Source organism: Notamacropus eugenii, chromosome 2 (assembly GCF_028372415.1).
Source record: "Notamacropus eugenii isolate mMacEug1 chromosome 2, mMacEug1.pri_v2, whole genome shotgun sequence".
NCBI lineage: Eukaryota > Metazoa > Chordata > Mammalia > Diprotodontia > Macropodidae > Notamacropus > Notamacropus eugenii.
Window position 1 is genome coordinate 368,437,637 of NC_092873.1, and position 144,179 is coordinate 368,581,815.

The following is a 144,179-nucleotide window of genomic DNA, read 5'->3' on the forward strand; positions in this document are numbered from 1 at the left end:
CCCAGCAGACAACACAGAGCCTATGAGCAAATACCCAACTCAAATTTTACAATAAGGTACTGTAAATATCCCATAAAAGAAAAAGAAAAAATTCAAACATCTTCTCTGGTACAAAGGGAGAGAAAAAAATTTATCTGGATTTTCCAGATTGCAGGGGTGCCATGTCCCTAATCCCATGATGTGGAAGGGAAAACTGCAGATTTATATAGATATTGATGTCCCTCCCCTTTATCCCCTCTATACAATCTGCCTTGAGGTCCTGTAATGTCTTACTTCAAAAAATCTCTCCTCTCCATTCCCACTTCCACTAACCTAATGGATGTCCTAATCACTTCACATCTGGTATGCTGGTCCAGGCTCATAGTTAATATCCTTGCCTCTAGTCTCTTCCCCTTTCAATCTATCCTGCACACTGATTTCCCAACTAATTTTCCCAAGGCATCATTTGCATCAAGTTATGTTGTTGTTAAGTTGTTATTCAGTCATGTCCAACTCTTTATGACCCCATTTGTGGTTTCCTTGGCAAAAATACTGGAGTTGTTTGCCATTTCCTTCTCCAGCTCATTTTCCAAATGAGGAAACTGAGGCAAAAGAGTTAAGTGACTTGCCCAGGGTCACACAGCTAGTAAGTGTCTGAGGCCGGATTTGAACTCATGAAGAGGAGTCTTCCTGACTTGAGGACTGATATTCTATCCACAGCTTCACCTCACTGCATCACAACATTACATTTGTTTAAAAAATAATGATTAAAATCAAAATAGCAAATAACAAATAAAAAAGATTTATATTAACTCCCTCTACTTAGCCATATTTTATACAGCCTTCAAGGCCCAGTTACAATTTTCCCTCTTCCATGAAGACTTTCCCAACTCATCTGTCATACGTTGATCTCTCAGTTTGCTGTGTGCCTTGCATTAAGTCATCATCATACAGTTGACAGAGCTCAGTTGTCTTCTAACATTTCCGTTTGTGTGTTTTTTCTATCTCTCCAATTAAATTGTAAGCTTATTCAGGACCCTGTCTTGGATCTCTTCTATATTCACCACAGAATCTAAGACAGTGCTGGACACAGGGAAGATGAGGAGTAGATTTTTCTATCTCCACGACACTTTTTGAATCCACTCCCTACTTTCTTCTCTGACACTCACCTCTCTCTAGTTCAGGCTCTTGTCACCATTCACCTGCACTATTGTAAGTGACTTCTAATTGGCCTCCCTTCCTCAAGTTTCTCCCCCTCCCCAATCCACCCAATCCACTGCCAGACTGAACTTCTTAAAAACACAATGTCCCACCATGTTGCTTCCCAGATCAATAAACTCCAGTGGCTCCCCATTGCCTCTAGAATCAAACATACACTCTTTTTTAAGGACTTCATAGCCAGGCCTCAACCTATCTTTCTTTTTTTATTTTATTTTTTAATTTGTGGAATAAAGAAAGCATTTCCGTAACAGTATAATTTTTAAAAAGATGACAGCACATGAAACTGCAAATCTATTATGTACAATTTTCTATTCCTTTTCAATACACAACAAAGTTATCATGTAAAATTTTTCCTCTTTTTCATCTTCCCTCCATCCTCCCTGCCCTAAAGATGGTTACCAGTAGACAAAAATATGTGTCTATGTGTGTATATCATTCTATCCATACTTCTATTTTTCATTTCATTCTCTGGATTCAGATAGCATCTTCCTTCATATGTCCTTTGTAGCTAATTTGGGTATTTATAATAGAAAAAAATTAATTATTCATTCAAAGGTGTTCTTAAATCAATATTGTTCTTATTGCATACAAGACTGTCTTGGTTCCTCTCATTTTGCTCTTCCTTTTTTCATGTCCATCCATGTTTTTCCAAGATTATCGAGCTCATAATTTCTTATAGCACAATAGTATTCTATGACGACCATATCCCACAACTTGTTCAGCCATTCCCGAATTAATGGGCTTCCCACAATTTCCAGTTCTTTGCCACTACAAATAGAGCTGCTATAAATATTTTAGAATATATAGGTTCATTTTCCCTAGTCATCTGTGGAAACAGACCTGGTAGTGGTATTGCTGGGTCAAAGGTTATAGGCAGTTTAATAACTCTTTGGACATAATTCCAGATTGATCTCCAAAATGGTAAGCTCAGTTCACAAATTCGTCAACAGTGTATTAGCATCCCAATTTTTCTACATCCTCTCCAATATTTGTCATTTTCCCCTTCTATCATTTTAGCCAATCTTATAGGTGTGAGATGATATCTCAAAGTTGTTTTAATTTGCATTTCACTAGTCAATAATGAGTTAGAGCATTTTTATATGACTATAAATTGTTTTGATTCCTTTATCCAAAAACTTCCTGTTCATATTCTATGGCCATTTATCAATTGGGGAATGACTCAACCTAACCTTTCTAGCCTAATAAACAGTATTCCCTTCTCACATTCTACCATCCAGCCAAACTGACCTTCTCACAGATGATACTCCACCTGCCACCTATGTGTCTTGCACCCCATACCCGAGATGAATTCATTCCTCACCTTTCCTTCCAGGCATAGGTCAAGCACCAGCTTCTTTGTGAAGTCTTTTCTTATCCCCTCACTCATCCAGCTTCTAGTGCCCTTCTCATAAAATTTATTTTGGATTTATTTTGTACATGTAATGGGAGTGATTATAGGAACCTTCTCCCATCTACTCTGACCAGAATATACCCCATGTAGCACACCTGATGCTAGGCCCCTTCTTGTGACACATGTTCCATGCTCCTTTCCAATAGATCATTTATGCTGGCTCATTGCTAAAGATTTGGTGTTTGGGGAAAAGGCAGCTAACGCTGAGTAATCCCTTTGTCCCTTTGATGACAGCAGGGTGAGGTAGGTACTTCAGAAAAAATTGTCCAAGAAGAACCTCCCACTCAGTAGGCCCTAAAAGGAATGACCCTGCCCACTAGACCTCCCTGCCTATCTGCCTAATTTGTCTAGATTCATCATGCCTCTCCCTGGGGGGTATGGAGGAGGGTACCCTCTCCTATTCTGGAAGAAATCAGGGGCTATTAACACAATGCAGATAGCACTTGTAATGGCCAACCTAGGCATGAGACGATCTCAAAACTGTAGCTGCCAGTTTTTGTTTTTGTTCTTAAACATAAGAGGCTGAAAGGTAATCCTGAAATAGATGTTTCTAGACTTATCAAAGAAGAAGAGAATGGGAGTTTCTGGATCCTTCAATCAGGGTTAGCCACACTTCAAGATGTATCCAAGATCTTCTTGGAGAAGAAGATGACCGCTGACAGGAAGAATCTTACTCCTGGTCTGGCTTGGCAGCAGATATCATCCTTAAGGAAAAAAGTATAAAGCTGAGTTGAAGGTTAAATGCCAATTCAGCAGTCCTAGAAAATGTTTCATGCTTTATGTATCGATCCCCTGAGAGCACATAATTGAAGTTGTAAATAACTACTGCTTGTTTAAGTCTTTTTCAAAACATTTTAGGAGTTTTTTTGTCAAGGAAATAAATAGCTGTCCAATACCTCATTTATATTGTACAATAAGTACATTTCTATTACCTCTCCCCCCCATTTTGGGAAAAGCTTAGATGTGAGCCAAACCTAACGTTTTAACTCATTATCCCCAAGACTTTAAAGTTAGTGTATATGGAGTCAAAAGAGTTCATTCAAGAAAAAGAGACTGATCCCTCTGTTTAAAGGCTAAGACTCTTCAGGACTGAACCTTGTGAGGGTCCAGAACTGAGGGACTTGTTAATGGGAGAGGATGAACACCAGCGGAGGATCACATTCCTGGAGCCCAGCAGGAAATCTGTGTGTATCATACTCGTTTCTCCACTCTTAACCTAGGATAAAAACAATTTTTTAATATTTAGATAACTATCTTTCAATATAGTTAGACCATATATGCAGTTAGGTGGTATAGTGGATAGAACTCTTGGAGTGGAGTCAGGAAGACCTGAATCCAAATCTGGTCTCAGACATTTACTAGTTATGTGACCTTGGACAAGTCACTTAACTTCTATTTGCCTCAGTCTCACCAACTATAAATGGGGGTAATGATAACGCCTACCTCGCAGGATTGTTGTGAGGATCAAATGAAATGATATTTGTAAAGTATTTAGCACAGTGCCTGACACATGGTAGATTCTATATGAATACTAACTATGAGTACAATTGGTTTCATGTATAATCCTATGTATTTTATTTTGTGCACTTAAAAACATTACTCTGAGGTGTCCACAGGCTTCATCAGAATGACAAAGGTATCCATCACACACACACACACACACACACACACACACACACACACACACACACACAAAGGGTGAAGAACGCCTGATCTAAAGGCCAAGGTCACTTCCCTTTTAGGATCTATTGTGTGGGTGTCTCTTCCCAGCTCACCGGCTGATGATCCTCTCTGATGCAACTGTGCCAGGAACAAAAGGACCAGGAACAAAAGCTCAAGGCATGAAGCCAAAGCACCAAATCTTTCCGCAGAGCCAGTCCACAAAGGCCATTGGAAAAGATCATGGGAAATGTACCACAGGACAAGGCCCAACTTCTGGTATTCTCCACAGGGTACTCCAGCCAGGGCAACTGGAAACAGATGGGATGTTCCCAATGACACCCATTACATAGATAGTTCTATATGTATATGTTGTTTCTCCAGAGAGAATATAAACTCCCTGAGGGCAGGATACATTTCATGTCTACTTATGTATCCTGAGAGTCTAATGTAGTGCCTGTAACACAGTAACAAGGATATGGATTAGACCTGTGATTTTAGTAGTATAGGTGACTCCCAGCTGAGGAAATTTCCTTTGCTAATTGGGAACAGCTCTTTCTCAGAAATGTATAGTCTTAGAGAATTTCCCAGAACACTAAAAAGTTAAATGACTTGACCAAGGTCACATACTATGTATCAGAGACAGAATTGACATATACATCTTCCTGACCCTAAAGACAGCTCAGTATCCCCTAACCACACTGCTTCTGGCACATAATAGGGGTTTAATAAATCTTTGGTAACTGATTGAATGCTTGATTGATAGCAAGCATGTCTACTGAAATGTATACATGTATAGATTAGACAAAGCTACAATATCACAGAATCTCAAGCAAGGCCAATCCACACCCAAAAAGGAATTGTCTCTATTAACATCCTTAAAAATCTCTGCTTGAAGTTATCCAGGGAAGGGAAGTTCAGTCCCTTTTGAGGTAGCTTAATCCACTTTGGAAGACTTTTGGTTATCATGAATTTTTTCTTTACAATATCTGGAATTCTATCTGAAATTTCAGGCCACCACTCCTAGTTTTCTGTCCAATGTAGCCAAATCAAATGACGCAAATCTGTCTTCCTAAAGAGAACCTTCCAAATACTAGAAAAGAGCTATCAAGTCTGGGCTAAGATTTCTCTGCTCCTCACATAGATACCTATATCTGTAGGTGTGTATACTACATACATATATTACATGCATATTGTTGTTTACATGTATGCATGCATGCATACACATACACATGTAAAATGTCTGTCTTCATTTATATCCATTCATAGCCAAGGTGTCCCAAAAGTCTTAGTGAAGACAGGACCCTGAACAGACTTCAGGGAGCCAGTGGCAGCACCAGTTCCCAGATAGCTCAACCCACAAACAGCTTCAAAGATTAGTGGGAGGGCTCCTTCACCCATGAGAGGGGAGCATGGTCTGGGGCCCCAGCAGCAGTGGCAGCTTCCATTTTTAGAGCCCTCCACCCAGAACCCCTGGGGGAATTGAAGGGCTGATCTAAATCTCAGCCCTGAGTGGCAATCCTGGGAGTCCTCCACCTAAAGCCCCTGGGGGAATTAAGCCACTGATCTGAATCTCAGCCGTGAGCTCGGCCCTGGCAAAGAACTCAGAAGTCAAGTAACTGGCTGGGAAAATGTTCAAAAAAGGGAAAAAGAATAAGACAATAGAAGGTTACTTTCTTGGTGAGCAGGTATTTTTCACCATCCTTTCAGATGAGGAAGATCAATTTAGGTCTTCAGAGGAAGACCTAAAAGTCAAGGCTTCTGCATGCAAAACCTCCAAAATGCAATGGTCTCAGGCAATGAAAGAGCTCAAAAAGGATTTTGAAAATGAAGTAAGAGAGGTGGAGGAAAAATTGGGAAGAGAAATGAGAGTGATGCAAGAAAACCATGAAAAGCAAGTCAATAGCTTGTGAAAGGAGACCCAAAAAATGCTGAAGAAATTAACACCTTAAAAAATAGACTAATTCAAATAGCAAAAGAGGCCCAAAAAGCCAATGAAGAGAAGAATGCTTTAAAGAACAGAATTAGGCAAATGGAAAAGGAGGGTCAAAAGCTCACTGAAGAAAATAGTTCTTTAAAAATTATAATGGAGCAAATGAAAGCTAATGACTTTATGAGAAACCAAGAAATTACAAAATAAAACCAAAAGAATGAAAAAATAGAAGACAGTGTGAAATATCTCATTGGAAAAACAACTGACTTGGACAATAGATCCAGGAGAGACAATTTAAAAATTATAGGACTACCTGAAAGCTGTGATCAAAAAGAGAGCCTAGACATCATCTTTCATGAAATTATCAAGGAAAATGTTTTAGTGAAATTTTAAGCTATCAAAGCTTATATTGTGTCTATATATTATAGATACACACAAAAGATTTGTCAAAAGTCACTTTAGCATCATAGAATTGTAAATTTATAGAATCTGAGGGAACTTAGAAGCTTCACACCTCTCTTCCATCTTAACCTTTCTCTCCACTTATGCCACTACCAACCTGATTCAGGCCCACATCTCCTATTTTCTGGACCTGTCTCCTCATTGGCCACCTTGCTTCAGTCTTTTCCTTCTCCAATCTGCCCTCCACATACCTACCCAAGTTATATCTCTAAATTACAGTCTGACTATATCATTCCTTGGCTAAAAACCCTCCAAGGACTCCATATTTTCTCTAGGATAAAATACAAGTTCTTCTGTTTATAGTCACAGTCTGACTCTAGCCCTGATTTCCAGGCTTCTTGCACTCTACATTCTGGACAGTTGGCCTGCTTGACACACACATGATGCTTGCTCATTATATGTGACATTCCATCTCTCACCTCTAAGGGATCTTTGTACCTTTTGGTGTGTATTGGGTGTTCAAGGAAGGCTTGTACCTCCGGTATGAGAGCTTGCTGAGTCCTCATCAGGGTTGTCCAACTACCACCAAACCCTCACCTGTGGCTACAAGAAGTTGTGAAAGGTTCAGCATCCATATCCCAGTAAATCATCTCAGCAGATGGGCTAAATCAGGTTGAGGTTAACCAACAGGTCTCAAAGCTGTCAGTGAGTTATGGGGGTATCTACCCCAAGCATGTAAGGACTTCCCCTGGAAGAGTGGGCAGATGAGAACAATTCATTTCAATGTTCGTGAAGGTGACTGAAATAGATACTGCGGAGCACTTATAACTTGGTCAGACATCAAAGATGCCAAGGTCATCCATTTCTTCCCAGACCATACCCAGTCATCTTGATTTTTGTCCTGCTACTGAACTTTGATGGTTCTTAGAGAATGAGGCTGACAACTTCATGCAACTCTGCCTTACTTAAATCCAACTCACTGAAGAGTCAAGACATCACCCCATGATGTCATTGGTCCTCTGAAAACAAAGGGTAAAAACAACTTTTGTACAGGCTGTCCCCTTTTCCTAAAATGTAATTCCTCTTCCTCTGGGCCTCCAAGGATCTTCAGTTTCCTTCAAAATTTGTCCTAAATGCCATCTCATATAAAAGACCTTTCCAGATCATTCCAGATGTTAGTACACCCCTACCAAATTTACTTTGTACAAAGTATCTCTAATTAATGCTTAAAACTGAACTCAGACTTCTAAGATGCCCTTCATTATTCACACTAATTCCCAAAATTGCGCATACAGCTACAGATTGTGTATAAATCTGTGTATACAGAATGAGTCATTAAAGCTTAAAACTGCACTAAGATTTCTGGGACATTTTGTTCCTTGTCCATGTTAAGCCATTAAAGCTTAAAACTTCACAAAGACTTCTGGAACAGCCTGTGTTTAGTTTGAATTTACTTATCTGTATACAAAGACTTTATATATAATCTGTATCTGTATATACAATATTAAAGATTAGTGTGAATAATTAATCCCTTGACGTAGTCCCAAGTATTTGAATTTACCCAATTCTGTTAAAACAATATAAAATATGATCATTGGTTCCAGCCCAAAGGAAATAGGTAGTTCAAGTTCAAATGACGCAGGACCACTTCAGGAGATTCATTATTCACACTAATCAGAATTAGTTGTACATTTCTCATCCTTCTCTCCCACTAGAATGCACACTTCTTAAAGGCAAGGACTTTGGTTTTTGACCTTGTTTCCCCATTGTCTAACAGTGGCAAGCATGCAGAAGACACTAAATGAATACTTATTGATTGACTGATCTCCTCCAAATACTTCATTTTACCAATAAGCAAACTAAGGCTCAGGGCACAGTTAAATAAATTATAGTACTGCCTCTGAATGCAACAGGAAAGAATGTAAAAAAAGGCAGGTCAGTGTGTGATGGAGAAGGTGAAGAAGGCTTTGTGATTTGCCCAACTTCACACAGGAGATAATTGGCAAAGTCTGTATTTGAACCTAGGATACCCAGACTTCAAATCTTTATCTCCAGCTGAATAATAACAGTCAAGGATGAATTGCATAGTGATTGAGGCTGAGCCTCTGCATGTGTGTATGTGAATCTTTTGATAAAAGCAAGAAATAATGTCTGAGGCTTCCTTTACAGCATCTCTACAGGTGCATCCACACATCATGGGGTCCAATCTGCTTGTTTTCCCTCTAGCATTCAGTATGAGACCCATGTTTTTAATTGGTGCCTCTTTTACTTCATTGTGGAGGGGTCTTTGCCATTGGAGGCTTCCAATACTTTAGTAAATTAGTATGCTTTTGTATTTACTTGTACCCAGCATGGGTTCCCTCTCCTCCCCACTCCCTGCAAACTTGCCAGTTTCAAAATGGAAGGAATAAATAAACAGGCAAAAATATGACTTGACTCTTCCTTCCCTGCTAGCTACTGAACTCCTCCCTCCTTTCAGACACTATGGCTCCTTCAGTTGATGCCTCACTGCAAGATAGTAATTTTCAGCTGAGGCTGAAACACTTTGTTCAAATGTGATGCTCAAATGATAATACACCATATTTCAGGATTTGTTTTTTTTCTTTTTTCTGGGTGTAAGTGTTGAATTTAGTCTCAAAACAAACAATTCTCTCTTCTCTGGGTTGTGGGTGAAAATGAAAATTGGTAGAGCCCAGAGAGATCGTGGGGGAAAGCTGGAAGGAGGCAGAAGAAGAGAAGAAGAAGAGAGGGAGGAAGAAGAAGAAGAAGGGTACAGGAAGAAGAAGGAGGAAGAAAGAAAGAAAGAAAGAAAGAAAGAAAGAAAGAAAGAAAGAAAGAAAGAAAGAAAGAAAGAAAGAAAGAAAGAAAGAAAGAAAGAAAGAAAGAAAGAAAGAAAGAAAGAAAGAAAGAAAGAAAGAAAGGAGGAAGGAAGGAAGGAAGGAAGGAAGGAAGGAAGGAAGGAAGGAAGGAAGGAAGGAAGGAAGGAAGGAAGGAAGGAAGGAGGGAGGGAAGGAGGGAGGGAGGGAGGAAGGCAGGCATGAAGGTCCTCGGCATGTGAGAGGAGACCCCTTCCCATCTCTCAAAAGAGCTTTACAAACAAATACATCAGGGCAGTATATGGGAGCTTACCAGCAATGAGGAGGGGAGCCTATAAGAAGGAGGGAAAGGGGGACATGATGGAGAGGGAAATTGACACAAACTGAATAAGGCCTGGGGGAGGGGGAGGGTTGAGTAGGACCAGAATAGATAGCCTGGTAACAACAGACTGGATATCGAGAATGAAAAGACTGGCAATAGAGAATAAGCCTTGGAGAAAAGGGCTTCTTGCCAAACAGGGCAGAAATGACCCCAGTGAATCTAAGGGAGATTCAAGTCCTTGATTGTTGTCACCCTTAGGGCAATGATGAGGACATAGTGGTGGATGGGGCAGAAGGTGGCCAGAGGAAGCTCTCACTGCCACACCTCCCAGGGTCTAGAGAAGAGGGACCATTTTCCTGCCCCTACAGCCTACAGAAGGACATTTTTAGATAATCTTTTAAGAAGAAAAATGGGGTTGATTTTCCTTTCCAGGAACCGGTACCAAAAACCACCCTCTGGAACAATGACAGCCAAAAAGCACTTCCCAGGAAATCTTATCCTGTTGAATCCTCTGCTTCTCCCAGTTCTTTTGCCACATGAACATCTCTTGTTTTGAAACAGATCAAATCAGTGGGAGAAATTGCAGATCTGAGAGTTCTTTTTGGTTCCATATCCAGAGATGAGAAGAAAAGCAAAGACTGGAAGGACAGTTCTGTTTCCCTCCATCCCAGTTTCATCAAGACTTTCAAACCAGCTCTTTGTCACTTCAAGCCTATTTACATGTTCATGACCTGTTGATGTATTATTCATATTCTTTCTCATCTTGGAGAAAGTAGTGAAATGAGGAATAAAAAACAATTAATAAAGGCAAAAACTCACTTGGGGATGTGGTACTCAGGAGCCAGGCGGCCATGATGTACAACCCAGGAAGTCAAAAGTCAACTCATATTAAAGCACCATCATCCACATTACCATGACAGACCAGAATAACTCTGAGGGAACCATTATGGTCCATTACGAAAATAACATTCATTTGCAAAATGAGGAACATACTGAAATGCAAGTTGTTCCAGTTCTTTCAGCTAAATTACATATTAAGTATGCAGACTTCCTCTTCCAACATTTTGAAATGCTTTAATATGCATTCAGACTGGCCAGAACATGGATTTTCTAAGACTGCATTTAATCAACAGCCACTAAGGTGAAGCCTAGGAAAATGAGGTCTTGACTGAAGGGGAAGATGTTCAAAAGCTCCTGGGATGCTGGATTGGAGGGTATTAAAAGCTTCTGGACTAGGGTCTCTCCTAGAGATAGGGTTCAAATCCCAGAAAAGACAGAAGCAACTAAGCTTCTCCCCAGAACTGTAACTAAGGAGAGACAATCCAAACTTTGTCCTAGGGCACCAAATTTCGAGGGCACTTAATAGAGAGAGTGCTAATAGTATATTTGATCAATTCAGTAAGTACTTTAAGTGCTCATCATGCTCCAAGTACTGTGCTAGTCACTGAAGATTCAAAGACAAAAAGGGAAACAGTTTCTCTCTTCAAGGAACTATACATCAGACAATGCATCTTAGAACTAAATTTGTAGAAATAATTAGTTAAAAGAGAAAGCCCAAACTGCTTTCATTTGGTGGTAAAAAGGAGGAGAGAATTCTTAAATTCAAAATACCAAAATAAAATCAACGAGGAAATCATCAGAGAGTGGTTGAGGTTGAACTCCTCTACCCAGCCTCTCATCAGGGTTTGAAGGTCTCTGTTGTTTGTATTAATTGGCCCAGGTTTGTATTAATTGGTTAGAGGTATTTTCTAGAAGACATTTCTGTCTAAAGGTGATGACCTCCAGTGGTTAAAACATAAGACTTAGGGAAACCAATGTCCCATGTTTGATCCCCAAATGCATCAGTTAATTTCACATAGAGGAAAACCTGTTTTGTAGCTCCTATAGACCTCTCCTAACTAGTAAAGCTTCTCATGAGTATGAACTAGCCTTCATAAGGGAGACTGGGTAAGAAAGTAGAGATGATACCAGTGTAAAATGCTGAAACTGGATCCTTTACCCACAGAGAAGGAGATGGAGAAAGGTAGAGAGATTCTACAGTTTATAATAACTGATACAGTGGTGTACCCGAGTAATTCTCCCAGACTCTTATGTGTACCCTTATCTAGTTTACTCATAATTAGTGTACTGAAGCTATCTGAGGTCTCTTTTTTAGCCTGAATCAGACACTGGCAAAAGTTTCCAGTGCCTTTTTCTCTTCGAGTATAAAACAGTGCTACCCCTAACTGCTGTGGCCATTCAGACATCCCTGGACAAGAATGGCTTTCCTGTGACCACTACTTAGGCTATTTTGCCTTCAAGGACCAGAATGAATAGCAGGAAAAAATGAGTTGATTAGTACATGTAACCTCATATTCTTTTACATATGTCTGTACCACTGGGGGCTTATATATTATCAATAAATTCTGTGGTTAGTTAGAAGAATTGTGAGGTTGTTTTTCTATCCTTGGGATCAAGAATGATACAAAGTCACTGAAAAATCATTCTTACTACTGGGGCCAGGGCAGGGGGAGACAAGATTCCAAAGGTGCTTTCTACTGATGGTATATCAAAAGCACCCACTTCCACATGCAGAAGCCATGATGTCCCAAGAGATTCTCTCCCCTTTTACTATAGAGCAAGAGTTCTTAACTTGAGTCCACAAATCCCTAAGGATAGATTTGGATAGATTTCAATGGGCCCAGGAACTTGGAAGGGAAAATAAATTGAAAAAAAGTCCTTTTTTCAATATGATTGGCTTCCTTCATAATCTCATGTATTTTATTTCATGCATTTAAAAGTGTAATTCCAAAAAGGGGAAAGGAAGGTAGGGAATAAGCATTGATACAGTATCTACTGTGTACTAAACACTGTGCTAAGCACTTTTTTTAAACAAAAATTATTTCATTTGATCCTCACAACAACCCTAGAAGGAAGGTGCTATTATTAGTTGTGTCAAACTCAAATAGAAACAGGGCCCATAAGGATCATTAAGGGCTACATATTGATTTAGTTTTAAAATATAATGTTATCTATGTTTTATTATATTTCCATTTATTTCCTGAAATATTCCCCAAATACATTTTAACCTGGTTCTGTAGCACTCAAGAGTGTTGGAGGCATGTTGCCCACAGGGCAAGTATTTGACATCTCCAATTATTACCCCCAGGAAACAAAGGATTAAGGAAAATTAAGGATTGAGGAAGCAAAGATTAAGTGACTTGCCCAGGGTCATACAACTGGTAAACATTTTAGGTCGAACCTCTAGGTGTCCATAAGCTTTATCACATTATCATGACACATAGAAATTTAAGAATATCTGCTCTAGATATTACTTCTCAGTTGCTGGAGTTTCTTCTCTTGTGGCATGCCCCTGTTCCTTCCTATTATGGGATTACTACTATATTATGTGATTTTCTTAGTCTAAAACTTCCAATAGTTAACTATTACTTTCTTCATTAAATCTAAATTTCCTCTACCCACCATCCCTGGCCTTATTTAATCTAACTCCATCCTATCTACCTAACCAAGTAAAAATAGCTAATGCTAATAATAGCTTCCCCAAGCCAAATGATAATAGCTAGCATTTATACAGTACTTTAAGGTTTGAGAGGCTTTTTACAAATATTATCTCATTTTATCCTCACAGCAATTCTGGGAGTTAATTGCTATTATTATGTCTGTTTTGCAGAAGAGGAAACTGAGGCAGGCAGATATTAGGTGACCTGGCCAGGATCAAACAATTAATATCTGAGGCTACATTTGAACTCAGGTCTCTCCTTACTCTAGGTCCAACACTCTCTCCATTGCCTACCTTGTACCAATCAAACTGTTCTCTACACTGTCCCTCAATCACACCAAGCTCACTATTGCCTCTAAGCAAGAACCTCAACCCAGCAGACTTGCCTCTTCCAATATCGTTCTTTTCCTTTCACCTATCTAAAATGTAACTATACTTCAGACTCAACCCAAGTGCCCCTTTCTCCATGAAGCTTTCCTTGACTACTCTAACCCATATTGATCTATAGTAATTGCACTCAGTCACATACTACCTCAACTTACTCAACAATACCATGTGTGTATGTTTTATCTCCCAAGCAAGATGATAAACTCCTGGATGTCAGGTGCATGCATTATACTTCTTGTGTCAAATAATACTACTATAACTTATAGATCCTGGGTATCATAGAGACTAAATAAGACTCACAGGATAAATCATATTTTTAAGCAAATCTCAGAGGTTCAACTCATTCAGAAAAAGTAAAGAATCAGTGCATAAAATATCTGAGTGCTAGCCTACTAAAAGATACTGTGTATGATAAATAAAATGGCAAAATCTTCCCTAAAGAAATGAAAAATAATTTCAGTAACTGAAGAAATAAGTTTTCATGCCTGGGCTGTACCAGTACATAAAAGTGTCAATACCACCCAATTTAATTTGTGGATTTAGTGCTCTACCTATCAAATTACTGTGACAGTTAGGTGGTACAATAGATAAAGTACAGAACATGGAGTAAGGAAGACTCATCGTCTTGAGTTCAAATCTGGCTTCAGGCACTTACTAGTCATATGACCCTGGGCAAGTCACTTAATCCTGCTTGCCTCAGTTTCCTCATCTGTAAAATAAACTGGAGAAGGAAATGGCAAGCCACTCCAGTACCTTTGCCAAGAAAACCCCAAATGGGATCCATGAAGGGTCAGACATGACTGGAAAAAAAAAACAGAACAACTACCAAACTACTAAAGTTCATAGGACTTTATAAGACAATAATAAAGTTCACTTGAAAGAACAAAAGATCTAGAATTTCAAGAGAAATAAAGAAGGGGAAATGCCACTTCTGGACTTCACAGTATAATATGATTCAATAATCACCAAAATCATTGGGTACTTGGGTTTTTTTTTAATGTTTATTTATTTATTTTTGGTTTTCAACATTCATTTCCACAAAATTTTGAGTTCCAAATTTTCTCCCCATCTCTCCCCTCCCCCCACCCCATAACACCTTGCATTCTGATTGCCCCTTGCCTCAATATGCCCTCCCTTCTATCACACCTCTCCCTTCCCTTATCCCCATCTTCTCTCTTTTCTTGTAGGGCATTACCTACCCCATTACCTGTACTTCTTATTTCCCAGTTGTATGAAAAAAGAATTCTCAACATCTGTTCCTAAAACTTTGAGTTGCAACTTCTCTCCCTTCCTCCCTCCCCACCCATCCACACTGAGAAGGCAAGCAATTCAATATAGGCTATGTATGTGTAGTTTTGCAAAAGACTTCCATAATAGTCATGTTGTATAAGACTAACTATATTTCCCTCCATCCTATCCTGTTCCCCCATTTATGCTATTCTCTCTTTTGACCTTGTCCCTCCTCAAAAGTGTTTATTTCTAATTACTCCCTCCTCCCATTTTCTCTCCCTTCTATCATTCCCCCACCCCACTTGTACCCTTCTCCTCTACTTTCCTGCAGTGTAAGATAGATTTGCATATGAAATTGAGTGAGCATGCTATTCCCTCCTTAAGTGAAATGTGAAGAGAGTAAGTTTCACATTTTTCTTCTCACCTCCTCTCTTTTCTCCTCCATTGAAAAAACTTTTTCTTGCCTCTTTTATGAGAGATAATTTGCCCCATTCCATTTCTCCCTTTCTCCTCCCAATATATTCCTCTCATCCCTTGATTTTATTTTTTTAGATACCATCCTGTCTCATGCAACTCACCCTTTGCTCTGTGTGTGTGTGTGTGTGTGTGTGTGTATAATCCTTCCAGCTACCCAAATACTGAGAAAAGTCTCAAGAGTTACAAATATTATCTTTCCATATAGGAACATAAACAATTCAACTTTAGAAAGTACCTTATGATTTTTTTTCCTGTTTACCTTTTCATGCTTCCTTGATTCTTGTGTTTGGAAGTCAGATTTTCTATTCAGTTCTACGCTTTTCATCAAGAATGCTTGAAAGTCCTCTATTTCATTGAATGACCATTTTTTTCCCTGAAGTATTATGCTCAGTTTTGCTGGGGATGTGACTCTTGGTTTTAATCCTAGTTCTTTTGACTTCTGAAATATCATATTCCAAGTCCTTTGGATCCCTTAATGTAGAAACTGTTAAATCTTGTGTTATCCTGATTGTATTTCCACAATACTCAAATTGCTTCTTTCTAATTGCTTACAATATTTTTTCCTTGACCTGGGTACTCTGGAATTTGGCTACAATATCCCTAGGAGTTTCTCTTTTCGAATCTCTTTTAGGAGGTGATTGGTGAATTCTTTCAAGATTTATGTTGCCCTCTGGTTATAGAATATCAGGGTAGTTTTCCTTGATAATTTCATGAATGATAAAGTGCAGGCTCTTTTTTTGATCAAGGCTTTCAGGTAGTCGCATAATTTTTAAATTGTCTCTCCTGGATCTATTTTCCAGGTCAGTTGTTTTTCCAATGAGATATTTTACATTATCTTCTATTTTTTCATTCTTTTGGTTTTGTTTTATAATTTCTTGGTTCCTCATAAAGTCATTAGCCTCCATCTGTTCCATTCTAATTTTGAAAGAACTATTTTCTTCAGTGAGCTTTTGAACCTCCTTTTCCATTTGGCCAATTCTGCTTTTCAAAGCATTCTTCTCCTCATTGGTTTTTTGGACCTCTTTTGCCAATTGAGTTAGGCTATTTTTAAAGGTGTTATTTTCTTCAGCATTTTGGAGGTCTCCTTTAGCAAGCTATTGACTCACCTTTCATGATTTTCTTGCATCGCTCTCATTTCTCTTCTCAATTTTTCCTCCACCTCTCTTACTGGATTTTCAAAATCCTTTTTTGAGCTTTTCCATAGCTTGAGACCATTGCATATTTATTTTGGAGGTTTTAGAAGCCTTGACTTCCTCTGATGGAATGTATTGTTCTTCCTCATCCAAAAGGATGGAAGAAAATACCTGTTCACCAAGAAAGTAACCTTCTATAGTCTTATTTTTTTCCCCTTTTTTGGGCATTTTCCCAGTCAGTTACTTGACTTTTGAGTCCTTTGTCAAGAGGAGGGTATACTCTGGGGGCGTGTAAGTTCTCAGTTCCTCCAAGCTGGCACAATCAAGGGAGAGGAGTTTACTCCTCTCCCGTCCCATGCACTGATTTGGGAGCAACCAAAAACTTTTCTGCCCAGAATCTGGGAGTAGTAGAATTCTTTCTCCACAACTGCCTCCAGCTCCACCATGCCTATGCTCCTCCTTACCCCAGGGCCATGCTCAGTGCTGAGATCCAGATAAGCAGTCCAATTCCCCCAGGGGCTTTAGGCTGAGGGCTCCAAAAATGGACGCTGCTGCTGTAGTGGCTGCTGCCTGGTGGTCCAAACTGCGTTCCCTTCTCCTGGGTGAAAGAACTTTTTCACTGACCTTTGAAGCTGTCTTTGGCATTTGTAGGTTGAGCAATCTGGGAAGTGCTGCTGCCGGTGGCTTCCTGAAACCTCTTCCAGGTCCTGTCCCTGCCTGGCCACACAGTCTAAGCTGGGCTGTGCTCCACTCTGTGCCCAGTGTGATAGATCTTTCCTGTTGGTCTTCCAGGTTGTCTTGGGCTAGAAATCTCTTTCACTCTGTCGTTTTGTGGCTTCTGTTGCTCTAAAATTTGTTTAGTCATTTTTTACAGGTATTTTATGGGCTATGTGGGGGAGCTTCTACATGTCCATCTTTCTACTCTGCCATCTTGGTTCCACACCACCACCCCTGCCCCCGTACTTGTTAAAAATAGAAAAGTAGATCATTTGAACTGAATAGACAAGGAAGAATCAGAAATAGTCAAACTTAATAACTCATTCTATGATAAATATGGAAATAAAAATTATCTGGAAAAGGACTCCCCTATAGACAATAATTGATGGAGAAACTGCAAAGCAAGTTGGCAGAAATTAGGTCTGGATGAACATTTTGCATAATACACACAATAAGTCAAAATTAATATGTGATTTTAGTACTAAAGATTGCACCATAAAAATTAGAAGGGAAGCAGATTATATAAGTTTCACAGGTATGGGTAAGGATAGAGAAGTTAAAAAATTATTAGAATGATGATTTCATTTGTGTGGAGATCTCTCAAATGAGGAAACTCCAGCTACCAATGTAACATGGCACCAGTCTTAGAGAGTTAGTTGCCCAGAGCACTGAGAAGTTAAGTGACTTGCCTAGGGTTACATAACCAGTATGAATCAGAAGCCAGAATGAACTCAAATCCACAACATTGTAGCCCTTCAACCAACAGGGGCTGGAAGCAATTACAAAAGAAAAAACATAGATCATTTCAATTACTCAAAATTGAAAGACTTTTGCATGAACAAAATTAATGCAACTATGAAGAAAAGAGAAGTAGTTGACTGGAGGAAATTTTTTGTATCATCTGGTGCCTTCCCTCTGCTAATTATTTTCTATTTATCTTGTATATATCTATTTGTATATTGTCTCCCCATTAGATTGTAAATTCCTTGAGGGCAGAGACTCTTTTGTCTCTTTTTGTATTCCTCATATTCATCGCAGTGCTTGGCACTTAGTAGGTGGTTAATGAATGTTTATGATTGATCTGACAAGACTCTGACATCCAATATATGTAGATAATAATAGAAATATATGACAAAAGCCATTCCCTAATATATAAATAAAAAGATGTGAACAAATAAGAAGCACTTAATAAATGTTTTTTCTCATCTCCCTAAAGAAGAAATGCAACCTGTTTACAGCTACATGAAAGAATGTTCCAAATCTCTCATAAAAATAGAAATGCAAACCAAAACAACCTTCACACCTGCAAAATAGGCAAAGATGACAAAAGATGAGGGAATGGTCGATGTTGAAGTGATTATGGAAAGATGGACACCATGATGCATTGTTAGTGGAACTATGAATTGGTCCACACCATCCTGGAAAGTAGTTTGGAAATATGTAAAGAGAGTCACTAAAATGTTCACACCCTTTCACAGATATTCCACTGACTGGCATATGCACCAAGAAGATCAATGACAAAATGGGAAGTGCTTTGTACACACAAATATATAGAATGGCACTTTTCATGGTGACAAAAACTGAAAGCAAAGTAGATGCCCATGAATTGGAGAGTGACTGAACAAATTATGGTACATTGATCATGATGGAATATGACTGTGCTCTAAGAAATGATGAATATGATGAATACGGCAAAGTATGGAATGAGTTATATGAACTGAGACAGAACCAACAAAACAATACACAAAATGACTACAACAATGACAATGGAAAGAACAACCACAAAAGAACGGTGACCAAGGTTGCCTCAAAATTATAGTGACCAAGGTTGTCCTCAAAGCAAAAAATATGGGAAGATATTTTTTTCTCTACTTCTTTGCAAAGGTGAGGGAAGTATACATATAGCATGGTATTTAATATCACAATTTTTTAATGTGTTAGCTGCTTTTGCTGAGCTTTATTTTTTATTTTTTGGTATTTTGTTACAAAGAATGGATCTCTGGGAGGGGTTGGAGGAAGGATACAGAAGGAAATCAAGGTGATATTAAAACAAAAGATATCAAGAAAATTTATTTTTTAAGAAAGAAAAATTAAAGAACTTTCTTCATTACTTTGATCCAATTATTTCCAGAGAAGTCTTTCTTTCTCAGAATCAGGCAGTACAACTCAACAAATGATCAGTGGGATGATTCCTACCAATTCATCCCAAACAAGCACCCTGAAATTCAAACTTTCCTCTCCCCCTTCCCCCACCCCCACACATGCATGCTCTCTCCTCTGTTAGAATGTAAGAGGGAAGGAACAGTTTTTAATTTTCTTTTGTATCCTCATCCAGTATCTGGTACTCAACAAGTATTTAATAAATGTTTATTGATTAATTGATTGATATGGATTGTACTTTCACAATCATTTCTACATGTAATTCTTGATTCATTCTTACCTCTAAGCCCTTACTCTGACAAAGGTCTCTCTCGCAGTTCTTTTGATCACAGATGAAGTGAGTTTGTTTCAATCTGGGTCCAAATTTCAGGTTTAAACTGCTCCCCTAAATGCTATCCAAATCTTGACTTAGTAGATCTCTCTCTGTGTAGGGGAGTAACATGGAAGAGAAAAGGCAGCTTGGAATAGTATGATGAGCCCCTGACTCAGAGTCAAGGAGACCACCATTGAACTAGAAGTGAGCTGAGTATTTTACATGATTTCTGGGATCTTCAGGTTTGACACCAAATATTTAACTTACTAAATAGAGTGAAACCTTCCATCTGATTAATTGCAAGTTAGAAATTAAGGACTTTTGATGCTAAGCCTCTCTGAGGAATCAGAATTGACTGGGCTGAAGAAAGAAAATAGCAAACTGCCAGAAAGCTTTTGAACTATTGAAGCATAAATGAGACAAAAACAAGTGCTATTTTAGTTAATAAGCGATTAAATTAATGAATAAATTAATTTCTGGATTCAAAGAAACAGGAGTTCAAATCTGGCCTCAGATACTTGCTAACTAGAAGACCCTGGGCAAGTCACTTATAATGTCTGCCTGCCTCAGTTTCCTCACCTGTAAAATGGGGATAATAATAACTACCTCCTAAGATTGCTGTGAGTGTAAAATGAGATCTCATTTCAAAGCACTTCGCAAATCTTAAAGTGCTATATAAATGTTAGCTATTATTACTAAAAAAAAAAAAAACAAGACCAGAGTAAGCAGTAATAGAGAACTATTGAACAGTCAGCAAAGGTCTTAATTTTATCTGGGTACTTATAGTTCTTTCAATCTCTTTCTATACTAAGTAAATAAATAAGATGGGAAGGGGAACATGAGTTCAAATCCAGCCTCAGACACTAACTATGTGACCATGGACAAGTCACTGAACCTCTCTCATCCTCATTTTAGTCAACCCTAAAATTAAAGTCAGGCAGCCAGGTGGCACCATAGTGCATCGAGTACAAAGCCTGAAATCCAAAAGATCTTCCTGAGTTCAAATCTGGCCTCAGACACTTACCAGCTTTGCGACCCTGGGCTATTCACTAAACCCTTTTTGCCTCAGTTTTCTCATCTGTAAAATGAGTTGGAAAAGGAAATGGCAAACCACTCCAGTGTCTTTGCCAAGAAATCCCCAAGTAAGGTCACAAAGAATCAGACATAATTGGAAGGAAAAAAATGAGAGTGATAACATTGACTCTACCCCTCTTAAAGTCTTTGTGAAGAACATAGCTCTGGAGGGACTCTGAGGTCACCAAGTCTGATCATTTTACAGATGAGGACACTCAAGCACAGAAAAGGTATGTGATTCACCCGTTGTCACACAGGTAAAATGGATAAAATCTGAATTCAATTTCTCTGACTCTAAATTCCATGTTCTTTCCCTATCCCATACCTTAAAGATCTGCCTTGTCAATGTAAATCATTCTCTTGCTTATACCCTGAATGTCCCCCTCTTCCTGAGCAGCTCAGCTTGACTGTGGGTACTCTAAAGCTTCCTCATTCTTTTTGAACCTCCCCCCAACTTTTGCTCAAAACCAGCCTGTCTGGGGAGAGCATAAAGCTCCTGCCTCCTTTCCTTCGTCTCATCATCTCAATTCTTTAAGAAGAAAAATTGTTTTTCCTTCTCAGGAACCCAGACCAAAATGACTCTCCATCATAACAGCAGCCAAAAATTCTCTCCAGGAAATCAGTGCTACACACACTCAGATTCTCTCAGAGGCCAACAGCTGGAAATGATCCCTTTCCTCTGATCTCACAGCATTTTGTCCTCCCCTTGTATGCACTGTCATCTTCAGCCTACAGACTTAGAAGAGCCCCTGTCTTTGTGTTCCAATTCACGCCTTGATATCAGTGATTATATCTTTACATCCCCATTCCTAATCCAATTCTCTAATTTTAAGGAAGAGGAAACTGAGACCCAGGGAGTTTAAGTGACACCTAAGGTCAAGTAGTTAGGTCAGCAAGCATTTATTAAGTGCTTATTATGTGCTGGGCACTGTTCTGGATGAACGTTTATTGACTAATTGATGATATAGTAACTGCTTAATAATTGCTTATTGACTAACCTGACCTTGGGTATCTCTTAACCTCCCTGGGCCTTACTTTCTTCATCCATAAAATGGATATAGACATGAAATGGACGTAGAATTGGATTATATAGCCCCTGAGACCCTTTTTGTCCTATGCCCTCTTTCTCCTCTCCCTCTACACTCTCTTGGCAGTGAGATCACCTCCCACAGGTTTAACTATTATCTCTACTCAAATGACTCCCAGATCTATATATCCAGTGCCAGTCTCTCCCCTGAGCATCAGTCCTGAATTACTGACTACTTATTAGATATTTCAAACTGCAAGTCATATACCCACCTCAAACACAACACGTACAAAACTGAACTCACTATCTTTCCCCTCTTACAAATGTTCCTGTTTCTATCAAAGGTACCACAAGCTTTCCAATCTCCCAGATTCATAACTGCAAGAACGTCTTCAGTTTCTCCCTCTCCCTCTTCCTCACACCACATATCCAATCAATTGCCAGACATTGCCATTTCTACCTTCATATCTCTCCCCTTTGACCCTTTCTCTCCACTCCTATAGTTATCACTTATAGTTCATGTCCTTATCACCCCTCGCCTAGATTATTTCAGCAACTATCTAATTAGTCTCTGCCTCAAACCTCTCCCCATTCTAATCATTCCCACATATTGCTACCAGAGTAATTTTCCTTCAATGCAGATATGACCACATGATTCCTCTTATCAATTTCAATGGCTTCCTGTTACCCCAGGATCAAATATAAACCTCTGTTTAGCTTTTAAAGCCCTACTCAATGTGGCCCAATTTATCTTTTGAATCTCATTGGGCATTACTTCTCCTCCCACATTAGGTGATCCAGTCAAACTGGCTTTCTCTTTGTTCCTCACATATGATACTCTATCTGCCATCTCTATGCCTTTGTATTGACTCTATTCAAAGCATAGAATACACTTTCTCCTTGCCTCCATCTCCTAAAACCCCTCTCTTCTTTTAAGAAGCCCCTCAAATACCATTTTCTCCAGGAAACCTTTCATACTTTGCCTAATTGCTAGTGCCCTCTTTCCCAAAATGCATTATACTGAACTAGTCTGTGCATATTTGAATTTATTCACCTTATATTTGTGTTGTTATGTTTTTATATGAATTTGTCATCTCTCCACTGGAATCCTTTGTGAGTAGGAACTGTTTCATTGCACTTATATCTCCTGGGCCTAGCATAATCCCTAGCTCATAATAAGTAATAAATAAGTATTGATTGAGTGATATACACAAGTAAATGCATGGTAATTTGAGGAGAAAACAATTGTTAACAATTAGGGCTAGATCAGGAATGGCTTTCCATAGGAGGTGGAACCCAATCTGAATCTTAGAGAAAACTAAGGATTATAAGAGGCAGAGGTCCAGAGGGAATCTATTGCAGGCCAGGGGAGATGGGGTGCTGATATTGGGAACCAGCTAGTATGCTAATTTGCCTGGAATGTAGAATGTGTTACTATAGTTAAAGAATTCTTCACTAAGTGGCCATCCTACTGGTGATAAACCTCTCTGTATTTAAATAGGCTGGTCCCCAGGAAGCAAACATATCCTGTTGCTGTGACAATATTAGAAGACTTCCCAGCATGGTAGAATTTGCACTCCATTGGCATAACCTTAGAAAACCTCCATGCTGCAAATAAGAAAACAAGGAATAGCCAATGAACAGCCCTATTCAATGTCAAGAGAATTCAAGGAAGGTTCTCTGCCTTATGGATGATTTACAAAACATGCATGAGAACTGCACAGGGTAAACAGGAATGAAGAAATGAATATATAAATGAGTGAATGAATGAGGAAACACTTATTAAATATTTTCTATACATGTTAAGCCCTGAGATAAAAGCAGAAAAGTGATATAGTTCCTGCTTTCAAGGATGTCATATTTTAATAGAGGGAGGTAACCCATACAGGAAGCTTTAGCTGCAAATCAGATAGAAAGACCCAGCAGATCTTTGTGGTACAGCATTTTCCTTAATGTCATTGACTCTGATAAGACCACTTCCATTTCTGTTGTCAAAAATTTAGCAGTGCCAAGGATTTTGGTGTTGAGAGTTTCTGTTTCCCAGGTCTTCAGTAGTTGTGGCTGCAGTCACTGCAGAGACAGTTACCAGGTCTCATATCCACAATGGTTGCTTCCTTGGATGATGGATGCATGGTGGTGGCTGGGCTGGAATTCGTCCAATGATCTGGGTTGGGATGGTACTATTCCCAAGGATCCTGACTTCAGCCAATCATTGGTAGCAGCTGATCAACAGTTGACTTTAATGGTGGAAAAGAAGGCAGATTCCTTCACTGTAAAGGTTGCTCCTTTGGAAGATAGCTTCAGGGGTCAGGCTGAAATCGGGGTCTGGGGGTGGGGGCTCAGGGAAGAGAACTGTTGTGTTCAGTCTTCTTGGGCTCATCTGGTCAGGGGTAGCAGTAGGTCAGCATTTGGTATTGGTAGTATCAGGGACAGAGGGTCCTTCTCCACGAGGGATGCTTCTCTGGATAGTGTCCAAATGTTCAAATTCAGGAACTCTAGAACTTGGAATTTCTCCAACCCCTAAATACCTACAAGGTTGCCCCCAGGACTGGGAAAATCCATTCTCAGTAACTTTAGTGTCTGACCTGTATTCAGAAAAAGAAGAATAAAGGCAGAGTATGAGCTCTGGAAATCTAGGAATTCTACCTCTCATATTGGCCATATGCTTCTGCTACAAGTCACCCTGATTGGGAAGACGGTGGGGAGGGGAGGAGAAAGATCTCCTTCCTCCACCACTTTTCCTTATTGTATTCTGGCCTGGAACTTCAAAGGCCCCAACATGCTATCTTAATACACTTTTATATACCATGGGAGAGAGATGAACTCTTTTTTTTTTTTTTTTTGCAAGTCAGGGTTAAGTGACTTGCCCAGGCTCCCACAGATAGTACGTGTCTGAGGCCAGATTTGAACTCAGGTCCTCCTGACTCCAGGGCCAGTGTTCTATCCACTGTGCCATCTAGCTGCCCCTAGGATCAACTCTTTTAACAAAAGTTCATCCCACAACTCTTAGTTGATAGCCAACTTGGAGGCTGCCCCAGTCACTGGGAAACCAATCATAGTGGTTCCCTATGCCCACTTGTCTAGGAACCAGAATGTATGACCACCTACATGGGGAGGTTTCATTCAGGCAAAAGTCCACAGCCTGCAATCTCATCAAGTTGATTAGGAGCTACTCTAGTCAACTCCCCTTACACAAAATAATTTTCAGTAGCCATTGGAGAAGGAATCAAGAAAGACCTCAGTGTAGGAGTTAGCACTTAATCATGACTATACTTAATCAAGACAAATTATGAAGGACAAGCTAAGGAGCTGCTGGAATTAATGGAAAACATTAACCTGAAGGGTGCTAGGGATTCCCAAGAGGTGGAAGGAAATACAAACTGGAAGGAGGAAGAAGGGCAGGAGAGGGGAAGCTAGGTATGGGGAACTACAAGTAATGTTCCACCTGGAAGGGCAAAAATGGAGGGGAGGGGAGCCAACAGTCACCCCCTGAGCAATTCAGGAAATTTTCATGGAAGAAGTGAGATTTCAGAAGAGGGAGAGCAGCATAGAATACAAGTAGACAGTGTGGTATTGTGGAAAAATCATTGGCATAGAAAGTCAGGAGATGTGGGTTCTAGCCTCAACTCTATCACTAACTAGCTCTATGACTTTGGGCAAGTTATAATATATAACATGCAGTTATTATATTCAATCAGTTAAGAAGTATTGACTGAGGACAAAACACTGTTCTTGGTTCTGAAAAGGCTACAGAGAAGCGGACATAGTCCCTGCCACATGGAACATATAGTATAATAGAGAATAAGAATAAGAAATATATGAATAACTCCAAGGACAATGTACTCATGCAATAAGAGGAAGACCTTAAGGTCCCTTCCATCTCTAATGTACCATGTCTCTATGGATCTAGGACTGGTGGGTGTCAGTAGGTTGTACCCTCAGATAGGCCATCCTGATTTGGATCCCACTTCCAGGCTCAGACTGTGATTGATTCCAGACAAGAAAAAATCAGGGACTGCATCTTGGTGGGGAAAGTGATGGAGCTATTAACTTCAAACCCCCTCTACCCCATCCATCCAGTTGGACAGCTTCCCAACTCCTCATTTGCTATGAGATGCCTGTCTGTATAAGGCAAAACAGACAGACCCTAAGTGACATGACTCAAGAGACACCCAAAGTTACCTATCCCAAAGTCCTTTCTCCACTGACTTGCTATGGTCTCATTAGGAGCATACACCTGGTTTGTGGCACTGTGTCTCCAGAAGGCTGGTATTAAAATGCAAATGTGTCGCCTAAAATAGATAATACACTAACCAGTTAATTCTACTTGTTGTGTTAACAGAGAACAGGGTTTTGATGGAAATGAATCTAAGATGGCTAAAGTTCAATCAGTTGTTGGAAGAAAGCCATCCAGGGGGCAGTATGTGGGCACTGAGGACTAGAAGGAAGAGACCAGAGGAGAAGGGGTAAGAATAAAGACCCAAAGGAACAACTAGGTGATGCAGTGGTTAGAGCAACGGCCCTGGAGTCAGGAGAATCTGAGTTCAAATTCAGCCTCAGACACTTACTAGCTCTGTGACCCTGAGTAAGTCACTTAACCCCAATTGCCTCAAAAAAAAAAAGAGAATAAAACCCCAAATCACCTACCAGTAAAAAAACTCCTAAAATCTTACCTAATGACACCACCTTGAACCTCCCTCCACTAAAATTGAGGAAAAAAAATCATTCACTCAAAAAGAAAACCCTTAAAATTTAATCATTCTGTAAAATCCTGTAAACCATCCTACAGTGTGGTAGAGTGAATAGAGTGCTGGCTTCAAACTCAGAAAGACCTGGGTTCAAGGTCTACATCTGACACTTTCTAGCTGTGTGACCCAGGGCAGAGCAGTTAGCCTCTCATTTTGTTAGGCCACTCTCTAAGACTACAAGTTCCAGTTGTCTTGACCTACGTCTTGCCACTGGACTCAATGACTCTGGAGGAGAGAGTGAGGTTGATGACTTTGCACAGCCCTGCCTCATTGAAATCTAATTCACTTGTAAGTCAAGAATTCACCTTCTAATGTCGTTGGTCCTCTTTGAGAACAAAGTAAAAACAACAGAAAGACTACAAGTTACAGAAAAGGTGCCAACCTGCATGGGTAGAGAGAACTTCCTCACATGGGATTCCCTTACACTAACAACCCAACATATCTAGTTTTTATTCCAAATGAGAAACCCATATTAGTTCAATGGGAAGAAAGAGCAGTGGGCAGGGAACCAGAAGACCAATTTGAGTCCTAACTTAGCCTCTAAGTAACAGTAATCATGACTGGGCAAATTCCTTCACCCCTTCCTTAGATTTATTTCCATATTTTAAAATGAGGAAGTTGAACCTGTAATATAAACAGACTCAAGGCTTTTTCACATGTGAATTGGTTGAAGTAACTAGGAATGTTTAGCCAATAAGACTTATCTTGAAGTAAAAAAAGGTTTCCTAGGAAGGTACCAGGCTCCCCCTCACTGAAGGTTTTCAAGCAGAGGCCAGATCTCTGCTTGTCAGGGACATTGTCTAAGAAATTCACATGGAGAAACTGGTCCAATTTGATAATTTCACAGTCACTTGAGATCTGAAGAATCTATGATTCTTTAGGACATTATCACCAAGCTCCAAGATTTAATGAAATTGATTCTGCTTCATCTTTTTATGTGGTTCAGTCTAATTCAATTCAACACAACCTAATTGCTGAAGAATCAATGATGTGCTAAGCATGGGAAAGCAAAGAAGACAATGTCCTGCCATCAAGACAGTCCCTGCCATCAAGGACCTTCCATTCTAATTGAGGAGATGCAAGGGGAACAAGAATAAGTAAATGCTAGACAATTTGAGGAGGAAAGGAGTCCCTAAAAAAGGGGGATACGGGAGATGAGGAAACCTTTACAGAGAAGATGGCACCTAAGCTGGGTCTTGAAAGAAAGGGATTCTAAATCTTAAGGAGCAGAGACAATCTGCATGAAGACTGATGGAGGATGGAATGAGGACGTTGGAGAGCAGCAAGGAGGCTAGTTAGGGTGTGCTACTGTGACACTGTACAGATTTATGTTGTATTTCTGCTCTTCATCTGCAAGTGCTCTCACTCCATGCAACAGGAAAGAGTGTTCACAAGTGCCAAAGTGTTTCCCAGAAAATTGTTCATCTCCATGCCCAAATCCCACCCCTGTCTGGATGGTGACCGAGTGAGCTTAAGGAGTGTGATCGGTGTAGATTTACCCAATCAGATTAGCCTGCCAGATTCCTTCTCCCCTGGACAAATCCTCCTTGCTGCCTGGGTCTAAGTATGCCACTGAGCTCTAGCCACTTGGAGAGTGACACTAAGCATGCTTGACTTCTAGATCTTATATCCTGTATCCTATATTTAAGGTCTCTCCCTTAAAGGTCTGCATTTTACAGATGATTAAACTGAGGCCCAGGGAAATTAAGTGACTTGTCAATGATCACAAGGGTAGCAAGTGTATTCCAATCAGTTTCATACTTAGTGCAATGGTCCACTCAAAGGATTCTGTTATATAATTTATTTAATAAGAGCTTTCAGCAAAGTAACCAGATAAAAGAAGCCCATTGCTGTACAGTTGTACCCTACTCTTTGTGATACCATTTAAGGTGCTTTGGAGTTTTTTAGTAGTGGTTTAGAATGGTTTGCTATTTCCTTCTCCTGCTCATTTTACAGATGAGAAAACTGAGGCAAACAGGGTTAAGGGACTAAGGAAGGGTCACAAAACTAGTACATGTCTGAGGCCAGATTTAACTCAGGAGGCTGAGTCTCCCTGACTTCAGGCCTGGCACTCTGTCCATTGCGTCACCTAGCAGACTGCAAAGAGACAAAAGCGATCCATAAGTTCTTAGGGTCTCAGGAACTCCCTACTAGAATTGCTTTAAAGTATTTCTTACCCAAAAGACACACAGATGGGTCTCATGTCAATCTTCTCCCATAAATGAAACTGTTCTACAGTTGCTGCACCACTGTCTCATCTCACAGCAACCCCAGTTGTCCAGGGCTGGGAATGTAGGGGTTAACTCAACCCCACATTGGTTCCACTAGCATCCTGGATCACAATAAAGTGATACAGGATTTGGATATAGTTCCTCTGTCTCTAGAGTTCATTTTTCTCCAGCTATACCACACTGCTTACTACATACAGGTTATATTCACAGGTATACATGCAACTAGAAGATCATCCCATCTCAGTAGAACCTATTTGCAGATAGATAGTGCAGTGGATAGGATGCCAGGCCTGGAGTCAGGAAGATGTAAGTTCAAATTCAGCCTCAGACACTCACTAGCTGTATGACCCTGGATGAGTCACTTAACCCTGCTTACCTCAGTGTCTTCATCTGTAAAATGAGCTAGAGAACTAAATGGCAAACCACTCCAGTATCTCTGCCAAGAAAACCCCAAATGGGGTTATAAAGAGCCAGACATGACTGAACAACAACAAAGAGCTTATGTGAGATTTTAAGTGACTAAAGGGCAGAGGTAAAGCCTGTGTTAACTCAATCAATACTGTGCATAAAATGGCACCACCAAAGGATGTGGCCTCCACTAGAATCCTTCTCCAAAACCTCATGGTGTCATGGAGGTGACCTTGAATTCTAAAAGGTCATCCCAGGATAGGGAACCCTTGAGAAGGTCCTATCACCAAGCCTGAGATGATTGGAATGTTGGCCCAATAACCCAATGGGTAGTGTTGCCCAGGGACCCAGCTGGATAAGTAAAGAGGGGCTCAGGTCCCCACCAGAAAGTGGGTCAACTGGTGACTCATTATTTTGGTCATAGCAGCTCCTGAAGACCAGTTACTGAGGCAGAGGTCTCTGCACTGGCTGAAGGAATAATGAAATCACGGTGAAGGTCATTAGTAAAGTGGATAGCATGGTGGACTTGGGAGTTATCAAGACTTGCCTGAGCTCAAATCCTGCCTTAACTACTTACTAAGTATATGATCCTAGGCTTAATTTCTCTAAGTCTCAGATTCCTCATGGACCTCCAACTATGTACCACTTTACAAATATTATATCATTTGGTCCTTGGTAGATAACTCTAGGGTTTGGCGAGGGGCGGGGGCGGGGCAAGGGGAAGGAGAAAAAAAAAAGTAAGTTACATAGTAAATCTGCATTGTCTTGTACAATGATCTTTCTAAATTATACTATGTTATGGAAATGCTTGTTCTATTTCATAAATTAAAAATAAAATTTTAAAAAACCAACCCTGAGAAGTAGGTATTATTATTATTCCCATGTTACAGAAGAAACTAAGGCAGGCAGAGGTTGGATGATCCACCCAGGGTCACAGCTGGTTGGATGTCAGATTTTAACTCAGGTTTTGTCTTCTTTTTTTTAGGCCAAACACAGTATCCATTGCATCACCTGGCTACCTCAATAAAATTTCACGTTAACTTATAGTGGCCCCAAAATTTCATCTGGAGGCTTCTCTTCCTCTCTCTGTCTCTCTGTCTCTGTCTCTGCCTGTCTCACTCTGTGTGTCTGTCTCTATCTCTGTCTCTCACTCTCTCTGTGTGTCTCTCTAGCTGTCTCTTTCTCTGTGTCTCTGTCTGTCTGTGTCTGTCTGTCTGTCTGTCTCTCTCTCTCTCTCTCTCTCACACACACACACACACACACACACACAGACACACACACACAGACACACACACACACACACACACACACACACACGCACATACACACCCCTTTCTTCTTTTCATCCCAGACTGAATGACCTCCTCCAGACCAGGCTGAGCTAGTCCAGGAAGCCAGGCCACAAGGCGTTCAGTGCCTTCAGTTCCCTGCTGCTCAGCCCACTGTGAGAAAAGTACATGGGCTGCCCCAGACACCACTGGGCATGTCTCTTATTACCTGGAGGGGAATTCAACCTCGATTCAAGGACTTGGAAAAACCCTGTCAAAAGCTGGTAATGGTCAGCTCAGTCCTGAGGCCTTCCTCAAACACCATTTCAAAACATATTTTATTGTTACCTTTTTTCATAGATCTAAATTGGGGATTCTTAACCTGGGGTCCATGAACTTGTTTTTATTTTCATTTGATAATCATATTTCAATATTACTGGTTTTCTCTGTAATCTCTTTATTTTATTTTATGCATTCAAAACTATTCTTCTGAGAGGGAGACCATAGGCTTCAATGGGCTATGCCAAAGGAACTTAGAACACAAAGTAAGTTAAAAATCCCTGGGCTGAAGCTTAGAAAGGACCTTAGAAGCCATTGAGTCCAAACCAGAATTTAGTTGCGCTTGCTTTAGTTTCCCTCCAAATAGGACTCTAAGTTATAAATCTTTCAAGCCCTGCCCCCCATCCCCTTGAATGTCCACAGTCAGTCATTGATGTGGTGTCCAGGCCAAAGCTCTAGCACCAAATTCCTCCCGTGGGCCTCCGCAGAAGCATCATCAGTTATTTGCTCGGATGCCTCCACAGAGTGGTCTTCCTCAGAGCCTCCGTTGTACTGGGCACAGAGCACCAAGCTAGCCACAGACCAACTCACGCCAGCAATGATCAGCACACGGGGACCGGGCCCAGGCACGGGGCTGAATGCTGTGCCATATCCGAGCTTCTCTAAGGTACAGTTTCTGCCAAGTACTTATCATCAGACCCTGACATTCGTAAAGCTCCCTCGGACAGAATACTGGTGCGTTCTTGTCTCACCCAGGCCTCTTTGCTACAAGGCAATTTGCTATCCACTGAAGTCCTCTCCGGGCTCAGGGCAGCTGATCAACAGCACTTTGTCAGCTACAGGGCACCTTTCAGGGGCTAAAGTCCACACTGAATGAGAAGGCTGCCTAGGGCCTGACCTGGCCCTCTCAGCTGCTGGGTTTGGGGTAAAGAAATATGCAGGCTCAAGCAGTGGTAATCATCAAACCACTGGGCTACAATCAACATAAACCCAGCCAGGACACAATATTTTCTCCTGATGTACAACACATTCATTTACTTGGGGATTTCTGTGCCAGTGGAGGAGACAGGGTTTTGACAGTAGAAGAGCTGTCTTTGGGCCAAGCATAAGAGAGGCTTGCAACTGAACTCCTGTTCTGAGAAAGAATGCTCGAAAGTGGTCAAAAGCAAAGGAGTGGTTTTGAAAGAATACCCTTCAGTAAATACTTTTCACAGCAGCCCAGGTAAGGTTCCTCGGGCAGTGGCCCAGTGATGCCCCTGAACTAATCGACTGGGGAGCAGTCCCAACGCCAAATTCACCCATGTCGCAAGGATGTGGAGGGCTTGACGCTCCTTAAAAACTGAGTGTTTTAGTAAAGTAACATAAGATTGCGAGATCATAAACCAAGAGCTAGGAGAGACCTTAGAGGTCCTCTTATCTAGTTCCTTCATTTTACAGGTGATGAAACTGAGGCCCAGAAAGTGAATCAACAGCTGGGTGATATAGTACATATGTGCTGGTCTTGGCGTGACTCGCCATGTGACCCTGGGCAAGTGACTTAATCTCTCTCGATCTCAGTTTCCTCTGTAAAATGGAGATAATAATACCTACCTCACAGGACTGTTATAAGGTTCAAGTGAGATATTACATTAAAAGGTTTTTTATAATCCTAAAGAACCACATATGTGGTAGGTATTATTGTCATTTAGGTAAATATTACTTTTTTCTAATATTTTACTGATGCAGGTTTTTTTTAACATAGATCTTTAGATATAAAGCTAGAAGGACCTTAGAAGCTATCAGGTTCTGTCCCCTCATTTTACAGGTGAGTATATTAAGGTCCAGGGAGGTTAAGTAACTTGCCCTAGGTCATACAGGTAGTAAGCATCATAGGAAGATTTGAACCCAAATCCTCTAACTCCAGAGTCAGTTTACATCCTTGTCACTCCCCGATGACTGCCCATCCCACTCCCAATTGAGCCCTCCCTTGTAACAAAGTATGGTTAAGCAAAACAAATCAATACATTGGCCAATGTTAATAATGTTAACAGCAATAATAGCTAACATTATACAGCATCTACTAGGTGCCAAGCATCGTGCCAAGTGCTCTGCAAATTTGACAATGTGTGTACTTCTTTTCATATCTATACTCTACCACCTCTTCACCAAGACCATCAGTCCTCCAAGGTCATGGTGCTTCTTTGCATTAACCAGAGCTTAGACATCTTTCAATGTTGTTCTTGTTTACATTATCCTAGTTATCATGGAAATGGTCCCTCTGGTTCTACTTGCTTTTGCTCTGTATCAGTTAGTACGAGTCTTTTCAAGTTTCCCTGAATTCTTCAGATTCATTATGTCTTATGGCACAATCATACCCTATGTACTTGCATGCAACCGTTTGTTCAGTCATTCCCCAACTGTTGGAAACAATCAGCTTCCTTTTTCCAAGTCCCAGGGGAGGCGGAGGCATATGAGTGCTTCAGGGATCACTCCTCACTTGCTAGTAGCATTTGCAACCATGCCTCTATAAAAAAATACAATCTCATTTTTTCCCAGGGTAGAAAACATTGTAGAGTGGTGCAAAAAGTGCTAGTTGGAGTTAGGGAGAACTGGGTTCAAATTTCCCCTCAGACACTTGTATGACTAATTGTATGATCCTGACCAAGTCACCTAATCAGTCTCTGCCTCAGCTCCCTCATCTGTTGAACCTGATGAACTAGAAGGTCCCTTCCCAGTTCCAAATCTATAATTCTATGATCTCATTTAATATGGAGGGTTAGAGATTCCAATGAAATAGAACCCTTGAAGGTTCAGAACTCCTCTAGAGAACAACCTAAAGAAAAAGATCTAGTAAAGTTGGGATCGTTGTCACCCCCCAAAATACTGACTGTCCCTCACGTCTGCAATGTTATCTATTCATTTCTGCCTCCTGGCTTCCCTACCATCCTTCAAGTTCCAGCCAAAATCCCATATCTCCAAGAAATCCTTCCCAATTTCTCTTAATTCTAGTGCCTTCCCTATGTTAATTATTCCCTGTTTACCCTGTGTTGCTTGTTGTTATACATACTCATTTGCATGTTATTTTCTCCATTAGACTGTGAGTTCATCAAAGGCAAATACTGTCTTTTGCCTTTCTTTGTATCCCTAACATTTAGCACAGTGCCTGGAACATAGGAGGCATTTAATAAATGCTTATTGACTAACACAGAGGTTTGGAGATTGTTCTTATTCAAATCATAGTAAGAATTCACATTTGTATGATACTTTAAAATTTTATAAAGGGCTTTCCTCACAACAGCCCTGTGAGGCTGATAGAATGAGTTATCATCTCCACTTTATAGATGAACAAATAAAAGCATATTAAATGAATTCCCAGAAAGTGGCTGGCAGAGGAGGGACCTGACCCTAGGTATTCTGCTCCCCAGGCTAGGACTCTTATGTCTCTCAACAGTAATGCATAGTCATGGGGATGGAACTGCCAGAGTGAGAGCCAATTAATTAGCCCAATCCAGGGAAGACAGTGGAGTTGCAAGAGAAGATGGTGAACTTGGAGACATTATTCCTTGATATCCAAAGGCTGAATAAAGATCATATGTAGTAGCCTCTGCCTAGGAATCACGCAATGTTAGAATAGGAAGAAGCTTTAAAAGATTTGCAGTTTTATGTGTAATTATCTTTTTTTATTATACTATGTCATGGAAATACTTGTTTTATTCTATAAATTAAAAAAAATTTAAAAATAGTCCAGGTAAAAGAAAAAAAAGAGATCCTTTAATCCAATCCCTTTATTTTCTACATGAGGTAACTGAATCCCAGAGAAATGAAATGATTGACTCAGCATCACTACCCCAGACAGTGAAATAGAGCACAAATTTGAACCCAAAACTTATAACCTACAAAGTCAGAAAAAAGATGCAAGCAAAACCTGACTCACTTCCTAAGCAGGAGAGCCCTGGACCTAAAATACTCACCAGAGAGTTGTCAGTTAGCCAGCAAGATCTATCCAACAACCCTAGGTTTCACTCCCTAACCATAGCCAGATGTCTCCCAAAGGAGCCTTAGATGAGAGAATGTGGACTGCTCAAAACAGCTCTGCCCGACTAACGACAGGAGGAATTGTCTGCCTGAATCCTCTGGACAGTGGATCAATGGTGTCATCTTTTTAAAAAAAAATTTTTTTAATTGACAAGCATTTATTTTCTATCCTCCCACTACCAATGCAGGGGAGAGGTGGTAAGGGGGGAGAGAAAGAGAGAGAGAAAGAGAGAAAAGAAAAACAAATATATACAGTCATGCAAAATTAATTCCTTCATTGGCCAAGTCCAAGAATGTACGCCTCATTCTGTATCTTGAGTCGATCTTCACATACAAGAATAATCTGTACTGAGTTTTCACTGAGTGTAAAGTTCCTTACTAAGCAGTATAACAAAAGAAGTAGAAAACATTCTCCTACCCTCCAGTGGTTTACAGTCAAACAAGGGAATGGGATACATGCCTACGAAATCTAACTGAAGTCTTGTTAAATATGTATATAAACAGGTACTTTATACTGCAAAACAGACACCGAAATGCTGAGGGGATGCAGACTGACCAGACCTGGTAGGTTTAATCAGAGAAGCCTTTCCTGAAGAATTGTACTTTAAACAGCAAGGTTAGACAATGGCAACACTGGTCCACTCACCAATGCCAGCTTGTTTAGCATGTCTGCAGCTGCTGAATTTAGTTTAGCCAACAGAGAGATAGGATAAAGACATTAACACAAAGGTGCCAGGAAAATTAGAGGCGGGTAACTGATATTCTTAAGTTCTTCACTATTACGCCTTACCCTTCCTTCCTAAGTCCCGTATATGTTGGTAGTTTATCATAAGACTGTGCAGTGCTAAAGTTGGAAGGAATCTTCATGACCATCTAATTTAGGTGCCCTTTTTGTGCCATGAAACCCTTGGACAGTCTACGAAAACTTTTGGATTGCCTTTGGATTAGTAAAAAATCAAAACATAATTTCCCATGCAAGTTCACAGATGTCCTGAAATCTACCTACAGAATCCTTGGTTAAGAATCCCTGCTCTCTTCCAATCTTATGTTTTAGATGAAAAGATTGAGGCACCAAGAGGTAAAGTTATTTGTCCAGGATCACACGGAAAGATATCAGCAGAAATCAGATTTTCTCATCCCCAGATTTGTGTTCTTTCTACCACACCACATAAATGTCCTACCTTGCCTGTCTTTCTCTTTATTTTTTCTCTCATCTTTCTCTTTATCTCCTTTGTTCACTTTCTCTCTCTTTCTTTCCTTATCAACTTTCTTTGATACCAAAACCAGAGGAACTTTTTCAATAGACAGTGCTTAGAAAACAATTCTGGGCCGTACCTTTCTCTTTGCAACATAGGTGAGGAAGTGCATGCTCATATCTCACACTCCTAGTCATATGGACATCAACTTTCCCAAGGAATCTGGGGCTCCATGTCTAGCAAAATTCTTTTCCATACTTCTTTCAATAGCATCCAAGCAGGGGAAGGTTTGTGAAGGCTTTCAGTTTTTCAGATGAATAGTTCAAACCTTTGAAGACCCATAGGTATAGGAAATGGCAGGGGGGGAGCACTTTTAATCCCTATCCTTCCCCCCACGGCTCACTGCCACACTTAGTAGGCCATGGTGATCCAGCCGTGTGTTTCACATTAATTTCGTTGGCTCCCACTGGAGATGTAGTAGTCATTTTCATGCCAAATTAAAAACGACTTGGAAATGTGTGTTGTGTTCAGGGGCTTGGCCTTTGGAAAGGAGAATAAAAACTAGGGAGGTTGAATTTGTAGTCCATCTGCTTTCAGGCAATCAAAGTATCCTGCTTCTGGGAAAACAGAAGGCAACCACTTTTGTCTGCCCTTAACCGACTGGGTTAGCATCCCTGTTATTTACCCCCAGGGTGAGATAAAGAAGGAATCACGGAAGGGCTAAAGTCTTTAAACTGTCTTAAACACTCATCAAGCAGGTTAGAAACATCCTCTTTCAGCTAGCTTTACTAGCAGTATTTCCTGCTTCAAGTCTGCTATGATAAAATGGCAGTAGAATTTATCACTGACTAACACCACTTTCTGTAAAGAAATATTACACAAGTACCTGTGTGACCTTAAATAAGGCACTTAAACCTTTCTGACCTTCAGTTTCCTCATCTGTAAAATGAGGGGGTTGGCAATTTCTAGTCTTGCTCTAAATCCGAGAAGGGGCGTTAGAAACCATTTAGTCCAGCCTCCTTCATTTTACAGATAAGGAAACTGAGGATCATAGAAATTAAATGATTTAGCCAAGATCACATAGGTACTAAGTGACAGGGCCTGAATTTGAATCCAGATTCTCTAACTCCAAATCCAGTGGTTTTCCCACTGAAATACAATAAAACAATAAAAACCCCTACCTGGTTTCCCTCTGATATTATTCTGGTGATATTTTCTCTGCTTCCTCATCAAGCAAATTGGGTTGAGAATGATTAGTGCTTTGACTGATTAAATAATCCATTTAATTGGTAGTTGAGTCACTGATGATATTAAAGTTCCAGAGACAACCTATTGCAGGACTCCTTTGGGTCATGTAAGGACCCCTTCTTATGGCCCTTCTCAGGTGGCACACAATCTCCTGGTGGTCTGATTTTACTATCTGCCCAGGGTGAAAAGAAACAAACAAATGAAAACGATTTGCTTGTTTGTTGATCAGAAGTGGAGGGATTTCTAGAGGGGACAGACATTAAGTTCCCAGATCACAAGACCTTCGAAGCTGTGTGGGGTCAGGCCAGGCTTTGCTGGATACCTCCACTGTTTCCCCTACTCCCAATGGTAGTTAAATTAAAACAGCAGGACTCAGCCTGCAGTCGTCTTGTCTATGCTCCTGCCTTCCTCATTAGACTGGATTTGGCCCAACGTTGGGGTGATTTTCATGCCCTAAGGCAGGATTTTGAGTCATCCTTCCTGGTGCTAGATTTAAGAAAAAAAAATAAAGGAGAGAAGATTCCCTAAAGAGACAAAGAGGGGTGATGACGGATAGAGGCTGGAAAGGAGAAGAGGTTATTAGAGAATAATTCTGAGCTCAAATAGGTTTTTCTTTGCAACTACTCTGTGTCCACGTCCTTCCTCAGGTCTCAAAATGAGGGTGAAGATTATTGTATTTTTGTGCTTCTATTCCCAGTCAACCAACAAGCATTTTAAAAAATGCTTACTATGTACCAAGCATTGTACTATGTCCCAAAAAACAAAATCCCTGACCTCAAGGATCTCACATTCTGATGATAAAAGATGGCATGAAAATAACTATGTGCAAGTATGACAAGTTATGTGTATTTATATGTGTGTATTTGCATATATGATATGCATGTACATGTGGCTCATGATGATAGAGATAGGTGGATAGATGATAGATAGATAGATAGATAGATAGATAGATAGATAGATAGATAGATAGATAGATAGATAGATAGATGATAGATAAATAGATAGATTAGATAAAAGCAATCTCAGATGAAAGGCACTAACTGGTGGGGAAGGGAGAAGAAGGTAAGAGGGAAGAATTAGAAGAGACCACTTGCAGAAAGGTGAGGTTTTGTACTGAGACTTGAAGGAAGCCAAGGAAATCAGTCAGAATAAGAAGGTGAAGAGGGAGATAAATCTAGGTATGGAGAGCAGGCCATGCAAAGACATGGAGTCTGGAGATGAGCAGTATGTGAGGGATAGTAAAGTAGGACAGTGTAACTATATCATGGAGTCTGTGGAAGAGAGTAAAGTATAATAAAACTGGAAAGGTAAGAAGAAACCAGGTTGTGAAGGGTTTTAAGTTCCAAATGGAGCATTTTAAATTTGATTCTGAAAATAATGGAAAGTCCTTGGAGTTTCTTGTGTAAGTAGGGTGACTTACACAACCAGACATATGCTCCAAGAAAAGCACTTTGGCAGCTCTGTGGTGGATGGACTGGAGGAAAAAGACTTGAAGGAGGGAGAGGTTTTGTAATTTATGAGGTTATTGTAATAGTCCACGAAAGAGGTGAAGAAGGTCAGAATGAAGGAAGTGGAGATGAGAATGGGAAAAGAAAGAGATGTAACCAAGAAATATAATCAAGATATGTCATGAAGGTAGAAAGGATAAGACTTGGCAGCAGATTGGACATATTGAGCAAATGTGATTGAGGAGACAAAGATAACACCAAGGTTGTAAACTTGAGTGGCTGAGAGGATGGTGGTGCCCTCAATTAGTAATAGAAATAGTAGGTACTTAATTCATAATGATTGAATAGCTACTCTCTGCAGTCTTCAATATTCCCTGACTCAATGGAGTTTCAGGTCCATCTCTAGAGCAGTGGCCTCCAAAGTGGGGTCAGTGGACTGCCTCCAAAGGGTGGGTGATCAACCAATCACAGGGTAAAAAAAGATAACTCACAAGCCACCATCATGGGGATTGTTTTCAACTCAGTCACATCTATCCTTAATGTCCAATATTCGGCCATACCTTCAGCTTTTCTCCATTATTTTTTAATTCAGCAACCTTCCCTCTTCTCTGCCACCCTAGGGAAGCTCTCAGGGTAATTGTAACCTAACTACTACCTACAACACCCACAATGACAAGTGTTATTGGTAAGATCTCATTTATCCCTGCTTTTACCTCACTACATACCAATCCTCTCTATCTTGGCTTCTCATAGGACTGAACAAGCATATCTCATTATCTCATATCTCAGTATCTTATTTTAGCCACACCCACTCCTCTTCTGACTTTGTATTACTCTTAAGAGCATCTCCAACCTGCCAGTTACCTCAATATCATCTTTAACGCCTTACTCTCACTTTCCCCACAAATCCAATCAGTTGTAGAATCCTGTCAACCACAACACATCTCAAGTCTTTAGCCTTCTCCCCATTCTCACAGCCACCTCCCTAGTTCAAGCCCTCATCAGATCTCACCTAGACGATTGCCACGAGCCTCTACTTGGCATCTCTGTCTCGAGTGGCCACTCCATCCTCCACTCAGCTGTTAGTGATTTTCCTAAAGTACATTTCTAACCATTTCACTCCTCTAATCGATCAACTCCAATGACTCCCTCTGACTCTAGAATGAATATTATTTCATCTATATCTCATCCTTTTAAATGTCTATTGTTGTGTTTTAGAATGTAAACAAGATAGCACATATATTTTATAAACCTGTATACTTCATAAATGTGCATAAATATTTTTATAAATACTTTACAAATATTTATTGTTGTTATTCAGTCATGTTCAACTCTTTGTGACCCCATTTGGGTTTCTTTTTAACAAAGATACTGAAGCGATTTGCCATTTCCTTCTCCATCTCATTTTACAGATGAAGAAACTGAGGCAAGTGGGATTGAGTGACTTGACCAAGGTCATACATCTAGTAAGTATATGAGGTTGGATTTGAATTCAGGTCTTCCTGACCCTGGTGCTCTATCCACTGTGCCACTTAGCTGCCCACATGAGGTGCAGGACCCATAAGCAAAAAGCAGATTGATGTGCATAATGGTGTATTGAAAAAAAGACAATGGATTGGAGTCAGGGTATGTAGACTGACACTAACTACACAATTTTGGACAAGTGATTTCAATTATCTGGGCCTCCATTTCTTTATCTGCAAGGCAAAGGGGTTGCTAGCAAATTAGGGAAGATAATAAATCGTGAGAATAGTCAATGTTGGAGAGGCTACATAAATATGGTCAGGCTAACTCATGATTGTTGGAGCTGTGAATTAATCCAAGTATCCTGGAAATCAATTTGGAATTATGTTAAGAAAATCACTAAAATTACCATACCTTTTGACCCAGAGATCCTTCTGCTAGGCATGTGCTCCAAGAAGGTCAAAGACAAAGAAAAGAAAAGAAAACAAAGCACACAGACATCAAAATATTTATAGCAATACTTTTTGTAGTAGCAAAAACTCAAAACAAAGTAGATGCCAACAATAAGGGAATGGCTAAGTTGTGGTACATGAATGTAGTAGAAGATCCCTGGACCATAAGAAACAATGAATATGATGAACAGCAAGAATTATGGGAAGACACGTTAACTGATGCAAAGTGAAATAAGCAAGAACAAAGAAAACCATTAACTATGGCTTTGTTCTTGTTGTTCAGTTGTGGCTGACTCTTTGTGACCCTATTTGAAGTTTTCTTAGCAGAAATACTAGAGTGGTTTCCCATTTCCTTCTCTAGATCATTTTACAGGTGAGGAGACTGAGACAAACAAGGTTAAGTGACTTGCTCAGGGTCACATGACTAGTAAGTGTTTGAGGCTGGATTTGAACTCAGAAAGATGAGTCTTCCTAACTCTACACCTTGCGTTCTATCCGCTGTATGCCTCAATGCCGCACTACACACGACTACAATAATGTAAATAGAAACAACAACAAAGCAAATAAAAATAAATGCTATGAAATGATAATGAACTAAACTTGATCCCACAGAAGAAATATAAGAATGCATCTCCCTTCATTGCAAAGGTGGGAAATTTAGGATGCGGAACACTACATATAATGTCAGACCTGTTTGGTGGGTTGGTTAGTTTTGTTGAACTGTTTTATTTTCACTTTTTTTTTATTATAGGGAATGAATCACTGGGAGGGAACAGAGATATTTTGAGGAATGTGTGTGGTATAAAAACAAAATATATCAATAAAAATTAGAAAATTTAATTAAAAGTAATTTTTAAATGAAGGGGTTAGATGATATAACCTCTGGGATCCCTTCAAGCTCTTCATCTGTTATTTGACAATCCTATAAACTTAAATTAGTGGCACACAAAAGGGCAAGATGATTTTAATACCTAACATAAAAGCTCCATTCTACCCTTAAAAGGCAAAAGTTTGGGAATTTGAAGCAGGGAGGTAAACATGGGAGCACCAAAGGAGTGCTATCCTCTACTTAAGAGTCAGCCATATCATAGGGGAACAAGCTCCAAACTAACTGAGTGCTGACTTTGGAATCGCAAGATCTTAAAATACCAATTCTACCACTTACTACCTGAGAAACCTTGAAGAAATCACATCAACATAACTTTCTTGAGTCTTCATTTCATCCTCAACAAAAATGACTATAAATTGAGCCAAAGTTGACCTAGAGAAGCCCCTCCTAGCTCTAAATCTGTGATCAACTCAACAAGCCTTTAATAATCATCTACTGTGTTCTGGTGATACAAAGGCAAAAGCGATACAGCCCCTGCCTGGAGGAGCTAACAGTCTACTGTGTATATACAAATGGATATGTGATATCATCAATATAGATGTTCCCTATAGTGATACAGATGACAGTTCCTCCCTGTTTTCTCATATTTTGCCACATCTTGTCCACATCCTCCCACAGGTTCAACATAAAGGCTTCACTCAAAATTCAGAATACCTTCCTTGATTTCATTTGACTTCTTAACAGTACCAGGGGAACACTCTAGCTTTCCATTCATCATCCTTAACTCATGCCCCATGACCAGCCCATAATCTCTTCTTCTTCCTAGTCCTGTGCCCGGTAAATATCAGGCATTTAATGAATGTTTGTTGACTGAATGACTGATACTTATACATGTACATAGAAAATTAAAATGCAAAATACATGCTAAATAATTTCTGAAGAGAGAGCATAGGTCTACCATGAAGGTCAGTTTGTTAACAATAGAATAGGAAATCCATAGGGCACAATGGGAGGCTATGGTAGAATGGGATAGGAATGCCAGTCTTTGAACTACACAGCTGATGATAGAGAATCATGGGGGTAAATTATATTATCCTCTTTAGACTAAGTAACTCACAGGGGATAATGTAAGGAAAGTACTTTGCAAACTCTAAAGTACATGTAAATGCGAACTGCTGTCAGTAATTGTAGCCTTTCATCCTCCCTAGTCAGCTGTAGCACCACCAGATGGAATAGATGGTGCCCCAGGAACAAGTCCTATATCCAGAGGTCTGCAGCTAAGCTATGCCTTTTCATCAATGCTTATGCTTGGTGCAGCTGTCATCACCTCCCTCCGTGAGCTCCTCCAGAGAAAGAATCACACAATCCACTGTTTTTTATCCTCCCCTCCCCCACCCTTAGATGACATTTATATCTTACATTGTTACTCTAATGTAGAATTTACAAAGCCCTTCCACGAGCATTATCTCATTATCTCATTTATAGCTTACATTGATTGCTACTGTAACAGAATTTACAAGGCCCTTCCACGTGCATTATCTCCACGTGCAATATTACCTATTGTAAAGCAGTGATCGAACACATATGATTACCTAAAATTTGCAGATGAGGAAACTGAGGCTTAAAGAGAGGTAAGTGATTTTCTCATGATCATATAGCAATACAGAGTTCTGTTTTATAAGGTCATAGAGTTAGAAGGGATCTTAGAGTACACCTAGTCTGATACCTTCATTTTACAGATAAGGAAATTGAACATCAGATATGTTAAATGATTTGGCCAAGGTCACACAAGGAGTAAGTGTCAAAGGCAGAGACCACAACTTTTTGCTGGTGACATCAAACGGTTGACTTTTTATTTCTCAGATCTTAAAGGCTAATTAATAGGAATCACTTTCAAATGATTTGATTCTGTTACTTTAGATAGGAAGCTTGGGGAAAGGAATGGAGGAAGGGAGCAAATCCTAGGACTCAAGGGATTTCAGCTCTCTTGCCCCCAGTTTCTTCATCTGTAAGGTGAGGGTGTTGTTAGTAATTTAGGAAAGGTAATAAATCATGAGAATAGTCAGTGTTGGAGGGGCTGCCAAAATACCCAGTCACATTTTCTCCTGGTAGGAGGCAGCAAGAATAATACGGGTAGGTCCAGCATTAAGCAACATGATGGGGTCAGTAGAAGACATTAACAGCTTTGTAGTATTATAGGCATGAGTTGTTGCTCCGATCATGTGGCCTGGTCACACAGGTTCCCTGCATATGTCTCCCTTCATGTTAGGTGTGCTGGTCACATATGTCCAACACATGTGAATACCAGGGTTTATGGGGAAATGTTCTATTATTATTTTATTTATACTGCTACTTAATTAACTATATTTTTAATGAACAATACCCTATGTTTGGCTGATAAAACACATTGGTGGAGGCTCATGAGGTTTGGAGAGGATTCTTAGAAAAATACTTAAAACCTAACTGAGCACTACTGATGGAAGAACCTAAGTGCTGTATTTTCTCTAGCTCTCCTTTGACTGTGGGTTAAAACACAAGATCTGATACACCTCGGATTCTTGCTGTCCTTCAACCAACCTTAAATATTCCTTTGGGCTATTTTTTTAAAAGATGGCATGACAGTAATAATAAAAATAATAACTAGTATTTATATAGCTCATTATGTTCCAGGCACTGTGCTAAGTGCCTTAGATTTACCTCATTTAATCTTCACAATATTGGGGGGAAAGGGGAAGTGCTATTATTATCTCCATTTTCCAGTTGAGGAAACTAAGGCAAATAGAGGACGAGTGACTTGCTCAAGGTCACACAACTAGTAAGTTTCTGTTTTGTACTCAAGTTTTCCTGACTCCAAGCCCAGTGCTCTACCCACTATGCCACCTAGCTGCCCCTAAGATTCTGCCTTCAGGAGACATAAGTCTGAAAGAGTTTCGGTGCTGGGATCCAAATGAAACTCATCTACAATGAGCCTTCCTTTAATGAATTGAGTCTCATATTAGAATCCTAACTTGTGGCTGAACTAGCATATAAGCTCAGGCTTGGCTATGACTGGAATATTCTCTTTAGAAATGGACATTATGTGTTCTTCTTTGCAAATAGAATGCCACATCTCCTAAAGCCTCAAGTATTTCAAATGCAGCCAGGAATCTCTCAACATATCTCAAACTTTTAAAGAATTTCCCAGAGTACAAAGGAATATGATTCATAAGTTCTGTAAGACTGGAGCATTTATGGGCGTTATTTCATTGGTGAGGAAAGAGGGAAAGGGCAGGGCACTCAAGCTTCAGCAAGAATCCCATTTCCCTGGCTTCTTATATTCTGACATGCCTTATCTTTGCAGTCAGAGAATCTGGATATGAATCCTGACTTTTTTTAATAATTACCTACATGGCCTAACTTCTCTGGGCCTCAGTTTCTTCCTCTGCACAATGAGGAGGCTGAACAAAATTATCTCTAAAGGTCCTTTCCAGCTCTAAATCTATGATCTGTCTTCCTCTTGGTAAAGATGGGAGGAACTACTATAGCAGAATGTTGCAAACATTGTTACATCAAGTAGCCATATTGGATGTTTTTGCTTAATTATATTTCTTTGTTACAGGGAGGGTCTCATAATGGGTAGGAGGAGGGGAAAGGGTAATTTCCAGAAATTGCAATGATTTTTTAAGCCACCAATAAAACTTTTAAATAATAATAACTAATAATAAATTAATAATTTAAATAATAGCTTTTAAAAATAAAATATAACTTCCTTCTAAGATCCCACACTAGGAGTTCTGCTAAAAGTAACAATAATAATAGTTAACATTTGTATAGTACCTTAAGGTTTGCAAAATACTTTGCAAATATTATCTCATTTGATCCTCACCCTAGGAGGTAGGTGTTATAATAGTCCCCATTTTACAGATGAAGAAACTGAGGCAGACAGCAGTTAAGTGATTTGTCCTGGGTTGCACAGTAAGGAAGCTTTGGAGACTGGATTAAAACTCAAGTTTTTCCTGATTTCAAGCCCAATGCTCTATCCACTCTACCACCTAGCTGCGTAACTGAACCACTTTCACCAAACTAAAGTAACAACACCAAAAAGTAAAAAGTAATTTGCACTAATTCCATCAGCGTATACAATGAATTCTAGGTATAATATACTACCCAAGCATCTCCTAAGTCTCAGGAATCACTACAGAAATGATTTTAGGATGACTGAAGCATAGACATATGTAAATAAAATGTATTTTCAAGAGGGAGAGAATGTTTTTAACTGGGGGGAAGCTGAGAATGTGTCACAGAGGAAGGGGCACCTGAGTTATAATAAACCAAACATTTGTTAAACGTTGCCTGGATGGCTTGGGATGAAGGAGGGTAGAGAAAGGTTTCTTCATCCTTCAAATAAGCAAGTTGGATTAGATATCCAGAGTTAGATATTATTTAGAACTAAAATGCACCATAGAGTTCATCTGACTCCACCACTCTACAAATGAAGCAACACAGGGCCCAGAAAGGTGAATAGATTTGCCCAAAGTTGAGGAGGTAGTTAATATCTTCTGACTCCAAAGCCAGTATACTCTTTCCACTGCCTCTTTAAAGTCTTGGCTCAAGGTCACATGATCGATGAATTTCCACAATCCAGGTTATATTTTCTTTGAGGAATTTGTTTTTTCGGTTTCCTTCTGGGAAAATCTTGGTTTGCAAAGGCTGTGCAATTATGATAATCCAACTTGGGTCTGGAAAAATGTTGAGAAAATATACTTCCCTCCTTTCTTTGAAGAACATATAGTGGTAGAATATTGAATATGCTATCAGACATAGTTGACATGCTGGCTTGGGTTTTTTCCCTTCTTTTAAGTTATGGGAGCATAGATTTAGAGCTAGAAGAGACTTTTGGAGTCCTTTTGTACCACCTTCCTCATTTTCCAGGAAGAACTAAGACCCAGAAAAGTTCAATGGTGGCCCCTAGGTCACAAGGTAGGAAATGGCAGAGTTAGAATTCAAACCCACGTTCTCCAACTCTACATCTATCACTCTTTTCACTGTACTGTGCTAGATGGAGCTCTGGAAGAGGTGAAGAAGGGAGATATTCAGAAGTAAAAGTTAAAGAAAGTGAGACCCCAACAAATTAAGGCTTCATTTCTCTTTCCTTTTATCAAAAGAGAAAGGCAAGCAGATATAACTATTGATCAAGTTTCCACTTATTTTTCACAGGTCTTAATTCCCTGAGTTTGATATCTGTCAATCAACAGTAGTCATATGTACCAATTCTAATATCTATAGCAAGGTCCCCAAAATGTTCTTCAGACAAAGAAGAAAGGTACCCTTAAATCAACTTTGTAAGACAGAATCAAGTGGAGTGGGAGAGAAGACCTTAAAGAGAAAATAACTCCTATAAGCAAAGACTTCACTCCCATCTTACCCCCACCATACACACACATATATACTTCACCAAGCCACTTTGAGGAAGGCTACAGCTGGGGAGGAAACAGAGCATGATCAGTCCTGGAAAGAGTTCACCAGAGGAAAAAGCAAACCACTATCAGGTAGCTTATTATTTTAACTAATCATTCTTACTAACTAGGTGCTAAACTCAGTTTTTTCTACCAGCTAAAGGATTAACACTCTCTAAATTTTGATACCCTGGGACAAAGCCCTAGTCACCTTGTCCTAGTTATGGCTCTGTGGACAAATTGTACCAGGAACCCACTGGGTATGCAGTCCTCTTATTGGGCACAGTGGAGAAATATAAAGTAAATGGAAATAGAGTCTGTTCAGGGAATTTAGTTTAGTTTGGAAAACTGAGCTCATTTGAAAGAAATTAACTAGAAAACACTGAGCATACCAACATTCATACATTGGCAGTATGGAGTGGGGGATAAAGCCCTGACTCTGGAATCAGGACATCTACATTTGAACCCCTGTGTAACTTTGAGAAAATTTCTTCCTCTCTCTGCCTCAGTTTCCTCACCTGTAAAATAGGAAAATTAATACTCATCCTTGTACCTCACAGGAGTTGTCTGTGAGCAAAGTATTTGTATAAGCACCAGATTTGGAGCCAGAGAGCCTGGATTCAAATCCCAGCTCTGCTATTGACTGTCTTTGGGCAAGTCATTCTCCATCTCTGGGCCTCAGTTTTCCCTTAAATGAAGTAAGATTACCTGGATTAGGTAATCTCTAAGGCCCCTTCTGCTCTATATTTCTGTGACTGTGCTTCAACTTCCTTGTGTATGAAGGAATTGGACCAGTTGATATCTAAGGTCTCCTGGCTCACCACCCCACAATGATGAAACCTTAAAGAACTGCAATGAGAGTTTTTTGTAGTTTTTTTTCCTGAGAGTTCATAGGTAGATTTCACAGGATCTGTCAATTTCAATGGCAGAAAAAAAATTCCATCCTTATTTTCACTATCCTCAGACTGAAATTTAGCAATTCCTCCAATTATTAAAAAGCATTCTTCTGAGAAGGGGTCTATAGGCTTCACCAGACTGACAAGCACGTACAAGATCACAAAAAAAAAAAAATACTGAGAAAGACCCCTTGAACTATACATCTGTGTATGTATGTATGTATGCATATAATGTATTTACATGTATAAGAACTATAGTGATTATGTTACTAAATGAAAATTAATAGACAAATTCATCTCTCATCCCCAATAATAGACCCAGCACCAATCAAATTCATTGTTCCTGCATTCTGCCTCTGCAACAACAAATCAAAAATCAATACTGCCCTGGTTATGAATCACAATCTGTGTAAGACAATCCTCCCTCCCTCATCTTCCCACATGTACACACCCTCACAGGTTGCCACATCCCAAACCCAGGAGTATCTGTGAGCAGAGGTCACCCAGTAGTAAGACAAGTACTGTTCTTGTTTAACAGTAGTTTTGTTTTGTTTTTTAATCCCAAAGTTAGTCTGGGAGGATTTTAAAAATAACTTTGGAGTCCTGTGCTAGCAACTGACCCCAAAAATGCAAAGTCTAATTTGAGCAATGCCCTTGATATCATTAGCTCTGAGGAGAAAAAGCAGAGATGGCATGCAATACAATCAATCCCTGTCAATCCTATACCACCCATTCCTATTTTCTGAGCTCCTCACTCATCCCCAAGATCTCGTTGTATTTTATTCTTTGCTATGATAAGAATTTTCTGAGACCCAATAAGGGATTTGGGAACAATCCTGGTTGTCATTTGGGGTTTCCCTTTAATTTTTCCAACTCACTCAGACTGACTCTGGGAACCCACATTTGCCCAGGGAAATCTATTTCTCATCCACATTCTCACTTCGGAAGTGGAAAAGCGCCCCTAAGCTGCTAGTAGCAGGCAACATGCAGCCTCCTAAAAACCCGTAAGAGATGCAGCTGTCACCAACAAGAATGCGTTGGAAGTCTGTCTCTCCACCCCAACCCCCCCCCACACACACACACACACTTTTTTTTTTTTTTTTTTTTTTTTTGCAACTTAGTTTTAATTGTCCTGTCAGTTCTAAGGGCTGCTAATTGATGCCTTTTATTCCGAGTTAAAGCTGCTGAAAAAAAAGAAAGCAGCTTGTGGGGACCCTAGAGCTGGTAGAATCCGCCAATTTTGCATGCTTGTTTCCCTGGGAATGGAAGAAGGGTGCTGCTGATGATGGGGGAAGGGGGGCATGGCGCTGGGGGGAGGGGGAAGAAGGACAGGGAGTTGGGGGGAGCGGAAGAAGGGCAGAGAGCTGGGGGGGGGCGTGGAGAGTGGGGGATGGGAAGGACTGGAGCGGCTATTTTTAGTGAGGGTTTTATAGAGTGGATCCCCGTGGCTTGGCTCCACACTGAAATATTGTCCCAGTCTCAATGGCATAAACACAGGGCAGCTCGGGGATCTTGGCGCCAGCTCTGGCCAGAGACTCTGAATGAAAGAAGCAGTGGGATCCAAGCAAGAACCCTACTGTAATTACGGATAAATCCCCACCCTTTGCTCTCATGGCTCACTTAATACTGCAAATAGCGGCCGCTTTTGTGCAAATAAGATGAACTTAAGTTACTGAAAGATCTACCAAGAGGCAGCTAATGGAATAATGACTTAGGTAAGCTTAGGTTAAAAAGAGGGGGAGCTAGGGAATTAATTAAACAGCAATCCTCATCAGTTAAAATAGGCAACCGAGGAAAATCTTGAAAGGCCTGCTCTGGCTCCTGGAGCAAATCCAGGCAGTGTCTTCAATCACAAACTACTAATGGTCCAGTCCTGGGGCAGGATAAATTGGACCCAATTAGTATTGGGTCTTGGTAGGATTCTTTGGAATCCCATAGCCCCTGACACTATGGGGCATTTCATCTCAGTCAAAAAGTCCAGAAAGGGAGCCTGGCTGGGGTTGGGGGACTGGAGAAAGGAGGTTTACAAGAAAGGGTTATTGCCCTGGCCTCCTGCTGACAAGAAGATCCATTTTTCCACAGCAAATTTAAATATAGCATTGCTTCACTCATATTTTAATCCCAAACCTCATTTTTATCCTTGGGGCTTGGGGACGAGGGGGGAGGGGAGAGGACATGGGATTATTTTTTCCTCCCCCTCCTGTAAATAAATAAAAGATTACCCAAATTCCATTTGAAGTTGTCAGTCTGTGAATGGAACTTTCATCCCATTATGAATTTCATGGATGAGGCCGTTCAGACTTTGAAATGTGGCTAACACCTCTATTGAACTAGTCTAATTGCAGTTGTAGGCATTCTGTGTTTGCAGACACCACATACTACATACATCACATTCCTCTGGAGACAGAGCATCCTAGGAAAGGCGAGCTGGAGCCATTCCTTAACCTGGGGAGGAGCATCAAGGTTTTACTTAAATTTTAAACCAAGTTTCCCCAATCGAAGAGCCAGGGGGGAAGGGGGGCTAATTTAGGATTCTGAGGTTCTTTGGATTTACTGCTGCTTACAGGGAAACTACTATATACCAAGGGGATGGTTGGAGTTGGGCTTTGGCTACAGAGACTAATGGGAAAAAATCCTTTGTACCTAAAAGAGGTAGGACCCTAAAGTATACTTTTTTATATTTCTTTTTAGAAAACTTTCGAATGAATTTCCTCTGGCCCTGAATGTTCATAAAGAGGGACTAAATCTATGATTTCTCTGATATAGGGAACCCTCAGATGAGGTGATTCCCTCTACTAACGAAGGTCAGCACTTTCTCTGCCATTTATAGTCCAAGGTTCAGTGACTTGTCCGGGGTCACACAGTATATATCATAGGCAGGACTGAAGCGCTTAAAAACACATCTCCCTTACTCTGAAGCCAACTCCCTATCTATCAGGTCATATTGTCTCTCAGTCAAGTTTGGCAAAAACAGGGCACTCAGGAAACCAAGATTGGATGTAGAGTACCTCAAAATAGGGTTTACAAATAAACACTCCTCTGAGGCTAGAAACAACCTTGGCTAAAAAGAAAAGCACTCTGCTCATAGGCCACCTTATGCTTAAGGATTTTCCTAATCCTCCCTTGGTGTTGGTTTCCTGCCTGTCCCTGAAATCACTTTACATATATTTTGTATTTACTTATCATGTTGTTTCACACACACACACACACACACACACACACACACACACACACACACCAGAGTAGAATGTAAGTTCCTGAGGGCAAGAGCTATTTTTTTTTGTCTTTGCATGTATAGTACAATGCACAATTGTGGTGGTTTAAAAGAAATGTGACACATCTCCACTCCAAATGCTCATATGGACTATTTGCGCCTGACCCATGCTAGACCCTTCCAAGCTCATCTTGGTCTGATCAGTCACAGGACATACTCTACTTTGACCCCAACATAGTAATCTCATTTGGGTCCTCTTCAAGCACAAAGGACAACCACCACTGCAGCCATTGCCTTGACCATAGCGGACAAATAATAAATGTTTCTTCCTATATCATAGATTTAATTCTGGAAGGGATCTCAGAAGACACTCAGTACAACCTCTTCACTTTACAGATGAGGAAAATGAGACCCAAGGAAGTTAAGTCATTACCCCAAAGTCACAGAGGTAGCAACCTTCAGAGGCTGAACTTGAACATTCCATGGTCAATGTGCTTTCCACTTTTTACCAGTCTGAACTTCTATAAAATAAGGGGATTTGACTTCACCCTGTAACCCTAAATGATGGCACCCAAAAACGTCCCTGATCACTATCTAGTAGCCTGAGGTTTCCAATTCAACTAGTCTTCTTTAGGGAAAGTTTACAGCCTTAGTCCTGGACACTCATGGGTTGGGAACCTGTAATGCAATAAATTAGCCAACTGTTTGCACAAGAATGTAGCCCTAGGATTACCTTCTTTGTGCCAAGTCTAGATAGCACAGAATGACGTGGCTGGTCCTGGTTCCAGAGGCTTTCTTATTGGTGATCAGTCCAGACACCCAACCTGTTCAAGTCAAATGGTGTGTGTGTGTGTGTGTGTGTGTGTGTGTGTGTGTGTGTGTGTGTGTGTGTGTGTGTGTATGTGTGTGTGTGTTTAATAGTTAGTCTGTTTTCTGGAAGGGTCTAGCAGAGTAGAGAAGAACTCAGAATATTCTGAAAGCAAGATTTGGAGAAAATGATCCTGATTTTTTTAAAGTATCTAGTTGGTCTGGAGAATGAGCCTAGTTTATCCAGAGAATGGGTCTCCAGGGCTACAGTACAACTGCACTTCCCCAAGGGAGAAGCAATACCACATGAAAGGAGTCAGGAATACCTCAAGTGAGGCCCGGTCCCTTGGTGTCTCAGGGATTGAGAGGGGGAATTAAGGGCTTTCCCTTTCCAAGGGCAGAAGCTGACTTTGTCCCCTTGTGTCATTGGCAGCTGTTGCCTCAGTAAAATGAGCTCAGATCATTCAGAGTTCTACCCCACACCCAACAAACTGCTGTTTTTTGGGAGAGAGTCAGCTCCCTCAACCCCTGCCTTTGGCTTCTTTCTGCTGTAAGAAGTAATAGACCCTCTAGATCCAGGAATGTGCTTTAGTGCATGTGCAAAAAGCTGAATCCATCTTGCAAAGAGCAGCTCACCAGCCCAACATTGGCAAGTCTTGATTTGGACCAGTCGAGGAGTAAGGAAACCAATTGGGGTTTTTTTGCTTCTTGTGTACCTGTGGGGAGAAAATCAGATGATTTAAAAGATATAGATAGATGATGGATAAATAGATAGATACAGATACATAGATACGTAGAGATGTTAGAGAGATAGATAGATGCAGACTGATACACAAATATGTAAAGAGAGATGACAGAGACTGAGACATAGAGACAGACAGATACATATACAGATATGGCAGAAAGACAGATAGTCATACCACACAGATATTTGCATAGTCTATATGTGACCTGTGTCCCCAAGCAATTTAAGAACATAAGTTAGAAGTGAGTTGCTGATCTGTTTCAGGAGAACCAGTTTCCACACCAGGACTTTCCCCGTACAGATAAAATCGAAGGTCTGAACAACAATAAATTTTATAAACACCGGGACAAATAGAAACATAGAGAGAGACAGACAGTATGGCATCACAGTGGATAGAGAGTGGATTGGAGTCAGAAAAACCTGGATTCCAATGCTGCCTCTTATGACTTGAATATTGGAATAGGTTTCCACATCAATGAGATGACAGGTTCATCGTCATGGTGAAGTGAAGATTAGATAGATAGATATACATATACACACACATTTTTGTGTGTACATGTATGTGTACTTACATTACACATATGCATGTCATATATACATACATGTATTTATGTGTATATACATATATACATGCATGTTTGCATATTTTTCAGGGATTGTACTAATCAAAAAATCTTCTCCCAGTGGCTATCCTATTGGAGTTGATCTCCAATAGGGTTGAATTATGTTGAATTATGGAGATGAATTATGCTGAATTATGGCCCTCTAAAAGCAACCATCAGTCTCTGCAGGCACTGCATTAACTAAGAGGGCAGAGGAGATGGGCATGTCCCTAACTTCAAGGTACAACTGAGGCAACCTCCACCAGAGATATGTTTCAAATCTCACTAACCTCATTTTGAGTGACTAGTTATTGACATGTGCTTTCTGTGGTATTTATCGTCTTATCTCTATAGCTTTTAAATCAACCAGTTATCTCCTGACAGGTAAACAGGCAGGCAAATAACCCAAGGAACTAAAAATGGCATCCTCACTCCCCAGCTTGGGGCTTACCAGTATCAAGTAAGTGAACAGACTGGCATTTTGAATACTCACTAAGGAATAGTTCTGAATCCTGAGGTCTCCTAGTTCCTACCACAGAATGAAATTAAAGAAAAGGGCTAGGGTAGTTTACTCCATCCCAGAAAACTGTAGTCTGTTGGGTATAAGTAAGAGGATGGTCAAATGCTTTATGCCAACTGCCCTCAAAGGTGATGGCATTGTTGAAATACTTATGAGGTGTATTTCAATTGAGAGGCGATAACAGATAGTCTCAGAACAAGGAAAACCAGAATTCAAATCCACCTCTGACACATACTGTCTATGGATCCTGCCCAAATCATTTAACCTCTCAACTCTCTAAGTAATTCTTTCAAATTCTAACCTGCAGAGGAAGTTCCCACCAAGCTCAGCAGAGGTGGTTTTCTCACCTGGGGAACTCCCTAGATCAATGAAATCACAGGTCCAGTCTCTAGCCTTCTATTTAAAAGATGGATTGGACAATGTCACCATCTCAAAAGTAAACATTGTACTTGCTAAATAACCTAGGTCGTAGACATTTTCACTGAAGCACAGCTGCCTGTCCTTCTGGAGGCCTGGAATAAAGGCATATTTCTATAAAATATGATCTGCCAGGATTTTCTTACCCCTGGTTGAATTTTTAAAGGCTCATCCAAAGACACTCAAATCCTTGAAGAAAGGCAGCCTCACATTTTTCCTCTTCGTGCTCAGCTGCCCCTCCACTTATGATCCACTTTTTAAAACAATACTGGATGGAGTTGAGACCCCAAAAGCTACCTTCTTCTCCCACCTCCCACCTCCCCCCTTCCCAACCCTAGCACGGGCCCCTTCTCAGAGCATTTTAGGGATTATCACCATGGGTCTAATCAAGCTTCATATTAACTGGTTAACATGATTAAGCTATTCTGTAAGGAACAAGGCCCTGACCTAAAAATTACAAAATTGTACAATGCTTTGAATTTATCCAGAATTGGGGAGGCCAGGAGTTAAACCTTCAGTGCAATTGCCTATCCCCCACCCACTCTCAAAAGTTGCTTTCTTTATTAAAAATGTGGTCCCTAAAATAATTAAATATTATGAAATATTTTTAGTATTATACACCCACATAATCACATTGGTGAAACAACAACCAAGGAATCTTTGTCCTATTAAATAAAAGAGTGGAAATATTGGGGGTAGGCAGGAGGCTACGCTGGTTTAGTGGGGAAGGGAGAGCTCTCCTTTGGAACATAGAAGGAATGGTTTACTTTCATCTCTCTCCTTCACTCTCTTTACCCGATGCTATGTCCTTCAAACTATATATTTTTTAAATGGATGGGTATTTTTTTCCTAATTGAGGGCATTTTTAAATGAAGATGGGTTAAGACACCCAAGACGTAACCCTAGATATAAGAAAAATAAAGGCAGTAGGGGGTTTCTGAGACATTGTTTGTCTTGAAAGTGATGAGAAGGAGTTCGATCAAAAGCCATGTTTTACGACAGTCATGCTTCATTATGAGGAGGTGAGGCTGAGGGAGAGCGGGAAAGGGAAGAAGATGAAATAAGGACTATATCCTACGTGACCAGGTTGCCAGAGGAGTTACTATCCATAATTAAACCTCACTCAGCTGCTTGCACTGATGAATCTCTAAACGAAGTCAAATATCAATTCAGAGAAACAGAAGATAGCAATGGGCCAGAAAGCAGATGTCCTGGGAACCTAGGGAGCAAATGAGACCCTGACAGTGACTGAAACTGAGAAATATTTGTAGCATGAGACCTCCTAACTCTTTCTTTAGCCTAGGAGCTGACTTCTTATTTCCCAGCCTAAAGAGAATGGATCTTACTCTGGTCCTCACTGATCTCCACTTCCCAGCTCACTCCAGAGGGCAGGCCATGCAGCATCGCTGAAATAACATTGATTTTCTTGGCGAGAAAGGATTGGAGAGTGAAGACAAATTAATTGAAAAAAAAATCAGAGAAAAAAATTAATGAGAAAAAGAAGGCATTGGATCATTCAATATTAGTCTTTGACTACTAACAAAAAAAAAAAACTTAGCATTGGGTAACGTACTTAAACCATATACAATGTGGAAGGTGTCATGTTAGGGACAGGAGAAGGAGACCAAGATAAATGACATACTCTGTGCCCTTAAAGATCTTCTGATCTAGTACAGGGGATGTGACAAGTGCATGAATAACTGTAGTAACAGTTCAGAATTAAGGTTAAGTGTTGTTGAAGGTGGGTCTAGTTTTATATTTATTTAAAGCTAGAAGGGAGGAAGATAGCACAGCCAGTTACCGAGAATCTGGAAAGGTTTCATGAAGGAGGTGAATGTGAACTAGGCCTTGAAGGATAAGTAGAACTGTGGCAGTCAGAAATGGGTGAAGAGAATGTTAACCTGTGGGACAAACTGATGAATTAACTCCTCCCTCCCTTTTTTGTAGAAGTTCGGGATTATAGGTGTGGAAAATCACTCTTTTCACAAGAATCAGTTGACATCTTGGTTAATTTGGCTGAACCACGGTTCCTTTTCTTCCTTCTTTTTTCATTTTTTGTTACATGGAATGGGTCTCTAGGTAGAAGATAATAGAAATATATTTTGGAAATGAAATTGATATAAAAAAGGAATTAATAAAAAATTTAAGTCAAAAAAAGTGGGGAAGGCCAGAAAGTCTGGGAGAATATTCGGAAAATACGCAGCAGTGGAGTTTGGCTGCATACCCAAGGGGGTCATGGAAAGTACGTCTGGAACATCACAAAATCTCAGAGCTGGATGAGGCCTCAGAGATGATTGTGGTCCAGCTTGTGCAGGGAGAAGAATTCCCCTCTACAACATGCCTGAGGAGTAGTGAGAGCATACCCACTACTTCCGGAGACAGTCCAATCTATTTGAAGATAAACTCTATTGTTAGGAAGTTCTTCCTGATATTAAGCCTTAATCTACCTTTGTTTCTTCCATCCACATACAAAAGTACCCCCATTGAATGCTTTACCTCAAGTACCTTGTTTTACAAAGGAATCACGTGAGACCAGAGAATTAAGCAGTGAAAGAGACCAAAACACACCAAATCTAGTGCTGGGTTTGGAGGCAGAAAGATGTGAGTTCCAGTTCAGTTCCTGACACTTACTAGCTATGTGATTAGGGGCACATTAGTGGGCCACGTAATGGAGAACTTGGGATATTCATCTGAGAAGTCAGAACTTTACTCAATGAGCAATTGGAAGCCATTTAAGGTTTTTGGGTAGTAAAGTGACATGATCAGGGCTGTCCTTTAGACAAGACGATGTTGTTGTTGTGCCAAATTGTGTAGGGTATATGTGTTTTGTTGTAGTTTTCTGTTAGTATATATTTTTTATGAAAGCAATCACATTTTTCTATCAAGTCCTAAAATGTGCAATTAAATCACCTTGAAATAATGTAGGTCATGTGTGCATGCCACACACACACACACATACACACTCTAATTAAAATAAGCCATCATGTCAATAAAAATCAATCATAAACCACAACTGTTTTCTCTTTACTTTACCACCAAGGCATTCAATGGAACCAGAAATAAAGAACACCTGGGGGGAAAATGTGCCTCCCCCTCATTTCAGAAACCTACACAGCCCCCTAAAATTACTTTAACTCACCTTTCCCCGCCCTAACCACATCAGCAAATCCCAATCTGATGGCCATAAAGAGCAGCCACAGAAGTGGCTGAAGAATTGCTGACTGGTGGACTTGATATTTCCAATTTTATTCAAATCTTTACTTTTCCCAGAGTCTGATTTCTTTTAAACACAAACCTAAGCCCCTCCAATGCCTAAGCCTGTGGACCCAGTGCCCATTTGCAAAGTTCACATATTCAACCTTTCCTCCTCTCCCTTTTTCCAAGGTCTCATCTGTCGCTCAGTGTGAAAAGTTGAATGCCAGAGATCCACCCCCAGATAGTAGGGGTGGAATCGTGGAGGATCAAAAGGTTCACCATCATCATTCAGCATGAACCCTTTCTTGAACCCCCAATTGCTAATGCCCTGCCTCCCGATCTGCCCGGTATTCAACTACTTATTATGAATTATGCTGTATATATATTTCTATAAGTATTTATCTCCCTCACTAGAATGTATGCTCACAGTGCATATGGTGGGCACTTGATAAATGCTCATTATCTGATTGATTGATTTTACATCTTGAATGATGGCAAGTTCAAAACCACTAGCCCTTGACACTAAGGAAACAACCATCAGAAATTGACAACTAGGCCTGCGATATCTCCTGGTCACATCCTAGTCTCCTACACATGAGTAACTAGACCCATAAGAACATTCCATAACTTGGGCCTTAGAGCTAAGAGAGAAGAGATTTAGGAATCTATTGGATAAACTGAGAAGATTAGGATTCAAATACTCCCTCTGGCATCCATTGGACCGTCACAGGCAAGTGACCTAATATCTTTGACCCTCAGTTTTCTCATCTATAAAATAGGGTCAGTCTCTACCTCACAGGTGCTGTGAGACTCAGATGAGTTCAGTGGTATCAAACTCAAATAAAGAAATGACAGGGGCACTAAGCTGTATATAGGATATTTGGGGCATTTTCATATCCATAGGGGAATACAAAAAGAGGATTGCATAGGAAACTATAAACCTCCATTTCATACTGCTTCCTTTAAAAAGAAAAGTATATACAAATTCTCCCCATTACTTTCAAAACTGTCTTCCTTATCTCAGCTTCTTCCTTCATGTGTCAAGTGCTTTGCAAACTTCAAAGTGCCATATAAATGTCAGTGATGAAGATTCGTTCTTTTTCTATCCTAAAGTCTGAATGAGAAATTACACTTGCCTAGATTGAAGTGTAAAAGGTTTAAGTTAGCATACAAAGATTAATTTCATTCCTGAACAAGTACTGAAACAGATAACCAAGGGAGACTGTGCTTCCTCTGTTTCTACTAGTCTTAAAAGCACCATCATGGGTCCAAGGTGGCTCTGATGCTCTGACGCAGTTGAAAGGTAATCAATAACATGACCTCTCGAGAACTCCTTCACCTCTCAGCCTGCAGGATTCTGCTTCATATCTTCAGTTACTGACTCCTTCCAAAAGTCCCAGAATCTTAGATCTAGAGATAAAACGGACCTTAGAGGTATCTAACCCAACCCTTTCCTTTTACTGGTGGGGAAACTGAGGCCTAGGAAAGGTAAGCACTTACTTCAAGATAATCTTGGTCTTCAGATGTCACACATGCTGAGAGAGAGAGAGAGATAGACAGAGAAAGACAGAGAGAAGAGAGAATGTGCATGAAATAAGTGATTTCAAAACCACCCTACAAAAGAGTTAGGGAAACTGATGAGATCTTAATTTTTTTCCACTTCCAGAAAAAGCAAAGTAAGAGTAGTAGGAGTGGTAGTAATAACAGTAGCAGTAGTAGCAGCAGCAGTAATAGTAATTAATAATAATAATATTTAGAAAGCACTTAAAGATTTTCAAACTGCTTTACATGTTATCTCATTTGATCCTCACAACAACCCTATGAGGTAGACAAGGTGTATTATCCCTAGTTCCTCAGATTAGGAAACTGAGACTGGGGGTTTAAGCGACTTGCCCAGGGTTACAACATTGACATCTGAAGTAGAATTTGAACTCAGATTTTGCTGATTTCTAATCCATCACTCTATCAATCCACTGCACCAATTAGCTGAGAAAAAGAACAAGAATGTGTTTGTCCTTTCTAGTTGTCATCTATCCTAAGCCCTTCCAACAATGAGACCTGCCCAGAAGTACAGTGGGCAGCCCTATCTCTGGAACAGCTCAAACAGAAGTTGAATGGTCACCCATGAATGACTTTAAAAGAGAGTACATCCATAGGCATGCATAGAAAGTAGGCTGTATATCCCTTAGTTGTTGACACACTCTAGGACAAGAATCAGCAATGGCCCTTTCCCTTGGGGATATTACCAGCACATGAACCCATGCTTTGTACACCTATAATTCCATCACTGGACCTAGATGGCCTTTCCATCCCTAAGATTCTAAAGATTCTCTGGAATTATTAGCCTATTAGCATTAGGAAGAACCCCAAATTTGGAGTCAAAAGGCTTAGATTCAGGACCCGTGTGGCTCAGTCAGGTCTTTTCACCTCAAATCTATTCAGTGCGTAATCTCTATGGTGCCTTCCAGTTCTCGAGCCTATGGCCCTATTTCCTGGAGGTGGGGCCCAAGGACAGGGAGGAAGAATTCTAAAAAAGAATTTATATGTTAGGTCATACAGTAACTGGAAGCAGTGAATTGCCTCTTTTACCTGGTACAAGGATGGTTTTTCACTTTCTTTTTTGCTCTATTGAACAAATCTCCATTGTTGTCTTTAACTTTGGAGAGGAGGGGTAAGGAGGGTTAGAGATGAGGTCATAGCCTCTCAATAAACATTTCTTTTAATCAATATTCTAGAAATGGGAAGCAGAGAAAGGAAAGCTGATATTCAGACACAGGCCTGTAGGCTTTCCAGGAGGTTGCTGATTCAAACAGGGTTCGCTCTATGTGATATCTCCAGAGTGGTCAGGTAGGGAGGAGGTACCTGTAGATATGACTACTTAAAAAAATACACTAATCTTTTTTGCAGCTAAGGAAAGGTAGTGGAAGAGAAGTTGAGGAGCTGTGTATGGGTGGAGTTGGGAAGAAGATCTGGTGAGTGCAGATGGGTGGGTGCTGCTTTTTGTTTATTGGTTCTTATGGGGTTGTGGTTCAGTGTTTCCAGTTGCGACAGACTCTTTGTTACCCCATTTGAGGTTTTCTTGGTGAAAACCAAGGTTTGCCATTTCCTTCTCTAGTTAATTTTATAGATAAGCAAACTGAGGCAAAAAGGGGTAAGTAACTTGCCCAGGGTCACACAGCTAGTAAGTGTCTGAGACCAGATTTGAACTCAGGAAGATGAGTCTTCCTGACTCCAGGCCTGGTACTCCACTTCACCACCTAGCTGACCTCTTATGGGGTAAGGGGATGAAATCCCAGATCCTTAATAATTTGATATATTCTCTGCCCACCAAGATCTCTTCTGGTTCTATACCTATGATTTTCCAGAATAAAAATGTCCCCAGGGATAAGGTAAGAGCCCCACTTTCCATTTGATTGTAGATTTGGGCCTTTGAGAGAATAATTCTGAAAAGCAAGGAAGCAGATAATAAGCAAAGAGAGGTGAAGAAGGAAGGAAAGAGCATTGGTTTGGGATGGGGGCAGGGTGGAATAAAGCTTCAAGGAGGAGAGGAAGCCTTGCTTCTCTGTAAGAGCTCACTTCCATGTTCAGATCAGAAGTTGTAGCAAAAAGAAAAAGAGAAAACCTACCATATAGGTTCGAATGTAGTAAAGACATGAAGTCAGGAGTACATGAGCTGAAAAGGTAGGGGGAGGAAGGGGAGGGAGATGATGTCCCCTGCCTGACATCTCCCCCCTCTACCACCCACCACCCCGTGACAAGCTAAACACACCCAGGATTCTGTCTCCAAGGCTGGAAGAGAGGCGCCCTCCTTAAATCTCAGATAAACAGTTTATCAGGAGATGAATGAGCGGACCGACTCCGGAGACAGTCTCCCCCTTCCCCAGCAAGGAGCCAGATGGGGGGTTGGGGAGCTGGACAGGGCAGAAAGTTAGACAGGGGACAGAGGATAGGAATGTACCCAGGCAATGAACAAACCAATTCGTCTTTTTTTTTTCTCTTGTCTGAACCTTTCTTTTCTCAAAAGTTCATTTCCTATTAGCTTTTTTCCCCACCCCTCACCTTTGGGGGTTTTCTTTTCCTTTTTCTTTCCCTATTTCCTTCCCCATAATACCTAGAACCCTATTATTAGCAGGGGAGGGGGGCTTTCTTTAAAACTTCACAAGGTCCACAAGCAAGAGAATTTCAGGAATGACACTGGAACCCAGAAGCAAATCCCCTTTCCAAGGCTGTCTTAAACTTACCCTCCTTTCATTCTCCAGCCAGGCTGGATATGGGTTGACAACCCTTGTTCTTTTCTTGCTTTGTTTACCTGAACCAAGATATGCTATCACCAGTGTGCCATGCCTGGATAGGACACCCACCTCACCCCTATTATTGCTCCTTCCAGCTTAGCTCAGGTGCCACTTTCTCAATGAAGCCTTCCCCAATTGGTTCAGCTGGAAAGGATTCCTCCCTTCATAAACTCTTGCATAGCAAACATTCGTTCTGGATTCAGAGCTCCTGAGTTCAAATCTTGCCAATGATGATAATTTACTCGTATGGCCTTAGGCCATACAACTTCCCTGGGCTCCAATTTTCTCATCTGCAGAACGGAGGTGGGGGTGACCTCATTGTCATGTGAGGTCTCCTCCAGCTTGAGATTTGTACTCCTAAGAAACTATGATCCTACATTCATTTATGTCCCTATCACCAACTATACTGTAAGGCCCTCAAGGACAGTCTCTGTACCTTATTTATCTATGTATCACCAAACCTAGCACAGTGTCTTGGCACAAAGTAAGGTGCTTAATCAATGTTATCTGAATGAACACATATGGATGATTGAATGAACTGACCTTTCAAATGAAACCCTGTTGGTGCCATTAAGGCCATAATCCAACAATGACAGTTCTTATACAGGTTTGGGCCAGATTTTGCCAGAAGACATTAAAGAGATGACTTCTTAAGCTGCTGTGCAGCCCTAGGAGTCAATGGTTCTCTGACCTCCTGCCATAAACACAATTCCAGGAGCTCTCAAAGATGAATGGGCTTATTCATAGTAGCACTTTTCTTGGTAGTGAAGAACTGGAAACAAAGTAGATGCCCGTCCACTGAGGAATGACTTAACAAAGTGTGATTTAGGAGTGCAATGGAATATCACTGGGCTATAAGAAATAGTGATATGAGAAATTCAGAGACAAATGGGAGGATTTGAATTCTATTAGAATTCACCTTACGGACAAGACCTGTATTTGCCCTTCTCTTTATCCCAGGGCACCACATAGTAAGTGATTCATTAAATATTTGTTAATTGGTTGACTGAAGAAGTAGATGGATGAATTGATGGATGGATGGATAGACAGATAGATGGATAAATGATCTGACACAAAATGAAGTAAACATAATAAAAAGAAAAATATACACAATTTATGCAACAGAGTAAATGGGAAAATCAACAAAAGGAAGCTGAAGTTTGAGTAATTTTTTAAAAAGTAATCACTGTCATGGAGAACAGGCATAATGAAACATGTTCTCCTCTTCTGAGTAGAGTGGCAGAGGACCACAGAGCAGATTATTGCAAGCTGTCTGGTGTAGCTTTTGCTTAATCATTTTTCTTTGTCATAAGGGAGTGTTCTATCCTCGGAAAGGGAACTATCTAGAAAGTATTCTAAAGTAAGTCAACAAGCCAAGCTGACAAGCATTCATTAGGCACCTACCAAGTGCCCAGCACTGCGCTAAACATTAGAGTTACAGAGAAAGGTTTTAAAAACTATCCCTGTTCTCAAGGAGCTCACAATCTAATGGGGGAGACAACAGACAAACAAGATATAGCTATGATATTGGAAGTAATCTCTGATGGAATGCACCAAGATTAAGGAGGGAAGAAAAGGGTATCAATAAAACTTATTTAAAAGAGAGAGGAAGAGAGAAAAAAGCAAAGAAGGAAAAGAGAGAGAGAGACAGAGGCAGAGACAGAGAGGAAGCAAGGAAGGAAGGAAACAGAATAAACCAACTGTAAATATTATTTTTAAGTTCTTTTGGTAATCAGATTTTCTCATACTTTCATATATCACATACTTCAGATCCCATTAGAATCCTGCACAGATGCCCCAAGAACAATGGGTTCTTGAAGGCTGTGTCAGCTCTCTGTAAAGTGGTGTGATCTACATGAGATCTACATAGGAAGAAATTGTTTCTTTTGAAGTACCAAAGAAATGTACACTACATTGTCATTTTTATATCTATAGTTAGTTGCATATAGATTTTTGTACTTCTTTACCTTTCTGTCATAAGACAAAAAGATGAAAGAGAAGGAGTGAGAGAGGAAGGGAACAAGGCAAAGAAAAAGAATGAGGAGGAGGAAATGAAGGAGAGGGAGGGAAAGAGAGAAGAGGAAGATGAGGAGAAGAAGGAGGAGAACAAGGAGGAGGAGAAAGATGATGAAGAAAGATGAAGAAAGAAGAGAAAGAAAAGGAGTAAGAATAAAGAGGAGGAGGGAGGGAGAGAAAAATTAACAGAAATTTAAAATGCAATTCTAGAGCAATGAGACTCTAGATCTTTGATAGGGAAAGACATACAAAGGGAAAATAAAATAGCACAATGCCTTCTCTGTAAAGCTCCCAAACTTTTCTGTGAAACTGAAGGGCCAGTCCATTTGCACTAACTTGGAACACCATAAGGGGCAGGAACCTTCGTGTCATCTCTATCTTTGTACACGCATAGCACCTGCACCAAAGGGCCTTACACTACCTTCTTACCTCCACCAAAAAGAGTCCCTCTTCTTTAAAGATGCAGCTCAAACACGATCTTCCAACTACAAGAAGCCTTTCATGATTTCTCCTTTCCCTCAGCTACTAGTGTCCTTCTTTCCCAGACTATCATCTATGTGACTGCTTTGTACATATCTGTATTCACTTCATATTTATGCTGTCCATATCTGTCTATGTGTCTATATCAGTATGGAAGCTCCTTCAAGTAGGAATTGCTTCATCCTTTGTATTGTATCCCCAGTACCAAGCACCATATAGAGTATCTAATAGCGAATTAATAAATACTTGTTGATTGACTGATTCTACAGAGCAAATACACAATAAAATTCCAGGTAAAATATATGACTGAAAAAATTCAAGACCATCCTTCCTCCTCTTTTCTCTCTATCCATGACTGATCTCCAGAATGAAAGAAGGCTCCATCTGGACCAGGGTTCAAATCCAAACTCTGCCAATTACTACTTACCACCAAGTTGTTGTAAGGACAAAAATGAGATAATACTTGTAAAGCATTTTGCAAACCTTAAAGTGTTATTTAAATGCTATCTATTTTTATCAGCTAGAATGCCTGAATGAGCCACTGTCCATGACATGTGAGAGATCATGGAGAACTGGAGATAGACCACAGGTTTGGAGTACTGTAAATGTTATGCTGATTTTCAGAAAAGGGAAAAGAAGAAAAGTCCATAAACCATAGGCCAGAGAACTTGACTTTGATTCCTGGGAAAATTTTAAGCTGGATCATTAAAAACATTATTAAGTGACTTAAGAAAAGGGAAGAGATGATTACAGAGAGCCAGAATGGTTTCTTGAAAGGTAAGTCTTGCCAGGGGCAGTTAGGTGGCAAAATGGATAAAGTACTAGGCCTACCTTGGAACCAAGAAGACTCATCTTTATGAGTTCAAATCTGGCTTCAGACACTTACTAGCTGTGTGAACCCAGACAAGTCACTTCACCCTGTTTGCCTCAGTTTCCTCATTTGTAAAATGAGCTGGAGAAGAAAGTGGTAAACTACTCCGGTATCTCTGCCAAGAAACCCCAAATGGGGTAATGGAGAGTCAAACAGAACAACAAAATTTTGCCAGAACTAAAATGGCAAATTACAGGAACGCTATAGATAGAGTTTACCTAGACCAGAGGTGGGGAACCTTTGGCCTCGAGGCTACATATGGTCTTCTAGGTCCTTGGGTTTGACCTTTTGACTGAGTCTAAGTTTTACAGAACAAATCCTTTTATTATCTTGAACCCTTGCTCAAAAATAGTTTAACTCTATACAACCCTCTAATCTCAATTGCCTTGCCCCCTTGTCCGATCACCTTGCCAAACCTCAACCTGATATTATTACCAGCTTCTACTTCTTATGCCCCTATCTTTGGGTAGCAGAATAGAGCTAGAGGAAACCACAAAACCATGCTGATTGGTTACACTAAAAATTTATGTTATCTAATCTCAACTGGGTATTCACTGCAACATGTCAAACTTTCTAATTGATTTTTATTGATCCCTACTAATCGATTTGCTATCCTGCTCTCCACAACAGCTATTCCAAGCCTTTTCTTTTCTCCTCAAGCCTCCTACTGTAATGCCTCTTCCCAACTTCTCATCTAAGGACTTTGACTCACATTTCATAGAAAAAAAATGAGGACGTTTACCAAAATCTTCTCTCCTCCTCATCTTACATCATGCAGAAAAATTCCCCCATCTCTACCACTTCTATCTCTGATCAAGAGATGGCTCTTCTCCTTGCTGAGAGCAACCTCTTGATTCCCTTCCCTTCTATCTTCTCAGGAGATTGCTCCCAGTATCATATTCTCTCTCTCTCTCTCTCTCTCTCTCTCTCTCTCTCTCTCTCTCTCTCTCTCTTCTCCCCCCCCTCCCCCTCTTTCTCTCTCTCATCTTCAACCCCTCCCTATGAACTGATTCCTTCTCTACTGCCTTCAAATACACCCATGTCTTCCCAGCCTTAAAAAAAAGGTTGTGAACCTTTACTAGGATGGTGGCTGTGAAAAATGGGGAGAAGGGGATATATATATGAGAGATTTAATGAGGGTAGAAATGACAACTTATCAGTCCTCGCTAACACCTCACATCTCTCCTCTCCTTCTCTGGTAATGTCAGTGAGAAAACTGTCTTCAATAGAGGTCTCTACTTCCTCTCCTCTCACTCTCTTCTAAATACTCTACAATGTCTTCTAACCTCATCATTCAACTGAAATACCTTTTTCCAAAATCACCCACAATCTCTAAATTGTCAGATCCAATGGCATTTTCCTCAATTATCATCCTTCTTTACTTCTCTGCAACCTTTGACAATGTTAACCATCTCCTCAATACTCTGTCCTCCCTAGGTTTCCATGACACTGCTGTTAGTTTTGTCTTTCTCTTTCTCCTTTCCTGGATCTTCATATATATATCAAGCGCACCTACCGTGGATATTCCCCAAGGTCTGTTCTGTGCCATCTTCTTCTCTCTATAATATCTCAGTTGGTGATCTCATCAGTTCCTACGAATTCAATGATCTTATCTGTACTAATGATTCCTAGATCCATATATCTAGTCCTGATCCCTCTCCTGAGCTCCTGTCCCACATCACCAACTGTTTTCAGACATCTGAACTAGATGTTCTATAAGAAATTTCAAACTCAACATGTTGAAAACAAAACTTGGAGCAGCTAGATGGTACAGTAGATAGAGAGCATTGGCTGTGGAGTCAGGAGGACCTGAATTCAAATTTGGTCTCAGACACTTGACCCTTAATAACTGTCACTTAACCCAATTGCTTAGAGCAAAGTCATCTTTTCCAAAACACCTTCTCCTTTACTGAACTTCCCTATTATTGATGAGATCACCACCACATCTGCCCAGAAACTCAGATTCAAAAACCTTATTGTCATTCTCAACTCTTTACTCTTCCGCACTCTACATATTTAATCAGTTGCAGAAGTTTGTCATTTCTACCTTCATTAAATCTCTCATGCCCCCCTCTCTCCATCCACACAGCTACCATCCTATTTAAAGCCTTCATCATCTCTCATCTGAACTATTGTAAGAATCTCCTAATGGGTTTCACAACCTCAAACCTCTTCCCCCTGCAATCCGTCATCCATATAGCAGATTTTCCTAAATTGTAGGTCTAACCATGTCACCCTGCCTACTTAGTAAACTCAAGTGGCTCCTTATTCCCTCTAGGATAAAAGTTTTGTTTGGCATTTAAAGGTCTTCACAACCTGACCCCTCCGCGCACTATATGATACAGATAAATATGTGTATATATATTTTCATATAGCTCCAACTGCATACATTTGTTCCTCACATATGGCACCCTGTATTCCATGACTAAAATACTGTTCCCTCGCCTCTGACTCTCAGCTTCTCTGGGCTCCTTCTAGACTCAGCTTAAATCCCAACTTCTAGAGGTATTTCCAGTTCTCCTCCCTCCACTCCAGCTGCTAATGCCTTCCCCTCTGAAACTACCTTCCATCTACTCTGTATATCTCTTGTATAGAACAAGATATTATTCATATCTGGTCTGCCCCATTGGAATGTGAGTTCTTTGCAGTCAACCACTGTTTTCCCTTTCTTTGTATACCCAGGGCTTAACACAGTACTTGCCACATTGTAAGCACATGACAAATGCTTGTTGACTAGCCCACTCACTGACGGAATAAATGAGCTTATAAATAAATTTATAAATAAATGAAATGAAGTCAAGAAAGTGCGAGATTCTGAACTGGGGTGGGATCTGCATGAGAAAGAAGAGGACGGCATTGAGAGATACTGTGGGGGTTTTGGTTGAGTCATTTCAGTCGCATCTGACTCTGTTACCCCATTTTGGGGTTTTCTTGGCAAACATACCAAGATTTCCTTCTCCAGCTCATTTTACAGTTGAGGTAAAGAGGCTTAGGTGACTTGATATTTACTAGCTGTGTGACACAGATCAAGTCACTTAATTTCTGTCAGCCTCAGTTTCCCCAACTCTAAAATGGAGATAATAATAGCACCTATCTCCCAGGCGTATTGTGAGAATTAAATGTGATATTCTTTGTACGGCACTCTGCACAGCAGCTGGCACACAGTAGGTGCTATAGAAATTATTTCTTATTGTTGCTAGTTGTTATATGGGGGTGGAAAAGCAAGCAGTAGGAGATAACTTGACTGCTTGCTTGAACAAGGAAGCAAACCTATATAACTGGAGAGTGGTGCCCTTGACATTTCAGTGCATGACAATTTTTTAAGGATCATTAATAACTGTTAAGTAGCAAAGGAGGGAAAATGGATTATCGGGGCAGGGAGTGGGGTAGGGGACTTCATATAAAGGATAGCTAAAGGATATTTATCCTAGAGGAGAGAGGACTCCGAGAGTTTATCACAGCTGAACGCATGTATTTGGAGGATCAGACTGAAGTGGGTGGAAGTTACAAAGAGGCAAAATTAGGCTTAACATTAGTAAAACAAAGAACTTTGTAACAATTAGAGCTGTCTCAAAGTGGAGGAGCTAACCCACGCAGCTGTGAGTGCCTCCTCTGTGAAAGTCTTCGTAATCATTATTACTATTGTCATAATTATTATTGTTGCTGTTAGCAGTATTTTCATATTGCTTTAAAGTTTGCAAAGTACTTAGTTGTCTGCATCTTGAATCCTCCATTAGACTCTAAGCTCCTTGAGAGTAGGTCTGTCTTTTGCCTTTTTTTTTTTTTGTATCCCCATCTCTTAGCATAGTGCCTTGCACATAGCAGGCAATCAATAAATGTCTATTGACTGACATTATTTCATATGTATAGAACTGGGGGTAAGTGCTATTGTCATAGGCATTTTATAGATAAGGAAACTGAGGCTGAGAAAGGTTAATCGACTTGCCCAGGGTTCGAGGTGGAATTTGAACTCAGTTTTTCCAGACTGCAAATTCAGAACTAGCTGGCATATGGCCACTTGTAATTTATGTTACAATGGGGATTCCCTTTATATAGGATTTCGGCTAATTGGCCTCAGAATTCCTTTCCAGCTCTAAAATGTTGCTACTCTATGATTTTATGGAAATGATTTTGTGAACTATGTAGCATTATATAAATGGCAGGCATACATCATATTGCAGAAAATCAGAACTTGCATAAATCAAGACTCCAGAAGGAGAGTAAACTGTTTCATTCAATTGCCTCCTTATACTCATTCCATACTTATGCCTATGTACTTATTGTCTCCCCTCTTGATTAAAATATAAGTTCCTTGTGGGTAGAAACTGTTTCATTCACTGTATTTGTATCTCCAGTGCTTAGTACAGTGCCTGACACATAGTAGTTGCTTAATAAATACTTGTTGATTGATTAGTAACTCACAACCCTTCTCCCAATGCCCAGTCAAATCCAGAATTGGCAATCTTAGGAACGAAGTACTAGGCCAAATATTAGAACAATCCTATCTGTGGAAGAAAGACTCCATAAGCAAATCAAGGACCCGAATAAGATTGCCAAGGGATATTTGAATTACATAAGAAAATCATCTATTTCCAAGAAGCTTATACCTAGAGATTTCCAGAATATTAGGAAGCAGAGAGATCTCCAGGTCTCACACTCTCATTTCACAGAAAAGGAAAGTGAGGCCCCAGATAGGGTAAAGCTGGTCCAATGTAATTCATTTAACAAGGGATGTATTTCTAACTAGAAATTGACTCCAAGGCCAGAGGTCTTTGCAAAACAAACCCCAAACATTTTAGAAGTTTCCATTTGAACACATATTATTGATATACTTCCCATTCACTGAAATGGGCCTCTATTACACATTTCATTAGCCTGGTTTTAGAAATTGTCAGTCCTTCAAAGTATCAAAATCTCATCTACTTTTCAAAATGTATAATTCATCCTGGCCTTCTTCCAATATGCCTGAATTTTTTTGGTCCCAATCTGTGATTTCATCAGTGTGGGGGAATTTCTTCTAGTAATTCAGACCATAGAGCACAGATTTAGAGCTGGAAGAACCTTAGAGACCATTGTAGCCCAACCCCCTTCTTTTACAGAAAGAAACCTTGAAGTCTAAAAAGGTTAAGTGACTTGTCAGTCAACTGACAAGTATTAAGTGCCTGCTGTGTGTCAGAAACCTTATTAAGCATCTATGATCACACAGGTAGTATGAAGCTAAGGCAGGATTGAAATCCAAGTTCTCTGATTCCAGAGGCAGCACTCTTTTCACTGTACCTTATTACCTCCTAATGGATAACTCAGCTGGAATTTATCATCCAACTCCTAGGTGAAGTGATTTTCCCAATACCCTGTCTAATGAGGAGGACTTAAAGCCAGGTTCCTGACTCTAAGCCACTCCTGATTTAGAAAAGTTATAATGTACAGTGGTAGATGTGACAGTGCTGACTGCAGAGATTGAGATATGATAAGATATAGTATGACTTGACATGATATGTAACTATACACACACATATATACACATAATATAGTCCTCTTTAGAGAGATAGTAAGAGATATATGTTTTGACATGATATATGACTATATACATTATAAACACACACATATACACACACACTGTCTTCTTTAGATAGTAAGAGGGAAAAAGGGAAGATAAGCCTTTGGAGATTATCTGTGGAGGGAAAATCTCTTGTAAAGAAAAGTCAAATTTGTTTTCACTAAGGTGAATTTTCACTTTGGGAAGTTCCCAATACCCTTTCTGTGTGATTGTATACTAATGAGAAGTTTACTCTCCCTCTGGGGTCTTGATATACCTACCTTCTGCTTCCCTAAAACATGTGTCCTGACCATGAAAATTACACCCTAGAACAAAAGTTTTAGACCCTGGGCCTTCCATCCTTTCTGGAAGGGAGAGTGCTCCCAGCTCCCTCCAAACCCATCTACCAATTATGACATTTTGTGAATTTGCTTGAATCCAAACACTCTTCCCTAAGACAGATGCAACAGAAGCAGAAGGTTAGTTCTTTCACATGTTGGATGAAAGACTGAGACATAACTGGGAGGGCCTCAAGGCACCAACGTGGGCGAAGGGAGAGGTGCTACCTTTAAAGATCACCAATTCGACTATTCTGGCTTCTATGCCACCATCCCCAGCTATTTTTTCCTCAGAGGAGAAACTGCTGATTTAGCCATAGGGGGAAGGGGCAAGATCACTGGAACAATTAACCAACAAGCATTTATTAAGCCCCTACTGTAGAAACTCCACGCACTGTACTTAGGGCCAAGTTTATGAAGAGAGAAACGAACCCTTTGCTGCCTTCAAGGAGCTTATATTCTGTAGTCCATTAATATGAGCTAAGGAAAAGTCAATTTGCTGAAGAGTTTTTCACACCAACACTGCACTCACTCGAGGGTCAGTTGCCTTCCCTGTAAATGAAAGAGGAGGTTAGCATTCAGAAGGTTAAGAATAAGGCTAGCAGCCCAGGCACCCTCACCTCCTATAAGCAATCGCCCTGAAACACAAAAGTGAATAGAAGAGCACCCATAAATACAAGAGGACAGGCAACTCATCAAAGTAAACCCCAAAACACAAAGTCCCCTTGGGCTCTTCCTCTGGTCTCGGCCAACTGCAAGGTCATGCAAAAGCCAGCAGAGGGCGCCCCGCCCCAAGGGAGGGGAGCAGCAGAGCGAGAACCAAACGTTCCGGAGAGGAAAGGCTAGGCAGAGTCAGACGCACCTCCGTGGCTCCGCCACTTAGGGCGCAGAGTCTACAGGGCCAAGGAAAAGTAGGAGGGTGCAGAGCCGACCGCCACCCCCCCTCAATTGGCCCAGGGACCAGGCAGGAATACTTCCTAGGAATTACATCACTCCCGTGCGGGGCAAGACAAACGCTGGGCGCAGTGGACCTCCGGCGCTGTACGGGTGCACAGATGTGTATCTGTCTAGTGGGAGAGGGGAAAAAAAGGCAAGACGGGTGACGGAGGCCAGTGCAAGTACTCACTCCATCCATGCACACTTTTTTTTGCTCAGACTCCACGCGAGAGACAAACCTCAGAGACCGCTCCGCTGCGCCTCTCCCTTTGCAAAGCGCACAGCGAGAAAGGAATCATCCTTATTCCTCTAGCAGTTCCCCACCCTCGCCTCCCCCCCTTGCCAACTCTGTTTCCCTTCGGCCGGTCCCCGCCGCTGCAATGAGCCCCCCCTTGGACTGGACCTGGCGGGACGCCTAGAGCCCCGGTTGCATTGCCCTAGGAGAAAGGAGGGGGGCGGTGCATTTTGCAGGAGGAGGAGGAGGAGAAGGGGGGTGGGGGAGAAAGAAAATTACGCGGAGACCTGCCAAGCGCCACCACCGCCGCCGCCGCCACCGCCGCCGCCGCCACCACCACCGCCGCCGCCGCCTCTGTACTGAGGCGGGCAGCCGGACTGTCGACTGACTTCCCCCGGCATCTCCGTCCAGCGGGTCGCAAAACTCGGCGCAGCCTAAGCTGCCGCTGCCCGGAGTCTGCATCCAAGCTCATTCGGCTCCTCGGGGGTGGAGAAGTGGGGGGGTGGGGTTGTTTGGGGGGAAGAAAGGGGAGGGGGAAACGAGAGAGAGAGGGAGAGAGAGAGAGAGTCAGTGGTTTCCATGGTGATGGAGCTGAAAGTGCAGGAAATTTAAAGGCTTGGACCCTTCGAGACAGACAAACCGGTGCCAACGTGCGAGGAGCCGCCGCCGCCGCCGCCGCCGCCGCCGCCGCCGCTGCTGCTGCTCTAGCTCCTGCTCTCGCTCTCGCTCCTGCTGCTGCTCCAGCTCCTGCTCCGGCTCCTGCTCCTGGTCCAGCTGCTGCCTTTGCCACCGCCGTTATCGCTGCTGCTGCTGCCGCCGCCGCAGCTGCCGCCGCTGCTGCTCCTGTCCTTGCTGCCGCTGCCGCTACTCCCGCCACCGCCGCCGCTGCTGCTGCTCCTGGAGACTGCCCTACAGAGCCCCGAACACCAGGCTGGGGGGAGCGCCCCCGGGACCCCTACACAGGAGTACACTCACCCTGAAGCGCCCCTGCCGAGAAGCAAGGCAGCACTGTGAGCAGGAAACGAAGGAGGAGAGGGAAAAGCCACGCCACCGCTACCGAGCGAGACAGGCGAGTCCCCGCGCCCCGCGCCTTCTGCAGTCCGGAGAAAGAAGAGACGAGCCAGGGACACCCCAGCCACGACCGCTGTCCTTGGAGTCACTTTGGATGCGCCCCTTCCCCAGCTAAAAAAGAGAGGACGAGTTAGAAGAAAGTTCACCCACCCCTATCACCACCCTCGGTGGGAGAAAGGAGGGCAGAGGGACCAGGATTTTCTCCCATGCTGTCGGTCCTCCGCTCCCCTTGGTTTTGGTGAGCTGCTCCCGAGAGGGAAGACCGCCTGAGGGGGCTTGGCGTGATTTTCGTCCGGGGGGTGGGGAGGGTGGGGCGGGGGACCCAGGGAGATCGCTGCAGCCCCAGCCCCGCGCCGGAGGCATGGAGCGGTGCCCCAGCCTGGGGGTCACCCTGTACGCCGTGGTGGTGGTACTGGGGCTCCGGGCGGGGCCGGCGGGCTGCCAACACTACCTCCACATCCGCCCGGCCCCCAGCGACAACCTGCCCCTGGTGGACCTTATCGAGCATCCGGACCCTATCTTTGACCCCAAGGAGAAGGATCTAAACGAGACGCTGCTCCGCTCCCTGCTGGGGGGTCACTACGACCCGGGTTTCATGGCCACCGCGCCTCCAGAGGACCGGCCAGGCGGGGGTGGGGGGGCCGCCGGGGGCGGCGAGGACCTGGCGGAGTTGGACCAGCTGCTGCGGCAGCGGCCGTCGGGGGCCATGCCGAGCGAGATCAAAGGGCTGGAGTTCTCGGAGGGCTTGCCCCCGGGCAAGAAACACCGGCTCAGCAAGAAGCTACGCAGGAAGTTGCAGATGTGGCTCTGGTCGCAGACCTTCTGCCCAGTACTCTACGCGTGGAACGACCTGGGCAGCCGCTTCTGGCCCCGCTACGTGAAAGTGGGCAGCTGCTTCAGCAAGCGCTCTTGCTCCGTGCCGGAGGGCATGGTCTGCAAGCCGGCCAAGTCGGTGCACCTCACTGTGCTGCGGTGGCGGTGCCAGCGGCGAGGGGGGCAGCGTTGCGGCTGGATCCCCATCCAGTACCCCATCATTTCGGAATGCAAGTGCTCTTGCTAGAACTCGGGGTCCCTCTTGCCCAGACCCCAACTCTCGATCCACCCCCTCGCCGCCCTCCTCACCCCTATTCTGCCACCCTCCCAGATCGGATTCAATGAACTTTTTTTTTTGGCTACAGAGACATAGCTTTCTGGTTCATGTAATGCACTGTTAACTGTGTAGGAATGTATGTGTGTGTATATACGGTCTCAGTTTTAATTTACTTATTAAAAGGTCAGTATTATACGTTCAAAGTTACCGGCTTCTACTGTATTTTTAAAAAAAGACAAAAGGAAAAAAAAAAGCAGAGAGAGAGAGACTGTTATTCTGGTTGTTGCTAATGTTACCCTGCTATTTATATCCAGAGCACTTCGCCTGGCGAAGCAGAAAAAGTTATTTTTTTTTTAAGTACAAAGATGAGAGGGGGAAAAAAATTTTTTTTGTAGAAGGACTTTTAAAAAGAAGAAGCTATTTTCCATTCTTCGGAAAGTGTTTTTGTTTGTTTGTTTTTTGTTTTTGTTTTCCTTGGATCTCGCAGAAGCTATAGAGTTCAATGTTATTTTACAGCTATTGTAAATAGAGAGAACAAATGGAATGACTAATCATTGTAAATTAAGAGCACCTGCTATTTATTCTTTATAATATCATCCCGTGTAGTAAAAGAGAGAGAGAAGTGCAGAGCAGAATTAAAGTCAACCACTAAAACCGACTCTGCGCCTGGGCACTGCCAGTCTATTTGTTGACCCTCTTTCCTGGCTGGGGGGGGGGGGGGTGGCCGGTGGGCAGGCGGACCTTGGGGGAGGAGGGTAGTGGGGTAGGGTGGGGGTCCTCACGTGGGTTTTCCTTGAATGGAGAGAAGGAGCCTCTCCAGCTCCCAGGACTCTCCTCCATTGGGGGTGAAGAAGAGGTTATCACCTCCTAATGAGTTTCTCAGCGGCCGCTGGCGGGGTTAGGGGGGACAGGCAATGCGGTGAAGTGAGGAGGGGGTGCACGGTGATGTCAAATCACCTCTTTTTGGAATCACATGGCTCCTTCCGAACTCCAACTTTTTTTTTTCCTCTCCCTGTTACTAAAACTCCATCTCGTCTTGACCTCGACACCCAGCCGGCCTCCCGGAGCTGACCCTAAGCTGGGCTGTGGGACGGGGGGCGGGGAGTGGGGGGAGACAGCCGCTTTGTCCTGCCTGACAGGCTGTTCACAATGGGGACACGTGTCTTTCACACCTACCCTGGGGGCGGAGTGCAGCTGAAACTTGACCCCCTCTGAATGGGAGGGGGAAGAGGGGAGGAGGGAGATTTGAGCGCCCACCCAGATCCCAACACCCCTCCCGCCTCTCCTCTACCCCACCCCAAGATCTAGTCCCCATTAACCCTTTGAGCGCCTAGAAAGCAACGCCTAGGAACGCTGCCAAGGTGCGAGTAGGAGTAATATGCTTTAAACTAGGAGAGAGGATCACACACACACACACACACACACACACACACGAGTCCCCCAGACACACAGCCCCCCTTTCTGTACTGCCAGAGTCCAAGACGTGTGTATATATGCCTTTTAGCCGCAGGCTAAAGATATTTGAGAGTATGTCCTAAAGATCCAGGTAACCTCCCCTCCAGTCTTGTCACATATCTGGAGAGATCCCGCGGGGTTTGGACTAGGGCGGGGGAGGCTGGTTCCCTGGAACAAGGCACTTCGCAGCTCAGGTCTCAGTGGCGTGGGTGAGAGGGCGGGGTGGAGACTAGGGAAAGCTGCCACTAAAGCCGCCTTTTAGCAATTTCACACCAATACATGCCTTGGGGTGGGGGTGGGGGCGCCAGAGCCGAGGAAAAGAATTGGTTTCCAACACGATTTGCACCGAGGACTTAGGAGGAGGATGATTAGCCTTAGGGGAGTGTTCTTTTCAGAATCTCATGCTTCTGATTAATGGATCAATAGAACTGGGAGAAAAAAACTTACCCTTGTCCCCTCCTTTCCTCCCTCTCTCCCATCGGCACCCACCACTGTCCCCCGCCCCCTCAAACCCCCGAAAAGAAAGACACCCCTCCTCCCCACCCCCCACCGCCGCTCTGGTGTTGCGCTCCTCCCCTAGCCAGCTCGGCCGGCAGCAACCTAGCATAGCAGGGCATCTGGGTCTCTCCGTTTCTCAGGCGGGCGATACTGAGCACACCCAGCGCTAACCCTCCACGTGGGCCAGCTACCTGACACTGCGGCTCAACACTCCCTTTATTTTTCTTGGACTCCAAAGCTCCTCTCCTTTCCCTGGCTCCCCTCCCTTCGGATAGCCACCCCACCCCCCCTGCCACCTCCCGCCCCCACCCCCCACCCCCCACCTCCACCCCCACCCCCTCCTTGTAACGCCTCCTCCCTCGGCTCCCGCTGGGACTCTCCCAAGTCACCGAGAATTCACGCTAATTATCTGCAACCTCCGTTGGGTTCCCCTGTGCCGGGTTACCCCCCCCCAGCCCTCCCCCCCCACCCGCCATTCCCCCATCCCTATCCCGTCCCTCCAGCCCAGCCCGAGGATTTCTTCCCACCCTCCACCCCAGGCCCAGCCTCTTTGGCTCCTCGTTTCAATAGCCAGCCCCCTCCCCTTCTCCGTCTGTCTCTGTCTCTGTGTGTGTGTGTGTGTGTGTGTGTGTGTGTGTGTGTGTGTGTGTGTGTGTGTGTGTGTGTGTGTGTATGTGTGTGTGTGTGCGTGTGTGTGTCTCTGCCTGTCTCTCTCTGTGTGTCTCTGTCTATCTCGTCGTTTAGGGTATTCATTAACTGAGTGCCAAGGAATAACGGCATTATTCCCCCCCAGAGAAGGCACCCTGCCCCCGCGACTATCTGAGGCTTCATTGTAAAAGGATTAAAAGTTAAAGACCTCCATCTTATGATTCTTCCATTTAATCTTCGTGGCGCCTGGGAGACATGCTCGATGGATGATGGCTTTTAAAATATTCCTAATGTCGGCTACCTTTTAAGACTCCAAGCAGAGCAAACAAACGTAATTTATTTCCAGAAGAAAGGGGATATTGAGATGTTTAAGTTTATGAACTGCCGTCCCCATGTATATTTGTTAGATTCTGACAAATACCCAAATAACATTAAAATCAGCCATTCATCACTTATGAATTTATGCAAAACTTTCTGCGCCCCGGGCCAATATTTTTTTAGACAGAGTTTCACTTGCAAAAGGGGCTGACGGGGCGGCGGACGGGGGCAGGGTGGGAGTCTCAAAAAAAAAAAAAAAAGCCGAAAGCAAGAATTTTCATGCCTGGTAAACACGCGAATTATGCGAAGAGAGTTATTCCCAGCTGGGCCCGCAGCCAAGGTTTCAAGAGCCGTAGCGAGTGCCCCCCACCCCCACGTTGGAAATGTCATTGGATTACAATGTGAGGTCTTCCCCCTCGGCAAGAGCCCCCTCCCCTAAGCCGGTCTCCCTTCCCCTCCCCACCCCTTTTCATTTGGAAAACCCTCTCGCAGCCGGAGAGCTTCTACTTTTTCACCTCCTCTCCCTAAGTGATCCAGGGAGGCAGGAGCAGGGCGCAGTAGTGAAAAGTCAAACAAACAAGAGAACTCTGGGCTAGGGAGCAGCCAGTGGCTCTCCAAAGCTACTCCTTGGCGTTCACCCCAGAAGACACTTGCCAGGATAACGGCCGGACGGGGAAGGTGGTTACAGGGAAACCTGGACGGCTGCTCTTGGGGGCTGGGGCTTCATGCTTAATCTTTCTCTGAGTCACATTTTTTAATGACTAATAGCAATTGGACTGGTAACAATAGTTAACTTCAGAAAAAAGGAAGGCTCTCTGGTCAGACAAACAGAAAGGACTGTCCTCTGGGGTCAGCTAGTGCCCATCTCCTGCCAGGAGGAGTATTGATCTCTGTAGAGTCTGCTGCCGTGACAGCCTGTCTCTCTGGATTTATGCAGCTGCTCAGAGAAACACTGCAGTGCAGAGAGAATGGAGATTTATAACTGCTAGAGCTCCAGAAACAGGGCAAACATGAGTTACCAAAAATAATAATAATATTAATTCATGAAAAGCTCCAAAAGCCCCCACATACACATATCCACACACCACTTACACTTGCAATGATTAAATGGATCCATCCATCAAATATGAAACCTGTGCTCAGCATACATACACAAACACACACACCAACATATACTGCATCCCACCCTGCCCCCTCACTAGAGACAAAATGAGAAAGGCCAAATGTCCCAGAAAGGCCAAATGTCCAAAAAAACCAGGTTCCACACCCTTTAAGAATATTCTGAGAATGGGATCTATTCACTGTTATTTTTCAGGCTTTATATATTCAGACCTCAGCTTCTTTGACTCCTGGGAAACAGGGTTGAAACTTGGTGGCAGCTGCAATAAGAAATTCACTGGGTGATGTTAACTCTGAAGGAGTTCCTGCTGGATGAGGACAGCAGCATGGGGGTCTCAAGTGAATGTATGTGAAAGGACAATAGAAATACTGCTGGACAGGCAGACTGGAAGAGATCAAATCCTGGCTGTTCTGGACTAAGACCCAACTCTGAGCCTGTTTCCTCATTGGTAAAATAGGCGTGTGTATTATTATAATACTGGCAATACAGCAATAGCAAATGGGCTGCAAAAGAAATGCTCAGTGCTGGAGGGCCTGGGAGAAGACAGGCAAACTAATAAACACTATTGACAGAGCTGCCCATTGTGCCTCCTTAAACAATACAGAAAAAAAAAAGAATTATGGCACTGTATCTAAGAGGAAAAATAAAATAATCTCTTTTTTTTTCTCTTCTTTTATTTTCCCAGAGAAATCTCCTGGAAGTTGTTATCAAAATTGATCAGAAACTACCTCAACTAAGCATCAACTATCATCGAAAGATTACTACCTTCAATGGAAAAGCTTGAGTTTGAATCCTGGATCTGTTGTCTGTTACAGGCGTGACATAAAGCTTTTCATTTTCTATGCCTTAGTTTCCTTATCTGAAAATGAAGGAGAGACTGGATAAATGATCTCTAAATTTCCTAGCACTTCCAGCTTTATGATACTATGGGACATTTACTGATTATTTATAAACTATGATTTACTGAAGGTATTACAACCTGCTTTCTTCAAGGAAGTATCCCACCCATCCCCCACACCTCCCTTTGAAATCACAGTACCTCAGAGTACTGAAGCATAACCCCACCCCCTCCTTCCGGATAATCTCTTCTCCCTTGACCTAAAACAGCTCTCCTTTCTTCCTATCTGCCTCAGTTCCTTCTCATTTCCTTAGCAGAATTCTCATCCTTCAGGCCCCTTATCATCTTTCAGGTGCCCTTCTGGCATATATGGATATACCCACCCACCCAAGACTCTATCCTAAATCCTTTATACTTTTCTACAGCTCTTCCTGGGAAATTTCATCAGCCTACAATTATCACACATGTGAGGTTGAATCTCAGATCTATGGCTATAACCTTAATACCTGCCCAGAATGCATTTCCAATTATATTTTGGATATGTTCATCTGGATGTCAAATCCACCAAGACCTTAAAATCAAGATGTCCAAAATTGAGCTTATCATCTTCTCTCCTAAATCCACTTTTCCTAACTTCCCTCTTTCTTTGATGGTGCCTCCTGGTAGTTCTGATTTAAAACCTCTGAGTTATCTTTGACTTTTCCCTTGCCACACACCACCCCCATCCCATCAGTTGCCAAAGGCCCACATATAACTGTCTCCACAGCATCGCTCACATCTGTTCCCTTCTCTGTACTCGTGGCTTCCACGATCTGATCACTTCTGGTCTGGACTACTGCAATAGTCTCCTAATTGAGCTCAATGCCTCCAGCCTCTCTTCTTCTCAATCTTCTTGTGAAGCAGTCCCTAAATAATTTTCATAAAACCTAGGTCTCGCCATACCTTAATCCTTGTCAAAAACTTTCATTTGCTCCCTATAATCTGTAGGATAAAATATATACTTCTCAGCCTGGCATTTGAGATCCTTCACAGTTTGACTTCAACCTCTTTCTGGCCTAAGTACACATAAAATTATTATACATATAAAATACACATAAAATTACACAAGAATGATAGCTTTTTAAGCTACTGTCCTAGGATGTCAAGACTTATCTTAAAGGATCTATGAATAGTCAATTCTTGTAATATCAGCTTGGGAAAGTGAAAAAGAACCCTTACTTGGTAATCGAATGACTTCAGTTTGAATTTGGGCTCTGCTTATTTACTGAGTGCTACCAGTTACTTAAAGTCAAGTCAACACATGTTTATTTTTCAGACTTCTACTATGGTCAAGCCACTGCATTGGGCACTAGATACACAAAGATAAAAATTAAGCAATCCCTGATCTCAAATAAATTACATTTTACAGGGATGAGAAAAAAACGCAGTCAAGTAAATGAAAAGTAACACAAAGCCATTTCAAAAAGGAGAGAGTGCTAATACTGTTTTCCCCATTCAGATTAATTTATACTCTGTATATATCTTCTATGAGCCTAGTTACATATGTGTTGTCTCCTACATTCAAATGTATGATCCTTGAGAACAAGAACTTCATTTTGTGGCTGTTTTTTGCCTTTCTTAGAATGCCTCAGTTTTTAGCACAGTCTTTGGCAACTTAAAAAGTGCTTGTTTCCTGCCTGGCTAACAGTGGAAGAAGAAGGAATCAGGAAAGGCCTCATGAAGGAGGTGGCTGTTGGCATGTATTTTGAAATAGGCTGGCTATTCTAAGAGATGGAGGAGGAAAGAGTTCGTCCTAGAGAAGACAGATCACTTGTGAAAAAATCTAGAGGCAGAATATGAAATGTTGTGTTCTTTGACCAGCTACCAACAGGATATATAAACTGAATTGAAAATGTATGAATGGGAATAATATGAAATAAGACTGGAAAGGTAGGTGGGAACTAAACTGTGGGAGACTTTAAGTGGCAGGCTGAGAATTTTGTAACATAGCCTAGGGGCAAAAGGGAACCACTGAAGATTTATCAGTAGCAAGGTGACAGTCAGATCTGTTTTAGAAATATGACTCTGACATCTATGTGGTGGATGTTTTGGAAAGAAGAGAATTTGGAGCCAGGGAAACCAATAAGAGGTGACTACACTAGTTGAGGCAAAAAGTGATGAGGGACAGAACTAGAAGTTGTTCGAGTGGAAAGAAGAATATTAAGAGATGTTGTTTTGGGACCTCAGTTTTTTCTTTGTATATAGAAGGATTTGGACATGATCTATAAGGTCATTTCCTCATCAAAATCCTATGATCTATAGACCTCTTGAATACCCACACTCAAGTGAATCTATGATCTCAAAAATTAAGGAGTTCTTTCTAGCCATGAAAATCACAACCCATCCATGTCTGTGCTTCCTTTGAGACCTGTCATCCTGTTCTCTCAGAAGTGCATTACAGGAAGTTTACCCAATGTGCTAGAAGTCTTCCTCATTTTCTCTTGATATCATAAGAGTATCATTGGCATACTCTGTCCATTGTCATCCTTCACTCTTGACCATCATCTCTTCCAGCCATACAAGGAATTCCTTGGTGACATCCTTTATTCATTTTCTTCTTCAGAATTCTTGCATGGTTACATGTTGCAACTTGGCCACACCCACCATGAGTCTCTCTATTGACCTCTGTGTGCTACATATTGTTAGTTCTTCCCATGCTGGGGTGTCATATAGCAACAGATCTTCTTGCCATATATCTTATTCCCATATAGCAACCCTTGGAGTGGCTGGAGTAAGCAATGTCTTGCCACCACACTAGTAAAAATTTCATATTTTTATGGGTCTTTGCTTTCATAGGAAACTTAAGTTCAGTAACTGCTTTGTAATTTTTCAAAAGCAATTAGCTCCAGAAGCCTTCCCTGTAAGATCAGGTGTGAAACAAGGATGCCTATTGTAATCAACATTATTCAATATTTCATTAGAAATGCTAGTAACATCAGTAAGAGAAAGAAATTGAAGGAATCAGAATGAGCAATGAGGTAATAAAACTTTCTTTTCTTGCACAGATGTGATGATATACTTGAGAAATCCTAGAGATTCAACTGAAAAGCTAGTAGAGACAATAAACAACTTTAGTACAGTAGCAGGGTATAAAAGAAACCCACGTAAGTCATCAGCATTTCTATATATCACCAATAAAATCCTGTAAGAAGAGATAGTAAGAGATAGCCCATAACTGTAGACAACAAAAAAAAAGCCCACCTATTAATATATCTAACAGGAACGATAGGAACATAATTATAAAACATTTTTATACAAATAAAGTCAAATTTAAATCACTGGAGAAATATTAATTGTTCATGGGCAGGCAGAGCCAATAGAATAAAAATGAAAAGTTTACCTAAACTAATCAATTTATTCAATGCCATCCCAATTAAAATTTTTAAAAATTTACTGAGCTAGAAAAAATAACAAAACTAATTTGGAAAAGCAAAATGTCAAGAATATTAAAAAAAATTAATGAAAAATGTAAAGGAAAGAGGTTTAACAGCACCAGGTCTTAAACTAAACTATAAGGAGTAATTGTCAAAATTATCTAGTACTGGTTAAGAAATAGAAAGGAACAGAGCAAACATACGATACACAGTAACAAATGATTGTAGTAATCTTGTGTTTGACAAATATAAAGATTTAAGCTGCTGGAATAAGAATTCATTATTTGGTAAAAATTGTCGGGAAAGCTGGGAAGCAGTCCAGCAGAAATTGGGAATAGACCAATATCTTGCACCATTTACCAAGACAAGTTCAAAATGGATATATGACCTATATATAAAAGGAGATATCCCAAGAAAATTAGAAGAACATGGAACCTATTACCCATCAAACTTATGGAAAGGAGAACAATTTTTCAATAAAGAGCATTGTGAGGTGTAAAATGGATTATTTCAATTACATTAAATTAAAAAGTTTTTTGTACAAAGAATGTAGCCAAAATTAGAAGGAAAATAGTAAACTGGGAGACAATTTTAATAGACAGTATCTCAGATAAAGGTCTCATATCTCAAATATATATGGAACTTTGTCAAATGTATAAAAATATGGGTCATTCCCCAATTGATAAATGATCAAAAGATATGAACAGGCAGTTTTCCAATGAAGAAATCAAAACTATCTATAGTCATAGGAAAAAATGCTCTAAATCACTATTGATTGGAGAAATGCAAATTTAAACAAGATATCATCTTACACCTATCAGATTGGTTAAAATGATAGGAGGAGAAAATGACAGATGTTGGAGGGGATGTGGAGGGAAACGGGATACTAATTCACTGCTGGTGGAACTGTGAACTGATCCAGTCATTTTGGAGAGCAATCTGAAATTATGCCCAAAGAGTTAAAACTGCATATTCCCATATTCCTAATACCACTATTAGGTCTGTTTCCCAAAGTGATTAGGCAAAAGGGAAAATAACTAGTATGGTCCTAAAACATTTATAGGGGTGGCAAAGAACTAGAAATTGAGGGGATGACCATGAATTGGGGAATGACTAAACAAGCTGTAGTATATGATTGTGATAGAATACTACTGCACTATAAGAAATGATGAGCTGGTTGATTTTTAGAAAAGCATGGAAAAACTTGTGTGAAGTAACGAAAAATGAAATGAAAAAACCGAGAGAACATTGTACACAGTAACAGCAATATTATTCTAAGAACAATTTTGAACAACTAAGTCATTTTGAGTATTATAAATACTCAAATCAACTACAAAGGACCAATGAAGGAAGATACCATCCACCTCCAGAGAAAGAACTGAGAAGTAGAAGTATGTATAGTATGGTTTTACATATATACACATATCTGTGTCTAATGGTAATTATCTCCAGAGTGGGGTGGGGATAAAGGAAGAAAAGAATATAAAAAGTGCACCACAGAGAACAAAGGAAGGGAGCACAAAAAAGCAGGATAGCTTTGAAAACAATGTGTAGTACTTATTACATAGTTTTTCCCAAAAAAAGTAAACAGTGTGAAATGGAAATTTGTGGTTTTACGTTGAATCCTCTTTTTACATTGTGCTGTATACATGGAAATGTTCTCTCTCTCTCTCTCTCTTTTTTTTGTCTTTTTGTCTTTAAGTTCAAAATGAATAAAAATTTACAGGTGGAAGTACAAGTGGAAAGCCGACAGAAAACACAGAAGGGTCCTTCAGGATCCAGTCCCAACCACTTCTTTTAGGGAAGGGGCCCACAAAAGTAGTGTGATCTACCTAAGGTCACAGAATAGTAAGTGGCACAGCCCAGATTAGGATCATAAAATCATAGATTTAGAACTAGAAAGAACCTTCAAAGTCATCTAGTCCTTAATGTTATTGTTCAGTTGTGTCTGACTCTTCAATACCCCATTTGGAGTTTTCCTGGCAAAGATACTGGAGTAGTTTATAATTTCTTTCTCCAGCTCATTTTACAAATGAGGAAACTCAGGCAAACAGGGATAAGTGATTTGCCCAGAGTTAAAATGTGTGAAGTCAGATTTGAACTCAGGAAGATGTTTCCTGACTCCAAGCCTGGCATTCTATACCCTGTGCCACCTAGCTGTCCTTCATCTAGTCCTACCTCCTTGTTTTTCAGATGAGGAAATTTTAGCCCAGAGACACAGAGCCACTTGTCCACAGTCTCACAGGTAGCAAGTGACAGAGCCTGGACCTCAACCCAGGCCCCCTGTCTCCAGACCCAGAGTTCTCTCCATTGCTTCCCCAGAACTAGAACATAGTTATCTTCCTTCTTAGTCCACTTCATCTCCCTATAATTTGGAACAGGAAATAATTCAAGTCAATTTAACAAATACTTGATGTAGTTACATAAAGTGAAGGGGGCGCGTTAGATCATTATATACACATAGGATATGCTGGGAAATGTTTAACAATTGATTCTTTGAGAAGAAGAAAAGCGTTTAATCTGCGTTGTTAACATTTTCTCCATCACTTTCTTAAATCTAGACAATCAACAAAACAATGAATCCTGCCCGGATGTGAGACAGATGTCAATATCCAAAGTATAAATACACTGAAAATTTCACAGTCGCCTCCAGCGTACTCCTGATTATAGAGTACTTCAAAGCTTATAAAATTCACACTATCCAGTTGGGTAGTCAGAGAAAGAATTATTATTACCATTTTACTGGTAAGTGGAGGTGGAATGAAGTGTACTGCCTTGCCCAGAGTCCCAGGGTTAGCATCAGGTCAATCATGTCTCCAAAACCAAAGTTTATTTGTTTCCATCCCATGACTGACTCTCCATAAGGCACCTCTATGACTAACCCAAAAAATATCCTCTACAGACAGATCTAGAATTTAGAGGAGAAAGAAATCAGTGCAGGCTGGAAGAGCTGGGGGTGGGGGAGGAAACTTCAGATTGTTTTCTTTAAGTTCCCTTTTGTCAAGATTCAAAACTACCCTTTCAACCCTTCAGACTACAGTAATGCCTACTTTACATTAAAGATTTTCTCTGATTGCTTCAGGAAAAACCTCAATTAGAGAATGAATTTAATTAATGAATAAATGAATGAACGAATGAGTGAATGAATGAAAAAAGCATTTACTAAGCTCTTATTATGTCCCAAGCACTAAGGATTCAAATACAAAAGCACCAAGTTCTTTTCTTCTAGGAAATACCTTCTGCAACTAAGCAAAGGTGAAGATATCAAGACAAACAAGGATAAAAAAGATCACAGAAAATAAAATGGACAATTTTGATCATGTAAAATTGAAAAATCTTTGTACAACCAAAATCAGCATATTTAAAATGAAAAGGAAATAGTTAAGTGGGTGGGGGAAGGATTCTTTTTTTAATAAATTCTCTTTTTCAAAAAGTCTAATATCCAAGATACATATGAGAAACTAGTTCATCTAAATAAGAACAAGAACTATTTCTCAGCAGATAAATGGTCAAAAGACATGAAGTCACTTCTAAAAAGGAAGAATTCCAAGCCATCAATAGCCTTATGAAAAAATGTTACAAATCACTTGGTCATTAGAGAAAGACAAATTGGAGCAACTGTGGGTTCCCGCTCACATAGATTGACAAAAATGACAACAAAAAAGGGGGAAGATTGCAGTCATTGGAAAGACAAGCATGCTGATGTATTATTGATCAAGCTATGAATTTAATCTAACCATTCTAAAAAGAGATTTGGGACTATGCAACAGAACTTAAACTATACATACTCTCTGACCCAGCGATTCTAATAGCACTGAAAGTGCAATGCTAAGGTAAATTGTTATTATTCCCATTTTACAGTTGAGGAAACTGAGGCAAACAGAGATTAAGTGACTTGCTCAGGGTCACACAACAAGCAAGTGGCTAAGGTCTAATTTGAACTTACATTTTGTTACTCTAGGCCCAGCACTCTATCCACTGCATAGACTTTTTCAAAAATGGTCAATTAATGGATTTTCTTTGAAGGGGTCTGGGGATTATGCATATCTGTTACAAGGGTTTCCTTTACCTCTTTCTTTAAGGAGAAGGATTTGAAAGGAAATGGGAAACCAAAGAAACTTAGAAAGTAAAATCATAAATTTATCATATCTTTTTTAAAAAATCAAGCTCTATGTAATAAAAATTCATGGATCAATATACAATTTGTGTTTATGGAAATGCTCGTTTTTTTCCTCTTTCAGTGTGGTTAAGTGCAGATTTTTTTTAAATTACATTTTTAAAAAGGTATCAGGCCAAAATGAAAATGGAAATAAAAACATGATAATCAACACTTATATGGTATGGCATTTAAGATTTGCAAAGCACTTTACATCTATTTTGTCATTTGATCCTCACAACAACCCTTTGAGGAAGGTGAAATTATTGCCCCCATTTTACAGATGAGGAAACTGAAACCTGAGAAGTAAGGTGGCTTGCCCAGGATCAAAGAGCTAAGAAGTGCTTAAGGCAGGATTCAGACCATTAGGTGGTACAGTGGGTAGAATGCCAGGCTTGGAGTCAAGAAGACTGATCTTCCTGAGTTCAAATCTGTCTTTCGATGCTTACTAGCTATGTGACCCTAGGCAAGTCACTTCACCCTGTTTGCTTAGTTTCCTCATCTATAAAATGAGCTGGAGAAGGAAATGGCAAACCACTCCAGTATCTCTGCCCCCCCAAAAAAGGACCAAATGGGGTCATGATGAAGAGTTGGACATGACTGAAAAATCTCTCAACAACAAGAAGGCTCGGTTTCTCCAAGTCCAACATTCTATCCACTACACCACTTAAATGGTATAGGAAGACAAACAGAAGGAAGAAAAGGATTAAATCCTTCCTGAATTCCCTGTTTTCTGTCATGTATTATGTCCTGTTCTACTCTATCCAGCTTGTGCTATTTACTATCTTAGGAACAAATCCTTTACTCATTCACCGTCTTACCATTGTTTATACCATGGGTGGATAAAGTTGAGAACTGAGTTGAGGACTATCCTCCCAAAAAGGCAGTAGGAGTGAATCCTGCCCCAATGAATGAGTGAATGAAAAAGCATTTATTAGCACTTACTATATGCCATGGTAAGCACTGAAGATGCATATGGAAGAGCCAGATGCACTGGCCTCAAGACCACTGTAATTTGGAGGAACAATTACACTAACACTGAATGATTCCACTCCTAGGGATGTTTAAGAATCTTCTAGCCCTAAAGCTTCACACAGCTAGAGTAAGCGTGCTTTTGGAAGACTGTCACTGCAGAAGTCCTCCTTTTATATTCAGAAGACTCACTGCACTTTAAAACAGAGAGACGTCTTAATGACCATCCAGCACAATCTCTTCATTTTACCGGGAAGAACCTGAAACCTAGCAAGGGAAAATTACCTGCCCAAGGTCATACAGGGATTTACTGGCTTATATTAGTGGGGAAATATGCTCTGTGCTAGGTTCAGTTCAGTCTAGCATCTCAGTCGGGTAATCTCCCCCCAGGAATAGGGTTTGAAGTCCTTCCCAAAACAAGCTAGACATATCCCCATTAGACCAGATCCATAGATTGGGTCAATGAACTAAGTCAGTGCTCTTCTTTTATCTCCCCTCTCCTTTAAAAATACAAGGAGTGAACACTGACCCACAGTTTCCTGAGCATGTGCCTCTTCTCCATTGCCGTCTGGGATAGTCACTTCTATCCAGGGAAAGCATGACTTCAGAGAATTGAAAGATCTGCATCCTAATGCTAGTAGCATCCCAGGAATAGCTCAGTGTCTGCATTGGGACCAGGGAAGAAACTAGGACACACTGAGGAAGGAGAGCTTTAAGCCTCTATGAGGAGTCCAGCAGAAAAGCTATGCCATATCTACGTAAAACAACTTGGGCACTCCAACAAAAAAAGGATTTTTAGGTGCAATTATCTTTTGGGGAATATATGTGTATGTATATGTATAAGGGCGTGGGTATGGATATATATGTGGGTATATATGGGCATTGTGTATATACACATGTATATGTACATATATGTATATCATGTGCACGTGATATGCACATGTGTGTGCACACTCCGTGTGTGATATGTGTGTGTACTCAAATCTACTTTCTCATGGACTCTGTGTATACTTTTGAGAGAATGTGTCAGAGATGATTCTCTTTATCCAATGGAGTTGGGGTGGGGAGATATTTTGTGCTAACCGTTCTTCTTTGACCACCTTAGTACCTCTTTCTAGATGTTAATTCAGTTTAACTGGCTGATAATGACTGATATTGAAGGAGAAGCACACTTGCATGTCTTGTGATAGAGTCTTGTGATCTACACTATTATAAAGATACACTCAGCTCTGCAGGGTCCCCTAGAACCCTGAGGGGAGAAGTAGCAGCTACAACCAACCATAATTTCAAGGACTCATGATGAAACATGCTATCTACCTCCACATAAAGAATGGATGAACTCAGCATACAGACTGAAGAACATTTTCTTCTATTTCTTGAGGGGAGAAATGATAACATGGAACTGCGTTTTGCATGATTTTTTGCATATTTGTAATGTGTTCTATATTCTTCATCTTCTCAATGGGAAGGGAAGGAGGAGGGAATGGAAAATAAAATTGATTTTTTTTTTTAAGAAAAGTAGCAGTCACCTTCTGGGAATCTGACAGCCAGTACAAGTTGAGGTTGGGAGAGCAGACTCTGAGTATGTGCTACATATGGGAGTTCATCCATTTGGGCCCTTTGCATTTGCAGAGACCCGCTAGAGAGCTTATCCACATGGGACTTTTATTAATGGATACTCTAGCTTTTGCTATTTTTTTCTCTTTGGTTTTAGACTACAATTGCAGAACAGTTGACATTCTGATAGATTTCCTTAAAAATCAAACCAGTTCCTTTTTTATTAACTTCAGTTTGTTTGAATATTTAGGTATCTATATTTCTTGTATGCCTGAAACCCAATATGAGTATTACAACTAATATGAGAAATGTGGATTTCATATCCTTAAAATATTAGTGCCTAGTGGTTCACTTGGAGTTCATGATGACAACCATAAATATCTATATTTTTAATGTTTTAGTTTTTAAAAAATATTATTCTCTTTTTTACTTTTAAAAGGACCTTGAATGCTTGCCTAATTGTAACCCAAATCTTGACAGCTTGTCTAAGTTTCTTATCCATAGGATAAGGCTTACCTCCTGGCCAACAAACCCTGAGTAATCAACACTAAAGTGATTAATCCTTTTTGAGAAGCAGGATCTGGAGTCAGGAAGACTCATCTTCCTGAGTTCAAATCTGGCTTCAGACACTTACTAGCTGTGCGACTTTGGGCAAGTCACTTAACCCTATTTGCTTCAGCTTCTTCATCTGTAAAATGAGGTGGAGAAGGAAATGGCAAACCCCTCCAGTACATTTGCCAAGAAAACCCAAATAAGGTCGTGAGGAGTTGGACAAGACTGAAAACAACTGAACAGCAACAATCCTGGCCAAGTCAATTAATTGCTCTGTGCCTCAGTTTCCTCTTCTATAAAGTTAGGGGGAGGGACTAGATGATTTCTGAGATCCCTTCCAGCCCTAGTTCTGTGCTCCTATATATAGCCTACTGAGTCCTTGTTAAATGTCAGAGCTGAGGATACAAAGAAAAAGGAAGAAAACAGCTGCTGTCCTCATTACATTTTAGCGTAAGAGACAATGCATGCATAAATTGGCCTATATAAGAAATAAATGTAGTAGATGGAAAGGGGTCTTAGAGGGGAAGGTACTACCAGATGGGACAACCAGGAAAGGTCTCCTGAAGATGGCATTTTAACTGATTCTTAAAGAATGTCAGGGAATCTAAAAAGTGGAGGTGAGGAGAGAAAACATTCTAGACATGAATGATAAGTTACAGAGACTGAAGATAGAGAGTAAGAATAAAAAATATAAGGATGACCATGAAGTTGGTTAGCATTTTTGTAATGTTTACTGTATGGCCAGCACTTCACAAATATTTTGTCACTTGAACCTCACGATAGCTCTGGTTGGCAAGGGTTATTATTATCCCTATTTTACAATGGAGAAAACTGAGGTAAACAGAGGTTAAGTGGCTTGCCCAAGGTCATATAGCTAGTCAATATCTAAGGCCAGATTTGAACTCAGGTTGTTCTGACTCCAGGTCCAGTTCTCTGTTCACTGTACTGCTCAGCTGTATCATGTGTGTGGAATAGTCAGAAGGTCAGTATGGATGGAACAAATTGTGCATTCAGGAAAGTAATATATGTGGAGGCTGGAAAGATAGAGTAGAGCCAGGTTGGGAAGAGGTTTAGTAGTCAAATAGATGAATTTATATTTGATCTTAGAGGTAATAGGGAGCCATTGGAATTTATCAAGTAGGGGCAGCTGTATGAAAAATGGATTGGAAATAAGGAAGAAACTTGATATAGAAAGATCAATTAGGACACTTTTACAGTAGTACAGACCAGAGGTAATGAGGGTCTGGACTGGGCTTGGGACTATTTGAAGGGAGAGAAGGGGCATGTTTAGACATGTTGTGGAGAAACTGATTATTTGGGGTAAGTGAGGATGAGGAGTTGAGGAAGGTGGAAGTTGAGGAAGTTTGCAAACCAGTATGACTAGGAGAATGGCAGGAATAGTGAAGTTCCAAAGAGGGGTAGATTTGGGGAAAATAAAATGAATTCTATTTTGAATATGTCGAGTTGGAGATGCCTATAGAACATCCAGTTAGAAATGTCCAAGAGATAGATGGTAATGGGGAATTGGAATTCTGTAAAGAGACTACAGCTGGACATATAAATCTGTACGTCATGAGCATAGAGATAAGAACTGATGAGATAACCAAGCAAGATAATATAAAGGGAGAAAAGAAGAGGGCTCAGGATAGAGCCTTGGGGTTCATCTATGGTTAGTTGGCATGACATGGATGGAGAATCAGTAAAGAGTCTAAGAAGGAACAACCAGGTAAGAGGAAAGGAGGAGAGAAGAAATCCACATTTCTCATACTAGTTTCAATGCTTTTATTTTAGGTATTCAAAAAAGGCAAAGTTAATTTTTAAAAAAAAGGAACTAGTTTGATCTTTAAGGAAATCTACCAGAATATGTTAAATGAGAGTAGCCACATGAAGACCCAGAGAGGTGAGAACATCCAAGAGCGTAAGGCAGTCACCAGTGCCAAACACTGCAGAGAGGAAAAAACCGATAGGACTGAGGAGGAGGCGTGGGGAGAAGGGAGAGGGGAAATGGCCATTTGATTTGGCAATTAAGACAGCACTGACTGAAAATAAAAATAATTAATGGATGAATAAATGAATGAATGAGAGAGCACTGGTAACTTTGGAGAGAAGTTTCAGTTGAACGATAAAGTCAGAAACCATATTGCAAAGGGCTTAGAAAAAGTGATATGATAGGAAGGGGAGTATCTAGTACAGACAGCTTTATCAAATACTTTAGCTGAGAAGAGGAGAAGTGATATAAGACAATACCTAGGAAGAATGACATAATCTAGTGATGGATTTTTTAAGGATGGAGAGACTTGGGAGTGATTGTAGGTAACCAGGAAGGAACTAGTAGATAGGGAAAGACTGAAGATTAGAGACAGAGGGAATGATAGTGGAGACAATCTGCTAAAGAAAATGGTAAGGGGTGGGATCAAGGGCACATGTTGAGGGGGTGATTTGGACAAAGAGAAGGACTACTTCATTAGAGACTGGAGTGAAGGAGGAGACAGTGGGGAGTGACGCTGGAAAATATGAGAAGCATAAAAGGGAGAATGGGACATCAATTTTTTTTCCCTAAAGTATGAGGCAAGGTTCTCAACTAAGAGTTATGGGAGATTGGTGCCATGGGAGGTTACAATCTCCTTATAGGGGAAAAGGAAGAAAAGAGGAGTGTCTACTGTCATTTAGTCAATAAGCATTTATTAAGCACCTATTATGTGCTAGCCACTGAGTCAAGTTCTGAGAATACAAAGAAAGACACAAGACAGTCCCTGCTCTCAAGGAGCTTATAGTCTAATGGGGGAGATATCATGAAAACAACTGTGTATAACCACAAAATAAGCAGAATCATTTGGAGGTAATCAGTGGAGGAAAGGCACTAGGATTAAGGGGGACATGGAAAGACCTCCTATAGAAAATGGAATTTTTAGTTGGCACCTGGAGGAAGCCAGAGAAACTTGGAGGTAGAGATGAGGAAAAAGAGAATTTCAGGCAGGAGGGACAACTATATACAATAAGGAGATGGATTGCAAAGCACATCTGATTGAGTAGGGTGTAAGAAAACTAGAAAGGTATAAGGGCTTCAAGTTATGAAGGGCTTTGAATGCAAACAAAGGATTTCATATTTGATGCTAAAGGTAATAAGGAACCACTGCTGTTTATTAAATGCAAGGGGGAGAGATGGAAAGGGGGGACAGGGGAGGGGGCATGACATGGCAGACCTGCTTTTAGAAAGATTAATTTGAACAATCAATCAGCAAACACTTAACATGAGCACAGCACTTTGAATTGTTGCCGTCTAGTCATTTTAGTCATGTCCAACTCTTTATGACCCCATGGGGATTTTCTTGGAAAAGATAATAGAATAGTTTACCATTTCCTTCTCCAGCTCATTTGACAGATGAGGAAACTGAGGCAAATTTGCTCAGGATTACATACAGAGGATGTGTCCGAGGCCAGATTCAAATTCTAGAAAATATGTCTTTCTGACTCCTGGTACTCCATATACTGCATTATTTAGGTGCCCCAAGAACTGTGAACACAAAGACAAAAACAAAAAAAATCCCTCTCCTTTACCTTCATGGAGTTTATATTCTTTAGGAGAAAACAACATACACACACATACATACATGCATACATGTATATGTATATGTGTATATATGTGTATATACATGTATAAGCAAATATAAGATACATGAAAAGTAAATTGAAGGCAATCTCTCTGGGTTTTAATAAAGCACTGGACAGTGGAAGGAGGGGGATTGTGGGGGAAGCCAAGAGATCCAGAAAGCTATCATGCAGGAGATGAAGCTTGAGTTACCTTTTGAAGGAGGCCAGATATCCTAAGAGGTTGAGCTGAGAAAGAATGAAATTCCAGACATGGAAGACAATCTGTGTTAAGTCATGTATATGAAATACAGATTGTCTGTGTGAGGAACAACAAGTTGTAGAATGTAGAATGTGTGAATGGAAGTAATGTTTAATATTCAGTTGGGAAAGCAGACTGCAGTTAGATTTTGAAAGATGAAATATCAGACAAAAGAGTTTTTTTTTTTTATTTAACCATCAGTAGGGACTGGAAAAACAATCACAAAATTCATCTAGAAGAACAAAAGGTCCAGAATATCAAGGAAATCAATGAAAGTAAAATGTGAATAAAGGTGGCTTAGTTGTACCAGATCTCAAATTGTATTAAAATGTAGTAATCATTAAAACAATCTGTTACTGGCTAAGAAATAGAGTGATGAATCAGTGGAATAGGTTAATATATAATACAAAGTGGTAAATGAACATAGTAAATTAGCATTTGATAAACCCCAAAATCCAAACTTTTGGGACAAGAACTCACTATTTGACAAAAATTGCTTGGAAAAATGGAAAGCAGTTTGGCATAAATTACGTATAGACAAACATTTCACACCATATACTGAGGTAAGATCAAAATAGGTACATGATTGAGACATAAAGGGTGATTCCATAAGCCAATTTGGGAGCATGGAATAGCTTATCTGTTGGATCTATGGATAAGGGAAGAATTTATGACCAAAAGAGATTAAGAGCATCACAAGATGTGAAATGAATAATTCTAATTAAAAAGGTTTTGCACAAACAAAATCAATATAGCCAAGATTAGAAGGAAAACAGAAAACTAGAGGGAAATTTTACAGCAAGTTTCTCTGACAAAGGCCTCATTTCTCAAATATATAGAAAACTGAGTCAAATTTATAAGAACACAAGTCATTCCCCAATTGGTAAATGTTCAAAGGATACGAACAGGAAATTATCAGATGAAGAAACTAAAGCTATCTATAGTCATATGAAAAAATGTTCTAAATCAGTATTGATTAGAGAAATGCAAATTAAAACAACTCTGAGGTACCAATTTGCACCAATCAGATTGACTGATATGACAGAAAAGGAAAATAACAAATGTTGGAGGGGATATGGAAAAATTGGGACACTAATGCTCTGTTGGTGGAGTTGTGATCTGATCCAGTTGAGGCAAACAGAGTTAAGTGACTTTCCCGTATGACTTCAGCCAGTAGTTTGAGGCCAGATTTGAACTCAGGAAGATGAGTCTTCCTAACTCCAAGCATGGAACTCCATCCACTATGCCATCTAACTATCCCAGCTAATTAGTGCCAGAGGTCAAATTTGAACTCTGGTCTTCCTGAATCTAGGCCCAGAACGCTGAGCCAGTCACCTAACTGTTTCTGACTTCTGGAGAAAAAAGCCAGAGAGCCAATCCTCTTGGGAGTTAGATGTAGATGGGAACTAACAAAAGAGACTGAGGGGAGATGGGAAAGCAGAACCCCAAGAGAATAAGGTCATGAAAACACAGAGAGGAAAGAATATCCAGGAAGAGAGGGGGATCAACAGTATCACAAGGAATACATAGGTCAACAAGAATTAAAAACTGAGAAAAGGCCACTGGATCAAGAAGTTTAGAAATCATTGGTCAGTTTGGAGGGAGTACCTGAGAGGTGAGGTCAGAAGGCAGATTGCAGGCATGGAGGAATGAGTCAGAGGACAGGAAATGGGAGTAAGGTGTGCGCGAACTACTTCTATGAGATTGGCTGGGAAATGAAGGAAAGATATGGGACAATACCTTGATGAGGGAGTAGGGTCAGGTGAGGGATTTTTAAGGATGGGGGACAATTAGTTATATTTGTTGGAAGCAGGGAAGGAAGTAGTAGGTAAAATGAGACTGAAGATTAGAGAGAGAATAATTGGAGGAGTAATCTGTAAGAGATAGAGGGGATGGGATCAAGGGTCCAAATACAGGGAGAAGAAGAAGGCCTGTCTTCTTAGAGACTAGAGTTAAGGAGGAGAGAATAAGGGATAATGTAAATGAGTTTTGAAACGTAGGAAAGAGGAGAAGAGGGGATTCCCACAGGATGTCCTTAATTTTCTCAGAAAAGAATGAATAGAAATTTTGACTAAGAGTGTGGGAACAGGGATGGTATTGAGGGGCTTGAGGAGAAAAGAGAATATTTGGAAAGGCCACCGTGGAGATGATACTAGTCAAAAGAAATTAGTAAAAGGATTGCCTTGGGAATAGAAGGGCCCAGCTGAGATTAGATAAGGTAAATTTGTAGTGGATTTAGTCAGGTGCCTTCATTGAGACTTTCTAATACTCTTGGGCCCTAGGAGAAGAGAGGGAAGGTGGGGTAATCCAGGGTCAGGGTTTGGTGAGTGATTAAATTAGGCCAAGGGCCCAAGGGATTTGAGAGTAGAAGACAACCTAATGCTAGTGTTTAACAATGGTGTGAATCCAGAGCAAAAGTGATGGCCTCCCAGAGAACTACGGGGTGGAAGGATTGGAGGTCACTGCTGAGGTGAAGAATCTGGTTAGTAAAAGTAAAGCATAGGCAGAGAAATTGATGAGAAGAATCCAGGCTATGATAATACAGTTAGCCAGACAACCCCTAAGGCTGGTTAATCAGTAGATACAGATACTGCACATGTTTAATAAACTGGACCCAGAATTAGGGGGAGTGGGTTGGTATGCCTTTGAGGAACTGAAGTTCTTTTAATAAGCCCAAGATTCTCCCTGTAATCAGGGCCCATCATTTTATTCCAGTGATATTGTTGGGCTCTAAGACCTGCAATACCTGGCTCTCCAAAGAACTGAAACAAGGGAACAAGAATTTATATAGCACCTACTATACACACACTTTGTAAATAATAGCTCATTTGATCTTTATAGCAACCCAGGGAGATAGGTGATGTTATCATCCTCATTTTACAGATGAGGAAACTGAGGCAGGCTTAAGTGACTTGCCCACGGTCACACAGTGGGTAAGTTGTCTGAAGCCAGATCTCAGATCTTCCTAATTCCAGGCTGGGAACTCTAACCACTGCTCTCCCAACACAATGAATAAACCCAGCTGTGGCAGATTGACCAGAGGACACAGACAAGAATCACGCAGGATACACAGGCCTAATAGAAAGGTTTCTACAACAAAGAGATCATGGGTCCATCCAGGTATCAGGTATTATTATATACTTCACCCTTTTTTGCCTCAGTTTACTCAACTTTAAAATGGACATAATAGCAGCATCTACCTCTCAGGATTATTATGAGGATCAAATGAGATAATATTTATAAAATATTTAGCACAGTACCTAGTACATAGTAAATGCTAGATATTTATTCCCTTCCCCTTTATAAAATTCAGTAATGATTGTCACATGATACATATATCTGTATATTGATACACACGGTATTATTAATAATTGTCACATTATAATAATTGATACCAATGCTATTAATAATAACCCACCTATCTATTCTTCTTGTACAAAATGACTAATATAGAAATGTTTTACATGATCGCACACGTATAACCTGTATCAGATTACTTACTATCTCGGGAAGGAAGGAAAAAAGGAAATTTAGAACTAAAAACTTTTTTAAAATGTTAAAAGTTGTTTTAACATGTAATTGGGGGAAATATATATGTATGTGTGTATACTTATATATAAACATACATACATACATGTATGTATATCCATATATGTATATATGATGTATTATATATAATTATAGATATATTGATATATAATGATAACCCATCCATATAGCACTTCAATTCCAAAACTAGTCAAATATGACCACAGGACTGGAAGGATTCCTGAAATATCTTTTTCTTCATTCTCTTGCCTAAACTATAAGACGGAAAGGAGGTCTGAGACATCTTATCATTCATGCTCTTTCTTCCAAGTTATAATAATGTCTGCTTCTCCCAGTCTTATAAATCTCAGGAGAGAATTCTTTCATCAACCTGGTCCAACATCTTCGCTGTGGAGGTTTTGAAGATAAATATGGGGCCAGCAGAGGTAGAAAGATAGGATGTAAGTTTTGAACTTAAAGCAAGCTTATGAGGTCACCTAACCTATTAATGAAAATGGCAGCCAACCTCTGATGGTTATTATTTAGACGAAATCTGTATCTCATAGACCCATAGATCCAGAACTGAAAGGAACAGTCAGAGGTCAGATAATCCAAGCCCCTCATTCAGTATATGGTAAGTTTTTAACAAATAAATTAAATTATTGATTAATTAAATTTATAATTCTTGTCATCTTGACTTCACAGAGGAAGAAACTTAATCCCAAGGATCTAATGACTTATCCAAGATTATTACAATACCTTCCAAAAATTTCTTGGTTGGCATGGTGGCAAGTGATACTTGAAATGAGGCATCCTGAGTTTAAATGTGGCTTCAGAAACTTACTGTTTATGTGATCAAGTCATTTAGCTCATTTGATCCTCAGTTTTCTCATCTGAAAAATGGGGATAGTAACAATAATAATATTATTATCTATTAACAATAAATAAATTAATAAACAATCATTTAAAATAATTGATTGTTTAATATCTCCAGTGTTAATAATTAACAAATTAAATAATAATAAATGAATAATTAATAATAAATTAGAAGCCATTGCTACACCTTAACACAATATGAAGAAAACATTTAAGCACTAAAAAAAGAGTTATTATTACTACTATTTCCTGCTTCACAGGATTGTTAAACCAATAGTAAGCGCCCACTGTGTGCAGAGCACTGTGTAAAGTAATCATTAACATTTCTATGCAACATATTAAATGATTAGTATTTTAGAGAGGCACAAAAAAGTGCAATATGAGGGGAACGTTGTTGCCAGCAGTAGAATCAAAGAAGACTTCATGGAGGAGGTGGTATTAGTTTCGGTTGTTCTTCAGAGCTGAGTCTTAAAAGATGGGTAGAAATTCATCAGGTATACATACAGGTAGGGTACCTCAGGCCTAGGAAACAGCAGGAGCAAAGGCACAGATACATGAGACAGGATGGCGCGGTTGAGAAGAAGAATGTCCTCTAATTCAGCTAAAGTGAAAAATGCTTGGTAGGGAGTAATTTGAGATAAAGCTGGTGGCAGATTGTGGAGAGCATTGGTCACCAGGTAAGAGTTTGCTCTTTGTGGGGGAACTCTAGAGATTTTTGAGGACTGACATGACCATATTTATGGTGATAAATATTATTCTGGCTGTGGTGGAAAGGATGCATTGGAAAGGGTTTGGGATAGAAAAAGAGGGGAAAAGAATTGAGTTGGAAAGTCCCTTAGGAAGCTATTTCCATGATAAACTCCACCCTCTGCTTCCCAGTCAGCACCCTAGCTCCCACCAGGAGGCCCCCAATTTGACTGATGTGTGTCCACTATATTTAGCCCTATGCCAAACTCAACACCCCCCTTCCCAACCATTATTAATGCTATCCCCTCGTATATGCAGCCTTCCTTCCCCCAACACATTTATCTCTAACGATAATTATCAGACCAACACTACAATTCCTGGCAGTGTCTTATTTGTGGAATAGCCAGGAGGCCACAGTCACTGGATCAAAGAATACACATCCAGGACAGGGCAGCTAGGTGGTGCAGTGGATAGAGCACCAGTGCAGGAGTCAGGAGGACCTGAGTTCAAATCTCACCTCAGACACTTGACACTCATGAGCTGTGTGACCTTGGGCAGGTCAGTTAACCCCAATTGCCTCATCCTGGGTCATCTCCAGTCATCCTGATGAATATCTGGTCACTGGATTCAGATGGCTCTGGAGGAAAAGTGAGGCTGGTGACCTGCACAGTCTTCCCTCACTCAAAACAAAGTCAAACACAATTCATGTCATTATTTCTCTGATGGCATGGTCTTCTTCGGCAATGAAGGATGAACACACACACACACACACACACACACACACACTCACTTACTCACTCACACAATTCCTGGAAAGATGAAATCAAATCAATTGTCCCGTTACTCTACTCATCATCCCTCTGGCTTCCCAGACTAAAACCCCACCCAGTCACCACTTCCTTATATAGATTGAATTCAACCTTTAGAATTTAAGTTTCTTGAGCGAAGGCACTGCCTTGCTTTTTTTTTTTTTTTTTGGTAAAGTAAGTAGGGAACAGACTAACCAAGAGAAACCCATTCCTCAGAGAATGTACAGGGAGGTTGACCCATCAACCGATGTCCCTTGTGGATATTCTGAGGACAGGACTCCTATTGACCAGTTCCCCATTACATATCTTTGTATCTGTATTCCTAGTGTTTAAGATAGTGCTGGGCACATAGCAAGATCTTAATAAATGGTTTTTCATTCATCCATGTTTCAATAGTCATAAATAGGAGGTAAGGAGAACCTGGTGATGATAGTGACAGTGAGGAAAATTCAAGATAGGAGAGCTGTTAGCTTGATGGAATTAACAATCCCTGACATCTGTTTGGATTTCTTAGGATCATAGATTTAGAGCTGAAAAGGACCTTAGAGGCTGTCTAATCTAACTCTCTGATTTTACAGAAAGATGAAGCAATTTGTGCAAAGTAATGCCCAGGCCTGTATCTGAACTCAGGTCCTTTTACCACAAATCCAACCAAACCTAAATCCAGTGCACCAAAATGACAAAAAGGGAAAAATCTAAGATTAAACCAAGGTACCAAGTCCAAGAGCCTGGGTGAATGGTCTTTGTAAATATTTAAAGGGCTCTGTCCCTATGAGTCGGGTGCACTACTGTTTACTAAACACATGGGAGTGTGTGCACACACATGCGTTTATACACATTTTTCCTACTCTTTGGCTTCCCTGCGCCTGGTATCCATAGCAACACATCCCAGAAGCCATGGGGTTGTGACACAGTGATTTTCCCCATCGCTACATCTTGCTGATCAAGGCTGTCAATCCAGCATAAAAGTGCAGAACAGAGGCCAGGGCTTGACTCTCCCAGAGGGCAATAGGACATTTTCCCAGCAAGTAGAAGGTGGGAGGGAAGGGGAGGTTGCAAGAAGGAGGAGGGGGAGAGTCTGAAGCAACCTGCATTCTTTTTTTTCTTCTTTCCTGAAGGTAGGGAGAGAACAAATCGGCCTGAGTCCCTGGACATTTGGCCTTTCTGAGGAGAAAGTCATTGAAGAAAGTGTCAGAGGTTAGCTGTTTCCAGGACAACCTTTACCCATAACTTCATCACCCCTTTCTTCCTTCTTTCCTTCTTTCCATCCTCCCTCCATTCCTTCCTTCCATCACCACAGCTGGCTTTATATGTCAATGGATTCTAGATCGCATTAATGTGGGGGTTCCCCAAAATAGTGCTGATTGTAATCCACCCACACCTTCTCATTTTGTGAAATTCTTATCCTTGTCCATCCTTGAGTTCTTCTTAGAAGATCTCTCCAGTGCACCCAAGGCCATCTTTGGGGTCTTAAACATTGAATGGGTACCACTGCAACACTGGGACTGACCATCTGCTACTCCCTCACTCTCACTGTCACTATATTGCTAGCCCACCTCTTTTTCTGATTTTATATATATATATTTCTGATCCAATGTCTTTTATATCACTTTTTTAGGGAGACTATCTCACCCAGGTTTGAAGCGCAGTAACTGTTCAGAGGTTTGGTTGAAAGCCTTAACCTGCTCTACTTTTCTGACTTGGGTTGGCTCATCTCTCCTCCAATACCCTGGGGACCCTCCATTCCACCAATAAAGATCTCACCATATTGGTGCCAGATTTACTTTAGACAATGGTTCGACTTTAATCCTAGTGCAGCTCAAAACTCCTGAACTCTAGTGATCCCTGTCCTCAGCAGCAAGTACTACAAGTTTGTACCACCTTTCCTTGCTACACCACTTCTTGCACCCAAAGCATCATGGGGGTCCTATAAGGGCATCTGTGAGAAGCAAGGATAAAAAGATGAGATCTACTTTGATGAAGCTAACAATCTCATTCAATTTATCAAGCATTTATTTTTATTTTTTCAAATACATTTTATTTATATTTTTTGTTTTAGTCACATTCAGTTCCTACTGTTTCCCTCTCCCTCTCAGAGTGCTTTTAGGAATTTTTTGAAAAAGAAGAAAGGGAAAACAATTTCTTCAAAACTAACCAACATACCAAAAAAAAATTTGATGCTGCATACAGCATCCCACAGCCTTGGTCCTGTACTTTGGCCAAGTAGCAGGGTGGTGGTGTCTTTTCACAAAATCATTTCTTTAGGACCAAATATGGTCATTATCATTTCCACAATTCAGTTTCAATTGTTTTACTGTTATTTACATTCCCATTGTTTTATAGTGTTTCCCTGTGTCTACTTTGTTCACTTTTCAGCTGTTCACACAAGTCTAAATCCTTCCAAGCTTCTCAGTATCATCATGTTCATTGATTCTTACATCACAATGGTATTCCATTGCATGCATATAGCATAATTCATTTAGCCATTCCCCAACTGATGGGCATCTACTTTATTTACAATTCTTTGCTGGCACAAAAAAGTGTTTCAGCAAGCATATATTAGGCACCTGAGTACATGGGGTGTTCAGGGAGCATCTCTGATGTGAGAGCTTGCCGAGTCCTTTTCAGGGCTACTCATTCACCTTTGGTGTCCAACTGTCACCAGTGGCTCCAAGAGCAGAGGCCACACCCCAATAAAACTATCTCAGCAGATAGGTCAACCAAGTTGAGGTTAACTAACAGGCCTCCAAGTTGTCAGGGAGTTAGGGGGATGTCTACCCCGAGCACATGAATACTTCCCCTGGTGGAATGGGCACATGAGAACAATTTGTTTCATCAGGTATGGAGGTGACTGGAGCAGGTGCTGTGGAGCACTTAGAGCTTGGTCAGATATCACAGATACCAAAGTCATCCACTACATCCTGGGCCATTGTCAATTGTCTTGACTTTTGTCCTGAAGACTCTAGAAGAAAGAGTGAGGCTGATGACTTCATGCAGCTCTGCCTCACTTAAATCCAATCTGCCCATGAGTTAAGACATCATGCCCTGATGTCACTAGTCCCCTTAAAAAAAAAAAAGATCAAAAACATCATATACCTACTTTATGCTAGATGCTATGCTAGGTCATGAAAGACGAGGACAAAAATGCAAATAGTTCCCTCAAGGAGCTTACCTATACACAAGTAATTTTCTTTCCATGTAAGAGATGAAGCAGTAAACAATCAATCAACAAGCATTTAGTAAGTACCTACAGTATACCAGGCATGGTGCTAGACCCTGGAAATACAAAGTCAAAAATAAAAACAATTCCTGCTCTGCATCTTGCCTATATGAGCTTTAACAAATCATCATACCTCTCTTGGTTCTCAGTGTCGTCCTCAATTAGAACAAATGACCTAGGAAGTTCTTCCTAGTTCTAAATTTATGTCCCTAATGTATTGAAACCTATTTATGCATAACATAAATTCTCTTGCCTCTTGGGTCACCTATAATTTTAAGTCTGGTCATGGCTACCTATAAAACAGAACCAATTAACAACTGCTCAGATTTATATATAACGTGAAATTGTCAATGCGCTTTACATACATTATCTCATTTGTGATTCACAACTATCCTAGCAAAAACTATTCTTATTTCCATTTTGCAGATGAGGAAACTGAACCTCAGAAAACTTAAATGACTTGCTTGTGGCTGGTCATATAACTAGGAAATATCAGAGGAGGGATTCGCACCCAGGTCTCTCCTGACTCCAGGTCCAGAGCTCTTTTTATTACACCACTGGTTCTCAAAGAATGGCCTAGGCACCTCTATGAAGACCCTTTCAAGGACCTTTCAAGGAGTCTTCAAGGTCAAAATTGTTTTTATAATAAATGATATTACTATTATTATTATGGTAAATATTGATAAATATAACCAAGGTATGCACAGCAACTAGATGATACAGTAGATCTAGTGCTAGACCTGGAGTCAAGAAGACCTGAGTTCAAATCTGGTCTCAGACACTTACTAGCTGTGTAACCCTGGACAAGTCACTTCACCCTGTTTGCCTCAGTTTCCTCATCTGTAAAATGAACTGAAGAAGGAAATGACAAACCATTCCCGTATCTCTGCCAGGAAAATCCCAAATGCAAATGAGGCCACAAAAAGTCAGATACAACTGAACAACCAGTGCTGGATTGTTAAATTTTTAATCCAACTGAATTGCCAATTGTTACATTTTCAGCACGAGTATTTGTATCTCAGAAATCAGCAGACACTACAAAATGAGGCTTCTTTTATTATTTTGTTGTTTTCTGAACTTAAGAAAGTGATGGAGAAACTATTACTAATGCAGACTAAATTTTAAAGTGTGTCCTTTGTACATTTTTTTTTCAGAGATCTGGTTGTTAAATATTTACCAACCCATCCCTGGATAAAATGCACATAAGCAAAAGCTCTTGGGTAGGTGGGTGGGTGGGGTCTTCAGTAATCTTTAAGAGTATAAAGGGGTCCTGAGATCAAAAAGTTTAAGAACCACTTACCCTGCATCACACTGGTTTTCTGGTTTCTCAGTCATTGTGGCTATGTGGAAGCATGATAATCTAGCCTTAAGAAAACAGGAAAACCTCATTCTAACTCACCAAATATTTGATTGAATAGGCCAATGTATTCATCACTCCCAAGCAACAGGAATGTGAAAGTAAAAAGGGTGTCATTTTTTATAAGTGATGAAACAGACCAAGCAAGAAGAGGTTTGCCCATGGTCACAACAGAGCTGGGAGGGGACAGAGCAGGGACTATAGTGCCAGTCTCCTGACTCCCAGTTTCACTGTCTTCCCTTATGTCATGCTGCATGCCTTCTAGAAAACTCCCTTACTATTCTCCTTCTTGTATACTCATTTTCAGTCATGTCCAACTCTTCATGATTCCATTGGGGGTTTTCTTGGCAGATCCTGGAGTGGTTTGCCCTTCCCTTCTCCAGCTCATTTAACAGTTGAAGAAACTGAGGTAAGCAGGGTTCAGTGACTTGCCCAGGGTCACACAACTAGGAAGTGTCTGAGGCTGGATTTGAATTCAGGTCTTCCTGACTCCAGGCCCAGAGCTCTATCTGCTGAACCGTCTGGCTGCTTTGCATATAGTAAGTACATTTTTGTTCCATTGCTGTCCAGTCATTTGCAGTCGTACCCCACTCTTCCTTACCCCATTTAGGGTTTTCTTGGCACAGATGCTGAAGTGGTTTGCTATTTCCTTCTCCAGCTCATTTTACAGATGAGGAAACTGAGACCAACAGGGTTAAGAACCTTGCCCAGGATCACACAGCTAGTAAGTGTCTGAATTTGAATTCAGGTCTTCCAGACTGAGCATAGTGCCCTATCCACTGCACCACCAAGCCTCCCTGTATTTATTTTTAATATAGTTATCCCTTCCACATCAAGACTTCCCCCATTATAGTTTTGTTGTATTGTGGGTCAGCATAAAAAAAAAATTAAATGGGAGTCTGGGGGGAGTTTTGCAGAAGCCACAGACGATATACAAAGACCCGTAGACAACACAGAATAAGTTTAGAAACTCAGAAATGCGTAAAATATATGTACAGTGTTGTATAATATCAAGATATTTTATCTTAAAACCATAATAATTCAGACTTCTCTGGCACAAAATGTAGGCTAAAAACTTTTACTCAGATTTTCCAGATCACAAGGACACCGCACCCCTAAACCCTGCAATATGGTGTGTCCATGTCCTTTTCTCCAAACAGAATTTAACTCCTTGAGGGCTTTCATTTTTACCTTTATAGACCTAGTGCCTAGCTCTATGATTGGCGTTTAGCAAGTGCTGAACTGAATTGAGTTGGATGGTCTTAAAGAAGGCTGTTGAATCTAGTGAGTTGTCTGTCCTTTTGTTGCACAGCACAGAAAACAGCAAGCTGGATGACCAGTCAGAGACTCTGGGTTCAAGTCCTACTTTGACACATTCTGGCCATGTGATCCAGGGCAAAATCATATAACCCCTCAGTGCCCTAAGCAACTCTCTATGATAAACTGTATAATGGTTGCAGATCTGCCCTAGGTTGATGAAGTTTCTTTACTGGGTATTGATAGGATCATAGATTTATACATGGGATAAATGAGTAAATGGCGATTCCAGAAAGGTTATATGATTTTCCCATGATTACACAGCACCATGTCACAGACAGGCTTGGGTATTGATTTTTTGTGCCCACTCGATATAACCTTCTCCTCCTACAGTGGAGAACAGTAGTCAGGAGAAATGCCTAATTTCAATTCTGCTCCTGGAAGACTAGAGGGACAAGTGACCTTCAGTCTGCTTGGGTCATTAGCGATCATGCTCCCTGTCAACACGAACTCATAACAGGTATCCATTTCCAGGTTTAGAGATTATTTTATATTGATTACACCGTAGGTCTGGAGGCACCTTAAATCTCATCAGTGAGCTACCTACCTGCAAATCACTTTGCTTTTGGAGATAGCTGGGGACACCTCTGGGAGGATTTCCTGAAGCATCAGCTAATCTCATCTGTAATGGATGGATTCTTTAAACTTTAATCAGAGAAGGTGCCATTCCAGTCCTGGGTGTGTCTGGTTATCTTCTTGTCCTCAGTTGATCTCCAGCTAGAAGGACCTCTGAGGCAATCTAGTCCTGCTCCCTCTTATATTAGAGTTTGGAATTAGAGTACATAACTTTCCCTACCTCCCTAACTCCCCAACTCCAAGCCTACCTTGGTAGAGAACGGTGTGAGAGACTTTGAACTCACAAGACCCAGCTTTAAATCCTACCTTCACTGCCTAGCTATCTTGGGCAGTCAATCTTTCTGAGACCCAGTTTCACAGACCATAACCAATTAAAACCATGCAACGGGGATAATGCTAACCATAGTACCTTCCTTATAGTATTGTTTCAAGGATCAAATGAGATAATATATGTAAAGCATTTAGCAAAACATAAATGCTATAGAGAGGCAGTGTTTCCCAGTGGTTAGGAAGCTGACTTTAGAGCTCTGCTTTGAAATCTTTCCTATGATACATATTGACTGTGGGAACCTGGGTAATTCCGTTAACCTCTTATTATCCCCCAGATTGCATAGGTAGAAAAACTTCTTTTCCAAGGATGCTCTAAACGAAAGAAATCATTGATCCAGTCCTGGTCTCTGAAGTGCTATATAAGTGTAAATTTTATTATTATCTAATCTAACCTCCCTCCACTTTACATACGGGAAAACAAAGACCAACACTGGTAAAGTCCTTGTCCGAGTTTACAGAGATAGTAAGAGGTAGAGTGGGAATTTGAAATTGTTACTGTTCAATCATTTCAGTCATGTCTGATTCTTCATGGCCCTATTTGGGGTTTTCTTGGCAAAGATACTGGAGCAATTTGCCATTTCCTTCTCTTGCTTATTTTACAGATGAGGAAACTGAGGCAAACAGGGTTAAGTGACTTGTTCAGGGTCACACAGCTAGTAAGTGTCTGAAGCTAGATTTGAATTCAGGTCTTACTTATTCCAGGCTCTTTGCACTCTCATCTGCTTCACTGCCTAGCAAAGCGAATCACGTCTTACTACAAATCTAGGACTTCCCACTGTGCCACCCTGCTTCTAACAGCACCTTCTTTTCCAGATTCGCCATACCAATTATGTATTTCCACAATAAAGAGAAGTGGGATTCGGGGCGGGGGGAGCAGGGGGGGGGGAGGTCATTACCTAGCGAAAAGTTAGAAAGAAAGTAGAGGCACATAATTGAGAACTGCTAAACAAGATGGGACACATGAATGTATTGGAATATTACTGGGTCATAAGGAAGAAAAGGAATCGACGCTTAGCGTCTACTATGTGACAGGTACTATGCTAAGCACTTTACAAATATTATCTCATTTGATCTTCACAAGGACTCTGGGAAGTAAATGCTATTGTTATACCCATTTTACAGTTGGGAAAACTGAGGCAGATAGAGCTTAAATAACTTGACCAGGGTCACACAGCAAGTAGGTACTTGAGTCCATCTTTGAATTCAGATCTCCCTTACTCCAGGTCCAGTACTCTATCCACTGCACCACCTAAATAAGAAACAATGAATATAAAAATGCAGGAAAGCTTAAGAAGACCTAACAAACTGATATAAAGTGAAGTCAGCAGAACCAGGATTCACATGGACTTATAGAATATCGGACCTGGAAGCAGCCTTAAAAAACATCTGCTCCAGCTGTTCCTAATCTTTTTTGTGTCGTAGACTCCCCTGGGAGTTTGGTGAAACAGGAATGTGCTGGAACCACCTCAGGCTGGAGAGCCCATTGTTAAATGTTGAGTGTGAGCATTTACACCTTGGAAGCCTGAAAACCAATCAAAGTTTGCTCAGTCTTTTTGTTCATCACCTAGATCAATTAAGAAAGTATTAAGAATGTAGATTAAATTTCAAAGCCTGCGGTGGGTATTTTGTTGTTCAGTCATTTCAGTTTTGTCTGACTGTTCATGACCACATTTGGAGCTTTACTGGCAAAGATACTAAGTGGATGGGTTGTCATTCCTTCATTTCATTTTGCAGATGAGGAACCATACACACATATATGTACAAGTATATGTGTGCATATATGTGCATGCCTATATGTATATATGCACAATCTATATGTTTATATATACATATACACATAGATATATAATATATACACATACACAAGTATATATATGTAAAATGTATATATAATACAGGTATGGGGAGACAGTTAAACATTTCCCAGCAAACCAGTGGGTAAAAACCTATGGACTCCACAGAATAATGTTTTTAAATGCATAAAATATCACACCTAGGATCACAAAGGAAATCAATTATATTGAAATGTAGTTATCAAAATATTTGAAAAAAAAATTTAACATCGGAAGTCAAGAAACCCTGATTTCTAATCCAATCCCTGCCTCTGTTTTATAGGCAAAGAAACTGAGGCCCAGAGAGGGTCTACTCTGTTAAACAGCTAAGGCCTTCCTACCTACACAAAATCTGTTGTTCTTAGCCCTTATCAATATGTTGCTTCCTAAGCATCTCTCAGTTTCTTTTAATGCACCCACCCTGCAAGCTCTCCTCTTGCCTCTACCCCCACCACCCCAATACCTAACACAGAGCTGGCTGACTGTCTGACCAACCACAGGCTGGGAATCTAGCTCTGATTTGGGGGAAAAAGAATGTCTGTGGCCAGAAGGTTGGAAGAATTTCCTGAGACCTCTGTGAAGCCAATATGTGGCCTGAGTGGGGCAGGGGAGAGTAACGTGGTCCAGACTCAGAACTCACTCCAGCCAAGTGTGAATCAGTGCCAAGTTCAGCTTTGGCACAGAGGGTTCTGCAGGGCTCAAGTAAGACAGAAGACAGGCCCTGGGCCCTGCCTTTGTCATCTTTTCTCTGGGGGCTTTGGGTGCCCATTGCCCTTGAGAAATGGAGCAGGAATCTCTTTCTAGGAGAATATATTGCTACCTAAACATAGACATCAAAAGCAGCTAGGTGGCATGGTGTGAAAGCAGGCTGAATTTGGACCCAAATTCAAATCCTGACAAAAAATGGGGCAAGTGACTTAACCTCTCTGAGGTCTAGTTTTCATCTCTGTGAAATGCGGACAGTAAAAATACCTACCTCAGAAGATGTTGTGAAGATTAAATGAGATAACATATGTATAATGCTTTGCAAACCATAAGGCACTAGACAAGTATTAGTTAATATTATTAAACAGCCCTCTTTTATATCTCTGGAAAGCAAGTACTGACCTGCATTGGTAAAGAGAGTTTCCTTACCTGGGAGTTCCCTAATGCTAATGGCTCAGCCCCTACCCTAAAACTCAAAATGGCAGTCCCTTTTAAAAACATTACTAGAGGAGCAGCTAAATGGTATGGTGTATAGACCACTAGCCCTGGAGTCAGGAGGACCTGAGTTCAAATCTAGTCTCAGACATTCAATACTTCCTACCTGTGTGACCCTGGGCAAGTCACTTAACCCCGATTGCCTTGCAAAAAAAAAGAATCATCAGAATCACAAAATACTTGTCCAAACCTTCCTCATCTTGTAGATAAGAAAGCTGAAATCCACAGAAAGTCCCTTGTCCAAGGTCATATATTAGCTAATAATAATAGCTAGTATATAAGTAGTGCTTTCAGGATTCCAAAGCGTGTTAGAAATGTAATGGATCTCATCTAATCTTCACAAGAATCTTGGGAAGTAGGCGCTATCGCCCCCTCATTTTACAGATGAGGAAAATGAGGCAACATTAAGAGATTTGTCCAGCTAGTCACCCAGCTAGTATGTGAGGTCACATTTGAACTCAGGTCCCCCTGACTCCAGGCCCAGTATGAGTGCTATCCATTGTACTGTCCAGCCGCAAGTTAGTGACAGTCAGGATCATTACCCAGGTGACCTCATTCCCAGTACAGTGCTTTTTTCAATAACAAAGCACATCTATATCTAAAAACTTTGTGATGGAGATAATACAATTATCTGTTATTTTACACAGTTGAACCCTCCGAGAGGCATGGGGCAACTGAGAGGTACAGTGGATAGAGTGCTGTGCCTAGAATCAGAAAGACTCCTCTTCTTGGTTCAAATCCACCCTCAAACACTTGCTAGCTGTTTGACCCTGGACAAGTCACTTAACTCTGTTTGTCTCAGTTTCCTTATCTGTAAAAATGAGCTGGAGAAAGAAATGGCAAACCACTCCAATATCGTTGCTAAGAAAACCTCAAATAGGGTCATGAAGAGTAAGACAGGACTGAAATAATTGAACAAGAGGCATAGTCAGACCCTCTTAGAGTCTAAGTTACTCGCCCAAGTACACCTAAGTCAGTACCAGAGGTAACATTTGAACTCAGCTCTTCTGACTCCCAGGCCCACAACTATTTCCTTCCCATTTTAGCTGATGCTAATTAAAAAGGGCCCTTTTCCATGAGTCCAAACTTTAAAGAAAGGAAAAACAAACACACATGCAAAGAGACGCATGCAAAACCTAAAATGGTAATAGCCTCTCTCCTGCTCTCCTCGCCACCCTCTCATAAATTTTTCTCACTTTCTTTATTTAGGATTTGTCCATTTAACTCAGTCCTGTGTCTATAGCCTTGTGCTGTAGTGTGGTGAATTTGGAGAGAAGAGGCAGGGGTTCAATTCCTGATTCTGACATTTATAAGTCATGTGACCTTGGGCTAGTCACTTTAAAAGGTGACATGGGACCAGTAATACTTGTCCTCCCTCCCTCTCAAAGCTATTGTGAGTAAAATGTATTGTAAACCTGAAAGAGCCACGTGATTGCAAAGGCTTTGTTTTGTCTATTTGCTGGTCTGGGACCCTCAGCTTCATAGGGTACAGGGGCTGTGCGGTATGGAAACCTTCTGCTAACAAACATCAGCAACTCCCTTATAACCTGTGTCCAGCCCTCTCAGTGTTCCTCCCACATTCTAACACTCCACCTCCCATAGACCCTTAGTTAGGCCTGATAGGCAGTCTCTCCTCCACTGGCCCTCTGAGAATCCTCAGCTTCTCTGAAAGCTCAACTTAAGCTTTTAGCGTAAAGGTCTTCTGCAGGAGACCTTTCCTAATCTCACTCTTCTCCCTTCTCTCAAATGAAATACTATTTGTAAAAAAAAAAAAAAAATCAATAAAATTTGTATTGAAAAAAATTTGTCAAATTTGTAAAAGTAGGTAGCTCAGCGCCTGATACGTAGTATTGATAAAGGGTTCTTCCTTTCCTCTTCCTTCCTTCCATCTCAAAAAAAAATTACCTCGTATTTATTTTGCATATACTTCTGTGTATATATGTGTAAATACATATCCCTTTAATCATCATAATCGCTATTCTTACCCCCATTTTACAAGTGAGAAGGCTAAGGTAAAGAGACATAAAGTGATTTCCTCCAGGTCTTACACCTAGCAGCTATCAGAAGGATTTGAACCTAGAACTTCTGGAATCTAAGTTCAGCGTTCTATCTGCTATATGATCTTGTCTCTTTACATTCGTAGAGTATGTTATATATGAGGGTCATTGGGGGGATGGAGTAAAGGGCAGAACATACACACATACATGCATACATGCATTTGTATATATGCATGTATATGTATATACATATACATATTAATACACAGCATTATGTGTATGCATCCATGTACATACATGTGTGTGCACTGTATGCATGTATACATATACAATATGTATATGCATATGCATATATATGTGTGTATATGTACATGAGTTCCTTGAAGGCAGGGTCTATTTCATTTTGGTCTTTATCTCCTGTGCCTAGAGAAGCACACAGTAGGCACTTAATTCATGCTTGTTAACTCATTAATTGATTAGAGATTCCTGAGGCACTGAGAAATTAGAACTTGCCTGTCAGCGAAGAGTGAGGATAGGGTTGAGGAACCTTCCAGGTCCTTGGGGGCAGCCTTTTGACTGAGTCCAAGTTTTACAGAACAAATTCTTTTATTAAGAGGATCTGGGAAGTTCTGTGAATGGAAGCATTTGAACTCTGCTTCTTCCTGACTCTAAAGTCAGTAGTCCTCCCATGTACACGGCATCTCAACTGCAAATTATGATCATCATCAATGAGCATAATGACTTTAAAGTGAATTAATTCAGTCCTGACAACAAAGACACAACAAAGCTTTCATATGTCTAGGAACCATCTAAAAGTTGTGCATCCTGTAAGTTCCTTTCCACTGGAGGCCTTCATTGTGACATAGGCATTTCATATAGCCCACCCAAAATTTGGAAGTATTCTTTAAAAATTATTGTTATAAAGAGTTCTTCATTATGTCTACTGCACAATGTGCTCTAGGCAGCTGCTTATCCTGTCTACCCCTACTTCTATCTCTGTCAAGAAAAGCAAGCATTTGGTCGTTATTTTTTCCAGGTAAACCCCAACATTACTCCAAATCACATCACTTTCTCTGCAAAGGACCTAGTCAGAGCCAGAAATGGCTCTTCTGCTTTGTTCAGAGAGGGTGCTAGACTCTACAAAACTGCTACTTCACTTAGTTAACCGGACATTTTTCTCTCTAGAATTCCATTCCTAAGAAAAAACAACAGTATTTGTTAATTTAGAACCTCATTCATATGGTGATGAAAAGACTGTCCCTAACTAGACTAGTATGCTTCCTGAGGGTCAAAACCTTCTTTTCATTTTTATGCGCTCCTTAGGGCAAGGGTACTTTTGCTCTCCCCCTGCAGTGACCTCATAGGCAACTCACTAGAGGAATGTTGAGAAACAAGGTCATGTAGTGGATAAAGCCCTGAACTTAGATTCCACAATATCTGGGTTCAAATCCTCCTGAGAGTTGCTAGTTGTGAGGGCTAGGGGAAATCACTTTATGTCTCTTAGCCTCAGTGTTTTCATTTGTAAAATGGGGATAATAATATCTCCTGCCTCACAAGTTTGCTGGGAGAATCAAATGAGATAATAATGCACATAAAATGCTTGGCAAGCCTTTATGCATTATGTAAATATCAGCTGTTAATATGACCCCGATCTCTGCTGTGGGGGAACAATAAGGAAGGATGAGACTGGGAGAAGTAATAGGTCCATTGTCCCTTGAATGGTAGGGTAAGAGCCAGTGAGTAAAGCGATTTAATTCCACAAGCATTTATAAAGTACCTGCTATGTGGCAAGCACTATATTAGGCTTATTATTATAGAAATAAAAGAAGAAAACAGCTTTTGCTCCACATTCTTCTCCTGGTGGGGGAAGGAGGATATTCTTCTAAGACACATTCTGGAATGCCACTCCAGGTACAAGAATGGGTATGTCACTTAGCATGTGCCCTGAGGTTTCAAGGGGAGATGGGGTCACCAAGCTATTAGTATTTAAAAATATTTTTTTTCCCTCCACCTTCTCACCTACCCCCATTGTTCTATTAGGGCAAAATCTGGCATAATTCGGGAGGCAGGTCAGAGTAAGGGAAAGGGGAGTAAAGGTAGGTATTCTAAGTCACTCCCTCTCGGAAGAACCCCTCATAATGCCCTGTAATAATCCCTCCCCACCCTTCTCCTCCTTCCCCTTCCCACTTGACTAGGCCTGTTCCCATGCTGGGAGCAGGCCTGCAGCCCGCTACATGGGCTAGGGGTGTGTAAAATTTTGCCTGAATAGGGCCCTATGTTCCCATAATTTATAGTGGTAAGTAATCTTATTTGCAAAGCAAGCCCTTACAGTTATAAAAAACAAGTTAATTGACTTGCATAAAAATCAAACATGTAAAAGTTTTCCATCTTAACACAAGCAGCACACTGGGCCCATTTGTACAATAGTTCTGATGTAGGGAGGGTTAGGTCTGGGCTACCTTCGGCCTGGCATCTTTCAGAGCCCAAAATGGAATTTTAAACCCTGTCAGTGGCACATACCGAGGGGAGTGACTGAATTTAGAGGCAGTCACTCAACTAATTATACAACGTTTTATTTTTTCCTTGTGTCAATAAACATGCTGGGGCCTTACTTCTGACACTGGGTCCTAGAAGCCAATTAATAGGCGCTCCCAACATATGACAGGACTCACAGACAAGATGTCTTTTCTTGGAAAAGTGGACATCATGTTTCTTTTAATGAGTGTGAATATATATACATATGTAATATATATGTGTGTGTGCATATATATATACATATGTATGTATATGTGTATGTGTTTGAGTTTCTTAATCACTGGCAACTTCATGGCAGGGGAAGAGGCAGGGAGGTGTCAGGGAATTCACTGGCTCCCAGCTGAGTTATGAACAAGGTTCAGCCTCTTTATGGGGTTTTTATGATGGCATTCACTAGTTTGGGTCTGCAACAGAGACAGAAGTACTGGATGCAACTGTACCAAAGATCAGATGGGAAAATGCTAGAGCTAACACCCTGACGAAAGGGGTGGGAGGTGGGGGGGTAGGAATGATGGCTTTTGGATAGACAGGGTATTCTACATGTACTGTGGAGTAGCAGTAAGGAAAGTCCAGTAAAAATTCCACACCTTTAATACTTTTCAAAGAGTTTTAATATCCTTTATCTCCCTTATTTGGTCATAAAGTTATAGATTTAGAGCTAGAGATCTTGGGAGACAATCTAGTCCTGATCTCTTCATTTTTGCAGATAAGAACACTGAGACTCATTTGTGTCAAGGGATTTGTCCTATTATATAGATTGCAAGTGGCATTGCTGGGTGATCTTCACAACACTTCTTGATGTAACAAAAGCAATTATCACTAGACCCATTTTACAGATGAACACACCAAGAGGTAAAAGTGGTTCTCCCAAAGTTATATAGCAAGGGAGGTGGAGTCATGCTGAGAATTAATATCTTATGATTTCTAATTTGGTTTATTTATACTCCAACCATGCCATCTTTCCTTAAGGAAAGGGAATCATACCCTGAGTCACACTGGAAATTGTGATAAGTGATGAATTTATTGGATTTATTGCAGTATAAAAATGACAAACACAGGGAATTCAGAGAAACTTGGGAAGACTTATATGAACTAATGCACGGTGAAATGAGCAGGACCAAGATAACTTGCACAGTGAATAGGATAATGTAAAGGAAAAAACATCAAAAAATATCAGAACTCTCACCCATGCAGTGTACAAACAAGACTTCAGAGGATTGATGGTGAAGTATGCTTTTCATTAGGTCGATAGCTCCTCAAAGGCAACAACTGCCTTTCACCTTTCTTTGTATTGCCAGCACTTAGCACAGTGATGGATACATAGCTATCATACAATGCTTGATAAACATTCATTGACTGACTGCCTCCTCACCTCAAAAGAAAGATGGTGGACTATTGGTGCAGTATAAGCCATACATTATCAGACATAAACAAGGGTTGACTTGTTCTGCTTAATTGGATTTCTTTTTTATATTGAGAGTGGAGAGACAATCCTTGGGAATTGACAGTAATTTTTCAGAAAAACATAGCATTTATTTGAAAAAAAGAAAGAAATTATGTCAAGCTATCAAATACCATAATTTAAGGTCAAGTCTTTTTTGGAGTGGTTAATACCCCCAGGTTTGGAGTGGGTGCCATATGGAGATGGTCTCATTAATGGACAGTGTTATAGTTGTCAGGCTGAAAAAGATAATAGAATACAACCAGAGGTGCTTGGAGTGGCAGACAGAGCCTTTCAAGTGGGAGCTGGAGGGCCTAGATTCTAAAACTGACTTGGTCATTTATTGGCTGTATGGCCTTGAGCAAGTGATGCGATTTTCTGTGCCTCAGTTTCTTCCTCTGTAAAAGAAGAAAATTTGATTAGATGTCCTCTAAGGTCCCTTTCATTTTGAAATCTATGAACCTCTTGTCCTTTGACCCTACGCCTATTTGTTTTGTTTGGGGGGGGGGGTGTCCGGGGGTGTCTTATTCTGCCATCTGTCTTGGTCTTGAATCATGGAGCTGTTCCAATGTGTCATTTTCTACTTGAGCAATCAGCAGACTATGAAATGAAAAGACCTATCCAATGGCAGAGTTCTCGATCAGCAGAGGAGGTATCTTTAGATTTCTCAATTAACTGAATGATTTCTGTCCGTTCTCCACAAGATGACGGGATGGAGATGAATGCCAACACACAGCTCCCTGGCCAGAAGTGTGAGAACCCCACACAGGCTGTCATGACAAACGGCTCTGCTGCTTACCCTGCATTTGCCGGGGACACCTCACTGGCTTCATTAGCTCACCATGGCTCACTGATTTTCATACTCACTTCACTACTTTCATTTGCTTTTGCACAGAGGGTAGGTCCCCATTATTTATGTTTGGAAAATGCATTCGGGCAGTTCCCAGAAGCACTTACAGAGCACTTATTTTATTGCTGGTTTATAAACTCAGGGCTCTGAAAAGTGAGGGATTGATGGCACTGGCTGGCATTTGGAACAGCCCAGGAATAGGCAGGCGGGGAGGGAGTTTCCAGGAACGACTCAGGAGATGCACTCCAGTGCAACCTTACAGGTCTGGACAGCCCTGGCCTTCATCCAACTTTTGCAGGACTATTCAATCCTGGTCACCTCTACCAGGGGCCTTCAAGTAGAAGATGCTAGACTGGTCACTCCCTGCTTCTGCAAGATCCTCTTTACATCTATCCCACCTCCACCCCCACCCCCCAGTTAGGCAGATTCTGGCTAGCAATTTGGCCAGGGAGAAGCCTCATTGGCTCACTGATAAATCTGCTCCACTTAAATCCAATTCATGCACAAGTTAAAACATCACTCCATAAGGTCATTGATCCACTTTGAAAACAAAGGACAAACAATGACATCATGGAAACCAAATTCAAGGGCAGTGTGGTTTAAGTGAAGAAAGCCTTAGGCTTCCTCACCATCCTATATACCACAGGACAACAAAATTCCTATCTTGAGTGAGTAGGAAATCCAAGAAAATATATAATCTCATCACTACCAGGATTTTCCAAAATAATGTTTCGTGCCCAGAACCGTAAGCAGAAATCCTATGCCTCAAGCAAGAAGAATGGAACCTGGAGAGAGACCAGCCTTGGCAAGGGATAGAGGGGAGACAGACCAGGGTGGGACTCAGAAGAGCTATAGGAAGGCCTAAGGATCATTCATCTGGGGGTATCAACTTTCATATTTATTGCTTCAAAGATGACTTTTTTGTGATTCATGATTGTATGAAATTATGCTGCTGCTGTAGAGGAGTGAAAACAATCATCTTAAAGGTATTTATGAAATAAAAATTAGGTGGCCATCAGGAAGAAGCCTTGACCATAGAGATAAGCAATTTGGGAAATGGAAGGATAAGGCCATTGGTGGTCTGGCTGCTTAACATCAGATGCCATTAGTTAAATTGTCCATGACCACTGACTAGAAGATTTTGCATTCCTCTAAATTGCAGCACCTGAGGAAAAGCCCTGCTTGTCTCATCTTAGTTTCTGAATTGTCACTACCTACCTCTTACCTCTTCAGTTCATCTATTTCCCATCCTTTGTATGATTCTGGGTGAAAAAAGAAACACCTTTCTATGATGTCTTCTGGGACTGGTGAAGGGAGAATTGCTGATCCCTGTCTCTACCTAATCCTGATGGGAACATGGACATGTCGCAGCTAATTTCCCCATTCTTTACCCCAGTTATATCCTAACCTGAATCCTTGTTTCCTTTTCCCAAAATGTACTTATCCTAAATCTGTGTATGACCTCGCTATTTACCAGCCCAAATGTCCTGATTTAGTAGTTCTGTCCTGATGTGTGTGTGTTATTCTTTACCTGTGAGTTTGTGGCAATGTACCCTGCACTGAGAAATAAGAAGAGAGAGTCAGGAAAGGTAGAAAAGCCATAATAATGTAATTATCTTAGTACAGCACAGCTCACCAAAAAGGGACTTAATAACAAGCACTTTTTTCATGGTGGTAACCAACATCTATTTTGTCTTGGGAAGACAGAGATATTAACTCCCATTTAAAATAGTGTATCTTTAAATTACATCAAAACCTTTTTTTTCTGGCAGCAGGAATGAAGGGAGCAGGACCTGATCCAGATCTACATTTTCATCTAACAATGATCAGCAACTCATCTGTCATGTGTAGCCCTAGTGAGTTGCCTGAAATCACTGGGAGGTAAATTTTCTTGCCTACGATCATATCACTAATATGTTTCAGAGGTGATCATTGTACCCAAGTCTTATCCCTCCCTCTCCCCTCTGCACCATGCTCCTTCTCAAAAAGGTTTTGTGGCTGTTGTTGTTAATAGCAATATTAATAATAATATAATAAATTTAATTTTATACAATCATATGTAACATCATATATGATATAACAAATCATCTGATGTCATATGATAGATCCTATAATTACATATTAATTATAAGTAATATATAAATATTTAATTAATGATATATGATAGCATATAAATATTACATATAATTATATTAATTGTAATAATAACTCTAAAAGCCAATCTATTGTCCATTCCATGAAGGGTAGGGGGGACAATAATGGCAATGGAAAAAATTTCAAATCAGAGTGATGAATTAGTGGAGCCTTCACGTGCACTGAGATCTTTATGGCAGCTCTTAAGGCCTTGGCAGGAAACTAGAAACACTGCCCATTAGACTTTTGCAATATTGCTGCATGGATTAGTATCCTGGTCCATATGATGCAATTGCTTCTAGAAACCAAAGAAATAGATGGGGTAGCATGGGGTGGCAGGCAGATCTACTTGAAAACATCATATAATCTACTTTCATGGAAGACAGAAGAACAAATGATACTTCTTTGTGTCACGGTACCACAAGAAAGCAAGATACACCAGAGTAAATCAGAAATACCCTTACCCCACCTGCTGGAAATGCTTTGCTGCAGATGGTGCTAACTACTAAAGTAGACCTACCAAAAGGGTGCATGAAATGGACTGAAGATATGAATACTTTCATTATATGCTGGTACTATATTGGTACAAATTGAAAACAGATCTTACCAATTACAGGCAGGAGCTCCATACCAGATTTTTTTTTCCCAATTTTTTTTCTCAATTTCAAGTCACACAACAATATATAGCCAATCAGTACAGTGAAATCATAAGAAATAACTTAATCCCTAACTCTAGATCAGATAAAATGAAAGATGAAATTAAGAGCTACTAAAACTGAAGAAGGAAAATAACCTGGGGGTCAAGGAAAATCTTGACACAAAGAAGGTGAAATTCTACCAAATAGCGCAGGTGACAAATACAAACCTGGTATCTCAAACAATCTTGCAAAAGGGATGGGCACACTTAGACTGGAGTTTCTAAAAGCCCTTCTTGAGACTGAGTCATGGCATAAATTTAATTAGTTAACCAATTATACCAAAACAGAGTAATTTTTTAAATGGTGTTTTCTATAACTATTGTGAATAATGGATCATTGAAGATATTCTCCCACAGTACTAGAAGTGTGGAAACATTTCAGAAACTATATGAAACAGTATATATGATGGCCATTGTCATGGTAAGAACCACAGGAGGAAAGATGGCACTATAAAGGAACACTCATAAGGACAGGCAGCAAACACCACCATAGCAAAAGTGACTTGAAAGAGCTGGTAAATATCTGAGTAAAGGCTTAGAAGATTACATCAACATCTAGCTGGTATACACAGTAGAAAACCTGAACACCATATTATTCAAATAAAGACAACACAAAAGAAAGAATGTAGATTGGAATCTGGACAACAGAAGCAGAGCAGAAATTCTAGACAACTTTAATCAGTAATTAAGGCCAAAAATAAAAGCTTACGGTGAAATGAGAACTCAAACCAGGGCAAGTAACAAAATAAATAATTGAACATCAGTCAAACACTTTACTGCAGAAGCTTGAAAAGCAAAGAAATCAGAAGAGAAAGGGAATCCCTGCAGAAGGAGGATTTCTGGTCATCTATGTGATCACAGTAAGTCCAACGCAACAAAGATGCAAGTTAGATCCAATAAGAAATAAAAAGTTTGGGTACTATAACAAATGACAGAAATTAAATCAAGAAAGGTGAGTAGCATTCTAGTTTTTCTGAGAAACTGGAAAATCACAGGCAGTCATAGGGAGCTCACATAAAGCTCATAATATTTGGCTTCAGAAAGGTACAATGATTATTAGCAAAAAATAATTATAAACACCTATAAGAAAACAATATATTGTCTAAACTGATTAGGGCAAAAAAAATGGGGCAGAGTGTCAAAAGTCCCAGGGATATAAAAATCAACTTATTATTAATTTAGTAAGTATTGAACAAGCTGTCCAAAGTGCCATAACATTTATACTGCCTAAAGAATTTGACTCAGTTCCATATTCATGGTTTATTCATGTACTATAAATACATATGTGTGTATTAGAGCCAAATATAATAAAGATGCTAGAGTATTTGGTGTCTAAATATTCCCTACCTAAAACATGTCATCAACAAAATAAAATCAAGACTATGCATGTTTGTTACAAGTATTTTGTTTTTGTTTTTGCTTTTTTTCCATAATGGTTAGGGAAAGATGGGAGAAAGAAGGAAATAGATTTTTGTTCATTAAGAAAAATAAAAATTTAAAAATGTCAACAACAGTGAACAAAACATGGTATTTTTCAGGGAAACACTGTAAGTTCATTATGGTTTTGTTTAGCCTTGAATGAATTATCTTCTTTCCAAAACAAAGCTAAGTGTGATGTCCTAGTTAAAGAGGGAATCAAAGTAAAACATATTATTATCACTTGCTGTATATGGATGACATCAAGCTATTTGGCTCCACTGAAGAACACATTAAACATCTCCTTCATCTTGTGGAAGTATTCTCCAGTGATCTCAAAATGTCATTTGGATTCAATAAGTGTAAAATTCTCAAAGTATGCCAAGGAAAGATAGAGACCAAAGGCTTCAAGCTTGAATCCAGAGGCAAAATTAAACCACTGTTCAAAAACAATCTTTATAGACATCAGGCAAGAAAAACTAAGAATAAAGCTATCAAGGAGATGTTGTGGCTGAATATGTTAAGAGACTTATTGGCATCCTGAAATCAAAGCTCACTGGAAAGAATAAATTAAAGAAATTAATCCCTATGCAATACCAGTCCTGATATACACCCTCAGAACTGTAAGAATAGACCATAATTGATTTAGAAAGTGTTCTAACAATAAAAGACAATGTTAATGAAACATAAGACCCATCACCCTTAGATGTGACCCACAGAAAGATTATATCACCAAAGAGGAAGAAAGGAATTGAGAAACATTCTCAAAGCAACTTATAAATGGGTCAAAATCTATAGAGGTACTTTTAGAACAAATATATATCACTTGACCAAGCAATAGTAAAGGCTGACAAAAGGTGTACTCACCATGGGATTTCAACTGTAACTATAAATAGTGACTTATCTCTGAAATAGATTCTATCCATTTATAATCAAAAGGCCCTCTCTGGATGACATCCACAAGAATTCAGACAACAGATATGTCCTCAAAGAAGTATAAATTAAATAAGTGAGTCACACGTATTTGTTTATAAAAACATGATGGCAGTTCAGGACCAACTGATCCTTATCAGAAATTACAGAAGGGTTATCCTGGGCTGGACTTACTGAGCAAAGCAGATGATGCAAAAAAAAAAAAAACTGTGCAGGAAAATTACTACATGCTATAAAAAATTTAGCATCTACTAAATAACTAAGTTATTTTACAACCTGGTAGTTAGAATTGTACACCAGAGACTTACTGTCTTTCATGGACCAACAGATGACAAATGCCCATCCTGCAAATATCCTTGAGAATTCAACTAGTAATGGAGCATTATCCCAGACCAAACTGTTGCCCACAATCATCCCAACATACAAACTTCAGAAAAATGTTTTAAACAGAATTCAATATACCAAAATGCTCATAATCTCTGAGAAAGGAAAGCTTTCAAAGCACAAAAACCTAGCAACAGAAATCAGAATAATGTAGTAATGGGATAAGGTATGTATCATCTCTGTGAATCTGTTTGCTATTAGAGATGAATCCGGTGAGCTTACAGAAGATAAATCTATATCCAAATATTTTTATTCAATTATAAAAAGCAATTATTGTACTCTATATGTGCAAGTCTTTAGAACTTTGGATATGAAAGAATAAAAGTAAGTTAGAAACTTTGTCCTCTGGCCATTCCTGTCTGAACCCCAAAGAAAAATATGAAAACAAAATAGTAGTAGTAGTCCATCAAACATTAAACAACATAATAATAGAAGGACAGACAACTGGACCAAGAGAAGAAATGTTAACTTAAATTTATGTAGCACTTTAAGGCTCATAGTTTTCCTCACATAAACCTCAGAGGTAGTAAAAATGTCAACCTGACTTTACAGATGAGGAAACTGAAGCTTGGAGACAAGGAGTGACTCTCTAGCTATATGCAGGCTTACTGTCAGGTAAGACCATCCTTTAAGGTATTATGTGAGTGCTAGCTTTGTCAGTGAAGGGAGTATCCACCCTGACAAAATCCCAGTTTTCAAAAGGATTGAAGTCAATTGAATTTGTAGAAATCTAATTTCATTTCCTAACAAACTTCCATGGTAATTTCAGAGTTGTTTTGTCTTCATAGATATCTAGTTGGTAATCTCTTGGCATTTTAGCTCCCGGAACCCAAGATCAGACCCTATAATATCCCATTTTCTTAAATGAGGTATATAAGTAATGTGGTCCAAAATGAAATGTACCCAGAGTAACTTTTGTATTGCTTTGTTTTGGGTTAATTGCCACTTTGGACTATTCATTCCATTGTTGGTACAGATATAGGATTAACTAAGTTCCTAGATGTGACTGATCATAATGGCCCTGTGTGTGACTTAGAGGACTGGCAGACATTCTATAGCCCTGCCTGCGCTATACTCCGACAAGCAGTGCAAAGAAATAGCTCCCTATTCCCAGGAAATTAGGGGATGACCATCAAGACCAGCAGAAATCAATACACAGAACTCAGTTCTGGCCACACTTATTATCATGTCCTTGGTTTCACAGCCTCAAAGGAAGATAATGTTCTGTACATCCCTTCCCTTAACATTTTCTCCCCTCTTCTCTAATTCTAAACCTCAATCCCTGTACAGTCTCCTGGTACAGATGTGGGACAGCTGTTCCAGATGTAATTCCTCGCTGTTCCTTCCACCTGAGGAACGTTTAGCCAGAGGCAATACAGACGCTGTGAGTTGCTCGGACAGCGTAGATCTGAGGAGAATATGAAATATCTATCCAGCAGTTCTATAAAGTTTTTTTGTTTGTTTTAGATATTTGTCCAAATCTACTTATGAATCTTACTTTTTAAAAACACTATTTTTATGGTAGGGTAAATAAATAGCTGTCCTATACCTGATGAATCGCCTACTTTATACAGTAAATAGATCCTTTCCAGAAAGGATCTAGTTAATTCCTTTTGGAAGAGCCCTTAGATGAACTATACTATTGTTGCTTAGTAGTTTTCAGTTGTATCTGACTCTCTACAACCGTGTTTGCAATCTTTCTGACAAGTATATTGGACTGGTTTGTCATTTCCGTCTCCAGTTCATTTTATGGATGAGGAAACTAAGGCAAACAGCATTAAGTAACTTGCCTAGGGTCACACAGTTAGCAAGTGTTGGAGGGCAGATTTGAACCCATGAAGATGAGTCTTTCTGACTCTAGGGCTGGCACTCTATCCATACCTAACCTTTATTTAAAGAGCTTTTCCCTGTAGCTATGGCGTAGAACACCAAGGGAGATAAAAAGAGCCAGTAAGTGAAAGAAAAAAGTCTGCCTTCTTCTCTTTCAGAGTCAGGCTCTGCCAAGATGGAATCCAGGTCCGCTGAAACTAAGAACCAGAGACCGTTGTGAGTCCTTGGATCACATAAGTAATAATAAAAATAGAGAGCTTGAGATAGCATTGTATTTGGAGTAACAAGACCTGTGTTCAGATCCCAGCTCTGGGACTTGCTCCCTGTGTGACCTCAGGCAAACCATTTGATTTCTCTAGATCTTAGTTTCCCCATCTGTAAAACAAAGAGTTTTGACGAAATGTCATCCAATCTCCCTTCTAACTCTGTCTATGATCCTATGAAGTTTAGATTTCTTAGATGGAGCCAAGTTTAGGGTTTAATAAGAGAGTGGATCCCTTGTCCTCAACCCATCTGAAGAGAGAAGTCACAACTCAGCAGCTGAGATCCTGAACTTTCTGCAAAAAAACAAGCAATATCGCCAGTCTCAACTATAGGAAAAGCCTAAGAGCCTATATTTGGTTAAATGTTTATTCACCAGTGGAACTTCTTAAATATTTCAATGTAGCCCAAGTATCAGAGGGGGAAAACTTGATTAAAAACAAACTGGAAAAGAATCTCGCCACAGTAGTGCCTCTGAGCAGAGCTAAGAGGTTCTTTCTTTCTTTCATTCCTTCTTTCCTTTCTTTCTCTCTCTTCCTCCCTTTCTTTTCCTCATATCTTCCTTACTTTCTTTTTTCTTCTTTTCTTTCTTCTTCTCTTTCATCCTTCCTTCATTTCTTTCTTCTTCTTTCTTTTTTTTACAAGATTTAGCTGAAAAATAAAGTATGATTTGTTAGTAGTATCACACATGATGGGGAAGTGCAATAGGGGACCATAAGCCTGTGACATTGAAACCTCCTTCCTCCCGCCCCAAGAGATTCTTGCTCTCATTCAGTGGAGGGCCCAAGAGTTCCCTGAGCCAAATGGGGCGGGGGTATTCACCAAGCAAATATGATTTGAAGCATTCCATGATTCTAGTGAAATCCCAGAACTGAGCTCTGGATGTAGTGAGGAACATTTTCCAATTCTTCAGAGCATAATCTGCTATTGAGGATTAATCTTCTGTCTGAGGTGTCTTGTTGTGGGGACAGCTTCTAAGAATCTCTGGTCATGACTAATGATTTGCAGATCCAGACGCCTTTCTTTCTCCCCTCCATCTTTCTTTTTTTTTCTCTTTCTTTTTTTGTGATGTTCAGTGTTTGTGAAATGTTTGTCTTTTGTTATTAACTCTGAGCAGCTGGAGAGGAGCCCTTCCCATCTAATGTATGATCTATCCTTACAGTCATCTTCCCTTCTAATCATCTTGTGGTATTTGATTTTTCCTTCTCTACTGAATAACTTTTCCTCAGAAAGTTGGGGAGAGGGCATGGAGACCTTAGTCTAGACAAAACCCATGGAATTCCAGAATGCCTTTAAGATGGTTGACCTATTGCTTTGTGCTCCCTGGGCCTGCTCTTGGCATGATTTCCACTGGGAAAATTGCTGCCCATTCAGATGCCTTTCTTAATGCAAAAACATCATACCCTCTCCTCCCCCACCCTTCTCTAATCCCCAATGCCAGCTAGCTTACCTTTTAAATGTCCACCAGGAGGGTAGCGGATCCTTCCATCAGCCAATGTCTTCCCTCATTCTACTTCCATCAAGCTGATGGAAATCTTCTTCCATTCCTCCTAGAGGAGTAATAGTTCTTTATACTTCCTTTAAAAGCTTGTAAATGGACCGCTCCCAGTTTTACATCCTTTACAATATTCAAATAAGCCACTCTGGATGAGAGAGACTTATTGTTGTTCATTCTGGGAGAGGACCAATGACATCATGGAGTGATGTCTTAACTTGCACGTGAATTGGATTTCAGTGAGGTAGAGCTATACAAAGTCATCAGCCTCATTCTTTCCTCCAGAGTCATGGGAGTCTAATGGCAAGACAAAATGCAAGGACAACTGGGGCCATGGCACCAGGGGTGAGAAATACTCAAGGTCTCACACGCTTTACAGAGTACAAAATTATCCACTCTGAGTCTGTGAGAGGCATAACCTCTCTCAGAGGTTTTGGCATAAATGTGGCTATTCTGGGTCCAAAAGGAGTGAAACCTTTATGTGTCCTTGACTGTCACCTGACCCTGACATGCTTGAAATTCATTAGTGGTCTGGGCATGATGGAGGAAGAATGGGATCAATCTGAATTCCCCTCTTTCTAAGCAGATGATTCAAAGCTGCTTAGATACTATAAAGATATTATAAAGTTTAATTTATGTAGCCAAAAAATCTGTGCAACGAAGGGAAAGGAAAACCACTGGATTCGAAGTCAGAGAATCTGGGTTCCAATTTGTCTCTGTTATCTAAAAGAGTTTGGGTAAGTTAGTTCCCTCTCCAGGCTTCAACGTCTTCCTATGTAAAAATGGACTAGATCAAGTATTCTTAACCTCAATCTATAAATTTATTTTTAACACATTTTGATAACTGTTATTTCATTATAATTAGTTTCCTTGGTAATTCTACATATGTGTCTGATTTGTATGTTCAAGATCACACAGGTAGGAAATAGTAGAGTTGGGATGTGAACTTGAGTTGAAATTCATCCTCAGACACTTACTAGCTAGTTGTGTGACCCTGAGCAAGTCACTTACCTTCTCTGGGCCTCAGTTTCTTCACCTGCAAAATGATGGGGTTGAATCTGATGGTCTTTAAGGTCCGTTCCAGCTCTAAATCTATGGCTTAAAATTCTGTGAAGCCACATACTTTGACTCTGATGTAGGGGTTAGAGTTTATGTAACCTACTTGATCCTCACAACAATTCTTATCAAGGCTTAGTATAATGCAGGCCTGCACAACTTGTGGCCCTCCAAAAGATTTCTGGTGGCCCACGAAAATTGTAGAGGAAAACATCCTCAACATTTTTCACAAGCCACCTGAAATCCTTTTGCATGCCAGCAGGCCATAAGCAGCGCAGGTTGCAGATTGTGCAGTCCTGGTATAATGCCTCACATATAGTAGGTACTTAATAAATGTTTTTGAATTATTGAAGTTTAGGAGGTAGGAAGTGATTTGTTCTCTAGTTCATAGATGAAAAACTTGGGGCAATCAAAGAGTGTAAATGACTGGGTCAAGAGTATGAGTTTATAAGTACCAGAGAAGACTGAAGTCTTCTAGTTCCGATGCCCATGATCTTTCTGCCATACCCATTGTCTTAACCCAAAGGAATGAGTCTTTAATGGTAGAATTTCAGTCACTGTCTAAAGGTCTGGGGGAATGGAGAAGATATTTTGGGTCAGGGAAAGGCCTTCTGGTTATCTCTCAAGGGACAGGCATGAGGGTTGTACCTATTTCATTGGTATAAAGATATATGTGTGTGTGTGTGTGTGTGTGTGTGTGTGCGCGCGCATGCATATATATATATATACATATATGTATATGTATATATATATACATATACATATATGTATATATATATACAGAGAGAGAGAGAGTCCTTTACATATCTATAAAAAAATCTGGCCACTGGACTCAGATGACTCTGAAGGAGAAAGTGAGACTGCTGACTTTGCACTGCCCCCCCTCCCTCAAATCTAATTCAATTGAAGTCATGGCATCATCTTCCTGATGTCATGGAACTCTTCTGAGAACACAAGACAAACCACACACATATAACCCAGATAAGGGAACTTCTCTTCATGACCTTGAACCCAGCTCTTCCTACAAGGCCAACTCTCTTGCCAACATTTTCCAAGCAACCTCTAGGCTGTTATCTTTAGAATCATAACACAAGCTGACTCTTCCAACAGAGGCCCAACTCTGCTCCTTTGATCCACAATCCCCCATGTGGAAATCCTAGAGCAATGAACTCCCTCCAGAGGCTTACATAGTTTGTAAGTTGCCCATATACTCACTCTGGAATTGCCTTTCCATTGGCCCTCCCCCTTACTATCAAACCCACACCATGTTCTATGCATGCCTATGTTTCCCTTCATGAAAAAGGGACCATAGAAAGAAAGAATGTAGGGGAGAGAGGAGGGAAGGGGCTTATAGATGAGAAAACTAAGCATTAGACAGGGAAAGAATTCACATGTGTGTTTATGTTGTCTAACACATTCTTTTGAGGGCAACTAAGTGAAGCAGTGGGTAGAGCACTGGAAAGGAAGATTCCTCTTACCAAGTTCTAATCCGGCCTCAGACACTTATTATCTGTGTGATCCTGGGCAAGTCACTTAACCATGTTTGCCTCAGTTTCCTCATCTGTAAAATGAGCTGGAGAGGGAAATGGCAAACCAGTCCAGTATCTTTACCAAGAAAACCCCATGGGGTCATGAAGAGTTGGACGTATCTGAACAAAAACAAGAACACATTCTTTAGGAAGGATTTTTGGCAATCTCCCTTTTCCTGTTACTGAAGGATTTAAGGTACCCTATTGGCTGAGCCTTCATTCTCCTGTAAACCCTTACCTCTTAGATCTAGCTATTGTTAACAAATCACTTAGATATAAGTAGCCTTGTAAAGAACAAAAACAATTTACCTAAAAGATTCAACATCCTCAGCAGCAGGGGATACCCCTAGCAAATTACCTCATCTCCTCTCAACCCCCCAGGGATAGGAGGAAGTTGTGAGTTCCACCAGAGACAAATTCCACTGTCTAGATCCTGACAGGAAGATCAATCCAGGAAATACAGACACATTGAAGAAACAACTTGTTCATCATGACAGAGCAACTGAAGCCTTGCACTGATATTAGATATAGAAACATTGCTTCTATATGAGGGAAGAGATCTGCCTAGAGACTGGAAGAATGTGGACTCCATCAAGTCTGCAAATGAAAGGATCAGCTGGAATGATAGCATGTCTTATAATGTCAGTGAGACAGCATTATTACCCAGTGTTCCATGCTAGCCAAAGAGAAGGAAAAATCTTAAAGCTTTCAAGACCCCAAACCCCTGTATTTAAGGACCCCTTTTTTGGCAGTCTGGTAAAGCCTATGGATCCCTTCTCAGAATAATGTTTTTAAATTGTTTTTAAAAATAAGATTACAAGGAAAACCAATTACATTGAAACACAGTGAACCATTTTTTTTTAAGTTCATAGACCCCAGGTTAAGAAATCCTGACCTAGCAGGATATGATATGTAACGTGACACACCATTTTTCTTTCCCTTGTTAGCTCTTCTCCCTCCCCCAGTCTTCTTTCTAGTGTTCTTTTCAAAAATTCCTTCTTAGGAATATCACCATATCATGTCCCCAAGCCTCATAGGAACAGGTACAGAAAATGTCTTGACCTAACAATTCACAGATCCAACCCAAAACTTTTTGGGAGATGTAGTCCAAAGAGAGTCCTTGCCATCCCAGTTACATGTCTGCTTTAAAATCTTCTGGAAAACTTTGGTCCTTTACATACGTATAGAATGTATATATTCTATAAGAAGCACTGTCATCTTTGTCAAACATTGCCTAACTCTATGTGACACTGTGCTGTGTATCATTTCTACCCTTGATCTCAATCCCTTCTATCCACTCCAACATATTACTCCCATGATCTCCTCTCCCTCTTTAATCCTCAATTTCTCCTCATTAACTGACTTATTCCCTGTTGTCTATAAATTTCATCCTTAAAAAAAAAACCATACACTTGACCCTACCATCCCCTCAAGCTATAACTCCCCTTCCTTTCACAAACTCTTAGAGAGAAAAAAGACCCTATTTATACCCATTGCTTTTACTTCCATTTGTCCCACTCATTACTCAACCTCTTGCTGTCTGGCTTCTGGCCTCATCACTCATTTGAAGCTGCTCTCTCCAAGGTTACAAATGATCACTTGACAAATGTTTCCTTTTTCGCAGTCCTTATCCTTCTTGACCTCTCTGCACTCTGACATTATTGATACTTTTCCCCTGCATACTCCCTGCTCTCTGGATTTCTGTGATGTTGCTCTCTCTTGGTTCTCCTACCTAACTGGTTGCTCTTTCTTAGTCTCTTTGACTGGATCATTATCCATTAATCATTCCACCCCCTGGTCAAAGGTATTCTCTAAGGCTCTCACTAGACTTTCTTCTCTTTCCTCTTCTCTCTGTGTGTATGTCTTCATTGACTTCCACAATTCTGAACACCTCAGTTCCTCTCCTACACTCCCATGGTGCATTACCCAACCACAGTTGGACACATTACACCTTGACCCCAACACAGCGATGTTATTTTGGTCCTCTTCAAGAACAAAAGACAACAATCAACCAACAATCAATTACCTGTTGCATAGTTCAACTCTATTTCTCATAGACAACTCAAAGTCAATATATTCTAAATAGAACTCATTATCTTCCCCCCCCAAACTCACTTCTCCTTTTAATTTCCCTATTTCTATCAAGGACACCACAGAACAAGCGTGGGACTTGCCCAAAGCCTATTGAATTGGATTAGTTTAATGCCACCTGATGACTAAACCTATTGAATTTCAATTTGGGATAAAAGAAATCAGTATATGGTATGGATCAAAAGAGGCCAGTTTCAGCTGAGATTGACCCAGTTCCTGGCTCAGTCAATCAGTTCATGGAATTTTCCCACTAGGATAGAAAGTGGGTGAGGTCCGGTTCAGAAAGTAATATGTTGGTAATCGATATGTGAGAGTGAGACAGGGATTTTTGTCTATGTGGTGTCTGACTTCTTGGAGCAAGGTTGAACAACATGCTCAATTAAACAAACTGGGAAGTCAGACCCCTGAGAACCTATTTATCCTAGTCAGGGAGAGAGTTTCTTCACAGGAGTAGAAAAACTCACCAGGTTAGAAGGAGGTGATAGGTATACACTGTCTCTATTCCAGCCAAACCAGCCTGCTTTATGTTTTCCCAAAACCCATCTCCCTCTTCAGTACCATTGCATAATATACTCCCTCCTTCTCTCTGCCAAGAAATGAGCTTCCTTCAGGGATAAACTCACATGCCATCATCTCCTATAAGAAGACTTTCCTGATCTTCCCTAACCCCTTCCTCCCTTAGTTACTAATGCTTTCCCTCTCCGCAAATGATCATGTATATATTTATCTGTTCATATGTTGTAAAACCCTTCCCCCAATAGAAGGGAAGCTCAATGAGAGCAGGGTCTGGTTTTCACTCTCTGTTTATGTCCCCAACAGTCACTAAATAAACATTAGAAGTGGGTATTGGTTTCAATTTGGTTTCAAATATTGAATTGGATTGGTTATAAATTCAATTTATAAAATTACATACATAAAACCAATTAGTTAAAATCCATTTGGTCAATAAGATCCAATCAATGGGTTTTGGAGTGGGGTGGGGTGGTAAGAATTGCTCAGTAGCTCTGATCTAGATGGTGGCTCTTTTCTCTAAAAACATTCAAATGAGACCTAGTCACTGAATCTTTTCCAGTTAGAAATGAAAAATCAAGATAAAAGAACTGCTAATCACCCAAAACCTTCCGTGGATCTCCAGAAATATACCTACTCAAAATTCCAAAGGAAGATTTACAGGGACCCATTGTTTTGAGCCAACAGAATAGCCATAAACACAACTGTGAAACAATATCTGCAGAGAAGTTTAGCCTCCTAATGGGGCAACTCTAAGCTTGTAGAAAATTTTAATGTTTAGAGAACATGGTCATCAGAACCCCAGTCCTTTAGTTCCTAAGTCACAAAAACTGTAGGTGCCATCACTGACAGCTTTATCAATCAGCCTTCAAAGGGAACAGTTGGAAAATGGGGACTTTAAAAAAAAGTTAAATAATTAAAATAAAAGTCCTAAAACTCTTCTTATCCCTTCTGCACTAGTACAAACATTCATATTTACTTTTTCATTGTCTTCATGGCCCCAAGAACACAAAGGTCTCAGCCAGACTCTGACATATTTAAGGAGTAACAAAACTCTAGATTAAATTAATATCTACATTCAAACAGTAGCAGCACAGGGCAAATGCCAAGTTATTTTTACCCGAGAGAGAGAGAAGGGGGAGAAAGAATATATTAGTGGAAACCTTCGATCTGAAGGGCTGAAATCAGATCCCAGTAAAGTATTGCAAAGCTTGGGTATTTTAACACAATCTAACCTTTTCATGTTTCCACTGAATCTCTCTCATTGAGCTTGAGGCTCCCAACTAACAGCTTTTCTCCAGCGACAATGAACTGGTAACAAAGTGATCTGGGATGTTTTGACATGCAGCATCAATTCCCCAACTGTGGTTTTCATAGACAAATCAGTTATTCTAGCTCATTATGGGGCCTGAAGTAAGTTTTCCTGTCTGAATAGAAATGTTCATTCATTTCACTCTCCATTCACCCAGGAAGAAAGAACAAAGGGGGAAGGCGGGAGTAAGCAATGCTCCAGTTATTAAGAAAATGCCCCAGAGTTTTCCTTCGAGACCCGATGCGAGAGAGATAGAATGTCACCCAGCCGGCCATGGAAAGTTCCATGAGGAGATCTGGGGCTTTCCAGGAGCCAAGAGCCAGAGCTCATGGAGCTAAGTAGAGAGATCAGCTTGTTCCCAGGACCGCCAAGGCAGTGGCCCCTCAACAAAGCCACAGGGCCAGGGAGAACAGAGGCGTCACCTTCCCAGAGCTTGGGTTACAAGGGATGAAATCTGGCTCCAGCAGTTGGGGGTGGGGAATGGGGGGCATTATCAGTATTTGATCAGTAGCCTACTTACTGTAATGATAAGTATCACTGCATTTACGATGCATTGGAAGATTAGCTATGCCCCTTTGAGCCATCAGCCAGACCCCAGCCAGGCAGATGGTTTATACTGGCCTTCCTCCAGACTTCAACTGCCTACCCAACCTGCCCACTGCTCTTCCTTCTCCTTTTGCTAAGGCTCACAGAACACAGGTGCAGGATGCAAGAGACACATCTCAGGGCCTCTTGGCTTTCATAGCCCCAGCCTGGCAAAACAGAAAAAAGCCTTGGTGGGGAAGACAAAACTCCTTCACTTCTGAGCCCACAGGCATGTGAAGAGAAGCTGGGTCCATGTGTTTCTGATTCACACGCATCCTAGCGTTGTTTTGTCAACACCACGCCAGATCCAAGAAGTTGTAAAAGCTTCTCTCTCTCTCTCTCTCTCTCTCTCTCTCTCTCTCTCTCTCTCTCTCTCTCTCTCTCTCTCTCTCTCTGTCATCTTTGACAGCTTTTCTTTTTGAATCAAGTTGCTGAATTTAGCCAAGTGAAAACATAACTCAAACCTCAAAGATTTCAACTGTGGCTGGAAACTCACAAGGCTTGGATATTCCAGATTGTTGTCTTTATCACATGAGTCTCTTGTAGTCTTAGACTATGAACATAACAAGGGGGTAGGAAGAAGTGTGAACCCCCAAAATGATACTGCTGAGGAGGTCATCAGATTCCCCATTTAGAGGCAAAAGACGTTATAAATCAAGTCCAACCCCCTATTTTACAGAAACTGAGGCCCAGAGAGATTAAGGGTCTTGCCCAAGGTCCCACAGGCAGGAAATTTCAGGGGAAGGATTTGAATCTGTTTCCTCCAACTCTACAGTCAGTGTTGTTAGCTAAACCAAGGTTCAAGCTGACCACATTCCTCTGACTCTCAAATCAATTTATTTCCCCTAACCATATCAACTCCTGATGAAATGCAGAATTTGAATGCACTGAGGAGCCTAAGTGTGTTGGAAAATCAGTCAGGAAAAGACTGTGGATTAAAAGCATGCCTTGTTGGCAGTATGTGCTCTGTGTTACATGTGTGTGTCTGTGACGAGAGAGAAAGATACAGAGAGAGAGAGAAAGTGAGGCAGAGAGAGAGAGAGAAAGAATAGTTATTCCTACATTAGGGGTGCAGATGGCCTAATGGGGATATTATACATACCTATGCACACATATATACACTAGAGGTGTCATAGAGTAGTTGGGAGAGGAAAGTTTTGGCATCAGCAGACCTCAGTTCTAAAACTTTGACTCTAGGCCAGTTATTCTACCTTTATGGAGAGCAGCCAGTTCAAATCTGGCCTCAGATCCTTATTAGTTGTATGACCCTGGGCAAGTCACTTAATTTTGTTTGCCTCAGGTTCCCCATCTGTAAATCAAGCCAGAGAAAGAAATGATAAACCATTCCAGTATCTTTGCCAAGAAAACCCCAATTGGGACAACAGAGAGTCAGACACAACTGAATGACAAAATCAGGTTTAGGTTGGGAAAACTGTTAAGTTTAGGGGCATCTAGAGGGCTCAGTGGATAGAGTGCTGGGCCTGGAGTCAGGTGGACTCATCTTCCTGAGTTCAAATCTGGCCTCAGACACTGGTTAGCTGTGTGACCCTGGGCAAGTCACTTAACCCAATTTGTCTCAGTTTCCTTATCTGTAAAGTGAACTAGAGAGGGAAATGGCAAATTACTTCAGTATCTCTGCCAAGAAAATCTCAGATGGAGTCACAAAGAGTCCTGAAAAACAACTGAATAACAATTTAACATCTATGCACCTCGGTTTCTTCTCATTAAAATGAGGAGGCAAGACTAGATGATCTCAAAGAACTATTTCAATTCTGACATGTTTATATCTCAAAGAGACATATGACCCTTGCAAAGAGACAAAAATAGGTTAAGTCATGAAGATCTTTGTTTCCAAAAGTATTTTTTATTTCTTTTTTTATTTTTATTTTTCCATTTACCAAATATTTTTTATTTGCTTTCAACATTCATTTCCACAAAATTTTGAGTTCCAGATTTTCTCCCCATCTCTCTCCTCCCCGTACCCCAAAACTCTGAGCATTCTAATTACTCCTATCACCAATCAGCCCTCCCTTCTAACATCCTTCCCTTCCCTTATCTGCATCTTCTCTTTTGTCCTGTAGGGCAAGATAAATTTCTATACCCCTTTACCTGTATTTCTTGTTTCCCAGTTGTACGCAAGAACAATACTCAACAGTTGTTCCTAAAACTTTGAGTTCCAACTTCTTTTCCTTCCTCCCTCCCCACCCATCCCCACTGAGAAGGAAAACAATGTAATATAAGCTATATATGTGTAGTTATGCAAAAGATTTCCATAGAAGTCATGTTATGAAAGACTAACTATATTTCCCTCCATTCTATCGTGACCCCCATTTATTCTACTCTCTGTTTTGACCTTGTCCCTCCCCAAAGGTGTTTACTTCTAATTACTCCCATAAATGATTCAACTTTAGAAAGTCCCTTATGATTTCTTTCTCCTGTTTACCTTTTCATGCTTCTCTTGATTCTTTGTTTGAAAGTCAAATTTTCTATTCAGCTCTGGTCTTTTCATCAAGAATGCTTGAAAGTCCTCTATTTCATTGAATAACCACTTTTTCCACTGAAGTATTATACTCGATTTTTCTGGGTAGGTGATTCTTGGTTTTAATCCTAGTTCCTTTGATTTCTAGAATATCATATTCCAAGCCCTTCAATCATTTAATGTAGAAGATGCTAGATCTTCTGTTATCCTGATTGTATTTCCATAATACTCCAATTATTTCTTTCTGGTTGCTTGTAATATTTTTTCCTTGAGCTGGGAACTCTGGAATTTGGCTACAATATTCCTATGAGTTTTTCTTTTTGGATCTCTTTCTGGAGGTGATCAGTGGATTCTTTCAATATTTATTTTATCCTCTGGTTCTAGAATATCAAGGCAGTTTTCCTTGATAATTTCATGAAAGATGATGGCTAGGCTCTTTTTTTTGATCATGGCTTTCAGGTAGTTCCATAATTTTTAAATTGTCTCTCCTGGATCTATTTTCCAGGTCAGGGGTTTTTCTAATGAGATATTTCACATTACCTGCTATTTTTTTCATTCATTTGTTTTTGTTTTGTAATTTCTTGGTTTCTCATAAAGTCATTAGCTTCCATCTGCTCCATTCTAATTTTTAAAGAACTATTTTCATCAGTGAGCTTATGAATCTCCTTTTCTATTTGGTTAATTCTGTTTTTTAAAGCATTCTTCTCCTCATTGACTTTTTTGACCTATTTTGTTATTTGGGTTAGTCTATTTTTAAAGGTGTTATGTTCTTCAGCATTTTTTGGGTCTCCTTTAGCAAGCTGTTGACTCACTTTTCATGATTTTCTTGCATTGCTGTCACTTCTCTTCCCAATTTTTCTTCCACCTCTCTTACTCGATTTTCAAAATCCTTTTTGAGTTCTTCCATGACCTGAGACCACTGCATATTTTTTGGAGGTTTTAGATGCAGAGGTCTTTGCTTTTATATCTTCCTCTGAAGGTATGCTTTGTTCTTTCTCATCCGAAGGGATGGAAGAAAATACCTGTTCACCAAGCAAGTAACCTTCTATAGTCTTATTTTTTCCCCCTTTTTTGGGCATTTTCCCAGCCAGTTACTTGACTTTTGAGTCCTTTGTGAAGTAGAGGGTATACTTTAGGAACCTGTAAGTTCTCAGTTCCTCCAAGGTGGTACAATCAAGAGAGAGGAGTTTACTCCTCTCCTGGCCTGCACTCTGGTCTGGAGGCAACCACAAGCTTTTCTGCCCAGGATCTATGAGTAGATTTCCCTCTCCAGAGCCTCTACTAGCGCTCTTCTTCACCCTAGGTCTGCCACTCAGGACTGAGACCCAGATCAGTCACTAGATTCTCCCAGGGTCTGTAGGTCAAGGGCTTCAAAAATAGAAACTGCTGCTATAGTGACTGCTGCCACCCTGGGGCTGGGGCTAGGGTCAGACCCTGCTCCCTTCTTACCCAGGTGAAAGAACTTTCTCACTGAACTTTGAAGCTGTCTTTGGCATTTTGGGGTTGAGAAATCTGGGGATTGCAGCTGTTGTCCATGATTTCACAACCTGAAGCCTGCTCCAGTCCTGTCCCTGCCACACCCTGGCCCAGGCTAGGCTGCACTCCACTCTGAACTCAGTGCAATAGACCTTTTCTGTCAGCCTTCCAGGCTGTCTTGGGCTGGAAATCTCTTTCACTCTGTTGTTTTGTGGCTTCTGCTGTTCTAGAATTTGTTTAGAGTCATTTTTTACAGGTATTTTATGGCTATGGGGGTAGAGCTAGAACTGGCTACTTTTACTGTCTTTCTATTTGCTTTCCTGAACATAGAAACCAGCCAATCTAAGAATGGACAGCTCCAGCATTGGGGGTTACCTTATGGGTAAGTCTGAGTTCCTGAATTCATTAATGAGATGCCAGACATTCAGAGGGAGATGACTTTTTGAAGGAAAATAGGACAAGCCATAAGGAATCTGGGACTAGAGCATCTAGATCTTACAAATACTTCATGACATTGCAGGTAGAATACTTATCGTTTCCTGTATTTATTTATTCTTACCTGAGAGTTCCTTTGCATTTTATGGGTAGGTAATTTTCTATTTTGCATAACTGTAGATAACTTCCTATTGTAGGTAATACTAAGATCCATACTTGATATTCATACTTCACGTTAAATGTCTTTTTGAGAGGGGATTCTTTTATTCAATTGTGGAAAAATCTGAGACAAAAGCTGTACAGTATTGTTTTCCCCTCTAGGTTAGAGGAAAAAGAGACAATGTGTCCTTTTCCCCAACTCTTCACCCTACATATGCACATACTCAAGAAGTTCAAAAGCAACCTCAACTCAACATCCATAAGCAAAGCCTCAAAGAAAAATATACCTTGCACGCAAGTTCTACTAGAATTTCTGTAAAAGATGAAGCAAAAGGTCTTTTTGTTTGTTTGTTTCACAAATAAAATAAGATTCCTAGAGTGGGAACATGGAAAAGAAATGAGAATTATGAAAGTAAGTATGGGAAAAGAAATTAACAAGAAGTATGAGCCTTGCCCAAGCAATAAATTCCCTAAAAATTAGAATGGACTAAATAGATATAAGCTGTTGTCTATATGACAGCAAAAATGTTCGAAGTCAAAAAACCAGAAAAACTGAAGAAAATAAAAGTTATTTCTTAGCAAAAACAATTAATCAGGAAAACATTTCAAGGAGGAATAATTTAAGAATCACTGGTCCCTCTGAAATTCATGACTCCAAAGAGACTAGAGACATCATCTTTCAAGAAATCATAAAAGAAAACAGCCCAGATTGCTTAGAATTAGAGGGCAAAGTGGAAATAGAAATAATCTACTGGTCGCCTCTGGGGAGGGGGGTGAAACAAGAACAAAAACAAAATGAAAATTCCCAGGAACATTATAGTCAAAAACCTAACTTCTATCTGAAAGAAAATTATTACTACACACAATCAGGAAGAAAGAATTCAAATACTGAAGACCACAGTCAGTACCACACAAGATTTAGCAGGCACTACAAAGCAGTGGAGAGTTTGGAATATGATATTCCAGAAAGCAAAAGATATAGACTTACAACCAAGAATAACTTGCTCAGAAAAACAGAATGGACTTACAAGAGGAGAAAATGGACCTTTAATGAAATTGAGAACTTCCATGCATTTCTGATGAAAAAGGCAAGGCTGCATAGAAACTTTGAAGGGTAAACACAGGAATCAAGAGAAACATAAAAAGATAAGCATGAGTGATCATAAGGAACTAAACAAGGATAAATTGTTTATACTCTAATACAGGCAGACAACGTGTCCCTCAGAAAACTATCATCATCGGGGGTCATGGAAGGAGTTGATTAGCAGAAGGCCTGACGGTGGTTCTTCTGTGTTTTAATGATTTAAAAGAATAGAAGGGCAGGGAGAAAGGAACATACTAAGGGCAAAATATAAAGAAAATTATCTCACATAATTGGGATGGGGAGTGGGCAATACTTGAACCTCACACTTTCTTCTAAGTTGGTCAAAGGAAAGAAGAAGACACCTGCACCCTTGAATGCAGAAATATATTTCACCCAACAAGGAAACAAGAGGGAAAAGGAAGGATGGAGAGAGGAATGAGAGGAAAATAAAGGAGAAATTAGCCCTAAACAAAAAAAAATTCTAACTAAAGGTTTATTTATAGTAATTCTTTTTGCAGAGTCAATGTATTGGAAACTGAGGGAGTATCCAACTGAGGAAGGAATGAGTGAACAAGTTGTAGTATATGGATGTGATAGAATACAACTGTGCTGTAAGAAATGATGAATGGAAAGCTTCAGACAAAGCTGGAAGACTTGTACAAACCGAAAGAGAATGAAGTGAAAAGGACCAAGAGAATAATTTATACAAGAACAATATTGTAAAGACAAACGACTTTGAAAGATTTGTGAACACTGATCAATACAAGGAGAAATCAACATTCCATGGGACTCGAACTATACTACTCACCTCCAGATAGAGATGATAGACTCAGAGAGCAGATTAAGATGTATTTTTTGCAGGAATTTGTTTTACTTGACTATACTTTTTTATAACAGGTTTTTTTCTGTCTTTCTCAATTAGGAGTGGGGATAGGGTGTAAAGGAAGATTTTCATTTATTTTTTTAAAAATTAATTTGAAAGAAAACAACAGAGAAAGTAACAGGAGATATTTAACTTGGAAAAGAGAAGACTTGGATAGAGAGGACACCTGAGCGTAGTCTTTAAAAATTTAAGTGACCATCCTGTGTAAGGGAAACTAAGCTTGATTCCAGAGGGGAAGAGCTAGAAGCAAAGAGTAAAAGTTCCAAAGAGGCAAATTTTGGTTTAATTTAAGAAAAAACTTCCTAAAAACTAATTGTGTAAGAGTGGAATAAGTTCTGCAAAGTAATTTTGTCTACTACACAAGAAGTCATTCCTACTACTGCCTTACTCCTGTTCTCAACTTCATAATGAGGCATTTTCTCCCCTAGAACAGAGCAGGACAACCTCCCTCCCTCCAATATAGTCTGAGTAAGTCCCAAAAGTTCAAGGACAGTAGAAGATCTTTTAGAAGCTTAGGCCTAGCTACTTCTACTCCACCTCAACCCCACTCTCCAGTCCTTGCCCACTCTATCTCCAATGTACACACACAAGGCAAAGTGTAAAGAGCATGGATTACCCCACCCAAATTTTTCTTCCTTCCCATCCCACTCCTACAATATCCACCCACTATTCCCAGGATCAAACACCTTGACCCCCTAAAAAAATATTCCTCCCTACCTGTTCAATATTCTTATACTATACTCTCCTCCAGGAACTCTACAATCTAGTGATGCTAGACTTCTTACAGTTTCTCCTATAGGACTTTCCATCTCTCAGCTTTGCACCTTTCCACTAGCTATGCTTTATTCCTGGAATGCTTACCCTTCCCCTTCTCCCCTACTCCTGGCTTCAGGATGCAGCTCAATTCCTGCCTTCTTCAAGAGACTTTTTCGGAAGTCCTCCCCACCCCACTCCATCACAACCTCCCATCTGCTGGTACCTCCCCTCTGAGATTACTTTCCACCTGCCTTCCCTATATCTTGTATGTATTTAGTTGATTCCATGTTGTCTCTTTTTCTCGAATTAAAATTGAAAGCAGAGACCAAGTTTTTGCCTTTCCTTGTAATCCCAATGTGCCTGGCACATAGCAAGCATTTAATGAATGTCTATTGACAATTTACTATCTTCACAGATGTCTTCAAGAAGAGGATCTCATTGGATTTAAAAATCAAAGAACCATTGAATGCTAAGAGTTAGAAGGGATGTGAAATATCACCCAGTCCAACCTCCTCATTTTACAGGGAAGGAAACTGATGTCAAGAGAGAAGGGAGTTGCCCAAGGGCAAAGGGCATCCTGCTTAATTTGATATTTCTAACCCAACAAAGCCCTCCTTTTCCTGTGAGCTGAGGTGTAGGAGCTAATGGGCCACACTCTTCCATTCTTCTAGTCTTATGCGGGACCTAACCGCATTTACACACTGTACTTATAGCCAGCTATTTCCCTTAAAGATGTATCAGTTCTTACACTTCTTATCATAACCCCTCTCACCTTAAAACTGTAAGCTAGCATGTCAACTGTTAATTATCTGAGGGGCTATTATTCAGTTTGTGGATTATTTGAGTTTCTTACTTCTATATTACTCTTTCCTCCTTTGTTTTTTCACCTTCATTCTTATCATCATTGCTGTCATTGTCATCATCACAGAAGTACTGAGTTACCATGGGTTCATAGATGCAGGTTGCTTCATAACACAAATACAATACTTCCCCCGCTTCCAACATACTTACAGTTTAAAATACTTATAGAAATATAAATTATACAGTGAGCAGCTAAGTGGTGCAATGGATAGAGCCCTGGTTCTAGAGTCAGGAAGTCTTGAGTTCAAATCTAGCCTCAGCCTCTGACTAGACATGATTCTGGGCAAGTCCTTTCACCTCTATATGACTCAGTTTCCTCATCTGTAAATGAGGACAATAATAGCCACTACTTCCCAGGGTTATTGTGAATATCAAATGAGATGGCATTTGTAAAGCACTCTTCAGTCTTTAAAATACTACATAAATGTTAGTGATGATAACACTGATGACAGGGATAAAATAAAAGTGGAAAACCAACATGGAACATTGGAAAGTGGGAAAAATTTTGGAGTCAAATCAATTACCTGGTATTAAGTTTTTGATTTTTTCTACATAGTAGCAGCATCACTTTGGGCAAGTCATGTTTCTCTAAACCTCAGTTTCTCCATCTGTAACATGGTGATAACAATACTTTCATTGTCTACCTCAGAGGGCTGTTATAGGAACCTAGTGAGATTTTATATATATATATATATACATATACATATATATATAAGTTCTCTATAAACCTTAAAACATGGTATAAATACTAGCTAATATTGTGATAACCCAAATTACCTGTGAAACGTTTCCTTGAGAGGCAATGCATTATGGGAGATAACATGCTTGTCTTCAAGTCCTAGGTTTGAATCCTGCTTGGGCCACTTATTAACTGTGTTACCCTGAGCAAATCACTTAACCTCTCTATACCTCAGTTACTTCATCTATAAAATGGAAATATTGGAACAAATGACCCCAAACACTTCATCTCTACATCCACAAATCTATGATCCTTCCAGCTCTAAACTGATACTATTTTGGCATGTTCAGCCAGGGACGATCAGACAAACTTCACAGAGAAACTGGTATACTGAACTTGATCTTGAGGGAAGGAAGGATTCCATAAAGGAAAACAGACAGCTCTCTAGCGAGATGGCTAGAGAGGAGAAGTAGGGATGGGAGGTGGTCAGTGATGTAAGTGTCAAGTCCAATGGCACACATGAAATTTGGAGATGGTTCCTCTGTGGCATCCTATTTCCTTGGCCTCAATCCACCCAGATCACTGAGAGTTGGCTGTATCCACAAGATTCAGGTGGTAACAACTTGCTCACAGACCTCCTGATGCTAAGGATGCCAAGTCAACAGGGTCCTCTGCCTCTTGTACTTTATCCCTAACCCCCTTCTTCACTTTACTCCCACCATATTACCTCAGACATTAGCCAACCATTGCCCCCTTCATCTTCTCCTCTTGCACAGGGCCTGGCAGCATCTCCCTGGCTTTATTTTTAGCTCAGTGGCCTCCCTCAGCCTGGGTGCAGACTTTGGACTCTGACACTACCAGAGGCTCAGGCTGCATCTACTGGAAGTCACTTCCTGGGCCCAGGTTATAAAAAGCCAGTTAGGACAATTTCATGCAAAAACAGGTTATGAAAAGAAAATGAGAAGCTGGGGAGAAGTATTACAACCCAGGGGGATTTGTGAACATGTATTAACCTCCTAAGAGGGTTAACAAGGTTGTTCTCTCCCTTTTAATTTTTTTTGTCCCCTTCTTTGTACAATCAGGAAAGGGTAATTGCATCGTTTAGCATTTTCACCTGATTTTCAGAGACTCCTCCCCCCTTTTAAATACTCAGTGTACTTTTCCCTTCTTCTACCTGAAAATGAGATTAAAATTTGCCCTCAATTTTATGCAGGGACTAACATGGGTCCCAGAATGTTCACAGCAGTCATTCAATGCCCACTAATCATTTCTTCCTATCTTTCAATGAGATTATAATGCAGCTGGCTCTGAATCCTGGTACAGCCTGACTGTGTTAAGCCCCAACACTCACCAGCAACTGCAAAATACCCTGGAAAAACAAGCCTTGAAATATCTCCTTATGGAACTGGAGACTTCAGTGCCTGTTCAACTTCAGGAGTTAAAGGAGGCTGAGGGTGGAGGGTTGGGGAGCTGGGAGAAGGATTGGGAGAATGGACTTGAAAAAATGTACCAAAACCTCTCATTGGGCCCCTGGGCTAAGAGAAAGCCTTATGGATCATAGGTTTATAGACAGAAAACTAGAAGAAACTTCAGATCCAGTATAAACCCTTCATTTAACAGATGAGGAAACTGAGGACCCAAGAAGTAAAGTGACTTGCCATAGTAATATAGTCAAGGGAAAAGTGCCACATACTTCTCTATGGATTGGGGAAGAGCTTTGTGAAGAGAATGTAGACAACATATGAGTAGATCAGGCTGGGACCACAGAAAAGCCCTTTTCCTTATCTTGGGAACTGGAGTAAAATGGAAAGTGTACACTGGCTTTGGTTCTATAAGAACTGGATTCAAATTCAGCCTCCACTTACTTCCTATGTCACTTCAAACAAGTTATGTCCATGGGCTTCAGTTACATCCTCTACAATGTAAGGAAATTGTATTTAATTGTCTCCTGAGGACTCTTCCAACTCTCTACTCTGATCCTGTAAGTCCCATGTCCCTCACTGACCTCAAAAGTAAAAATAATTTGACCTTTTGACTTCCCCATGCCACATCCTCCTTGGTTGAACCCACTAAGAAAGGATTTTCCAATAAGTGGGAACCATACCCACCTTCATGTTACTGTAACACCTGCCTTATTTCCCCACTATCTGCTTGCTCTTCCCCCACCCTCCCCATTCTCTCTCTCTCTCTCTCTCTCTCTCTCTCTCTCTCTCTCTCTCTCTCTCTCTCTCTCTCTCCCTCCCTCTCTCTCCCTCTCTCTCTCTCTCTCCCACCTCTTATAACTACAGAACAGAGACCATATCAAACCTCAAAGCACTCTGTCGGCAGAGAAGGAGTTTGTTCCTTTAAGTCTTCACAGCTGTCAATGAGGGTTAGCTAAGAATAGCTCTAACAGAAATAACCATCTGTCAGGGATGATTTAGGTGTGGCTTGAGCCCGAGGCAGTTGGATGGAAGAGATGACCTGTGGAGGTTGCTTCTGGATTGAGCACTTTGTGGGCACTTGGTGAGTTATTGAATTTTTTTCAAGTGATCTTTAAGTGCTCTCACCACCCTTGGGATTCTATCCACTCCCATGTTTCAGGACTACATCAAGACCCAAGGAGGGACATTTGAAGAGAGAAAGTAAGTGCCAGAAGATCAAGTATGAGGAGTTCAGAAATCTAGAATTGGAAGAGACCTCAGAGACCATCAACTCTCATCTTACCTCAACTTGCAATTCAAGACGTTAAGGCTGAAGGAGGGTCAATGACCTGTGCAAGGCCACATGGACAGTGAGCATCTGAAACAAGACTTGAACCAAAGTCTAACTTCAATGGCCATGCTCTAGTCAGTGCACCACTGAGAAGGTTCTCTAGGTCAGTTGACTCTTGTACTTACTGTCCAAGTCTCCAAGGGGTAGGGAGGGAAAGGGAAATCAGAAAGGAGGAGGAGAAGAGAAGAGGAGGGAAGAAAATCCAGATATAAAGAAAGAGGATACTCTCTTAAACCCTAAAATCTAGCAGCATAATAGTAGACCTGTTCAGTTTGAACTAAGATTACCCTCCATGTGGCAATATTAGATTCTCATTCTAATTGAGATTATACTTAATTTTAAAATTTATAGATTATCATGATTTAGTCATTTACTTATTTCTTTTTTATTCTCATCACCTTTCTCATC

The 144,179-nt window shown here is 40.6% G+C and overlaps 1 protein-coding gene and 2 long non-coding RNA genes across 3 annotated transcripts; 2 read left to right on the forward strand and 1 right to left on the reverse strand.

The window, feature by feature from the left end:
* Positions 1 to 23,598: 23,598 nt before the first annotated feature.
* LOC140528699 (uncharacterized) lies at positions 23,599 to 71,953 on the reverse strand. Its single transcript, XR_011975272.1, has 3 exons — positions 71,142 to 71,953; positions 51,624 to 52,413; positions 23,599 to 24,345 (listed from the first exon to the last, which is right to left on the reverse strand). It is a non-coding gene; the product is annotated as an uncharacterized lncRNA (long non-coding RNA).
* LOC140528700 (uncharacterized) lies at positions 59,952 to 78,922 on the forward strand. The gene is made up of 2 exons (XR_011975273.1): positions 59,952 to 60,023; positions 78,766 to 78,922. It is a non-coding gene; the product is annotated as an uncharacterized lncRNA (long non-coding RNA).
* Positions 73,259 to 74,699, forward strand: NOG (noggin). Its single transcript, XM_072646769.1, has one exon. The coding sequence runs from the start codon at positions 73,313 to 73,315 to the stop codon at positions 74,009 to 74,011; it is 699 nt and encodes a 232-aa protein (XP_072502870.1). The 5' UTR covers positions 73,259 to 73,312; the 3' UTR covers positions 74,012 to 74,699.
* Positions 78,923 to 144,179: the final 65,257 nt, after the last annotated feature.

Coding starts and splice junctions, on each gene's coding strand:
- NOG (XM_072646769.1), top strand. CDS start 73,313: ATGGAGCGGTGCCCCAGCCTGGGGGTCACCCTGTACGCCGTGGTGGTG.